Source organism: Dipteris shenzhenensis, chromosome 25 (assembly GCF_047967505.1).
Source record: "Dipteris shenzhenensis isolate YYH24624 ecotype China chromosome 25, Dip_SZ_1.0, whole genome shotgun sequence".
NCBI lineage: Eukaryota > Viridiplantae > Streptophyta > Polypodiopsida > Gleicheniales > Dipteridaceae > Dipteris > Dipteris shenzhenensis.
The window spans coordinates 49975717-50119895 of record NC_141620.1 but is presented as its reverse complement, the minus strand read 5'-3'; the positions used below and the strand labels follow the sequence as shown (position 1 = coordinate 50119895).

The following is a 144179-nucleotide window of genomic DNA, read 5'->3' as shown; positions in this document are numbered from 1 at the left end:
GCTCAGCACCGGCTCATAGGCCGCTCATCGAGGATAGAGAGTCCAAAGCCTTTGCTCCAACAAGACCTATGCAAAGGCCGCCTCCATTTGTGCACACACACGGGCGCCACCAGCAACGCAACCTCTCCACAAGCAGCTCCTCTGCAGTAGCAACTAAGTTAAGCAACATCCACGGGCCTCTGATCAACAAATTCGACACCCGGCTCCTACACGTTTTTCGGTGATCACTATCTACAGCGACTACGCTATGCAGCCTCCGACTAGCTACAACAACTAGCTATGACTTCATCAAGTAGGACAACTGACAATCTTGCAAGGCTCCCTTCAACGGCTGCTTATCCATCATCGGTGGCTCATCCCATCTCCTACGAGCAACATCTACAGCAAGCCGCCGCCATAGCCGCCGCCAACAAGAAGCTGTGCCCAAGCATTTCCAGCCTTCGAAGGCTCCTCAACGATCAGCACCAAGCCCATAGGCGGCTCCTTCAACAAAGCTCTCCCATCCGCGACTCAGCCGCCTCCAATAGCAGCCCGTAACGGGCCTCCCACCAGCCATCAACCTTGCAACAAGGCTCCATAGAGCCTCTCAAAGCCACCTCCAACGAGCCTTCTCACGACCTACAAGACCACCAAGCTGGTCGAGGGCTTCAGCCTCAGTACGCCTAGCAAAACGACCCGCTTCAACAAGCTCCAAAGATTCCGACTACCAATCGCCTCTTCAATGAGTGTCGACGATTCCGGCTATCTCTCTCAGAGTCACAAAACTCGCCAACGAGCGCCTCCAACGAGCGGCCTTCTCAACAGACCATCGGAGAAGACGACAGAATCCCGAGATTCCAACAAGACACTTCCAGTCACCCTCCTAGCGACACGTGGCAACGAGGGAGGATATCTTATCCTCAACCTCACCACATTGAGGTGTGGTCAACCAAGCTACACGTGGCCTGTCTGCCATATCATCATCTTATCCTGTCTGCCATGTCATCCAATTGACACGTGGCAGTCGACTGCCACGACAGCAGCCCACGTCAGCACAGACACATCATCATCGGCTACCACATCACCTATGCCACATCATCAGTGACACGTCATCAACCACATCATCTGTGCCACATCATCAATGACACATCATCAACCACATCACATGTGCCACATCATCAATGCCACATCATTAGTGCCACATTAGCATTGCCACATCACCTTGCTGACATCATCTGTGCCACCTCATCACTGACCCCTGCAGGCACAGTTCCTTGCCAGGCACACTGTGCACACACTGCATGTGCACACTCCTGCCACCTCACCACAGAGCTTCACTGGCACACCTCTTGCTAAGCACAGTGCCACATCATCACTGCATGTGACTCACAGTGTCACATCATCATTGAGCACATTTGCACTCCTTTTGCCCCTCCACCTAGATCAAGTCATATCTCTTGATCCAGGAAGAATTTGAGGGTGCTCCAAAAAGGAAAGTCGCTCATTTTTTCGTGCTCTACGTGCTTGTTACATCATGCGCACATTTTGGCACAAGTTACACTCACATTTGAGCCTCGCCAACAAAACCACTTCCTTCACACACATTTGCCTCTACATCGATGCATCTGACCCAGCACTTAAAAAGAACAAAAGAAAAGGAATTATTTGATGTTCTTTCATCGATCGATGGTTGGTTTAGATTTAGATCAGAGTAGACTAGATTGCCATAGAGGGGATGCTTTGAATTCGCCAAGTTGCCAATCTAAGCCATGCCCGAAATTCCTGACTAGTACCTACTCGGAGTCAGTCCATATGCTCACATCCGATTTCACATCAATACATTACCTGAAACCTTACGTTCATCAGTTCAATGAGCAGACTTTAGAGTTCAGAGGCATTGTAGATTGATTTAATGGGTAGATAGCATTTGATTTCACACACACATGCCACCATTGTAAAGCCTATTCGGCTATCTCACAGCATCGTGCACATCATTTTCAGCCTTGTAAAGCCTCTTGGCTATTCCCGGCATCATTGCCACAAGCCTTGTAACACAGATCAGATTTTATATACTGCAGTTCTATCTTCACCGATGGTACAAAAATTTCACTTGGCATCTTCAGTGTATTTGCAGTTGATTCATACAGAGATCTTCACGACACTTTTTTGAGTACATTTCTTGCACCATGTCGATGCAACCTCAATCTGGAGGCATCTGCTAAGTTAGACAACTCCAATTACGGTACATGGAAATACCAAATGGAGACCATTCTTGTGCTTCAGGACAAATGGGAGTATGTCGATGGGTCTACAACTAGACCATTGGACAATCCAGCCACTAGTAGCTCTACTCCATCTGTTGTCACAGCACCAGCAACGGAATCTACAACAGGATCTACATCTACACAAATAGTTTCCGCACCAATAGTAGATCCTGCCATTGCCCGAGCTCAAGCAGAATGGGATAAGAAAGACAAGTATGCCTATCACTTGATCAAGCAGAATGTGCAAGAAGCCATGCTAGGACAGCTCAACACAGTCAAGACATCAAAAGAAGCATGGGATATGTTCACAGCTCTCTACGAGTCCAAGAACACATCCAGGATTCTCACCTTGAGAAACCAAATCAACCAGAGTTTCTGCAACAGCAGTGAAACAGGTCATGCTTATGTACTCCGCATCAAAGACTACAACAATCAACTTGCAGCAGCAGGAGAGACTATGAATCCCACAGAAATGGTTCAAGTAATCCTGAATGGACTAGGAGAAGGATATGAGAATCTAGTCTAGAGTATTGCCATCCAACGGCAAATTCCAACACTAGAAGAACTTCAGTCAATTCTACTTGGTGAAGAACTCAGGACTCAGGCCATTCAAGCACGTAAAGGTCATTCTAATGATCAGGCATTCATAGCTTCAGACAGAAGCAGAGGCAAAGGTAGAAACAGAGGTAGATCATATCAGAAAAGTGGTCATCATTAACAAAATCAAAGTCACAATCAGCATCAACATCATCCTCAGCAACATCAAAATCAACAAAGAGGAAATCATTCCAATCGAGGAAGATTCCAAGGATGAGGGAATGCATCCACCAATGTGTCAAACATTCAGTGCAACTACTGTCACAAGTTTGGACACTGTGAAAGAGATTGCCGCAAGAAGCAGTATGACCAAGGCGGTCAATCTAGCAGTAATCGAGGGAATTCCCAAGGAAGAGAAAATCATCGTGGTGGACATTCTAGTCACAGTCATTTTGCAAATGAACATGGAAATATGTTTCTTGCAAGTGAGGAATTGCATCAGACTGATACAATGTACCTAGACACTGATTTCAATCCCAAAGAGGATTACAATTATCAAGTCGACCAAATGGAATAGGATCCTTGGTACATCGACAGCGATGCATCATCTCATATGACAAATCATCAGGAATGGTTCATAGAAATGAAGCCATTAGAAGGTCAAAAGAATGTCATCTACACAGCAGACAATACATGGAATCCAGTTCAAGGGACAGGTGTTATCCCTATGAACAATTTCACTGGTACAAAAGGATTAGTCAAAGATGTGCTTTATGTTTCAAAGCTCAGCAAGAACCTTTTGTCAGTAGGTCAAATGACGGAACACAACTACAAAGTCATCTTCGACGGTGATGAATGCACTATGAGAGACAAATCCAAAAGATGTCAGCTAGTAGCAAAAGGTGTCAAGGAAGGATGCTTATACAGAATGCTAGCTACAGTACCAGATAAGCATGCCATGTCAGCTCAAATGCAACAGATGCCACTATCTGCAAAATGGCACAAGAGATATGGTCATGTCAACTTCAAGTACTTGTTAGATCTAAGGAATCAGAATATGGCAATTGGGATTCCGAAGCTACAGTTTCTTGGAAAAGTTTGTGAAGCATGCTGCTTTGGCAAACAAAAGCGAACCAACTTTGTCAGAAGTACCTCTCGTGCACGAGGTATTCTTGATTTGATTCATACAGATGTATGGGGTTATGCCCAAACCCGCAGCATCAATGGTTCACTTTACTACTTGACCTTCATCGATGACTACAGCAGATATTGTTGGGTCTACTTTTTGAAAGAGAAATCTGAAGTGTTTTCCAGATTTCAAGAATTCAAAGCCATGGTAGAAAACCAGACAGGCAAAAAGATCAAGGTCATGAGATCAGACAGAGGAGGTGAATACATGTCTTCAGCATTCATGAACTTTTGCAAAAATCACGACATACGAAGACAATTCACATGTGCAGATACTCCTCAGCAAAATGCAATAGCTGAAAGGAAGAATGGGACTTTAGCAAACAGTGCTAGAGCAATGCTTAGTGAAAAGCGTCTTCCGAATCAGTATTGGGTAGAAGCAATAGCTACAGCAAACTACTTGCTTAATCGGCTTCCTACCGAACCGATACAAGGTATGACTACTTATGAAGCATTCACTGGACACAAGCCATGCATTGGGCATCTCCGCATATTTGGTTGCATAGCATATGCCCACATACATGATGATCATCATAGGAAATTGGATGCGAAGTCATGCAAATGCATCATGGTTGGCTACAGTGAAGAAAGCAAAGCATGCAAATTGTATGATCCCATCAACCGCAAAGTCATTACCTCCAGAGATGTAATCTTTGATGAGGAATCAGAATGGAAAACCTCACCTACACAGGAGATAGAAGCATTAACTTCACAGTCATCTACAGAACAGGTTGATGAAGAAGAGCAAGAATTGCCAGCGACACTCCAAGCAGTGCCACAGCAGCTCAGACGGTCTACTAGAGAAAGCAGACCACCAGCCAGATTGACATATGCTCAAAAAGGCAAAGCAATTCAGGTGGAAACCACCAACTATGCTCTTATGACTACCATCATGGCTACAGAAGAGCCAGTGTACTTTGAAGACGCAGTAGACAAGCCAGAATGGCAAACTGCTATGAATGAAGAAATGGATGCTTTGTATAAAAATAACACTTGGGAATTATGCGACCTTCCACCAGGAAAGAAGGCCATAGCCAACAAATGGGTATACAAAGTGAGGTACAATCCAGATGGCAGTATTCAGAGATACAAAGCCAGATTAGTTGCAAAAGGATTTGCACAAAAATATGGTCAAGATTATGATGAGACTTATGCTCCAGTAGCAAAGATAAATTCCATACGGTTCTTGATATCATTAGCGACACTCAGTAAATGGAATTGTGTATCAGCTCGATGTCAAGAATGCATTTCTCAATGGTTATCTAGATGAGGAAGTCTACATGCAACAACCAGCAAGTTATGTTGAACCAGGACAGGAGAATAAGGTTTGCCATCTCAAGAAAAGTCTCTACGGCTTAAAACAAGCACCCAAAAGTTGGTACATCAGAATTGACAAGTATTTTGCTGATCTGGGATACATGAAGTCCAATGCAGATCATACTCTCTATTACAAAGTTCAAGGGGAAGACATTACTATTGCACTTTTGTATGTAGATGATCTGATTGTGACAGGAAGCAAGGATAGCTTCATCAATGTTTGAGGGGAGGGGTTCCTATCCTTCCGGAGGTGTTACCGGAGGCCAAAGGCCACTGGTGTGAGAAGCATGAGTTGTGCAATGCTCTAATGCAATGGATCGTGCAGAGCGCACCGTGCAGTAGTGTGCGAGTGTCGTATGCTATACTGCAGTGCACGACGACGTAAGAGTGCACTATGCTAAGTGACAATCACCGGTGAACTCCACAACATAAGCAAAATAAGAGAATCCTACACTGGTGAACAATCCCCATATCCGGAAGAGACAAGAGAGATGAGAAAGTGACCGAATTGGCCAATGTACATATCACTGGACGTGTCCCCAGGTCACAAGTCGCAAGTCACAAGAATACACAAGTCGCAAATCACCAGAATACACAGGTCTATCCCCATAGTGGACAAAGGGTACACACAAATCTCTCACATTCGCTCCTTGGCGAGCTCGTAGCTCTAGCCTCTATCTCTCCTCACTCTCCTCCTTTCGCTCCCGTGCCGAATGCCGAATGCCCCATGCCGCCCCTTTCTCTCTCCCTTCTCCATCTTCATCCCCCGCCTTGGAGGGTCCCTTCTTCGCTGAGAATCTCCCCTCTTTCTTCCCATTGGTCATCCTCTTATCTCCTTAGCTGTTGAGGATAGCCGTTGCGCCGCTGACTCTCTTGATGGCTTCAGCGACTTCCTGACTCCCTGACTTGCCAGCCTGATGGTATAAATTCTCCATGTGCAGGTGAGTTGGTTCACCGCACCACTGCACCACTATATCACTGAACCACTGTGTAATATAAATACTCCTGACTGCTCCATGTGCTAAGCTCACTCTCCGTGTGCGCAGCTCTTGATGACCTGTGGTTGACATGTGTCGACCTGTGGTTGACCTGTGTCGACCTGTGGTTGACCTGTGTCGACCTGTGGTTGACAGCCTCGGACAGTACTCCTGGATGAACCCGTGTGATCGCGTGGCTAACTTGTGTTGACAAATGGTCAACATGTGGTCAACAGATGTCGTCATGTGGTCAACGCCTGTCGACAGGTGGTCGTGTGATAAGGTAACAGTTTCCCCCGCCACTATCATTCACCGTCCCGGTGAATAGAAAGGTTGGACGAATCCGTCAAAGAAAAATAAAGATGAACTTTCAAACCATGGATATGGTGATGGAGTGGGAAAAGGAAAGAGTACAGACCATGTGGTTGGCCGTGGGAGTAATCCAAGATTTGTATTAAGTGAAGATGTGAAAAATAAACTGCTGTATTACAAGGGACAGCATGGAAAATTGCAAAAAAAACTGAGTACAAGTTGAGGTAAAACACTGATATTTACAGTGAGGGCCAAACAGCTTGGCAAAATCTAACAGTGCAAAAAAAAACCCAAACACCAACAGCCATGTATCAACTCTTCTATGAGATTACAGAGGGTGGTAAAGCTGCAGCCTGTTCCTCTGCCTTCTCCTCGTCCGCCTTCGTATTTGCCTCTGTGGCTTTTTGCGCATCCCTTTGCTCTGGCTCAGTCATAGGTATCTGTGGATGGGGTGCTTCCTCCTCACACTCAAGCGTGTCCATCACATTTCTCAGATTGTCATACTTGTCTTTATATCGGTGGTATCGCCGGTAGTAATGATCCTTTTGCTCTTGCAAGGTGGACTGGGAAGTCTGGAGGGTGGCCAACTGCATCCGAAGAGCTGTGAATTCTTCCTCCATGGATGCACGCTTCGTTTCCAATTCAGCCACTCTGGATTCTGATTTTTCTTTGGCAATCTCAGAGGAAGACAAAGACTCTTTTAACTTGATAATCTCCTGGTGAAATCTGGTCACCTCCGTGACATGCTGGCTGTGCAAAGTTGCCAGAGCTGCAGCATGTTGGCTGCGTAAAGATGTCATTGCTGCTTCCCATTCCTGCCTGTGATTATGGTGGCGATCCTCAAGGGCAGCCTTCTGAATATTCCAAGCGATGTCACGCTCATGTATTGCTGAGTCCTTCTCTTTCTGCCACCTTTCCTCCTGTTGTCGAAGTGTCACGCTAGTGGCGCGCTGCTGGGCTGCCTGAGCTCTCTCGAATTCTAACTTTAAATGTTGCTGTTGAGAGAGGAGCTTATGAGCATAACCTGTGGAATTGAAGACCGCTGTCCCAAGCTGCGTGAAGGTGTCATCCATTATACGCTGAGCAAGTTGCAGGGACCTTTTCATCCACGCATACCTGTCGCTGTAATTCATCCTGTCCGCCAAATTAATGACGTCCCCCAATTCCTCAAACATGTCAGGAAGAGCTCCCTCTTCCTCGGTTGACAGGTTTCCTGTAGGTGCCAATTTGTCCAAGTGCACAAAACATGTCAGGGCCCTGGAGATCTTTTTGTTCTGTGCGAGGCAGTCCTGCAAGGGAATGGTGAAGATTTGAGTGAGATCCTCCTCTTCCCCACATACTGGTGAGCGTTTTTTGTGAAGGACAGATAGTAGTTGGCTGTAATCTTCATTCTGTTTTTCCACCAGGGAAATATTTGAAAGAGGTGGGCCCGATGAAGCAGCTATGTAAGCTGTGAACATATCATTCTCATGAAGGGGTGGGCAATCCACAGATTTGGGCAGAATCCCTCCCTCAAATACCTCCTCTGAGGCTGAAGTGGCCGATGGAGCATCTCCGCGAGAGGGGCTCCCACTCCCGTCTCTAGTCCTGTCTCTGCCTGGGGAGGCTGAAATGTGAAGTACACCCTGGGATGACATCTCTTGAGAAAGCCCATGGGAGTGGGAGTCGGGCCCCAGGCTAAGGTTCAGGTCCAATACCTGGTCCAAAACATGGTCAGAGGTCGCCTGAACTGTGGTGATGACTGCATCGATGAAAGTGGTAGGGGGTGAAGATGAAACAGCTGCAGTCCTGCGTAACAATACACCTGTCGAGGAAGTCCTGGGTACAACAGTCGTCGTCACGGGTACAACAGGAGGTGTACCTGGTGCAATTCCTGGAGAAGCCTGGACAAGTGTGACTGATGGAGAGGCAAGTCCTGGCACGGGCACGACTGATGGAGATACAAGACATGTCACTGGTGGCAACCCTGTGGCACCGGTAACAGAATATACTGAAGAAGCTCCGGTGCAGACTTCATGAGGTGGCGCTCGGCGAGGTGTCCTCCTGAGCGAAAGAGGAGAAGAGGTAGTCCCGGGAGAAGGAACACTAGAAGTGACAGTAAACGTTGTGGAAAAGGGGGTGATAGAAGGGGAGAGAGATGATGAAGGGAGGCGACCTGTGACAATGGAAGGAGGGTTGGCCTTCCACTGATGAAGTAAGAAGGTGAGGTGGGGCCCACAAGTACAGGTATATGTGCCCCGACGCTTGCGAACTGTGTTACGAAAGGCAGAGTAGAAGAGTGAGGCGAAATCATAGGGAGTGACCGAGAGAATGGAGTCTAAGGCAGAATGGATCGCCTTGGTGATGAAGAAGTGGCCTGGGGCAGAGTAGAAGTGTGTGAACAAATACCTCGCTAGAAGCGCCTCTCGGTTGTTTCCCTCGAGAACTTTCTTGCAGTCATGTCCTCTGCGATGAGTTTTACAGGTAGACAAGAAGGACAGGAATGTGGGTGAGCCGGTGTGAGGTGGCAAAAAGGTAAGTGTGGGAAGACGGAGATATGTGGATACGAGACTAGGAGTGAACATGTGACGGGAATTCAAGAACCCGAATGTGTCTGTTGCAAAGTCATAAGACTGAATGAACGCAGTACACATTTGGACATCCACCGGGGGAAGTGTGACATCATCAAACTCCACGAGAGACATGCGGGCTATCTCATCAGGTGACAAGATGCTAGACAGCTTGAGTGTGGGATCGAGGAAGGTTTGAAAACCACCCGAATGATCGAGGAGGATGAAGCTGGGGGTGGAAGATCACAAGCCGTACTTTGTGGGGCCAAATCATCGCCATCGTTACTGTGACCACTGTGCCCACTGGATGCCTTGGATGGTGTTTTGATTGTACCTGTGGGGGGCAGATAGTCAGAGCCTCCATGATCTGAATCAAGAGGAACTCGAAAAGGGGGATAGCTCCTCATCCGATATGATAGTGATCCTGTCGGAGGGAGGTGAATCTGCAACTGCTCGAGGTCGTTTCGAAGTGCTTTGTGGTGTAGACCCGGCACCCAGGTCATCAGTGGTGCGCTTGCCAAGTGATGCCATGGAAGATGGTCCCGATCCTGTCGTGTGGCCTGCTCGAGCCCAATGGAAGTCAACGAATAAAGTATCGCGGGGTAATCTGGGTTTGTACTTGTGGCGAGAGGCACGGGTAGGCATGAACGATGGCGTCGTATGGAGAGGAAAAGAGTACGGAGGGGGTGTCGATGTCGAGGTCTGGAGAGGCAAGGAGGTAGGAGGAGGTGTTGATGTCGAGGTTAAGCCCGGAATCCGCTACGAGAGAATACTTTAGCAGATCCACCAGTGCAGGCCCATGCTTCGATGGAGAGGAAAAGAGTGACGAAGGGGTGTCGGTGGAGAGGGAGAGTAAAAGGACGGATGTAGACTAGGGGGGAGGAGGGGGGCTGGAGCTAGGAGGGGAGAGGGGGAGATGCAGAGGGTGTAGGGAGGAGAAGGGGGGGGAGAGCTGCGCAGGAGAGGGGGACGTAGGCAGGTAGAGGGAGAGGGGGGGAGGGGCTGCGCAGAAGAGGGGGGGGGGGGGCAGGGTGGCGGGTAGAGGGAGAAAGGGGGGGGCTGTTGCGCAGGAGAGGGGGAGAGGGGCAGGGTGGTGGGTAAAGGGAGAAAGGGGGGGGGGCTGTTGCGCAGGAGAGGGGGGAGGGCAGGTAGAGGGAGAGGAGGGAGGGGCTGTTGCGCAGGAGAGGGGGGGAGGGCAGGTAGAGGGAGAGGAGGGAGGTGCTGCGCAGGAAGGAGGGGGAGAAGCAGGGTGGTGAGGAGAGGAAGAGAGGGAGGGGCTGTTGCGCAGGAGGGGAGGGGGCAGGTAGAGGGAGAGGAGGGAGGTGCTGCGCAGGAAGGAGGGGGAGAAGCAGGGTGGTGAGGAGAGGAAGAGAGGGGGGGGGCTGTTGCGCAGGAGGGGAGGGGGCAGGTAGAGGGAGAGGAGGGAGGTGTTGCGCAGGAAGGAGGGGGAGAAGCAGGGTGGTGAGGAGAGGAAGAGAGGGGGGGCTGATGCGCAGGAGGGGAGAGGGCAGGTAGAGGGAGAGGAGGGAGGTGCTGCGCAGGAAGGAGGGGGAGAAGCAGGGTGGTGAGGAGAGGAAGAGAGGGGGGGCTGATGCGCAGGAGGGGAGAGGGCAGGTAGAGGGAGAGGAGGGAGGTGCTGCTCAGGAAGGAGGGGGAGAAGCAGGGTGGTGAGGAGAGGAAGAGGGGGGGCTGATGCGCAGGAGGGGAGAGGGCAGGTAGAGGGAGAGGAGGGAGGTGCTGCGCAGGAAGGAGGGGGAGAAGCAGGGTGGTGAGGAGAGGAAGAGAGGGGGGGGGCTGTTGCGCAGGAGGGGAGAGGGCAGCTAGAGGGAGAGGAGGGAGGTGCTGCGCAGGAAGGAGGGGGAGAAGCAGGGTGGTGAGGAGAGGAAGAGAGGGGGGGGCTGTTGCGCAGGAGGGGAGAGGGCAGGTAGGGGCGGGGTGGCGGGTAGTAGAGGGAGAGAAGGGGAGGAGAGGGAGCTGCGTGGAGAGGGAGCAAGCTGGTTGCCAAGGAGAGGAGAGTTGGGAGGAGGATAGTTGGCCACCCAACTAGCGCGCTTGTGAGTGTGGTATGTAAAGGGTGGAGAAACCAATGGAGGGGAGAGAAAGCCAGAAAGCAAATCCGCCAAACTTAACCTTATCCACCAAAAATAGCATATCCACTAAATTTAGCATATTCGTCAAATTTAGCTTATTGCCAAATTTAGCATATCTGCCACATTTAGCTAAGTGCCAAAAATAGGTTGGACGTGCATCAGGATGATGGAAGATGGAAGAAAAAGAGATGAGTGTGACAAAGGTGGAAAGAGAAGGTATTTGTAAGAGGGAGGTAGGGGTTTGGTCATAGGGTGGAAAGAGAAGGTGTTTGTAAGAGGGAGGTGGAGAGTTGGACATAGGGTGGAAAGAGAAGGGTTTTGTAAGAGAGAGGTAGGGGGTGGGACATAGGGTGGAAAGAGAAGGTGTTTGTAAGAGAGAGGTAGAACTTGGACAGAGGGTGGAAAGAGAAGAGTTTTGTAAGAGAGAGGTAGAATTTGGACAGAGGGTGGAAAGAGAAGGGTTTTGTAAGAGAGAGGTAGGGGGTTTGACATAGGGTGGAAAGAGAAGGTGTTTGTAAGAGTGAGGTGGAAGTTGGACATAGGGTGGAAAGAGAAGGTGTTTGTAAGAGGGAGGTGGAGAGTTGGACATAGGGTGGAAAGAGAAGGGTTTTGTAAGAGGGAGGTGGGGGGTGGGACATAGGGTGGAAAGAGAAGGTGTTTGTAAGAGGGAGGTGGGGGGTGGGACATAGGGTGGAAAGAGAAGGTGTTTGTAAGAGAGAGGTAGAACTTGGACAGAGGGTGGAAAGAGAAGGTTTTTGTAAGAGAGAGGTAGGGAGTTGGACAGAGGGTGGAAAGAGAAGGTGTTTGTAAGAGAGAGGTAGGGAGTTGGACATAGGGTGGAAAGAGAAGGTGTTTGTAAGAGGGAGGTGGAAGTTGGACATAGGGTGGAAAGAGAAGGTGTTTGTAAGAGGGAGGTGGAGAGTTGGACATACGGTGGAAAGAGAAGGGTTTTGTAAGAGGGAGGTGGGGGGTGGGACATAGGGTGGAAAGAGAAGGTGTTTGTAAGAGAGAGGTAGAAGTTGGACATAGGGTGGAAAGAGAAGGTTTTTGTAAGAGAGAGGTAGGGAGTTGGAAAGAGGGTGGAAAGAGAAGGTGTTTGTAAGAGAGAGGTAGGGAGTTGGACAGAGGGTGGAAAGAGAAGGTTTTTGTAAGAGAGAGGTAGGGAGTTGGACAGAGGTGGAAAGAGAAGGTTTTTGTAAGAGAGAGGTAGGGAGCTGGACAGAGGGTGGAAAGAGAAGGTTTTTGTAAGAGAGAGGTAGGAGTTGGAGAGAAGGTAGAAGGAGAAGGATTTTGTAAAACAGGATGAAAAGGGGAGACCGTAGTTAGAGAGAGAAAGTAACACAGAGTGAAAAAGGGAGGCCGCATTTTAAGGGTGGTCATTTAGAGAGAGATAGTGGCACGGGATGAAAAAAGGTGGTCACACTTAGAGAGAGAAAGTGGCTCGGGGTGAAAAATGGAGGGCTCGCTTAGAGAAAGAAAGTGACACTTGGGTGGAAAGAGAAGGACCCATTTAGAGAGAAAAATTGGCACCAAGGGCAGAGAGGAGGAGCCATGTAGAGAGAGAAAGTGGCACTAGGGGCAGAGAGGAGGACCCTTGTAGAAAGAGAAAGTGGCCCTCACTCAGAGGGAGAAGATGTCACCAGGAAGGAGAAGGATTAGGAGGGTGTTTTCTCATTGATCATGGTACCTCTTGATGCGTGACCCATTCACCGGGGCAGGTAGAAGTCTGCCTTCTAAAGTGACCAAGTAGACTCCGCCACTTAGGATAAGCTTGGCAATGAGAAATGGACCTGTCCAACCACTCACAAACTTAGGTTTGTGTTTGAGAAACTTACTGGAATACAAGAGTACTAAATCTCCGACTTTGAAATTCCTTTTTCTGAGGTTCCGGTCATGCCAAGCTTTTTGTCGCTTCTGCCAAACTTCTTGAGCGAAAACTGCTTCACGTCGATGCTCTGCCAGTGCTTCCAAATCCCACAAGCGTTCCATTGTGCAGGCTTCAAGGTGGTCATTTTTGTCTGGAAGAATCCTGTGAGTGTCAAGATGAAATTCATAAGGCATAACGGCCTCCAGTCCATAGACAAGTTCGAGAATACCCAGTACTCGCCTTGTAAGCCGTTCGATAGGCGAATAAAGCAGCTGGAAGTACGTCGTCCCAATCGGCTAGAGAATTTAGGCAAAGTCGATGCACGATCCCGCACATTGTGCGATTTGAGCTCTCAGCTAGACCATTGGCACGTGGGTAATAGGGAGATGAAAATTTGTGAACTATTTGAAGCAGGTGAACTAGTGCAGCAATGGTGTCATTTAGGAAGTGAGACCCTCTATCACTTATCAACTCAACAGGACAACCAAACCGAGAGATGATCTGGTCATATAGAAATGTGGCTACTACCTGGGCTGTACAGTTCTTGACTGCCTTGGCTTCGACCCATTTGGTTCCATAGTCGGTGGCAAGCAGAGCATACTTGTTCCCTCGGCGTGTGGCAGGAGAGATGGGTCCAATGAAATCCAATCCCCAGCGATAGAAGGGAGGCACCGGAGTGAATGGTTTGAGAGGGAGGTACTCACGCACCAGTATGTGGGGAAGAGGAGGATCTCACTCAAATCTTCACCATTCCCTTGCAGGACTGCCTCGCACAGAACAAAAAGATCTCCAGGGCCCCGACATGTTTTGTGCACTTGGACAAATTGGCACCTACAGGAAACCTGTCAACCGAGGAAGAGGGAGCTCTTCCTAACATGTTTGAGGAATTGGGGGACGTCATTAATTTGGCGGACAGGATGAATTACAGCGACAGGTATGCGTGGATGAAAAGGTCCCTGAATGCTCAGCGTATCATGGATGACACCTTCACGCAGCTTGGGACAGCCGTCTTCAATTCCACAGGTTATGCTCATAAGCTCCTCTCTCAACAGCAACATTCGAGAGAGCTCAGGCAGCCCAGCAGCGCGCCACTAGCGTGACACTTCGACAGCAGGAGGAAAGGTGGCAGAAAGAGAAGGACTCAGCAATACATGAGCGTGACATCGCTTGGAATATTCAGAAGGCTGCCCTTGAGGATCGCCACCATAATCACAGGCAGGAATGGGAAGCAGCAATGACATCTTTACGCAGCCAACATGCTGCAGCTCTGGCAACTTTGCACAGCCAGCATGTCACGGAGGTGACCAGATTTCACCAGGAGATTATCAAGTTAAAAGAGTCTTTGTCTTCCTCTGAGATTGCCAAAGAAAAATCAGAATCCAGAGTGGCTGAATTGGAAACGAAGCGTGCATCCATGGAGGAAGAATTCACAGCTCTTCGGATGCAGTTTGCCACCCTCCAGACTTCCCAGTCCACCTTGCAAGAGCAAAAGGATCATTACTACCGGCGATACCACCGATATAAAGACAAGTATGACAATCTGAGAAATGTGATGGACACGCTTGAGTGTGAGGAGGAAGCACCCCATCCACAGATACCTATGACTGAGCCAGAGCAAAGGGATGCGCAAAAAGCCACGGAGGCAAATACGAAGGCGGACGAGGAGAAGGCAGAGGAACAGGCTGCAGCTTTACCACCCTCTGTAATCTCATAGAAGAGTTGATACATGGCTGTTGGTGTTTGGGTTTTTTTTTTTTTTGCACTGTTAGATTTTGCCAAGCTGTTTGGCCCTCACTGTAAATATCAGTGTTTTACCTCAACTTGTACTCAGTTTTTTCTGCAATTTTCCATGCTGTCCCTTGTAATACAGCAGTTTATTTTTCACATCTCCACTTAATACAAATCTTGGATTACTCCCACGGCCAACCACATGGTCTGTACTCTTTCCTTTTCCCACTCCATCACCATATCCATGGCTTGAAAGTTCATCTTTATTTTTCTTTGACGGATTCGTCCAACCTTTCTATTCACCGGGACGGTGAATGATAGTGGCGGGGGAAACTGTTACCTTATCACACGACCACCTGTCGACAGGCGTTGACCACATGACGACATCTGTTGACCACATGTTGACCATGTGTCAACACAAGTTAGCCACGCGATCACACGAGTTCATCCAGGAGTACTGTCCGAGGCTGTCAACCACAGGTCGACACAGGTCAACCACAGGTCGACACAGGTCAACCACAGGTCGACACATGTTAACCACAGGTCGACACAGATCAACCACAGGTCGACACATGTCAACCACAGGTCATCAAGAGCTGCGCACACGGAGAGTGAGCTTAGCACATGGAGCAGTCAGGAGTATTTATATTACACAGTGGTTCAGTGATACAGTGGTGCAGTGGTGCGGTGAACCAACTCACCTGCACATGGAGAATTTACACCATCGGGCTGGCGAGTCAGGGAGTCAGAAAGTCGCCGAAGCCATCAAGAGGTGCGGTGAACCAGCTCACCTGCACATGGAGAATTTATACCATCAGGCTGGCGAGTCAGGGAGTCAGGAAGTCGCCGAAGCCATCAAGAGAGCCAGCGGCGCAACGGCTATTCTCAACAGCTAAGGAGATAAGAGGATGACCAATGGGAAGAAAGAGGGGAGATTCTCAACGAAGAAGGGACCCTCCAAGGCGGGGGATGAAGATGAAGGAGAAGGGAGAGAGAAAGGGGCGGCATTGAGCATTCGGCATTCGGCACGGGAGCGAAAGGAGGAGAGTGAGGAGAGATAGAGGCTAGAGCTACGAGCTCGCCAAGGAGCAGATGTGAGAGATTTGTGTGTACCCTTTGTCCACTATGGGGATAGACCTATGTATTCTGGTGATTTGCGACTTGTGTATTCTTGTGACTTGCGACTTGTGACCTGGGGACACGTCCAGTGATATGTACATTGGCCAATTCGGTCACTTTCTCATCTCTCTTGTCTCTTCCGGATATGGGGATTGTTCACCAGTGTAGGATTCTCTTATTTTGCTTATGTTGTGGAGTTCACCGGTGATTGTCACTTAGCATAGTGCACTCTTACGTCGTCGTGCACTGCAGTATAGCATACGACACTCGCACACTACTGCACGGTGCGCTCTGCACGATCCATTGCATTAGAGCATTGCACAACTCATGCTTCTCACACCAGTGGCCTTTGGCCTCCGGTAACACCTCCGGAAGATAGGAACCCCTCCCCTCAAACAGTTTATGGCGATCCTATCCTTCCGGAGGTGTTACCGGAGGCCAAAGGCCACTGGTGTGAGAAGCATGAGTTGTGCAATGCTCTAATGCAATGGATCGTGCAGAGCGCACCGTGCAGTAGTGTGCGAGTGTCGTATGCTATACTGCAGTGCACGACGATGTAAGAGTGCACTATGCTAAGTGACAATCACCAGTGAACTCCACAACATAAGCAAAATAAGAGAATCCTACACTGGTGAACAATCCCCATATCCGGAAGAGACAAGAGAGATGAGAAAGTGACCGAATTGGCCAATGTACATATCACTGGACGTGTCCCCAGGTCACAAGTCGCAAGTCACAAGAATACACAAGTCGCAAATCACTAGAATACACAGCTCTATCCCCATAGTGGACAAAGGGTACACACAAATCTCTCACATTCGCTCCTTGGTGAGCTCGTAGCTCTAGCCTCTATCTCTCCTCACTCTCCTCCTTTCGCTCCCGTGCCGAATGCCGAATGCTCAATGCCGCCCCTTTCTCTCTCCCTTCTCCTTCATCTTCATCCCCCGCCTTGGAGGGTCCCTTCTTCGCTGAGAATCTCCCCTCTTTCTTCCCATTGGTCATCCTCTTATCTCCTTAGCTGTTGAGAATAGCCGTTGCGCCACTGGCTCTCTTGATGGCTTCGGCGACTTCCTGACTCCCTGACTCGCCAGCCTGATGGTATAAATTCTCCATGTGCAGGTGAGCTGGTTCACCGCACCTCTTGATGGCTTCGGCGACTTTCTGCTGACTCCCTGACTCGCCAGCCCGATGGTGTAAATTCTCCATGTGCAGGTGAGTTGGTTCACCGCACCACTGCACCACTGTATCACTGAACCACTGTGTAATATAAATACTCCTGACTGCTCCATGTGCTAAGCTCACTCTCCGTGTGCGCAGCTCTTGATGACCTGTGGTTGACATGTGTCGACCTGTGGTTGACCTGTGTCGACCTGTGGTTAACATGTGTCGACCTGTGGTTGACCTGTGTCGACCTGTGGTTGACCTGTGTCGACCTGTGGTTGACCTGTGTCGACCTGTGGTTGACAGCCTCGGATAGTACTCCTGGATGAACCCGTGTGATCGCGTGGCTAACTTGTGTTGACACATGGTCAACATGTGGTCAACAGATGTCGTCATGTGGTCAACGCCTGTCGACAGGTGGTCGTGTGATAAGGTAACAGTTTCCCCCGCCACTATCATTCACCGTCCCGGTGAATAGAAAGGTTGGACGAATCCGTCAAAGAAAAATAAAGATGAACTTTCAAGCCATGGATATGGTGATGGAGTGGGAAAAGGAAAGAGTACAGACCATGTGGTTGGCCGTGGGAGTAATCCAAGATTTGTATTAAGTGGAGATGTGAAAAATAAACTGCTGTATTACAAGGGACAGCATGGAAAATTGCAGAAAAAACTGAGTACAAGTTGAGGTAAAACACTGATATTTACAGTGAGGGCCAAACAGCTTGGCAAAATCTAACAGTGCAAAAAAAAAAAAAAACCCAAACACCAACAGCCATGTATCAACTCTTCTATGAGATTACAGAGGGTGGTAAAGCTGCAGCCTATTCCTCTGCCTTCTCCTCGTCCGCCTTCGTATTTGCCTCCGTGGCTTTTTGCGCATCCCTTTGCTCTGGCTCAGTCATAGGTATCTGTGGATGGGGTGCTTCCTCCTCACACTCAAGCGTGTCCATCACATTTCTCAGATTGTCATACTTGTCTTTATATCGGTGGTATCGCCGGTAGTAATGATCCTTTTGCTCTTGCAAGGTGGACTGGGAAGTCTGGAGGGTGGCCAACTGCATCCGAAGAGCTGTGAATTCTTCCTCCATGGATGCACGCTTCGTTTCCAATTCAGCCACTCTGGATTCTGATTTTTCTTTGGCAATCTCAGAGGAAGACAAAGACTCTTTTAACTTGATAATCTCCTGGTGAAATCTGGTCACCTCCGTGACATGCTGGCTGTGCAAAGTTGCCAGAGCTGCAGCATGTTGGCTGCGTAAAGATGTCATTGCTGCTTCCCATTCCTGCCTGTGATTATGGTGGCGATCCTCAAGGGCAGCCTTCTGAATATTCCAAGCGATGTCACGCTCATGTATTGCTGAGTCCTTCTCTTTCTGCCACCTTTCCTCCTGCTGTCGAAGTGTCACGCTAGTGGCGCGCTGCTGGGCTGCCTGAGCTCTCTCGAATGTTGCTGTTGAGAGAGGAGCTTATGAGCATAGCCTATGGAATTGAAGACGGCTGTCCCAAGCTGCGTGAAGGTGTCATCCATGATACGCTGAGCAAGATGCAGGGACCTTTTCATCCACGCATACCTGTCGCTGTAATTCATCCTGTCCGCCAAATTAATGACGTCCCCCAATTCCTCAAACATGTCAGGAAGAGCTCCCTCTTCCTCGGTTGACAGGTTTCTTATAGGTGCCAATTTGTCCAAGTGCACAAAACATGTCGGGGCCCTGGAGATCTTTTTGTTCTGTGCGAGGCAGTCCTGCAAGGGAATGGTGAAGATTTGAGTGAGATCCTCCTCTTCCCCACATACTGGTGAGCGTTTTTTGTGAAGGACAGATAGTAGTTGGCTGTAATCTTCATTCTGTTTTTCCACCAGGGAAATATTTGAAAGAGGTGGGCCCGATGAAGCAGCTATGTAAGCTGTGAACATATCATTCTCATGAAGGGGTGGGCAATCCACAGATTTGGGCAGAATCCCTCCCTCAAATACCTCCTCTGAGGCTGAAGTGGCCGATGGAGCATCTCCGCGAGAGGGGCTCCCACTCCCGTCTCTAGTCCTGTCTCTGCCTGGGGAGGCTGAAATGTGAAGTACACCCTGGGATGACATCTCCTGAGAAAGCCCATGGGAGTGGGAGTCGGGTCCCAGGCTAAGGTTCAGGTCCAATACCTGGTCCAAAACATGGTCAGAGGTCGCCTGAACTGTGGTGATGACTGCATCGGTGAAAGTGGTAGGGGGTGAAGACGAAACAGCTGCAGTCCTGCGTAACAATACACCTATCGAGGAAGTCCCGGGTACAACAGTCGTCGTCACGGGTACAACAGGAGGTGTACCTGGTGCAATTCCTGGAGAAGCCTGGACAAGTGTGACTGATGGAGAGGCAAGTCCTGGCACGGGCACGACTGATGGAGATACAAGACATTGTAAGAGAGAGGTAGGAGTTGGACATAGGGTGGAAAGAGAAGGTTTTTGTAAGAGAGAGGTAGGGAGTTGGACAGAGGGTGGAAAGAGAAGAGTTTTGTAAGAGAGAGGTAGGGAGTTGGACAGAGGGTGGAAAGAGAAGGTTTTTGTAAGAGAGAGGTAGGAGTTGGACATAGGGTGGAAAGAGAAGGTTTTTGTAAGAGAGAGGTAGGAGTTGGACATAGGGTGGAAAGAGAAGGTTTTTGTAAGAGAGAGGTAGGAGTTGGACATAGGGTGGAAAGAGAAGGTTTTTGTAAGAGAGAGGTAGGGAGTTGGACAGAGGGTGGAAAGAGAAGGTGTTTGTAAGAGAGAGGTAGAACTTGGACAGAGGGTGGAAAGAGAAGAGTTTTGTAAGAGAGAGGTAGGGAGTTGGACAGAGGGTGGAAAGAGAAGGTGTTTGTAAGAGAGAGGTAGAACTTGGACAGAGGGTGGAAAGAGAAGAGTTTTGTAAGAGAGAGGTAGAAGTTGGACATAGGGTGGAAAGAGAAGGTGTTTGTAAGAGAGAGGTAGAACTTGGACAGAGGGTGGAAAGAGAAGGTGTTTGTAAGAGAGAGGTAGGAGTTGGAGAGAAGGTAGAAGGAGAAGGAGTTTGTAAAACAGGATGAAAAGGGGAGGCCGTAGTTAGAGAGAGAAAGTAACACAGAGTGAAAAAGGGAGGCCGCATTTTAAGGGTGGTCATTTAGAGAGAGATAGTGGTACGGGATGAAGAAAGGTGGTCACACTTAGAGAGAGAAAGTGGCTCGGGGTGAAAAATGGAGGGCTCACTTAGAGAGAGAAAGTGACACTCGGGTGGAAAGAGAAGGACCCATTTAGAGAGAAAAATTTGGCGCCAAGGGGAGAGAGGAGGAGCCATGTAGAGAGAGAAAGTGACACTAGGGGCAGAGAAGAGGACCCTTGTAGAAAGAGAAAGTGGCCCTCACTCAGAGGGAGAAGATGTCACCAGGAAGGAGAAGGACTAGGAGGGTGTTTTCTCATTGATCATGGTACCTCTTGATGCGTGACCCATTCACCGGTGCAGGTAGGAGTCTGCCTTCCAAAGTGGCCAAGTAGACTCCACCACTTGGGATAAGCTTGGCAATGAAAAATGGACCTGTCCAACCACTCACAAACTTAGGTTTGTGTTTGAGAAACTTACTGGAATACAAGAGTACTAAATCTCCGACTTTGAAATTTCTTTTTCTGAGGTTCCGGTCATGCCAAGCTTTTTGTCGCTTCTGCCAAACTTCTTGAGCGAAAACTGCTTCACGTCGATGCTCTGCCAGTGCTTCCAAATCCCACAAGCGTTCCATTGTGCAGGCTTCGAAGTTGTCATTTTTGGCTGGAAGAATCCTGTGAGTGTCAAGATGAAACTCATAAGGCATAACGGCCTCCAGTCCATAGACCAGCTCGAAGGGTGAATACCCAGTACTCGCCTTGTAAGCCGTTCGATAGGCGAATAAAGCAGCTGGAAGTACGTCGTCCCAATCGGCTAGAGAGTTTAGGCAAAGTCGATGCACGATCCCGCACATTGTGCGATTTGAGCTCTCAGCTAGACCATTGGCACGTGGGTAATAAGGAGATGAAAATTTGTGAACTATTTGAAGCAGGTGAACTAGTGCAGCAATGGTGTCATTTAGGAAGTGAGACCCTGTATCACTTATCAACTCAACAGGACAACCAAACCGAGAGATGATCTGGTCATATAGAAATGTGGCTACTACCTGGGCTGTACAGTTCTTGACTGCCTTGGCTTCGACCCATTTGGTTCCATAGTCGGTGGCAAGCAGAGCATACTTGTTCCCTCGGCGTGTGGCAGGAGAGATGGGTCCAATGAAATCCAATCCCCAGCGATAGAAGGGAGGCACTGGAGTGAATGGTTTGAGAGGGAGGTACTCACGCCTCGTAGGCTTGGGGCCCGCTCGTTGACATGAATCACATCTGGTCACATGAACATGGCAGTCGCGGAAGAGCTTCGGCCACCAGAACCCTGCTCGCATGATCTTACGAGCAGTAGCATCTGAGGCCATATGCCCTCCACCTATGCCAGCATGTGCCTCTTTAAGAATGGATTGTGTCTCGTGTGGAAGCACACATCGTCTCAAGATCTGATCGTTCCCAAGCTTGTACAATTGACCTGCAATCAACTTAAAAGGAGCAGCTTGAAGGATCCGTTTGCGTTTCTCTGTTGGAGTTAATCCTGGAGGAAAGCCACCTGTAGACAAGAGGTGTACTATGTTGGCATACCATGGTGGGAAGCAGTCCACCGCAAATAGGCATTCATCAGGTAGTGCTGTTATCCCGAACAAGCCTGCATCGGGTAAGTCATCGGTGATACCACTGGCTGGTTCCCCGGAATGTAACCTGGACAAGTGGTCTGCAGGTTGATGCAGTCTCCCAGCCCTCACCACAATGTCGAATTCAAATTCTTGAAAGAGAAGAATCCATCTGCTTATCCGACCACCAAGAGTAGGCTTATTCAATAAATACTTAAGAGCTTGATGATCAGTGATGATCACAAACTTGTTGCCCAAGAGGTAGTGACGATACTTGGTCATGGCATAAACCATGCCGAGGCCCTCCCTCTCTGTGGTACTGTAATTGCGTTCTGCTCCATTGAGTTGTCGACTCGCGAAGTAGATGGGCAAATCAATCTTAGTATCCTGGTTAGGTTGAGCCAGTATAGCACCTACTGCCCACCCACTAGCATCCACATGGACATGAAAAATTACGTCCCAATCGGGCTGCCGGAGGATGGGGGCCTTCACGAGGCGATGCTTGAGATCATCAAAGGCTAGTTGTTGTGGGGTGGCCCAGACAAACGATCGGTCTTGATGTAGGAGTTCTGTCAGTGCAAAAGCAATGTCGGCATAGAAACGTATGAACCTTCGGTAATATCCTACATGCCCTAAGAAGGACTTCACCTCTTTGGGTGTACGAGGGATGGGCAATGAGATGATCACCTCTACCTTTACGGGATCCGTGGTCATGCCCTCAGCAGAAACAATATGACCAAGGAGAACACCTCGGAGTGCGAGAAAGAATCATTTGTCAGGGTTCAAACACAGGCGCACTTCCCTGCACTTATCAAAGACCCATCTCAACTTATGTAGATGATCATTTTGTATGGCCGGATCAAGATGGGAGGCCGATTTACCATTAAAAACAGAGAAGTCATCTAGAAATACCTCAAGAAACTTGCCGATATTCTCTTGAAAGAGTTTGGTTACAAGTCGTTGAAAGGTTGCCGGGGCATTACATAATCCAAAGGGCATCATTCGGTAGGCGTATGTTCCCCATTGAGTGACAAAGGTAGTCTTGGGCTGATCCTGTTCTTTCACTCGAACTTGGTTGTACCCGCTATATCCATCCATGAATGAGTATAAAGCATGTCCTGCCACTGTCTCCAACACTCTATCTGTGAAGGGAAGGGGGAACCTATCACGTCGTGTTGCAGCATTCAAACTCCGATAGTCAACACATATTCTAAGTTTGCCGGTCTCTCTTTTGGGTACAATGACAATTCCACTGACCCAATCGGAGTAATCCACTGGGTAGATTAATCCTGCTTGCTCCATTTTCTGTATATCTGTTTGGACTGCCTTGCCGTAGTTGGGATTCATGCGGTATGGACCTTTAATCACAGGGTCTGCATCGAGATATAAGTCGATGCTATGCTCCATGAAATCAGCGGGCACCCCCTTCAGATCCTTGTAGGACCAAGCAAAGACATCCACAAATTCTTTAAAAAGGTCGGTGACTGCACCTAGAAGATAGTCATGTTCCCAGACCCAAGTGGCTAACTTCAAATGCCTGGGTTGGTCCTCACTTCCAATGTTGAGATACCGCCAGTTACGTGCCTCATCAACAGGGGCAATGCATTGGGATGTTGAGGTACTTGGTTCACCCATTCCTAGTCCTGTATGTGCTGGAGTATCTTCAAGGGGAAAGTCCCCCTCCACTTCTCTCAACCAAGATGAGGGGTAAGTAACTGGGGAGTTCTCAGGCATTGACTGAGATGTAGAATCAGTAGATGTTGCAGATGTTGTGTGCCTTCGATGCCTCGGTGACTGTTTCAGCATGCCCCGGTAAAGTAAGCCTTCCACCTCATAAGTGGTTTCCGGAAGGTCTTGAATTGAGGGGTGGTCGGCTTCTGATAAGAAAAGGTCAAGCAAAGTGAGATCGACCATGTCCTCATCTCTGTATCCGGTATGCACCCTGGGTCCGCCCAAGACCTCAAGCTGTTGGTGGTGATTCTCCTCAAGTTCAGCAATGTCTATGTCACTTTCTTCTAAATCACTATCATCATCAGTCTCGTCTTCATTAGTGTTCCTGTTTTCTCTATCATCATCATTGCACTTAGCAGTACCATGGTTGTACACCGTAGTACCATGGTTGTGCACCATAATACCATGATTGTACTCTGAAGTACCATTGGTGGGTTGTGCCCTACTAGCCTCGTCCCTAGTAGATCCTTCATTGTATCCTATAGTATTGTCAGCATCATTTTGACCAATGTCCTCCATGTCGGCCACTGGACGATCCTCAATGTTTACTGCAGTACCATCATTGTCCTCAGTACGATCTGTGGTGTCCACTGTAGTACCCCTAGTGACCATTCTCTTATACATGTGTGGACTATTGCAAAGTCCAAAGGGCATCCTTTCGTAAACTAGTTCAGCCAGACCCTGTCGTTCTGGGTGGATTTCTGACACTGCAAGTAGGTGTTCTTCTTGATCTTCTTGTTGGCATAGTTCCACCATGTTGACCGCTAATGAGCCCAGGGCTCCCATCCAATCCAAAATGACAGCCTCCTCGTCTTCTTGATCAGCCCGATCCAACAAGTAGGTCAAACTTTCAAATCCTTCTAGGGTTGTCTCCTCATTGATACCTTGGTCACCACCCGTGGGCCAGTCCCCACAGGCCCAATGCTCCTCTTCGACTCCGGCTTGTTCTTCAAAATCCTCCTCTCCTAGTTCTATTGGTATGTGCCTTGCCTGCCCTGTGACCATATCTATTTCGAGGGATGTCGATCCCAGGGGCAATCGAACTTCATCAGTTGACCAATCCTGAATGGCTTTTGAAGACCGCAACCATGGCCGACCAAGAAGTAGAGGGTAAGTTTGTTCATTTTCGGTCATATCAAGGACAACAAAATTGGAGAGAAAAGTTACTCCGCCAATCTTCATGTGAACACCTTTGACTGCACCCATTGGTTTTACTCTGCGTTGATCAGCCATGCGTACCTGAAAGTGAACATCACTTGTCAACTTCAACCCTAGTTTTTGGAGTGTACCTTTTGGCATAATGTTCACAGCCGCCCCACCATCGAGGAAGACGTCCTTCAGCTCCACGCCATGGATCTCCACGGTGAGCTTGGGACTTTGTTCACAAGTGAGGGCAGCGTAGGCAGAGAAGTGGTCCGGTGTAGACCCATGCTGAGCCGGTAATGTCTCTGGTGGTGGCCCACTCGGAGTAGATCCCTTGTGTCGACCTCCTGGGAGGCGATTCAGAAACGTAATAGTCTGATGCTTGATTTGGGGGGATAATAGGCAAAGTTGTCGTAGAGTGAGGTTGGGTTTGAAACTCATAAGGTCTTCAAACAAGGAGTAGTGGTGGACACTAGCATTAGCCTTTTGCAACTTCATCCTCCTAGCCTCTGGCCGAGGGTCGAAGCTTACACGAGGATGTGGATGTAGGTCTGAACTGTGAGTCATTGTCTCCAGTGGTTTCTCTTCCCTTACTCCTTTCCCTTTTTCCTGGGTAGAACTAGATCTTGTCCCCATAGCCTCTTCTCTGTTGAGTGCTGTTGAGGACAAAGTGGGAGGACCTACTCGTGCCTCCTTATCCTGGTACTGTCCGAGGGTTGTCACTTCTGTTGCAAACCTCACAGTTCTGGACTTGCGGGATGGAAGCTGACGTGTGCTACCTTCATCTTCAGAACTTGTTTGAAGATCTCTCGTGACACCCTTTACTACCTCCTGATACCTCAAAGGCATAGAGTGATCCCCCGAGGATGAGGCACTCCCAGAGTTAGTGGTTGACCTTAATGGTTGTGGGCCCTTCGAGTTTGTTTCTGAATCACTATCAGAAGCCAGCATGGGTGGTCTATTCCTGGGCGTACTGTGTACCTTGGAGGAGGAGAATGACCTTGGTGGGGGAACACTTGTCGAACTCATTGGTGCTGAGGTCTCCGGTGCTGACTCTGAGTCACCCTTACATTTGTCACCTTTTGTATGTGACCGTGTCACAGCGCCCAACACTGCGCCAATCAAATGGGGATTGTTGCCCTCCCCCGCCACTACTACATCAACCATATTCACTTGGGATGCGGGTTCCACTCTTCTATTGGGACAATCTCTGGTGTAGTGGTCATTTGTGTTGCACTGTGTACAAGAGGGTCCCCCGAACGGCTGTGTACAATCATCTTGGTAGTGGCCGTACTCGCCACATCTGTAACACATGATGGGTCTTCTAAAGTTTGTACCCCTGCCTGCACCTCCGCGTCCACCTCTGAAACCACCCCTTCGACCGCGTTGATAAGAGGGTCCATAGCCACCTCCTGACATAGGTGGTTGGTACGGGGCATAGTATGGTTGAGGATAGAAATAAGGGGAACCAATTGAATTGGGGGCAGGAGCTTGGAGCAAAGGGGGAGTCGGAAGAAATGGAGGTGGCATGACAGGAGGAGGAGGTGGCTCAGATGCTCGTGCAAGAGGGGGAGCAGGAGATACTTCTGCTGGTCCAGAAGTTATGGGTACCGTTCTGTTGACTGCAGCAATCAGAGGTTCCCCCGAGGTATACTCTGGAAGAAGCTTCCTTAATCCTTTAAGGTACCTACACTCAGAGGCATCATGTCCATGGATCTCACAAAATGTACAAAATGAGGTAGAAGTAGGTACCTTTCGCTTGGAGGGGCACTCCCAGTAACCATGGTTAGAATCCTTGCATTCGGTGCACCAAAGGCCACTTCGAATTTGGGCCTCAAAGGACGATTGGCCATCCACCTTTATTCTATCTTTCAGGCCTTCTTTGATTTCTTCTAACTCCTTCTTGAGTTGCTGCCATGCGGATGATCCCTCCTCTCTTGGGAGTTGGGTGGTCGTATTCGTTGATGAGGCAAAGCTTAACTGTGACCGTTCCATCTTGACAGCTTCTTTTAGGAAGTCTTGAAGTGAGGCATGTTCAGGGAGTTTATCCACCAACCTTATAGCAATGGAAGGGGGTAATGCTTTCAAAAACCATCCCTTCATAACAGCATCATTAGGTGGCACAGACATCTTTGCCGCCAAGACCCTCATCCTTGTGTACATCTCAGAGATGCTTTCTCCAGGCTTCATGGTGTCAGTGGACAACTCTTGGACAATCATGTGTTCGAATTTTTCCAACTTGAAAGTGCGTAAAAATTCCTCCCTTAGGTCTGTCCACGTCTGGAAGTGGTCCGGAGGAAACTGACTGTACCATACATCTGCTGCATCCTCCAATGACGAAGGAAAGATGTGAAGGAACGCATGCTCATTCTCCACACCTTTAGCTTTACATGCTGTGAGGAACTTCCTCACATGAGCTTCCGCATCCTCATGGAGGTGGCCTTTGAACTTTTGAGTCTTCACGTGGACCTTGTTGAGTAGCTCAAGAAGTCTAGCTCTGTCTGGGGGACTGAGAATCGCCATCCCCACCCGAGAGGTTGGAGAAGGTGCAAGAGTTGGAGGGAGTCCTGATGGGGCTGTAATGAGTGTTGGTGTTCCCAAGGAGGAGACCACCCCGACAACTCCTCCTGTGGAGGACCACAATGGGGAAGTCACTACTGATGTAGTCATAGAGGGAGTGTACCCAGATGGTAGCGCGTAAGTGGGGGGTCTCGGTGTTGCAGAGGGAAAGGGTGAGAACATGGAAGATGTGGGGGTGAAAGAGGATGGGGGAGCATTTGGGAAAGAAAGGGACGGAGCTGAAGTCATGGATGAGTAGGCAGAAGGGAAGGAAGGAGGTGGTGGAAAAGGCAACACCGGTGTGGATGGAAAGGGAGGTAAAGGCATGGCCGGAGCAAAAGTACCCCCCAATGGAATAGATGTAGAAGAAGGATTAGCTAGGAGCCCGGAGCTATGCATAACAGATGAGGTCGCAGCTTGTCCACAAGAGGTTGAGGCAGGAGCAGATGGAGTCACCACTCCGGTAGAAGAGGTGGTTGATGAAGACATCGTTGCAGGAAGAGAAGAGGGGCTTCCTTGACCTTGATGAGTCCCTGAGGAGCCCTCGTCCTTAGTACCCTCTTCTTTCACCTGTTCTCCGCTTTGCACTTCTTCTTCTCCGGAGTCCGGATCTGACCACCAGGGTCCCTGTTGGTCCAAGTCAATGAGAGTGTCGATGAAGTTACTTGCTCTGGCTACTGCTCCAGTGGGCTCACTTTGTGCTCGAGTTGAGGGCTTCGCAAACTTACGTCGCACGTAATGCTTCTTGTACCTAGTTTGGTCTGCCGGAAGTCTTTTCTCCACTCTCCTCAAGTACCTCCTAGTTCTCTCACTAGCTCCTTCAAAGGTTTCAGAACTACTCGGCATAAGACCTCTCTCTAGGACCCTAGATCACGACTTCTCTCGTGCTACTCAATACCAGCAGTGTCCCACCGTGATCGCCATAAACTGTTTGAGGGGAGGGGTTCCTATCCTTCCGGAGGTGTTACCGGAGGCCAAAGGCCACTGGTGTGAGAAGCATGAGTTGTGCAATGCTCTAATGCAATGGATCGTGCAGAGCGCACCGTGCAGTAGTGTGCGAGTGTCGTATGCTATACTGCAGTGCACGACGACGTAAGAGTGCACTATGCTAAGTGACAATCACCGGTGAACTCCACAACATAAGCAAAATAAGAGAATCCTACACTGGTGAACAATCCCCATATCCGGAAGAGACAAGAGAGATGAGAAAGTGACCGAATTGGCCAATGTACATATCACTGGACGTGTCCCCAGGTCACAAGTCGCAAGTCACAAGAATACACAAGTCGCAAATCACCAGAATACACAGGTCTATCCCCATAGTGGACAAAGGGTACACACAAATCTCTCACATTCGCTCCTTGGCGAGCTCGTAGCTCTAGCCTCTATCTCTCCTCACTCTTCTGATCCTTCCCAAGCTTGTACAATTGACCTGCAATCAACTTAAAAGGAGCAGCTTGAAGGATCCGTTTGCGTTTCTCTGTTGGAGTTAATCCTGGAGGAAAGCCACCTGTAGACAAGAGGTGTACGATGTTGGCATACCATGGTGGAAAGCAGTCCACCGCAAATAGGCATTCATCAGGTAGTTCTGTTATTCCGAACAAGCCCGCATCGGGTAAGTCATCGGTGATACCACTGGCTGGTTCCCCGGAATGTAACCTAGACAAGTGGTCTGCAGGTTGATGCAGTCTCCCAGCCCTCACCACAATGTCGAATTCAAATTCTTGAAAGAGAAGAATCCATCTGCTTATCTGGCCACCAAGAGTAGGCTTATTCAATAAATACTTAAGAGCTTGATGATCAGTGATGATCACAAACTTGTTGCCCAAGAGGTAGTGACGATACTTGGTCATGGCATAAACCATGCCGAGGCCCTCCCTTTCTGTGGTACTGTAATTGCGTTCTGCTCCATTGAGTTGTCGACTCGCAAAGTAGATGGGCAAATCAATCTTAGTATCCTGGTTAGGTTGAGCCAGTATAGCACCTACTGCCCACCCACTAGCATCCACATGGACATGAAAAATTACATCCCAATCAGGCTACCTGAGGATGGGGGCCTTCACGAGGCGATGCTTCAGATCATCAAAGGCTAGTTGTTGTGGGGTGGCCCAGACAAACGATCGGTCTTGATGTAGGAGTTCTGTCAGTGCAATAGCAATGTCGGCATAGAAACGTATGAACCTTCTGTAATATCCTACATGCCCTAAGAAGGACTTCACCTCTTTGGGTGTACGAGGGATGGGCAATGAGATGATCACCTCTACCTTTGCGGGATCTGTGGTCATGCGCTCAGCAGAAACAATATGACCAAGGAGAACACCTCGGAGTGCGAGAAAGAAACATTTGTCAGGGTTCAAACACAAGCGCACTTCTCTGCACTTATCAAAGACCCATCTCAACTTATGTAGATGATCATTTTGTATGGCTGGATCAAGATGGGAGGCCGATTTACCATTAAAAACAGAGAAGTCATCTAGAAATACCTCAAGAAACTTACCGATATTCTCTTGAAAGAGTTTGGTTACAAGTCGTTGAAAGGTTGCCGGGGCATTACATAGTCCAAAGGGCATCATTCGGTAGGCGTATGTTCCCCATTGAGTGACAAAGGTAGTCTTGGGCTGATCCTGTTCTTTCACTCGAACTTGGTTGTACCCGCTATATCCATCCATGAATGAGTATAAAGCATGTCCTGCCACTGTCTCCAACACTCTATCTGTGAAAGGAAGAGGGAACCTATCACGTCGTGTTGCAGCATTCAAACTCCGATAGTCAACACATATTCTAAGTTTGCCGGTCTCTCTTTTGGGTACAATGACAATTCCACTGACCCAATCGGAGTAATCCACTGGGTAGATAATCCTGCTTGCTCCATTTTCTGTATATCTGTTTGGACTGCCTTGCCGTAGTTGGGATTCATGCGGTATGGACCTTTAATCACAGGGTCTGCATCGGGATATAAGTCGATGCTATGCTCCATGAAATCAGCGGGCACCCCCTTCAGATCCTTGTAGGACCAAGCAAAGACATCCACAAATTCTTTAAAAAGGTCGGTGACTGCACCTAGAAGATAGTCATGTTCCCAGACCCAAGTGGCTAACTTCAAATGCCTGGGTTGGTCCTCACTTCCAATGTTGAGATACTGCCAGTTCCGTGCCTCATCAACAGGGGCAATGCATTGGGATGTTGAGGTACTTGGTTCACCCATTCTCAGTCCTGTATGTGCTGGAGTATCTTCAAGGGGAAAGTCCCCCTCCACTTCTCTCAACCAAGATGAGGGGTAAGTAACTGGGGGGTTCTCAGGCATTGACTGAGATGTAGAATCAGTAGATGTTGCAGATGTTGTGTGCCTTCGATGCCTCGGTGACTGTTTCAACATGCCCCGGTAAGGTAAGCCTTCCACCTCATAAGTGGTTTCCGGACGGTCTTGAATTGAGGGGTGGTCGGCTTCTGATAAGAAAAGGTCAAGCAAAGTGAGATCGGCCATGTCCTCATCTCTGTATCCGGTATGCACCCTGGGTCCGCCCAAGACCTTAAGCTGTTGGTGGTGATTCTCCTCAAGTTCAGCAATGTCTATGTCACTTTCGTCTAAATCACTATCATCATCAGTCTCGTCTTCATTAGTGTTCCTGTTTTCTCTATCACCATCATTGCACTTAGCAGCACCATGGTTGTACACCGTAGTACCATGGTTGTGCACTGTAATACCATGATTGTACTCTGAAGTACCATTGGTGGGTTGTGCCCTACTAGCCTCGTCCCTAGTAGATCCTTCATTGTATCCTATAGTATTGTCAGCATCATTTTGACCAATGTCCTCCATGTCGGCCACTGGACGATCCTCAATGTTTACTACAGTACCATCATTGTCCTCAGTACGATCTGTGGTGTCCACTGTAGTACCCCTAGTGGCCATTCTCTTATACATGTGTGGACTATTGCAAAGTCCAAAGGGCATCCTTTCGTAAACTAGTTCAGCCAGACCCTGTCGTTCTGGGTGGATTTCTGATACTGCAAGTAGGTGTTCTTCTTGATCTTCTTGTTGGCATAGTTCCACCATGTTGACCGCTAATGAGCCCAGGGCTCCCATCCAATCCAAAATGACAACCTCCTCGTCTTCTTGATCAGCCCGATCCAACAAGTAGGTCAAACTTTCAAATCCTTCTAGGGTTGTCTCCTCATTGATACCTTGGTCACCACCCCTGGGCCAGTCCCCACAGGCCCAATGCTCCTCTTCGACTCCGGCTTGTTCTTCAAAATCCTCCTCTCCTAGTTCTATTGGTATGTGCCTTGCCTGCCCTGTGACCATATCTATTTCGAGGGATGTCGATCCCAGGGGCAATCGAACTTCATCAGTTGACCAATCCTGAATGGCTTTTGAAGACCGCAACCATGGCCGACCAAGAAGTAGAGGGTAAGTTTGTTCATTTTCGGTCATATCAAGGACAACAAATTTGGAGAGAAAAGTTACTCCGTCAATCTTCATGTGAACACCTTTGACTGCACCCATTGGTTTTACTCTGCGTTGATCAGCCATGCGTACCTGAAAGTGAACATCACTTGTCAACTTCAACCCTAGTTTTTGGAGTGTACCTTTTGGCATAATGTTCACAGCCGCCCCACCATCGAGGAAGACGTCCTTTAGCTCCACTCCATGGATCTCCACGGTGAGCTTGGGACTTTGTTCACAAGTGAGGGCAGCGTAGGCAGAGAAGTGGTCCGATGTAGACCCATGTTGAGCCGGTAATGTCTCTGGTGGTGGCCCACTCGGAGTAGATCCTTGTGTCGACCTCCTGGGAGGCGATTCAGAAATGTAATAGTCTGATGCTTGATTTGGGGGGACAATAGGCAAAGTTGTCGTAGAGTGAGGTTGGGTTTGAAACTCATAAGATCTTCAAACAAGGAGTAGTGGTGGACACTAGCATTAGCCTTTTGCAACTTCATCCTCCTAGCCTCTGGCCGAGGGTCGAAGCTTACACGAGGATGTGGATGTAGGTCTGAACTGTGAGTCATTGTCTCCAGTGGTTTCTCTTCCATTACTCCTTTCCCTTTTTCCTGGGCAGAACTAGATCTTGTCCCCATAGCCTCTTCTCTGTTGAGTGCTATTGCGGACAAAGTGGGAGGACCTACTCGTGCCTCCTTATCCCGGTACTGTCCGAGGGTTGTCACTTCTGTTGCAAACCTCACAGTTCTGGACTTGCGGGATGGAAGCTGAGGTGTGCTACCTTCATCTTCAGAACTTGTTTGAAGATCTCTCGTGACACCCTTTACTACCTCCTGATACCTCAAAGGCATAGAGTGATCCCCCGAGGATGAGGCACTCCCAGAGTTAGTGGTTGACCTTAATGGTTGTGGGCCCTTCGAGTTTGTTTCTGAATCACTATCAGAAGCCAGCATGGGTGGTCTATTCCTGGGCGTACTGTGTACCTTGGAGGAGGAGAATGACCTTGGTGGGGGAACACTTGTCGAACTCATTGGTGCTGAGGTCTCCGGTGCTGACTCTGAGTCACCCTTACATTTGTCACCTTTTGTAGGTGACCGTGTCACATCGCCCAACACTGCGCCAATCAAATGGGGATTGTTGCCCTCCCTCGCCACTACTACATCAACCATATTCACTTGGGATGCGGGTTCCACTCTTCTATTGGGACAATCTCTGGTGTAGTGGTCATTTGTGTTGCACTGTGTACAAGAGGGTCCCCCGAACGGCTGTGTACAATCATCTTGGTAGTGGCCGTACTCGCCACATCTGTAACACATGATGGGTCTTCTAAAGTTTGTACCCCTGCCTGCACCTCCGCGTCCACCTCTGAAACCACCCCTTCGACCGCGTTGATAAGAGGGTCCATAGCCACCTCTTGACATAGGTGGTTGGTACGGGGCATAGTATGGCTGAGGATAGAAATAAGGGGAACCAATTGAATTGGGGGCAGGAGCTTGGAGCAAAGGGGGAGTCAGAAGCAATGGAGGTGGCATGACAGGAGGAGGAGGTGGCTCAGATGCTCGTGCAAGAGGGGGAGCAGGAGATACTTCTGCTGGACCAGAAGTTATGGGTACCGTTCTGTTGACTGCAGCAACCAGAGGTTCCCCTGAGGTATACTCTGGAAGAAGCTTCCTTAATCCTTTAAGGTACCTACACTCAGAGGCATCATGTCCATGGATCTCACAAAATGTACAAAATGAGGTAGAAGTAGGCCTTTCGCTTAGAGGGGCACTCCCAGTAACCATGGTTAGAACCCTTGCATTCGGTGCACCAAAGGCCACTTCGAATTTGGGCCTCAAAGGACGATTGGCCATCCACCTTTATTCTATCTTTCAGGCCTTCTTTGATTTCTTCTAACTCCTTCTTGAGTTGCTGCCATGCGGATGATCCCTCCTCTCTTGGGAGTTGGGTGGTCGTATTCGTTGATGAGGCAAAGCTTAACTGTGACCGTTCCATCTTGACAGCTTCTTTTAGGAAGTCTTGAAGTGAGGCATGTTCAGGGAGTTTATCGTCCAACCTTATAGCAATGGAAGGGGGTAATGCTTTCAAAAACCATCCCTTCATAACAGCATCATTAGGTGGCACAGACATCTTTGCCGCCAAGACCCTCATCCTTGTGTACATCTCAGAGATGCTTTCTCCAGGCTTCATGGTGTCAGTGGACAACTCTTGGACAATCATGTGTTCGAATTTTTCCAACTTGAAAGTGCGTAAGAATTCCTCCCTTAGGTCTGTCCACGTCTGGAAGTGGTCTGGAGGAAATTGACTGTACCATACATCCGCTGCATCCTCCAATGACGAAGGAAAGATGTGAAGGAACGCATGCTCATTCTCCACACCTTTAGCTTTACATGTTGTGAGGAACTTCCTCACATGAGCTTCCGCATCCTCATGGAGGTGGCCTTTGAACTTTTGAGTCTTCACGTGGACCTTGTTGAGTAGCTCAAGAAGTCTAGCCCTGTCTGAGGGACTGAGAACGGCCATCCCCTCCCGAGAGGTTGGAGAAGATGCAAGAGTTGGAGGGAGTCCCAATGGGGCTGTAATGAGTGTTGGTGTTCCTAAGGAGGAGACCACCCCGACAACTCCTCCTGTGGAGGACCACAATGGGGAAGTCACTACTGATGTAGTCATAGAGGGAGTGTACCCAAATGGTAGCGCGTAAGTGGGGGGTCTCGGTGTTGCAGAGGGAAAGGGTGAGAACATGGAAGATGTGGGGGTGAAAGAGGATGGGAGAGCATTTGGGAAAGAGAGGGACGGAGCTGAAGTCATGGATGAGCAGGCAGAAGGGAAGGAAGGAGGTGGTGGAAAAGGCAACACCGGTGTGGATGGAAAGGGAGATGAAACCATCGTGGCAGGTAAAGGCATGGCTGGAGCAAAAGTACCCCCCAATGGAATAGATGTAGAAGAAGGATTAGCTAGGAGCCTGGAGGTCGCAGCTTGTCCACAAGAGGTTGAGGCAGGAGCAGATGGAGTCACCACTCCGGTAGAAGAGGTGGTTGATGAAGACATCGTTGCCAGAAGAGAAGAGGGGCTTCCTTGACCTTGATGGGTTCCTGAGGAGCCCTCGTCCTTAGTACCCTCTTCTTTCACCTGTTCTCCGCTTTGCACTTCTTCTTCTCCGGAGTTCGGATCTGACCACCAGGGTCCCTGTTGATCCAAGTCAATGAGAGTGTCGATGAAGTTACTTGCTTTGGCTATTGCTCGAGTGGGTTCACTTTGTGCTCGAGTTGAGGGCTTCGCAAACTTACGTCGCACGTAATGCTTCTTGTACCTAGTTTGGTCTGCCGGAAGTCTTTTCTCCACTCTCCTCAAGTACCTCCTAGTTCTCTCACTAGCTCCTTCAAAGGTTTCAGAACTACTCGGCATAAGACCTCTCTCTAGGACCCTAGATCACGACTTCTCTCGTGCTACTCAATACCAGCAGTGTCCCACCGTGATCGCCATAAACTGTTTGAGGGGAGGGGTTCCTATCCTTCCGGAGGTGTTACCGGAGGCCAAAGGCCACTGGTGTGAGAAGCATGAGTTGTGCAATGCTCTAATGCAATGGATCGTGCAGAGCGCACCGTGCAGTAGTGTGCGAGTGTCGTATGCTATACTGCAGTGCACGACGACGTAAGAGTGCACTATGCTAAGTGACAATCACCGGTGAACTCCACAACATAAGCAAAATAAGAGAATCCTACACTGGTGAACAATCCCCATATCCGGAAGAGACAAGAGAGATGAGAAAGTGACCGAATTGGCCAATGTACATATCACAAGTCGCAAGTCACAAGAATACACAAGTCGCAAATCACCAGAATACACAGGTCTATCCCCATAGTGGACAAAGGGTACACACAAATCTCTCACATTCGCTCCTTGGCGAGCTCGTAGCTCTAGCCTCTATCTCTCCTCACTCTCCTCCTTTCGCTCCCGTGCCGAATGCCGAATGCCCCATGCCGCCCCTTTCTCTCTCCCTTCCCCTTCATCTTCATCCCCCGCCTTGGAGGGTCCCTTCTTCGCTGAGAATCTCCCCTCTTTCTTCCCATTGGTCATCCTCTTATCTCCTTAGCTGTTGAGGATAGCCGTTGCGCCGCTGGCTCTCTTGATGGCTTCAGCGACTTCCTGACTCCCTGACTTGCCAGCCTGATGGTATAAATTCTCCATGTGCAGGTGAGTTGGTTCACCGCACCACTGCACCACTGTATCACTGAACCACTGTGTAATATAAATACTCCTGACTGCTCCATGTGCTAAGCTCACTCTCCGTGTGCGCAGCTCTTGATGACCTGTGGTTGACATGTGTCGACCTGTGGTTGACCTGTGTCGACCTGTGGTTGACCTGTGTCGACCTGTGGTTGACAGCCTCGGACAGTACTCCTGGATGAACCCGTGTGATCGCGTGGCTAACTTGTGTTGACACATGGTCAACATGTGGTCAACAGATGTCGTCATGTGGTCAACGCCTGTCGACAGGTGGTCGTGTGATAAGGTAACAATCAAAACACTAAAACAAGACTTATCTCCAGAGTTCGACATGAAAGATCTTGGACTTATGCACTATTGTCTTGGAATTGAGTTTTGGAGAGATTCAGATAGCACATTTATGAGTCAGCTCAAGTATGTTGACAGTCTCCTGAAGAAGTTTCATATGGCAGATTGCAAGATTGTAGCCACTCCCATGGAACAAAGTTTGAAACTTACTAAAGATTCAGAAAAGCCTACAGTCAATGACAGATACTACAGGCAGCTCATTGGATCTCTTATATATCTAACAATCACACGGCCAGATATTTGTTATGCAGTAAGCTCACTAGCACAGTTTATAGCAAATCCAAAACAGTCTCACTGGAACACAGCCAAAAGAGTCTTGAGATACATCAGAGGTACAAGACAGTTTCATCCACGGTTGCATGGATATTGTGATAGTGACTATGCTGGAGATCATGAGACCAGGAGATCGACACAGGGATATGCATTTTTCCTTGGTCAAGGTGCTATATCATGGTTGTCACAACTGTTTCTTTATCTTCGACTGAAGCATAATATAGAGCACTCACTACAGGTGCATGTGAGTCTATATGGCTTAGAAGACTATTGTCCGAAACAGATTACCTTGATGAGTCAAAACCAACAACAATATACTGTGATAATCAATCGGCTCAAGCATTCGCCAAAAATCCAGTATATCACTCCAGGACAAAGCACATTGATGTCAAAGAGCACTTCATCAGAGAAAGAGTGTTACTTGGTGACATCACACTACAACATTGTGATAGAAAATGTTGCAGACATCTTTACCAAACCAGTCGGTAAAGAGCTATTCGAGAAACACCGACTAGCTCTTGGTTTGACGCAGAGGAAGGACATTCCCATTAAAGGGGTGTGATGGAATGTAATGCTCAGTCCTTCTTTGATTCCCCAGAATCATCATATTGAGAGAAGGCCTACTTCATGATGTTGATCTTGAGGGAAGGTGTTGAGAGTTCACGCTCAACATCAAGTGATCATGTGTGCATAGCACCATCACGTGATCATATGTGCATAGCACTAACCTTATAGAGTGCTATAAAGGAAAGGGTTAAATTCCCTAACCCTAACCCTAAAAGGGTTTGTATATATTCTATTTTTTCAACTAAATCTAGTGTACAGTTAGTCATTTGTGGTGTGCTCTCTAGCTGTGCCCTCTCTCCTCATCTCCACTCTTCTCCTCTCCCCTCTTCATATTTTGTCAGATTAATGGACCTCGAGTGTTCTAGGCCATTTTGTTGAGTTTTTTTTTTTAATAACAAGAAGAGATATATATAATATCAAAAAGAGGGGGGGTCAGTTCCCAGACCTCAAGACCCTGTACAAAATTTGGTCGTGAACGGGGACAAGCCCTTGACCTACGCTGCATACAACCCTACTCTACCACGAGATTGGCTTCGATTGCTAATAGGGCCGCGTTGATCACTGGGTCTTTGGAGGCGACTATAGTAGAAAAGTCTTTTAGTAGGGTCTTCACTTTTCTCATGATTATCATCTCCCCATGGCCAATGCTAATAGCTTGGTAAAAGACTATGTTGTTACGGGTTTCCCAAATGGCCATGAGGCTGACCGTGTGAAAATACAGCCAAGATGCCACAAGGGTGGACGGGAGTTTGAAACTATCACCGAGCAAAGCTCTGCGCCAGTTAGATCCGATGAAGAACTTGGCCATGAGGCCTACCTTTCGCACCGCCGCTTCTAATTTGTACCACATCTGTCTAGCAGTCATGTAGCTCCAGAATGTATGTGGGATGAGCTCCTTCACTTTGCCACATAGCAGGCAGGAGGGATTCACATTCATTCATTTTGCCAGCCGACCCCTAATAGGGAGCCATCGCCACGTGATTTTACACAAGAGGAATCGAGTTGTCCTGATCTTATAGCTCTTCCAGATCTCCTAGAATCTAGCCTGCCACCATTTTTGTCCCCTCCTGAGCATCCAGATCCGATTTAGCTCCTTCGACAGGACTGAGCCCTTCCTGAGTTCTTTGTAAGTTATTTTGGCTGATATCTTAGATAGTTGGACTCCTCCAAGGTGCCACTTGGACGCTTGGTGGTTTGGGGTAACTATGTAGTTCGAGGGCCACCAGTCCTCAGGATGCTTTCAAGTACTGCAGTCATTAGATCTTTCTCCCCTTGGGTAAGGCGGAATTTTTCATTGAGGGTATCGATGGGAAGCCAGTCGACTTTTTTGTTGTCCCAGATGTCTTGCCAAACCTTTACTCCTTTCTTGAACAAATTCTTGGTGTGGGTGATGTCGTGCTAGCCAAATGCTTCCCCCTCGCTTCTGAACGCCAAGCTCCACCAAATTGATTCCGTGAGACTGGCATTGCCACATAGGCCTTTCCTGCAACTCCATGTGAGGTGTTTGACACAAACCTTCCAAGCATCAACGAGGCCCCGGGCTAGGTCTGAGCTTGCAATTTTTAGGGGGAAATCATACCAGTTCATCCTCGGCCATGTCCCGACACCTTTGCCTGAGCCTTGCTCTATGAAATATTTCATCATTTCAACCCATGGGGGGGGATTCGATGAAAAGCCTAGGGAGCCATTTGCTAATGAGGCAAGGGATTTTATCCCTATGTTGGGGAGGCCAAGTCTGCCTTGTATCTTCAGGAGTTTCATCCCGTCCCATGGGATATAGTGCATTTTTTCTTCTTGTCCTCCTCGGCCCAGAGGAACGCCCGTAGCATCCTCTCTATCTCTAGAGCCAATGGGTTTTCTTGAAGTTCCAGATTGAGGACACATACGTAGTCATGGCAGCAAGGACGTGTTGAACTATGAGGAACCGGGAATTCCAACCCATGGGGAGCTCGTGCTAGGCCTTAAGCTTGGCTTTGACCTTCTCCTTAAACCAATGGAATCACTGGCGGATTGTGCATCCCACCCCGAGGGGGGCTCTGAGGTATCAGACTACTTCTCCCTTCGGTTAGCACACTACCAACTAGGCTACATGCAAGTGTGGGAAGGCATCCCATGATTGACCGCAATGAGGGTAGACAGAGCATTTCTCGGGGCAGCCCACTCTCGAGTTGTGGGGCCTGTTTGGAGCCCCAAATGATCACGGATGGCTCTAGGCCAAACGGCAACCAAAGATTTGTCTGTGCCACTAACGTGTGGTCGGTGGCCTAATTCGGGACCGACCTCTAGTCGGGTGTTTTGGGCCAACTAGGTCGGTCTCCCAATTGGGTCTAACCGACTATGATTGGTGGCTATATAAGAGCAAGCCCATGAAGCCCATCATCATCACTAGCTACAGCAACACTGATTCCTTAGCATCCAACCTCCGTCCTCTACTGTTTCTAGCATGCCATCAAAGCTTCTCACACAAGTTCGCACGACTGGGAGCAGCACCATCTATTGTATCAATTTTACAATAATCAAATTTTTTATTCTCCATACTATCTGCTTTTCTCTCTTGCATACAAGATCTTGTTATCTGTTGAGCACAGACATTGTATTGTTTCCTTACAAGAAGTGTGTGAGTGTAGGTGTGCTAGAAGGTTCTAGTTAGGTATGTTAGGTTGGTGTGATGAGTGAGTGATCATAGGAGGTGATTGATTGAGATAGTTAGGGAGATGATTGTGGATCTGGGATCTACCTACATGGAGGTAGTTGCCTATATATGTAACCACTCTATGAATAAACAACCACATTTTGTGTCTCATTGTTTCTACATGGATATGCAAAAGCATATCTCCACAATGCATGCCTTTAAGTCATCCACTAGATGCATTAGTTGAGATAAACCTAATGTAGGCTTTAAATGATTGATCCCCTTGCCAAAATAGCACAGTTGATAACAACCTAGATGATCCAGCAAAATGTCTAAACTCACCATATTTATTACATCTTGCGTTTATGTCAACCTTGTCATTGAGACACATCCAAGGATCCATCATAAAAATGAGATCATTTTGAAATAGAATCGATTAGGGCTAGCATCCTACTTGGCTCAGCCACATAGGATGATTAAAAATATAGTACAATTTGCTAAATAAACCATCATATTAAGCAAGAAGAGCTCATTTTCAAGACACAACAAAGGAAATGTTAAGCAAGCACCAAGTTCATTGCAGAGAGATATGTAGAATGAGAAAGAACTTCTAGTCAGGTATCTCATGAGGCATTACACATCTTCTTAATACCTGGTCCTTGCCCATCTTGTACAATTGTCCTACAATGAGTTGATAGGGTGCAGCATTAAGAATTAGTTTTCTAGCATCTACTGCTTTTATTTCAGGGGGTGGTCTTCCTGTCATTAAGTACCCAATGATATCTCCACACCACTCTGGGATAGCATCTATTTGAAATAGTTTGGCATCTAGTAAGTCATCTTCTACTCTAGTGGCTTCTTCTCCTGACTTGACACGGGACATGTGATCGGCAATGTAGTGTTGAGCACCTTTGCGGACCACTATTTTGAAGTTGAATTCTTGAAGCAAGAGGATCCATCTGGTTATTCTTCCTATTGTATACGGATGGTTTACTAGATAAAGCAATGCTTGATGGTTAGTGTAGAAGACAAAATCATTTGCCAGTAGATAATGCCAAAATTTCTTTACACTATACACCATTGCTAGGGCTTCTCTTTCTGTGGCGGTATAGTTGATCTCTGCATCATTGAGTTGTCAATTGGCGAAGTAGAATGGGTAGTCTTTCTTATGTTCACCAAATTGACAAAACACACTCCCAATTGCATACTTGGATCCATCATTATGAACATGAAAATCAATATCCCAATTGGGAGATATAAGGATGGGTGCTGTGATTAGGTGCCACTTTAAAAGCTCAAAGGCTTGGTCGCACTCTTCTATCCATAAGAATTCCACTAATAATTTGTAAAGTGGTCTAGGTATCATGGCATACCACAATATAAATCCTCTATAATAGCCAGCATGTCCCATAAAGACTTGTACACCTTTGGAATTTGTAGGAGGCAATTCCATGATGATTTTGATTTTGTCCATGTCAGTTGCAATCCCATGTTGAGAAACGATGTGTCCCAAAACAACTCCATGGGTGACCATGAACTAGCATTTTGTTGGAATTAGGGAGATGCCATACTCCCTGCATTTGATTAGTACTGCTTCAAGGCATTTGAAGTGGTCTTTTTTGTTTGAATGGATTCACAAATCATCCAAGAACACCTATAAAAACTTATTCAGAAATGACTTGAAAGCTATGAACATGACTCGCTAGAATGTGTCCGAGGCAGCATTACAAAGGCCAAATGGCATGACTCTATATGTAAAAATACCCCATTTTGTAGCAAATGTTGTTTTTGATTCATCTTTAGGAGCAATTTGCACTTGGTTATAGCCACTAAAGCCATCCAAGAAGCTATATATTTCGGAGCCCGCCACCTTTTCCAACATTGTTTCTGTCAAGGGTAGGGGATAGTGATCCCTAATTATGGTGGCATTCATATTCTTTAAGTTTATGCATATTCTGAGCTTCTTGTTGCATTTAGGCACAATCACGATGGGTGAAACCCAATCAGTGTGCTCTACCTTGTAGATGAACCCGGCATCTAGGAGTTTTTCCAACTCGTCATCATAAACCATGGTGCCATACTTAGGATTTGTGCGATAAGGTCCACATACCTTCTTAGGGTAAGCATCTTCCCTTATAGGTATCATGTGTACTGCCACATCTAGTGAAATTCCTTTCATCTCTTTGTATGACCATGCTAGGCAGTCATGGTATTCCATTAGGAGTGCTTTGAGTTTGGTTTCATCTTCTTGACGAAGCTGTTTCCCAATGAAAACTAGTTTTTCTTCCTCCCCTTCAAGGGTGAGGTTTATTGTGCATGTTTTTGCCGGTCCCTCATAGATTGGAGTTTCTCCAATGAGAAGGAGGAGAGGGAGGAGGAGGGAGGAGGAGAAGGGAAGAGGAGGGAGGAGGAAGAGGAGGGGGGAGGAGGAGGAGGGAGAAGGAGGAGAGGGAGGAGGAGGAGGAGGAGGAGAAGGGAGGAGGAGGAGGGAGCAGGAGGAGGAGGAGGAGTTGGGAGAAGGTTAGGACATGCTTTTGGAGGAGAGGGAGGAGGAGGAGGAGGAGGGAGGAGGAGAGGGAGAGGATGGGTCACAAGGTTAGAGGAGAGGGGAGGAGGAGTTGGGAGAAGGTTAGGACATGCTTTGGACATGGAGTGCAAGGAAGCATGGACACTTGAGACAATTGCTTGGAATACCAAAGTAGAACTCAACGCAATGCCCTAAAGAGTATGGGCTTCATTTCACTATGGGGTATTTCTACAAGTTGGAGAGCTTCTCTCTCTGCATGTAGGAATTGTAAGACATTCTCTCTCTACATGTAGAACTTGCATATAGAAGTTGCATGTAGGAGGAGTTGCATGTAGAACTCGCATGTAGAACATGCATGTAGGAATTACATGTAGGACTTGCATGTAGAACTTGCATGTAGGAGTTGCAAGTAGAAGTTGCAAGTAGAACTCATATGTAGGAGTTGCATGTAGAACTCGCATGTAGGAGTTGCATGTAGGACTTGCATGTAGGACTTGCATGTAGAACTCGCATGTAGGAGTTGCATGTAAAACTCACATATGGAGTTGCATGTAGAACTCGCATGTAGGACTTGCATGTAGCACTTGCATGTAAGACTTGCATGTAGAACATGCAAGTTGGATTTCTAAGAGGGATTATTTCTAGCCTTATGCAAGTACAAGCGAAGCTTTGCTACTACTTTACACACACATTCTGTTCTACCTAAGTCCATGTTGGCACAGAGACAACACACCCTTACAACCAGGTAGACCAATGTGACCACAATGGACTGGGTTGATGACCAGTGGACCAGGAGCCACTTAGCCTTGCCAACCCAATCACCCATGTATGGAGCAAGGACCTACTACCCTCCAACACCACCAACCAACCAGACCGTGTTGATAGACTTGCGACTGTAAGAGCCTTGGTACAAGAATTAAGAAGAGGGGCCACTCAATCAGTAATGGTAGGGTGGGACTTACATAGTTCATGGCATAGAACAGTGACCATACCCCATTCCCCATGTCAAAAGGTTTAAGCATATTTGTGAAACCTTTGGAGATATCGGGGACTAAGATAAGGTCAATGCCTTTGGACTTAGTATTGATAGAAAGATAGGATAATGGTTTAGAGCACTTAACTGTGGGGGTTAAAGGTCACTCTGCCTTTACCCTAGTTATGTACAATGATGAAACACATATAAATGAATGAAAAAGAAGATTAGGGTCTTCTGCACCCACCAAACCTTGTGTGGCTCTCTGTTTCTCTCTCTCCCTCTTCCGTAGTCAAATTTTTGACCATAAAATACTTCATCCATCCACTTATATGACAAACAACCATCAGTGCAAAGTGAAAGTAGCAAAGTAACCAAAGTTTTAAGCACATAACCATCAACATTGCATGTAACATGGGGAAGTAATGTAGAAAACCCCCAAATCGAATAGTCAAGAATGGGAGGATCAAATTCACACTATTGGAGTTGGCTTTCAGAGGGCTTTTAGCATAGAAAGGAAGCTCTATTACCAAAGATTGACCACCAGGGAGCAGAGGCTAAATGTCACGCCAGGTCGCCATAGCCAGAAGCTCAAAAGTCGAATGGTTTTCTGCCTATTTCTCTTTGAATACTAACACATTTGGGCTCAAATTTCTATAGAAAACTCTTCATAGGGTTGCCTAACTTCAACTATGAGCAATTAAGGAAATTTGATGCCCTGAAGGATAATACATAGAAAGTTTGTTGGACTGTTAGAGTGGCAGCACGAGTAGCAGGCACAACTATCCTCTAATTGCTTGCAACTATAAGTTCACCCTATCACAAGGTATCTCCAACTCAAAGGGTTCGGGAAATGGTCGCCTAGATTCGGAGAACAAGCTTAAGGAAAATTGGGGAAGAAGGTGGAAGAAAACATAAAGGAGAAGAGAGATGGGGAAGATGATGACATAATAGTTTTGGAAGCTTTAGAGGCTCATGGAGGTCGAAGTGGCTTTGATACCACATGTTGGAGTAGCATGGTGACAAGATAGAGGCAACAAGATGAACAATGAAGCTTGTTTATTCATTGAGAGAGTGTCATTATATAGACACTGGGTACATCCATAGATGACATCAGCTTAATAGTGAGCATCTAGATCCATCATCATCTCCATGAATCTCTCAATCACACACCACACTCCTAGATTTACTCATTCACACCTACTAATTGACACATCATTAATCACACCTAACTTAGGCACACTTACACACACACATGTGTTCACACACTCACTCATGTGATCACATTGACAACCACATACCTTGTAATCCTTGGTATTGACCCCAGTATATTAATTTGTCCCATCACTCACCCCTTGAGCTTCTTTGTAATTCTAAAAACTACCAGATCTTGTATCCTCTGAACCAATGGTAAGCAATTCCTCTACCTTTCCGTGCTGCTTCTTTTTCATGTGCAACTTTCTATTGCCTTCATTGCCTTTCGCGATCTCTTGGCTAGCTTGTTTGTGCCCTTCAACTTGATTGGAAGCAACTCGTGCCTGGAGACACCTCCAAATGTATTCAACCATGGGCAACTGCTTAGAATGAGTCAGCGCCAAATTTGACTTCTACTCATTGCACTATTGATCATCGGTTCCACGTTGTTTACAATTTTGCTGAAAATCTTGATTCACTCGCCGATTTATTTTCTATGGATAGGGCTCCTTTTGAACTAATTATCTATAAACCATGCAATTGTTCTACGATACTCCACTCTGCTAGACAACAGACTGGTAGAGTTTGGAACACTTTTCTGCTTGCTACCATTGAAGTCATGACTGCCAGGCACAAACTTGGTGGCAAAAATTTGGCTGCATGAATGCAAACGTAGACGGTCAAACCACCATTTGCGAGATTACGTTTTCATGCGTGTCGATGTAGGTTCAAGTCAAAATATTTTCAATTTGTGTAGGTTGCTGCTGTGATTGTGTAGTCGTATTTCTTCACGACAAAGAACTCCTTGCAACCGTCTGGTGCAACCTCCGTATTTCCAAACTCCTACCTTTCATTTGATCCGTCTCCGCTGGCTTCACTACGTTGCCGCTCTGATCATGCAAGTCAGGCCCAACATCAGTTTGCAGCTGGGTGTGCGATATGTTTGTGTCTCTTGTTTTAATTGGGTAATCCAATGACAATGCTGATTCCGTTTGTATCTTTCCTTCGTGAGCTTCAAATCGACATTCAAATCAACGAATCAAACTCATGGCAAGGAGAAGAGAGGAGCCCTTTGATTGACACATGGCTAGTCCCTTGAGTGACACCTCAATCCTTAAAATAAGGAATATAAGAAGATAAGACAAGATGTTCGGACATTTGCAAAGCAAGCAATGCCCAAACCTCAAAAATTTAACACAAAGGGGGAAAATTTGTGAGTCCTTCCTTAAAATTTCAATCATCTTTGTAAAAGGTCCTCGTTAAAAATATACTTCTTTTCAAATCCATAACTAGTCCTTAAGGCAAAAAGAACTATAACACTCTAGGCCGCCCGAACATGTGAAAAAGTGGGCGAGAAGAGAGAACCATGCCAATGCCCGAACTTCTAAAATTTCACACAACCTCGAGACATTTGTGAGTAGAGGAGAGGACCCCCCATGTCTAGTGAGTCCTTCGTTAAGTTTCACCTTGACTAAGGGCCTTAGCACATGGATGGGGCTAGCATGGGTCTAGGATGGGAATAGTTTTGTCATCATTACTCCCATCCTACACCAAGTGGTCTAGGATGGATTTAGAATGGGAGTAACCACTTTTTCTCCCATCCTGGACCATGGCCTCTAGACCCTGGCAGCCAGGATGGGTTCCCTTTTTTAGGGATTCAAAAACATGGAAGGATGACATGTCCTTGTCCCCACAAGGTCCCCACCTCTTAAACACATGAAATGATGCCATGTGTCCTCTTCCTCCTAAACCCATCCTTAGTTTTTTTTTTTGTTAGCACATGGGGCCATTCCATGTGCTAAGCCCCTAAGTCCCCCGTAAGAATATTCAATATATTTCTTTTATGAGAATATACTCTTTTAAAATCCTTAGCTAGTCGTGAAGCTATAACAGTGGACATATTTGAAGCGTGCACTCGAAGCTGTGTGTCGTTAGCGAACCCCTACAATCTGACGCTCGTTGCCGCCATCGTCATGAAAGAAGAGCCAGGTTGTTTTCAGTTTTCCGCTACTATTTCCGCTACTATTTCATCGATACATTGGTCTTCTTGTTATCTGGCATGGAATTTTGGACGTAAATCGTCACCAATTGATGCAATTTCTGATCACTGCAAACGTGCGCACATTTGCTTGCATTGCTAGATACGGCGTACCACCTCATGAAGTCTAGAATTGGCTCCGCGATGTTGGAAATGGAAGCTGGACAGGGGATCAATGGTTGGTTGTTCAAAATTAGGCATTAGGTCTCTCAAAGCAGCTCTATTATTAGTTCCGTTCACCAAGGGACGAATCGACTACACCGATAGTTTTGCTTTCGCAATAAAGACAACCTCATACGTAAAGGTCAATCCTTATGAGTCAAAGCAATCAAGGCCTTGTAGTATAGTCCCAAGTGTGAGTAGATAGGGTAGCTTTGCATCGATTTTTCTCATTATAATGAGGTGTTCATTCTAGGAGGGTGGCAGATATAACAGAGGAGGCAGGTGTATTCCAGCTTTCTCTCACGATAGCCGTATAGACAGAGCAGTTTCCAGGAGTGCATTTGCGTATTCTGGAGTTTTCAGTCATTCAGTTTTGGTTGCCTGGTCTCAGTGGCTTCATCATCACCCCAACAGTCCATGGACTATCACAACAGTTCTATGTGGGTGGTTCTTCTGCAATAGGGAGGGTGCATGCCAGCATTTGGTAGCCAGTGTTATGAGTGTCTCAGTATCCATTGTTCAGTCAGTCTGCAGCAGTTGCAGAGGACATGTAGTTTTTACTTCATGAGGCCTATCAGATTGCCATACCACCCACAAGAGCATTCATATATCAATAGCGCATAGTGGTATCATGGTGGGATTATTGGACACATCAATTTGGCTTCTAGTCTTCACAACACTACCTGTCCGCAGTTTTACCGCAGAGCAGGGCATTTTTTTCAGGCATCTACAGCAGTACAGTCATAGTTTCAGTGCCAAACTATTATTCCCCATTTCTTTGGGAGGACAATCAAGTTTCTCATAGCAGTTAGTGGTCATCATGATCACTTTAGCTTGCGGATTCAGCTTCAACCGCCATCCAGAAGTTAAGCAGCAGCAAATGTTACAGGCACCCTTGCACTAGAGTGCATTGTGACACACATTCAGTCCCAAGATGTTTTGTTGAATGCCGTTGCTCCATTATGGGCCTTAGTCTAGGGGCGGCGAGTCAGGCATGAGCTGCGTGGGTCCATTCCTAGCCCCAAAGGTCACAGGCCATGGCAAAGCCACCTAGCAACAAGAATGCTACGTGCATCAGGGCAAGGCACATGCGGCGGTGACACTTGGCTTCACAGTCATCATTTCGTGGCATCAATTAGCAACAGATTTACATGGTTTTGGGCAATACTCCAAGGCATAAAAGTGTGCATCATGGACAAGACCATCTGAGTTGCCTAGGGTCGGCTAAGAGGGCTGATGAGATAGGGTCAAAAGACCCGTCCAACAGGTCGGGCAACCAACTGGTTTGGTCAGTCAAACCGCCTGGCCAGTTGGAAGGGGATGGGCAGAGGAGGAGGTTGTGGCAGCATTTGAGGATGTGAGATTTGAGGTCGTCGTCCTCCATAGCTGCTCCTCCACCATTTGTTTTCCAGCCCTATTTAAGGGGCTGTTTGCTCCTCAGTCTCCCATTCAGTTTTGGCCATTCTTACTTGCAGTTCCAGTTTCTGAGTTTCCAGCTCAGTTTTGTATGCCGATTGGCACCCATGTACAGACAGAGTTATGGCATTTTCGTGAGCATTTATACATCATAAATAAAGCAGTGTATAGTAGTTAGGAAGATCTCTGGTGTCATTATGCTTGAGTGCTCCATTTGCATTTATCTATTCAGTACGCTTTTGCACAGTAAGTCCCCGTATGTTACAGTAATGTTTGGACTTTTTCACATTTTACACCATGCCCAAAGCTCCCCTTTCTAAGGTACTGTAATTCTTTTCTAGTCAAGTGAACATTCTACTTGGGTTACTCTTCTAACAGGTAACGTAGCACATTTGAGAAGAGAAGGGGACTTTTAAATTGAGTGATTAGCATGGCATATACGCAGAAGGGGACTTTTAAATTGAGTGATTAGCATGGCATATACATGCGTAAGGGGATGAAATAAATACTCATACAAATAGAATTAATATCTGTAGATGTACGGAGGCGTATTAAAATTCAATATCGAAACATATATAATTATAGAAGTGGTGCCGACAAATATGTAAGAAGATGTATATGGTCAGATATAGAGGTATTTTATATGCATGCTTGTGAGCATGTTTTTAATGCATTAGTTATCTTGTATTTGTCTTGGCTTCTTAGGTTCTCCTTTTCTTTATAATTAATGTAACATAATTCTCTCCCTCTCTCTCCCCCCACCTGTTAGAAATTACCCAATAGAGGGTACACACAGCGGAAGACTTACAGTAATGCCCAGAAGCTCACACAGTGTGCATGTGGGATGTGGAATCACAAACTTCTGTACGTAATGTGCATCACATAGATGTGCAGACTCATCAAGAGACAATGAACCAGCCAGATAGAGAAACCACCAAAATATATCTGTTGGAAAATTTGTGAGGCATCAAGCCTCTCCTTTTATAGGCCTAGGAGCCTGTCAAAAAACCGACCAGCCTGCCCTAATCTGGCCGACCAGACTGTGGCTGGTCCAGCCCTTTAAGGGCTCAAAACCCGGGGCTTTTGGCCCCACACTTCTAGGGCCTTTGGCTCTCCAATCTAGGCAAGGGCCCAGCCCTATATAAGCCTGCCTGGCCAACCTGTGTGGGCTATAAATATGCCCCCCCCAGGGTCAGTCCCTTGCAGCCCTCCTATATATTCAAGGTCCAGCCCCACCAAACCTGCTGCAAACAGTGCGCCTTCATGTCCTATATCCATCGCAATCTGTCCCTGACTATCTTGCCTCTGCTCCAGGCTTGTTCCAGCTCTAGGGCTCTTGCCCAAGCTCCGTACATGTACCTGAAACCAGCCGTACAGCAGGCGTTTGTAATCTGTACAGATCTGCCATGCTTCTGCACTATTCTGACCTTCTGATCTGCGCATAACAGCTCTAGATGTGCTGCCCACATGATAGCCAAGATGCTGTCCATGTGGCAGCCCCATCTTATCACTCAATCCCTTCTGGCTCTTGTCCACATGGCATCCAATCAGATGCCCATGTGATAGACACTCAAACCCTAGGTTCACCCCCCCCCATGCTCTCCTCATATGGGGGCTTACAGATGGGGAGGTTACCTTTCCAACACCCCCCCCCCGCCCGATTTATTTGTACCAGATGTTCCTGACTTTCAAGACTTTATGTACAAAGATGCTTGTGCTTTTCGAGAAGGAATCTATCCTTGTGACTCTTGTGAACTGAACTGCACTTCAAGAGGGGAATCTATCCTTGTGACTCTTGTGAACTGAACTGAACCGTAGGATTAGAGGTTGACATATATGAGAAACGTGAACAACCTGAATATAGTGGTTTACACATTATAAAAATGCCTCACATTGACTCAAACATTTATGATTTGGCAAAATATGGAGTCATTTCTTCCCAATTTCATAGATTTTCCTGCTATGTACAACTAAGGAGTCTTTTATCACTCAATGTAGTAATATGATCACTATACCAATACACAAGAGGTATAATCCAAGAAAGATAATGAAAAAGGTACACACATTCTTAAATATGAAGTCTTTTATCTATGGTGTATCGGCCTTAGGCATGTTTAGAATGATTGAACATAAGCTGAAAACAAAAGGCGGGGGAGCTGAATAGCCGGTTTTTCTTTTAGTTTCAAAAGAGAGTTTGATTGAGTAAGCATGTGCTTTCTAATTTAGGAATGTTATTTTGCATCTTTGTAGGAAGCTGTACATAAGTGTAAGGGGTTCCTATAGTTTTTATGTTTTAAATAATTCATTCATTCCGTAAATTCTTTCTTTCATTCCTACTTTTGAGAGAGAGTGAGAGAGAGATTTTGTTCCCGTTTTTTGGAAGATTTTGTTTCTTGATTTGCTTGCTTAGTCACCTTCTGTTTTCTTTCTCTTTTGTTTATTTGACGTCTTTTAGTAAGCACTGGGTTTGCCCAAGAGACTCCGCGGGTCTTTAGAAACCCAATATAGCTGCTTATGCTTGGGACTGATGACGACATAAGTGTTGCTTTGCTTGCTACGTATGTCTTCCTTTTGTTTTTCAAAACTTATTTTTAGTGTACTTTAGAACAACAAAAAACTCAATTTGTATGATTGGATATATTCTAGTCTTACAAAGGTGTGTGTATATATATATATATATATATATATATATAATTTGTTGGAAAGGTCACCTCCCCATCTGTAAGCCCCCATATGAGGAGAGCATGGGGGGGGTGAACTTATAGAGTTTGAGGGAGTGCCACATGGGCAGCATCTTGGCTACCTTGTGGGTGCTATTTAGACAACAAAGAGAGAGAGGGGGCTGCCACACGGGCAGCACCTCACAGAAAGGGGCTTCCACATGTACAGCATCATGGTCGTCATGTGGGCAGCACACAGGCAGAAAAAAGGCTGCCATATGGGCAGCACGCAGGCTGCCATGTGGGCAGCAAGCCAGGGTTCATACCTGGAGGAACACAAGCGACTTGAAGAGCTTGGAATGATACCTTTGGGCTGCTGGTGTCTGCAGTAGATGTACATGCTAACAGCACAACTGTACGGGATAGTACGGACTGGGAGCAAGGTACAGACTAGATACAGATGGCCAGAGAGCTGGAACAAAAGCGCAATGCAGGCACATCAGAAGTGCAGGTGTACGGGCAGGTTATGGAGCTGGTACATGGCGAAAAACAGGACTGGAACCAGACCAAACAGAGGCAGAGAGTACCTGGCCAATGGCGTGGCAGGTCGGCCCTGCAAAGGACCCTGATGGGCCTAGTTTTGTGTATCAAGGGGGGGAGCTCCTGGGTCGGCTAGTGGATGCTGGAAAGGTGACCTCCCCATTTGTAAGCCCCCATATGAGGAGAGCATGGGGCAAATGGAGGAGCTGGTTGGGCTGGTTGGAGCCAGTCAACCAGGCCAGTTATAGGTTTGACCTAGGGGCTGGGCCCCTGCCTTGGCGTGTGGGCCAAAAGAGAGCCCCACAGGGGCATTTATAGGCAGACCAGGGCAGGGCCTGGTCGGCCTGTTTGGGTCGGCCATAGGCAGCCTGCCTTGTTGGTTTTTGCAGCGGCCCTTGGGGGCTATAAAAGGAGGGCCTCCAGGCCCTCATTCATCATCTTCTGGAGCAGCCAGTCCACCAGCAGAAGGAGCAGCAGCAGGGTACCTTTGGGCCTAACTGATAGGCACACATGTAGCTAGTATGGATAAGGTAGAAGATAGTAACTAGAAATACCATGACATGTAGCTTCCTTACCCTTCTGTTTTTAGATTGTTTGAGTTTTGGGATCCCAGTACAGTTTTAAGCTTTTGTAGTTTTGGAGTTGCAGGTTTTTGGTGTTTGCGGTAGTTTAAGTTGCAGTTACTGTGATGGTTGCAAATATTTCCCTAGCATAGGGAAAGGATATTGGTTTAGTGGATGTGAATATTTCGGGCTATGCCTGTATAGCTATGAAATTGGGATCTGGTCTATGTAAATTAAGATTTTAGTTTCGGATAGTGTGTGGAGAAAAACAAATCTAAAACAAAACCCAACCAATCCAAGCAAGGTTAAGTTCTTTGAAATTAAAATACACACAAGGAATCTGGATAGTGTGTGAAAAAAAACAAATGTAAAACAAAACCCAACCAATCCAAGCAAGGTTAAGTTCTTAGAAATTAAAATACAAGAAGGAATTTGAGGACAGTCATCTGAGCTCAACAATCTGCACTTGGAAATGATATTACCAATGAATAACTGGAGGTTAATGTCTATCAAATCAAGAACCTCTTCTTCCTCAACATTTATGTCAGTAGTTTCACCTGCACAATAACAAGATTATCTAGTTGCAAAATACTAGTAGCCACATTCTCAGTCGGATGGGTCTTAGAGCATCTATCTATTGAAGCATTCACTTGGAGGTTCTTTTTTTCTCACCTCCCCACTCCAGGAAGAGACATTGTAGAAACTCTTTTTCTTAACTTCATAGACCTCATCTTCGTACCGCGTAAAAACACAAGTTCAACATTGAAAAGAAGAACTTACAGTCAATGAAGTGCTATCAAGTTTAAAGACCTATTTCATACCCCAACCTATAAAATAATGTATGATAAAGACTCTTATATACTGACCAAATTTCCTTAAAAATTTGAGGCATTTGGACTTATGTCCAATGCCATGCCAAAAAAATGGTTATGCACTAGAAATATAGTGCGTATTAACATGCAATAGTTTCATGCTGTACTAGTAGAGGATTTGTGATCTATATATGATCTATGTAGTGCAAATAACTTTATCATTTTTTATGTTACCCTCTCAAATTAATTTTTTACAGTGTTGAGATGCACTCATTTTATGGTGTTTCCATCAAGCAAGGCCTATATAAATTGTTTTAACAAAAACCATACTAAAATTTGTGGTATGCCAAAATTTGTAGCATTACTCAAATGTACTTATTAAATTCCCAGGACTATGGATAAGGGCAAAGCAATTGCAATGGAAGTTGAGGAAGAAGCCTCACGGGTGGATCCTGTAGAATCGGGAGTCCGGCCAACACAACAAGTGTCACGCCTTGCGGCCCATACGTTGCCACATAGGATTGCTTTGTTAGAGGATGCCTTACAAACAAATTTTGACTCAAGCAATCCAAACTTAGAAGGATGGTTCAAAGTATATTTGCGAGACCATCCAGGGAAGAAAAAGGAAAAGCTCCTATGGAGCGTGAGACTAGTATACATATAATTGACCCTAGGAAAGCTAAAATACCAAATATTGCCAATTATAGGCCAAAAAGCATTCTGCTCGGATGACAGATCGTGGTTCATACGTCATAGAGGGCTGGTTGCACAAATGGGATGAATCATTTGCCATTTGTGAAATAAAAAATGACATGAAGAAAATCCGCGAGGCCTACTCAATGTTTATTGAGGCAACGGATAGGTGGTGGATCAAACAACAAAAGGATAATGTGACATCCACTACCTTGGAAGGGTTCAAGAAAGAGTTAAGAAAAAACGAAGCATCCTGAACTTGGGATCAATATAGGTACCTTTGTTAGAGGAATTTGTCAGTGGCTGAATACATTGACAAACTTAGGGAATGTGTAATGAAGATAGCTCCTCAGTTGTGCAAGTAAGGATTTTATTTTTGGATTGAACAATATAATTAAAATAGAAGTTTGGGCTAATATGCGAACATGCTTGATGAAGCAATAGCTATATCCCTAAATTATGAAGATGCTAGAAGCATGCCAAGTGGGTAGGGACTCAATATGAGTACCCGAAAAAGAGTGGGTTTAAAAAGAGGAATGAGGAAGTTTGGTGCCCCACAGTCAAGTGGACAAGCCAAGCAGGCAAAGCCAATCGGTGCTCCTTCAAAACCAAGTAGTAAAGTACCACCGTTGGAGTGGAGAAAAGTAACTCCAATGGCAGCCCAGGCTCGGTTGAAATTCTCTTTAACCTCGGAACAAAAAGAGAAAGCGAGGAGAAAATGCTTATGCTTTGGATGCCTTTAGCCTTATCAGTGGAAAGATTGTCCACGAAACAAGGATCGTTGGATGGCTTAGATGGTGGTCTTAGAATGCGACGTGGAAATGGAGGGAAGTCCGAGAGCCGACCAGATGCAGATTCAGCTAGCCTATGACCAATCGCAAATTGCGGTGCTGCCTCCAAACGTCATGTTGCCTGCTCACGAAGCCCAAGAGCTCCGACTCTCATGGGAGAGTGGAGTTGAGAACCGCCAGAGAGTCTCTCAAAGGTGGTAGAAGCCACTACGTAGTATAGTGCATGGAGTAGTGCCACATGGCACTTGCCTTTTCACCCGTCTATCAACCTTAGCACCACCCCTTGGAGGTTTACCACAGTAACAAAGCTATCAAATGCTAACATTAGTTTTCCAGTGGGGGAAGAAATTCGGGCAGGTGGCTTCAGTTGTATGCAACATCACTCCAATCAACTGCTATACTTTCCATATATAGAACTTTCAGATTTTGAAATTCTGACAGTTATGGTAGATTGGCAAAATTGGGGCACCTCAGGATTATAACTTGGTTTCTGCGAACTTTATGTCACCTCCTGCAATGATAAATCATAATATACATGGATAATTTTTATGTGACATTCATAGCAGCTATGAGCTGCCTTTTTGAACTTGTAACTGTGCGATACCCATACAGTAGGTTAACTAGCTTGTATTGATTTGTTGCTTGAGCACGGTCATGTAATGCAATTACTCGTCTACTCTCTTTTTGCAGCTGCTGCAAATAATGGGGTGGAACCTGTTGATTTTATGCACACAGCTGGCGGTGATTTCAAAGTCAGTTCAGGCACTGAAATTGAAGGTGCATTATCTTCACTTCCTGCTCCGATATAATGACTTTAAACAGAATTAGTATCTTATACAGAATGGCAGTAAAAGTGTGTTGAAAGAGGGCAGCGCCTTCGTGTGAGGCCCTTAATGGGACATTAGGGCTGCCGAGCTTTTTTGTAATAGGTATTGTCATGCCCTAGATTTTGGGCAGGCAGCAAGGAGGGAAGAATCCTTTTTGAGTTAGCAGGGCCTGAAGACCCTGCTGGCTGCAGCAGCTTGCTGCAGACTTTGGCAGCCTTAGGGGCTGCTTTGCAGCCAACCAGGCTGGTCAGCTGACAGACTGGTAAAGTTGGCCCGTCTAGGCCCTATATAAATCCCCCTCCCTCCATTCAGTTCATAGCAGTCCCCCTCACAGCCTCTCCTGCGAATTGTTTCTTGCATATCCTGCCTACCTAAGCCTCTCTACAGCTCATGGAGCAGAGTTTCTATTTCAGCCACAAGTTCCTTTTGTCTGTTGGAACCCACAATGGATCCTTGTTCACATGTTCACTATTTTGGTTCTGCAATAAATCTACAGTTTTGGACACTATTTTATTTTTTTGTTGTTTCAAGTGTACTTTTGTGCTCAAAAGTGTGAATTGCTTCCTTGGCAAGTCTTTCTTCTATTTTCCATGTTATCGGAGCCCAAGGTGTTGACGCAGCACTCAGATCAGCTACTCTCTCAGGCTCTACATTGATGAGATCTCGGGCTTTATTGATCTCCTAGGATGGGAGGGATCCTCACTTGGCTGATTTGATGATACAGATACTTATTGTACGCAGATGACACAGTCATCATATCCTCTTCAGCAGCAGGCCTACATAGACACCTGGAGGCCCTAGAGGTGCTTTGCAGAGAGAAGGACTTGATAGTCAACCTTGGCAAGTCCAAGCTTATGATCTTCAACACCTCATGGGTAGTGCTTCATCGACATAGCTTCATTTACGGAGAGGAGCTGGTTGAGATCGTGCAGTCTAGGGGCAGCCTTCACGGGACTAGTTTTCACTTTGATTCATGTAGCTAGGACACTACCTACACAAGGATAGGGAGCTCTGGCTCGACTAGAGGGACAATGCTTTTAGGCACACTTCCAGGACCCTCCCGCGAAGGATGGCTATTAGATACACTTGTGAGGCTGACAACCATGTATGCTGCACTGTTTGGGAGAGTGACCTATCGGCGATGGATTGGTGGAGATTTGAGAGGCTATAGGTGATTATGGGGTCCAAGATGATTCAAAGTAGCCCTTGGTCCCTCATCAAAAATATGGGAAGAGTTCGCTATGACACCACTCCAGGTTGATGCCATCTTCTAGACGGTGACATATCTTAATAGGGTTTGGGCCTTGCCTAGCTATAGTCTACCAAGGTTGGCGCTAGAGTCATACATATGACTAGCTTGTTGAGGGAGGGGTTAGCACAGCTTGGTACACTCACATATCTAGATGGTTTGCTAGCCAGGGGTATTTAGGTGGACCGCTGTACAGCTTGGATGCCTTGTCCCTCCAGATCCCACGAGATGAGATCAATCGTGTCATATGGTTGGCTTTACTTCAACTCTATCTGTCGTGGGCTTGGGGAGGGGGGAACCAGGAGTTCCCGATGAAGATCCAATTCTACAATGACCACTTCTTGAGAGTATCAGAGGATGGAGTGATTATTAGACCCTAGTATCTGGTGGATAGATGGGTTTCATATGCATTGAGGATTGGCATTGGATGGATGCGAGTCTCGTCCCATCAGCCAAGGATTGAGGTAGGGAGATCCACATGCATGCCTAGAAGCAGTGGATCTGCAGGTTATGCACACTAGTAGAGATGGAGAAAGAGATGCACGTCCCATGTACTTGCCTAGTCTACTATGAGATCCGCAGATGGTAACATTGTCTCTTTTTGGAGGGACAGGGTTGTGGGCCATTGGTCGAGTTGATCCACTTCCATGACTAGGTTTGCGTTGGTCTCTATCTATTGGAGATGCGGTGTCATAGAGAGCCTATTGTGGCAAATCGGACAGTAGGAGGTGACAGTGCCACAGGAGACTGAGAACAATGGACTTATATGAATTCGAGTTGGCCCCAGTGTATAGTGGAGTAGAGGAGGAGGAGATAATTGACATGAGAAAGAAAGAAAGTTTATTAAAGTCTTCGGAAGACCGATGGGTCTATGAGACTGTGAAAGTCCTGATACAACAAGCTGTGGTAGTGGAGCTATTAAATGAGCGTCCATACCAATGCAAAATGCAGAATGGCAGTACTAAGTTCTAAGTACAACATAGTCATGTCGATGGTCGACTATATATCAGTCACGGCATCGTCATCAATATCATCATCATCATCGATAGCAGCAAGATATCAGGATGGAAGAGGCAGTGGAGGCATGAAGTCGGCAATAGAGTGCTGTGAGCCACTCAGAGGTGCGGTCTTTGCACGTCTCCTGGTCGTAGCTTTGCGTTTGACCAGAGCTACTGTGACCCCCGTCGGTTGGGCTCTGACTCTAAAGAAGGAGGGGATGTCTTTAAGTGTGATCTGTGTGTCGACCCTCTGTCTGAGCTGTCGGGTCACAAGCTCCGGGTCACGGTTATGTCGAGGCCTCGTCTCGTGGGGGTCCATGTGAACTAGCTGAAAGAACTCCGTGATAGAGCTCTGAGAGGGATCGGCCGAGGAAGAAGTCTGGTCCTGTCTCCATGCTCGAAGGTGTCTAAGTGCCTCATGAATGAAACTTGCCAAACACCGCTGGTCGGGGTAGGAGAGGAAACAGGCCAAAATCCCATAACTATCCCTGAAGAGGCAGTGGAAAAGCCCTTGGATCTCATAGTACACAGGACACATGAAGATGAAATGCTCCTTTGTCTCAACTTCCTGCATGTCACACAGTGTGCATATGCGCCTCTCCCTAGGTAGTCACTCTGCTATGCCACTCTCGATGCGAAGTTTGTGTGAAGAGACCCGGAACTACCCAAGAGATCCTCAGCGAGTGGGGTAGGTGAATCTGTGTGTATCCTGGTGGGTCAATGAAACCCTCTGCTGTGATATGTAAGAAGTGATCTCTGTAGAAGCTAAGCTTCACTGGGAGTTCACTCGGTCCCAACCAGGTCCAAAATGTGTGTAGCTGTAGTAGATCCTCATGGATAACCTGGTTGACCTCGTGTGATAAGAGGGGAGAAAACGGAGCATCCCTGTTGTATTGGAAGGGAGGAAGTCTATCCATGTGGAGCCCCAATCACTCAAACCATCTCTCTGTACGTGCATACCAGCACCTCTGGTCTCCTCCTGCTGCAAGTGCCATAGAAGAGGATAGAGCTATCCATGGTAGCTTGCTACGCCTCGAGGTATAGTCCCCATATTTCCTAACTCGGTACAGATATGTGATGACCTAAAATGTAGCATCTAGCTGTAAAGGGGGTGACCCAAACTCAGCCTGAATGATCTGGTGAGGAACGGAGGACTTACCACGAATCATCCATGATAACATGAGAACCTGTAGCCGCTCCACACGGGCCCACTCTGTATTTGACAAGTCTGGCCCCCAACAAGGACTGTCGTATATCCCTGCTGGGCGAACCAAGGAGTCAAAAAGCAACCCCTTGGTGCGTGGATCTTGAAAATGCGAGCGGAAGCACTACCTCTCTAGTCTAGCCAATGAAGCGTACCCTCTACTCAAGCGTGCCTGCATCGCGGGTCTCATAGTGAAGCTGGGTCCGGAGAAGATAACCCCAAGATAAGTGTATGATGAAACTATCTCAACAGATGACCTCGCAAATGTGAACTGCTCCTGACGCATGATGGCTCGAGATGTATTGAAGATCATGACCTTGGTTTACCTTCAAATCATGAGACTCACAAAAGGACTGCAGTGCGTCTAGGTGATACACTACATACTTATGCCTTGTCTTCTTTCCGTAGAATCACGGGCATGGGTAGAAAAAAACTCAGGAAACTTCTTTATGTCGATTCAAGATCACAATAACAGGCGATGACATCCAGATTATCCTCCCAGCCTATCTCATGGATTGCATGCACACAAAAATTACGTAATTCATTTTCTTCATGCCTATCCACAAGCCCACAAATCCCTAGATGGTTCCCTCCTACCACATGTCATCATTTTAGACCTTTAGCTTGGTACAGCATTTACCCCTCTCTTGGGGCACAATTAAAACATTTGCGCCTTGGCATTCTTACACATTTAGGTGCACCTAGGCCTGAGCACTCAGAACCACCTAGTTGATGCCAATACACCCTCACCTAGCCCACAATATCGAGGTGATAACTTAGCACACTCTCTTGCAGTCAAAGACTTAGAGTGCGAAGGAACTCTGAGAAAAACTTTTTCTCCTTCCTTAAATTCTCTAGCGGATCGGTTTTCACCCGCATATGCCTTAGCTCTATCCATAGCTTGGCGGATGTTAGCTCTCGCAAGTGCTAGCATCTCCCGCATCTGAACCACAAAGTTCGCGGCACTAGGCACTTTTTGAGGTATTCCAACTATAGTTGGATTCGCTGGCCTATAACCATAGTTTAGTTCAAACGGACTGAACCCTGTAGAGGAATGTTTTCTATCATTGTAGGCAAACTCTAACAATGGCAACCACTTGTCCCATGTATGTTGCCTCAATGACACATATGCTCTAAGCATATCCTTTAAAATTTGGTTGATTCTTTATGTCTGACCATCCGTTTCTGGATGATCTCCACTACTCATTCCCAACTCAGTCCTTAGTGTCTCAAATACCGCAGTCCAAAAATGACCGGTAAATTTGACATCTTTGTTTGACACTATGGATTTGGGTAATCCATGCAGACGAAATATATGTCTAATAAACAAATCCGCCACTTGCGGGATGCTAACAGATTCTCTAGTTGGAATGAAGTGAGCCATCTTGGTAAGACGATCAACCACCACAAGGATAGAGTCATATCCACCTTGTGTCATAGGCAAACCGACAATAAAGTCCATGGAAATGCTCTCCCACTTAGTGGTATCTCCAAGGGTTGTAAAAGTCCGGGTGGCTTCATCCGCTCTTCCTTACTTACCTGACACGAAAAACAGCGTGTCACATATTCATGAATATGCTTTTTTATCTTTGGCCAAAAGAAATCTCGCTTCACGAGATCATATGTCTTCTCGACTCCTGGATGTCCCACACATGGACTATCATGGCACTGTTGAATGACTCTCTGCCTGAGATCATTCTGATTAGGTACTACTACCTTGCAATTTCTTTTCAGCATACCATCCCTTATGGCATATCTTGCATAAGTTTGGCCTTTTCTGGATGCCAGGTCATCCTTTTCGCCGAGTTCTAACATATGAGCCTTAGGCCATAGGCTCTGGACGAACTCGTCCACCTTTTGAGTTTCTCTAATCTCGGCCATTAGAGCACTCTCTAACACCGTGAAACTCATGTTATGCATAATGCGTGACAACGCATCAGCAACTTTATTATCTTTCCCTCTTCGATACCGGATCGTCAAGTTAAACTCCTGCATGAGTTCTGCCCACCTAGCTTGGCGGCCTCTCAAGTCAGGTTGTTTACAAAAATGTTTCAGAGTATCATGATCAACATCCACATAAAACTCTGGTCCATACAAATAATGTCTCCATGTTTTCAAAGCATGGACAATAACATACAACTCTAATTCATGAGTTGGCCAATTTCGTTGAGAGGGAGAAAGCTTCTTGCTTTCAAAGGCTATTTGCCTTCCCTCTTGGAGGAGAACTGCTCCTATTGCAATGCCACTTGCATTGGTTTCAAGGAACAACGGTTTCTGGGGATCAACTATTTTTAACACTGGTCTTGTGACCACAGCTTGTTAAAACTTTTCTGTTGATTCTGTCCCCATATAAAAGGTACTTTATTTGAGGTCAGATCAGTCAATGGCGATACTATTTCAGAATATCCTTTGATATGCCTTCGATAAAATTGGACAAATCCCAAGAATGATCGCAAAGCGGTCAAACTCTAAGGGATTGGCCAAGTCAGTATCGCAGCCACTTTCTTTGGATCCATTTCTACCCCCTCTGGAGTAATTATGAATCCTAAATATTCAAGTCTTACCATACACAATATAGTCTTCTTTAAATTTACATAAAGACTGGCTTTCCTCAAAGTACTGAACACTATTCTTAAGTATTCATGATGCTCAATAATACTTTTACTGAATACCAGAATATCGTCAATAAAATATACTACAAACTTTTCGATATACGGACGTAGTAAATCGTTCATAAGCATGATGAATGTAGCTGGAGCATTGGTAAGTCCAAAGGGCATTACCTACCAAAAAACTCATAATGACCAAACCTGCTTCTAAAAGCGGTTTTATGCACATCCTCGGCTCTAATACGGATCTGATGGTAGCCACACTTAAGATCTATCTTACTGAAAATTACGGCCCCATGTAATGCATCTAGCAAATCATCGATCCGAGCCATCGGATACCTGTGCTTAATAGTGATATTATTCAATGCTCTGTAATCTATACAGAGACGAAAAGTATCATCTTTCTTCTTCTTTAATATCACTGGCGAAGCAAAAGGTGAAAAACTGGGTTGAATTTGCCCCAGCTTGAGGTATTCTTCCAGTTGTCTTCGCACCTCAGCTTCTTCTGTAAAGCTTAATCTATAGGGAGGTCTATTTACAGGTTCTGCCCCGGGATAAGCTCAATTTTATGCTGAACATTATGCTTTGGAGGTAACCCATAAGGTAACTCATCCCTAAAACAATCAGAGAACTTCTCCGATATCTCTTTAGCCAACTCGGCCATTTTCCCATCTTGGGTAGCCTCAGTGCTAGCCGATGCATCATCAATCGACTCTACTGATGCTATACACAGACACAGAAACTCTTTCGGAGTCTTTCGAATTTCCATGGCTGAAATCAATGGTCCTCGAGGTAAATCCTTTTCACCTCGCAAAACATATTCTACCCCGTTCATCTTGAACGGGTAAATATACTTTTTCCAATCAATGGCTGGATTTTTCCAAAAATGCCAAGCCATGCCTAGGGCTATATCTGCGTGAGCAAGCCTGGTCAACTCAAAGTCCAGCTTCTCAACATAGTCCTGAATTCGAAGTTCCAACTGGGTAATCCTCTGGTCCCATACTTCAGTTGAACTTCCGTCCGCCATCCTGACCGTATAAGCATAGTTAGACGGACTAGTTTTCAACTTGAGTCTCTTAATAAGCTTCGAGTTAATTATATTGTGTGTTGACGCTGAGTTAAACAATACAATCACATCATGATTGGCTACTTGCCCTTTCATTTTAATCAACTCAGGCTCATCGAAAACCGTATACTTCGTTGCTGCGGGCTTTGAAAGGATGTTATCGGGTGCACCGCTTACTAACTTAGTAACAGACACACTTAACAACACAGGTACTAACCTCTGAGAAGGTCCCGCCAATTGCATCTGCATATGTTCCGCATTGGGACTCTCCTGCATTTCCGCGTCGCATTTAGATATTATCATATTGGCCGTGTGACGGTCTTTGTTTAGTGGACAATCTTTGCACTGATGTTGCTGAAGGCAGCCGAAGCACAATTCTTCTTTTCTAGCTTTTTCTTTTTGCTCAGGGGTCAACGAGGACTTTGACCAAGCCTGGGCTGCCATTGGAGTTACTTTTCTTTTCACCCCAACGGTGATACTTGTCTTTGCTTGTCCCTCAACCGATTTCACCTGCTTGGTTTGGCCACTTGGCTGTGAGACACTTGCCTTTGAAGTCCATTTCCTCTGAAATTCCCCTTTTCTTGGGTACTCATGCTGAGTCCCTGCCTGCACAAACCCACTAGGTCTGTCTCTGGCATCCTCATAGTTCAGGGATACTGCAATAGATTCATCTAATGTAGTCACATATTTAGCCAGAACTTCCATTTTAATCTTGTCGTTCAGTCCATAGATATAGTCTTTCAACTGAACCGACATAGGGAGAGGGTCTATTATTTTCATAACACATTCCCTGAACTTGTCAGTGTACTCTGCCACCGACAAATTCCTCTGGCGAAGGCTTCTGTAAGCATCCCAAGCTCGGGACTCTTCGTCAGGTGGAAGAAAGTGTTTCTTAAATTCAGCCTTAAAACCCTTCCCAGGTGGTAGGGGCAACCTGATCTTTCTGTTGTTTTATCCACCACCTATCCGCTGCCTCAATAAACATGTGAGTGGTCTCGCGGATTTTTTTTAGATCAGATCTGATCTCACAAATGGCGAAGGCTTCTTCCCACTTATGTAACCAAACCTCGATCACATCAGAACTACGCTCGGTCATCCGACCAGCGTACTTTTCCGGTCTATAATTGGTAATATTAGGTACCTTGACCTTCGCACGTTCCAACGAGTGTATACTGGGCTCTGGCTCTACTGGAGCTTTGCCCTTTTCATTTCTAGATGGTCTAGCCGACAAGGCTTGCACCATCCCTCTTAGTTCATTTTGGCCAGCGTTCACTTGAAGCTGTTGGTTCATGATTTGTTGTAAGGCATCTTCCAGCACATAAATCCTACCCACCAGAGTAGGTGCTGTGTGGTGGGACACTTGTTGCGTAGATCGCACTCTAGATTCACCAGGATTTACCCTCTAATCTAGTCCGTCTGCCTCCATTCTTTCAAAAGGGAAAAAATATATATTTTTTTAAACTTCTTTCCGTACGTCAAAACTCCAAAAGTATATCACACTTCAAATTTCCCTCTACTGTACATGAATAAATCGACTGCAAACTGAAAACTGAAATTTTGTATAGAAGGAAAAAAGGATGCCCCCTGGAAGCTCCACGTAACGCAGATATCCGGATTTTCTTTGCATGATACTAACCTACAAGCCTGCGGCTGTATGCGATCCTGCTCTCCCTCAATGGTGATGATGTTCAAGACCCCACAGCTGCGCCATCACCTACAATAGCTGCAGTGCTCCTATTAGCTGCCTTGAAGAGCTGCTAGATGGCCCATCGACCGAACCCAAAATCCGCTCAGCTCCCTTCTAGTCTCGTCGACCGAACCGGTACTTGACTAAATTCGTTGAGCCAATCAGCCACGCATCGCCGTCGAGCCAACCACGTAGCCATGACGTTGCCCGTGCGTCGCCCATCGCCACGCCTCATAACCACCTCTATTCACAGGTCTTTCATCCAGCATCGCTTATCGTGTCGAAGGACCTCCACGTAACGTAAATATGAAGGGCCAGATTTCTAACTTATTACAGTTCTGCTCTTCCACGCTACCCAGATAACCTCCGCTCTTCCACGCTACCCATATAACCTCCGCTCTGATACCAAATGTATACTACATACTTATCTCTTGTCTTCTTTCCGTAGAATCACGGGCACGGGTAGAAAAAAACTTAGGAAACTTCTTTGCGTCGATTCAAGCTCACAATAACAGGCGATTACATCCAGATTATACTCCCAGCCTATCTCATGGATTGCATGCACAGATTTTCTTCATGCCTATCCACGAGTCCACAAATCCCTAGATGGTTCCCTCCTGCCACATGCCATCATTTTAGACCTTTAGCTTGGTACACCATTTACCCCTCTCTTGGGGCACAATTAAAACATTTGCCCCTTGGCATTCTTACACATTTAGGTGCACCTAGGCCTGAGCACTCAGAACCACCTAGTTGATGCCAATACACACTCACCTAGGACCTTGGCAGTTACTTCCCTTGACCATTTAATTTACGCACATGAAATATTACGGAAGTCGGTCTTCTAAGGGAAAATGCCCACCGATCTTTCCGAGGTCATGCTATCTCGGCTGGAGCATAACACTAGGTGTCTCTGAAGCCCCTCTGCTGAGGAAGACAAGAGAGCCATGTCATCTGCATAGAGCAGAATGTGGATCAGCGTGCTCGCAAGAGAGTAACCTACACCCCCCTGTGTCTGCATCACTGTCTCAAGCTCGTCAATGTAGAGGCTAAACAAGGTAGGCGAAGAAGGACACCCTTGTTTGATCCCGATGGTGCTCATGATCTCATCTGTCCACCCGCATCCTGCGCGAACTCTGCCAGAACCTCTCTCGTACAGTGCCATGACAGCCCAAATGATCTCCTGGTCATAGCCCAAGTCCTATAGGCGTCGTATGAGGAGGGCTCTCGGAACCGTGTCAAATGCCTTGCGGAAATCGATAAAGCAACAATAAACCCTCTGCTTTCGTGACCTCGCCTCCTCGATGATACATCTGAGCGTGAGGATGTGGTCCATGGTTCCATGATCATGCCGGAATCCGGCCTGTCCTACTGCTCTAAGTCCTCGACGCTCTGTAAGTCTGCTAACCTCGGAGTCAAGTACTGATGCATAAATCTTGGACATGACATGTCCAATCATAATGGTGATGTAGTTCTTCGGGCTCATGGGATCCCTTGCCTTGTGGATGGGTGAGATAGTGTTAATGGTCCAAGTGTGTGGAAATCCCAAAAAGACAGCTTCATTAAAAAGCTTTGCTAAGATCGGGGCTAGGAGGTTAATCCCATATGCAATGAACTCAGTGCATAGCCCCTCATGATCCTTGGCTCGGCCATTATGAAGTTTCATTACGGCATCCTTTACCCCTCCTCTAGTGAAGAGGATGCAGGATGTGGGACGAGGCATGTGTGAGAGGTTAGGGACTGGCTGATTTGGGATGTCATAAAGTGTGCGTGCATAATGAAACCAGATTTGAGTGTCAGTGAGTGGCGGAGGGACCGTCCTTCTAGAAATCTCAGCCAGAAGTCCTTAGTTGTTACTAAACAAAATGTTCAGTAGCTGCTCGTTCCGACGAACGAAGTCTAGTTTCTTCCTCTGTGTACCAGTCTACGGTATTAGCATAGCATATTTGGTGCGCTCGGAAGACTGTTTTTGGTTTCAAATCTGAGTTGGCGGCGTAAAGCCTTACACTCATCATCGTACCAACTATTACAGGGTATGGTTCCAGGGGGTGGTGGGTGGGTGGAGCGGGTGGTGTGGGGGAAAGTGTGAATGGCAGCCTCGTGTAGTGAGCGGGTGACAAGGGCAACACGATCCTCTAAAAGGGGTATGAAGTCAATATAAGCGAGAAATATGTATAGACGACCAGAGTAAGAAGGTGAGTGATCCTGATCAAAGCGTATATCGTGGTAGGTGGAGTAAGCACTGAGTGGGGTGGAAGGTCTGTGCAAAGGGAGGTGGAGATGCTAAAGAAAAGGTATGTATGATCAGCCTCTGGGGGGAGAGGTGCTCCAGTGAAGTCAGTAATGCGAGATGTGAAGACAGGGGATCTTGATGTAATCAACAACACTGGCACCCCCCTCATGCGGAAAGCATGTGAAACCACCTGAAGCGGGCCATTTGTCAAGACCATTATAGATAATGAGATCATGTATCCGGCCGAGGGATAATAGGGCCTGCCCATAAGATGAGAATGGACCTCGCCTGTTAGCCGAAACCCATAGCATACCTGCCTCCTCAAGGTTAATATTTGGCAGTAGAGTGGAATTATCTCTGAAGTCAAGAAGTGGTACCTGACGGGCCCTTGTCCTCGCGTTGAAGTCCCCCACTAGGAGGACTTCTCCGTAGCTAGAGAATTCAATGATGGACTGATAAAGGGCAGCAAATGGGGATGTCTCATCATCACCTCGGATATCTCTGGCAAAGTGGGAGGTCTCAGGGAGTAGAGTGGATTAGCAGGAAGAGACGATGCGGAGCGGCTGAGCCATAGACGTAGAGACCCCAAGGTGAAGACCCAGCTCATAGCAAGGAAATTGTGGAGGATTGTGATCGCTTGGAGAAGCCTCCATTTGGAAGCTCCATTTTCTCGAAGAAGATCTTTACAGATGATGATGAAGGGATGTCCGAATGGGAGGACGAGGATGCACAAGCGCATACGATTAGTCCAAAGTCGAGACAAAAACAACCGCGGTGGAGGCATGGGAGATCCTTCAAGACGAGTTCAAGGCCCAGATTATGATCCGTGTGGTCAGTCGTTATCCCCAACTGCTCAATCTACGACTTAGTGATGGAGATCCAGTGACGGGTCACATCACGAGGATGGAGGAGATACGAGATCAGTTGTTGCAGTTAGCAGTTAGCAATAATATTATTGAACGAACTTCCTAGTACTTACCAGAGTTTTGTCACAATGCTTACTCTTCATGAGAGGAGTAAACCGCTAATCTTCGTGTAGGTAAGCTCCTTGTCGGTTCAAGAAGAGCTGAGGTAGAAGCTGTATGAAGGAAGGATGAAGCTTTGTTGGTGGCCCAAGAGAAGGGCAAGAAGAACAACACCAGGGGTACTCAGTCCACGGGAGAATCCACTTCTAAGAACGGGTAAAAGAAGGACAAGAAAAAGCTGAATTGCTTCTACTGTCAGAAGCTTGGGCACTATGCTAAGGATTGTCGGTAAAAGAAGGCAGACATTGCAAAGAAGTCTTAGTCTACTCCGGTGAAACCAGAGTCGACGAATGTTGCGATGGACGAGTTACTCTTTGCAAAGGTCCTTGAGATATTGTGGTGTCCTGAAAAATAAAAGATCTATATTTTTAGTTTTGACTTTGGTCAAAGAGTGTTGCTTGTGGTCAACAACAATAAAGATTTGGTTTAGTTGAAATAGTGTTCGGCTACGGTCAACCGGAGCAAGTTTTGGCTTCAGTTAGAGGATGTGGACTTTGGTCAATAAGAGAGAAGTTGTTTTATGTTTATCGTGTGCACGATTGGGACACCCCCAAAGGACTAGGATTAGTCCAGAGCACGAGTATGCACGTGTTTAAATTGTGACAAGGGATTAGAGAGTGGTAAAATTCTCCAAGTTTCAAGGGAAAAAGCTCTTTTAAATGGGGCACCAGCCTTAAAGAAGGTCTCATAAGAGAATAGTGGATATGGAGCGCCCAAGCTTAGGGAAAAGCTATAGCTTTTTGGCTAAAATCATGCATCAGCTTTATTTGAAAAGCTGAGCTTCCGTAAAAGCACAGGCAGCTTTATAAACCTATAAATCTAGGTCCACGTCGCCATGAAGCCTTGGCAGACCTTGAAGATCTACACCTTGAATTCGAAGCTGTTCTCACAATGGTTTTCCTTTTTAAAACCAGATGGGTGATTGGGGCCTTACCCTCCTCTAGTAACTTTGCAACTTGGAGACCAAACAAGTTTGATTTTGGTATGGAGATAGAGCTACCGGTGACCATATCTCCAAGTTTTCCTATGATAGCGGGCAATAATCCCTTTTATGTCAGAATTCTCCTACATTTCAGAAGGTTTTGCATGGGTCGATTCATAGGAATCTCCATGATGGTTGAACTAAATTTTGGGGAATTTGCCCTGGCAAAGTTTTGGGGAAGTATATCCAAAGGCTAAGTACATGTATGCTTATTAATTTTGATTAGTCTCTTTTGACCCTAACCCTTGTATTTTAATACAAGGAGAGAAGCTTCCTGATTGTTTCAGGAGCAGTGTATATTTGTAATTCAAGCATGGTTGGAAAAGTTTATTTGGCAATTTGTGAGAATGTTTAAGGGAACTTAAAGGCCAGACCTCAGTTAAGAGGGTGTGTTCACCAGGTTCAGCAGATTTTAAAATTAGTTTTCACATACCTATATGTTTCAAGTTATATTGTCTCAGCTCTAGAGGATTTCAGTTATATTGTTCTATTATGGAACCAGTCTCTTCTGCTAGATCAAGATTATGAACTTACAGTTTTGCCATTGCAAAGGAGTATGGATATCCCTCATGGATATTGGGGAATACATGGTTGGAATTGATCCGTGGTTCTATTAAGTCCAAAGATTGGTATCACAACTAATTCTAACGCAATCTGTTTATACAATTTAAAGTGGAAAATGTCATGAAGAGTGAATATCAATCTTTCTTAAGATTATCCACAAGCTTTATACCATTCTCGCAAAGAAAAGCTCCATACTCAACTGTTTGTGGACAATTTTCCTAGACTTTTCCAAAAGCATGTGGAACCCCTTTTATGGTTGACATACAGTTGAATATGGGCAGCAAGAGACTGCCTTGCAGAAAGGACGCACGCCTCTGAATAGCACGCCGCCGAATGAAACATCTTATTCTGAAAAAACCACGTCAACCGAATGGCACTAAGCATGAAAGTCTTGAAAGAGCCCTATTGTTGGATTGAAAAGCGAGTAATTCTAAGTTTTATTGTGAGTCTTACAACCTGATGAGAAAAAGCAACAAAAGCAAAGAGATGCTTTTGAGAACCCGAGTTGTTCTCCTTTTCCAGATAGGTCTATCACAGAAAGCCAGCTGCTTTGGAAGATCTAGTGCTGAAAAAGGGTAAGCTTTGTGACCTCCTAAAGAAGACTTGAAAACATAAGTATCTCTTTCTTGTTTATAAAGTTTGTTTTGAATACTTAACCTTAGTATAGCAATGCAAGGAGAATAGTGGATTGTTTTCTTGAGTTTGTTTCAGGGAGACACTCCTTATGAATGAGAAGGTTATGGAGCATGATATGCTCAAGTATTGCCTACACACACACGAACACGCACATGCACATGCACATGCATGTGTACACGCACTCATGCGTGTGCGCACTCACACATATATAGAGCAGTGGTTTATATATATACAGTGATCAATGGCCAAGTGTTTCTGCGATTCTATGGCTCCCTTTATTTGGCACTTGATAATAGATGATGGATCTGCAGCTAAAGAAGCTGAGGGGAACAAAAGTTTTATGCCAGAACCATTTAAGACTTTCCGCAAGGAATATGTTAAGGAAGATATGTTGGAAGCACTGATGGATTTCCATTATTAAACTTTGATGGTTGTCTCAGAGTATTTTTCCACCACCAGCATTATTGCAAGAGTTAGGGCTTGTCCAATCCAAAGAAGAAGCAATCAACTTGAGAGGGGCATGGGCATGCGAAGAAAGAAGGGCATGTATATACCAAAGGATATCAAATAGTAGATAGAAACTCCATCCACATACATTATGGTGCTTCTCAGAAGCAGAGGGAATGTCACGAGCTTTTATGCTTTGGCATCCCAAGGGAGTAGATTTGGACCCAGACTATTGGTATGGTCATGAGTGGCAACAGGCCGAAAGGACCCATGTGGATTGACCATAACCAAGAAAACAAGTGTGAACCCTATAGTTGCATGATTAGACCCAAAATCCGAATTATGTGAACAGAAAAGGGGGCACATGGCTGCCTAGTGCTTTGAGAGATCAGTGGGTCTTAAGAGCCAGAGCAAAGCGGGGCTCTCTATAAGGAAGGCAAGAGCTTAAGATGCAAGAAAGAGGGGCATGTGTTTGCCCATTGCCCTGAAAGGCCAGCTGGCTAGAAGGAGCAAAGAAAACCACACGAGAGTCCAAAGCGAATGATCGGAAGTGTACCAGATGTCTTGAGAAACTTAAGCACGACTCAAGAAAGCAACTAAGTTTCAGTGAGAGCCACAAGTGGTGGAAGAGATGGAGGAGATCCTCCAACCTGAGCAGAGTGTGTATCACACATAAAAGAAAGGGTGTAAACAGGTCCAAACCCTAAATTGCAGCAATCCTTCAAATCGTAGTACTTGTTCAACAAAACGCAATAGATCTCTTCCATTTGCAGCAGTCCACCATCATAGAGCAATTCGAATTTCTATGTTCACAAGGAAAACATGCACCTGGAAGATTTGTCTGGTGGGAAAAACAGCGGTGATTTCACCTAGCAATCAATTGGAACTAGAACAGCGGAGGGATAAGAGAAAGAACACACACTAGGGGCCAAAAATAAGGGCTGGCCGCCCCCGAAGGTTTTTATTTCAGAAATCAATAGCTTGATACAAAGTTCAGCTTGCATGGAGATCAGAGAAGGAGATAGAGCAAATCGCAATTGCAACAAAGCTAGATAGCTCTAAAAAATCTCCTTCTGGCTAGTAGAAAGGAGATGCCTTCTAACTTTGGCAGCCTTAGATAAAAATAGCTACTTTTGCACGCGTGGCTCCTCTAGGATTTAGATGTCCTCTTTTGCATGCTCTTTCCACATTAAATCACAAACAAGACACCACCAAGCACATTTCACCCGTTAAAGGTTAGTCAATGCATGCATTCTAATTCTCTCGACTAATCCTAGTCCTCTGTGAACATCCCCACCATAGATTGAGAAATGTCCTGTCAACTTTTTAGAAGTTTATGGTTGAAACTTTCTGAGATTGCCTCACTGAGTTCATTGCTATTTATTTAGATGATTTGTGTGTGTATTCCTTAGATATCAATCATCTTGGATAACTGGAGAAGGTTTTTCTAAGATGTAGACAAGCGGGTATCTCTTTGAATCTAGCTAAGAGTGTGTACAATAAAAAAGATGGAAGATTTTCTAGTTGACGGGAAAGTCAAAAGATTTCTTTTTATTATTGGAGATAAATATGGTTTTGTGACATGCCCTAGGCTTGTATTCAGTTGTCCCCAACTGAAAGGCTCCTTTATACATTTGTAGAACCTATGGATATTATGAGAAAAAGTCTTCATTGACCCACTTGGCATCTAGTGTCGAGTAATTCTTAAACTTGACAAGATACCTGCATGTAACTTTGCCCCTGGGACCTTTCTTTCTGTCTGGTAGACAACCTGTTCTGGTTGAAGGATCTCCTCCAACTCATCCATGTCTGGTGGCCCTTCCAAAATAGGTTCAGTGGGTATAGGACCTTAATACTTATTCAGAAGACTTCCGGCCTACCATCTTCCAACCTTCTTCATTCAACCTGTTGTTCGATGCCTGAGCACCTTGGGAAAGCATCTCTCCCACCGCTTTATCCTTTCCCTTCGAATACTGCAAAGTTTGATCTTGTGTCGTTAGCTTATTCTGATTTTCATTATTTCTCTTTGAGATGCTCTCTTGCTTTTCCACCGATGCCACTGGGTTTGACACAGTTTCTATTTTGCCTCCCAACACAATCTTGTTAGCCATTCGCTTAGAACAATTCCTGACGAAGTGAGATGTGGAGTGGCACAAGTAACATGAATTCAGAAACAGACCAAACCGCACATGTTGAGTGACAATCACCCGCCTGAAAGTTGGATGTTGAGAAAATTCGGAGTATCCTGGCTACAGTCCTAGAGGATCCAAGCCCTCCAGACCATTGTCAATGACTCAGACACCAAACCCTACCCAAAGAAGACACTAGAAACTCCACCAAACTATTGAAGAGAGCAGAAAGATATGGGAACTCTACCCAAACTGGACATTCTGCATCAAGAGACCCTTGACTTCCACAATCTTCCACTTGTGATCACCTATAATAATCAAATCATCAACATACAATTACCAGTCTATCCTTGTCTACAAAGAGGTATAGGCTTGGATCCATGGACTTCACATGCTATGTTGCATGTGAAGCATGCATTCTGAAAGATTACAATTACCAGTCTATCCCCGTCTAGAAAGAGGTATAGGCTCAGATCCATGGACTTTGAGATAACCCAATCAAATCCTTTTTTATACCTTACCGCCCGGTTGTATGCTTGAGCTTTGCCTTATGTCTCAGCTGTATCTGCTGTTTTCCAGGATTTATTTACTGATTTACTTTAGAACAATAATCTGAATCTGTATGATTACCTATGGCTCAACATTTTCCATGCGTCGTACACTTTCAGTTGATGACTCCACTTAGAGCATTTGCAAGGGATTGGACTTGCCAGCTGATGCTTGATGCACTTACTATTGCAATCATCAAAAGTTTATCTACCATTATGAGAGGGGTTTATCTTGAAGCGTACTTTTGAACTTTTTTTAGCACTAATGAATAAAACTGATTCTCCTTCAAGAGATCAAACACAACCGTCAAATGCCTTATTCCAGTTCATCTTTGCTGAAAATAATGATATCTCCCCACAAAAGATCTATCTTTCGGAAATATTTGGCTCATCATTCGATTAAAGATAGCTGGATCATTACTTCAACCAAATGGTAACTACCAAGTATTCATACAGATGCTATGATGCTTGAAAAGCATTTCACTGCCAAAAGTCCTTGGAGCTACTCGTAATTCCTTCTCATTTGGCGTCTTTTTCCAATATCTTCCAAATGGACCAAACAATAATATTCTTGTTTGGTCTTCGTCTCAATTGGAAGATGATGCTTCGTCTTGAATTTGAGTTGACGAGGCAAGGGCTTACACTCATCATCATACCAACTATTGTAGGGACCGATCCAATGGGTGGATCGGGCAGGTGGATTTGGTGTTGTGTGAAAAAGATTGGTGAGTGGCATAATGGAGGGAGCGGGTGAGTAGGGCAGCTTCTATCTTCTAGGAGGGTGTCATCAATGTCAACAACCATAGTGCAGAGGTGGGCAGCATAGGCGAGGGACTGCTTGTGATCAAAGTGGATCTCCTGATAGGTGATGTATGTGTGACTTAGTGTGTTCAATGTCAGGTATGGTCAGCTTCATGGTGGTGGCAGGATGGAGAAATCGTGATATGAGAAGCAAAATTAGGGGATCCTATGAGGTAGTCACCTATGCTAGAACGCTCTCCATGCGAGAAACAAGTGAAATTGCTGAAAGAAGCCATCTCTCTGGACCATTGTAGATAATTAGGTCATTCCCCCCGGCCATATCCATGAAAGAGTGCCTATAGGAGGTGACTGAGGCTCGCCTGTCTACCGAGACTCAGAATTAATGCTAGGAATTTGATTGAGTCATGCTGAAAGTCAATGATTAAAACTTGGCGCTCTGCCGGGGTGTTGAAGTCTCTAAGTGGGAGAAAGAAAGAAAGAAAGTTTATTAAAGTCTTTAGAAGACCAATAGGTCTATAAGACTTAGAGAAACCTGATACAATAAGATGAAAGGGTAGAGCTACTAAACGAGCATCATCACCCATGCTAAATGCTAAGTACTAGATAGTCATAACATCATCATCATCTTATCGTATCAAATTTAATGTCAAGTTTGGTCAGATACATCAGATATTTGAGTGGAAGGGAGTGGGATATCATGATGGGCCCGGTAGTGGGTGGGCTGGTACTGGCATGAGGTGAGAGATAAAGCGTTGGTCGTCGTGGCCCTTGGTGATGGCTCTGCGTCTGACAAGGCTACGGTAATCCACGTCACCAAGCGTGATATGTGCATCCACCCTCTATCAAGTGTGTTGTGTGGTTGGCTCTGGATCTCTACGTCGTCGACCACCCGTGATATTTGGATTTAGGGTTGTGTGGCTACGTCTCACCCTCCTCTTGTGGCTCCTTGAGATTTGTTGTTGATCCGGTTTTATAAATCTGACATGTGGGTCATGTCATTCCACATGGGCTATCCCAGTGAGATGATCAGTATAGAACTGCAGATGGCCCAAGAGAATGGAGAAGGGCCCAAATCCATCTGTGAAAGGATAATGGTGGCGCCCTTGGCACAACCTCTTGTAAGTCGCATAGAGTGTGGCCCTCCCTAGGTATCCCCTTAGCCCGTCTCAGTCTCAATGCGTAATTGGTGAGAAGAAACACAGAATTGCCCAATCGAGATCCTCATAGAGTGGGGGAGGATGATCCATGTGTAGCATGGTGGGTCGATGAAGCCCTCATTGTGGAACTTGGGTCCGGACGGAAACAGGATTCAGCCTCAGAGCTGGGGGTGCTTGTGCAAGTGCCAGTTGCTTGTACAATGGGATGGGTGCCAGTTGGTATTATTGCGGGTTGTTGCGCATGCTGAAGATGCAATTTTTTTCGTCATGCCCATCGACTACACAGATATGGCATCACAACCTTGGCGGTGGATTTTCTTGTGCATTGACCCTAGCTCTTAGGACGGGGCATTCATTTGCTGTATGATTGGCCATACACTGTGGACATCATACATTTTCTCGTCGTGGATAAGTCTGAGGTGGCGGCTGAGACATGTGAAGCTTTTGTTCCATGGCGTGCATCATTTCTTCTCTTAGCTTCATGGTCATGACCTTTAGGCGATCTTCATTAGACGTTTCTGCAATGGACTTGGATTTTTCCTTTTTAGAACGCTTATCTCGTGCACTGGCTCTTCCATCATCACTGCTGGTGTCAGAGTTGGTCATGCCATCCTCGATGTCAATGGATGCCACATGAGTAGCACTGAATGTTTCGTAACTGCTAATCTTTTTCATGTCTTTGGGGATTTTCTTCCTTAGGCCTGTAATGAATCAGGCTCTGAGGTACTTATCATCAGGATGTGGGTCACATTTGGCAATTAAGCATTGCATCTTGCCTAGGTACGTGCGTACATCTTCTCGCCGACCTTGTTCGAGCTTGCTTAGTTGGAGAGCGGGATCATCTTGTAGTCTCTCTGTTTGAAAGCGCCTCTTGAATTTAGTTTGCAGTAGGTCCCATGTGGCTCTTTCTTCCACTAGGAGGTCTAGGTACAATTCTGAGGCTTCATTGGTTAAGGCCATGGGGAACCAAGCGACCTTGGTTTCATTGGATTGATCTCCATCAGCTCGGCATGCGGCATCAAAATGCTGGAGGAATCTCGGACTAGATCGCCCCTACCATTGTATTTGGGAAGTTCGAGTTTGCCCAGGGGCCGCCTACCTTGATTGTTATTGTTGTTGTGGCCAATTTATTTGCGAGGGTGAAAGAAATTGTTCCCATCTGCTTCGAGTTCAAGGTCACCATCATCGCGAAGGTCTTTGCCATATCGTGTCGTGGAGGAGTTAAAGGAATTGGCTGAATTTCAGATGGGGAATTCGGGGCAGAGGGTTGTCGGAGTCGTTGGACGGAGCGTAGTTGCATGCAAATTTGGCGAGAGGTGGAATGGGTGCCTCTTCCGCAAGTGCGGGTGTTGACGGCTCAAAAAATCATTGAGTCTAGGTATAGGGATGCATATGGTGAGGTCTCTGCTTCCTCTCGGAGATCATTAGTGAAATGTGAGGTCTCAAGAGGAAAGTAGCACTTGTCGGGAAATGCATTGGATCTGAATCCAAAGGTACTTGGCATATTGTCGCATCTCTTGAGAGGGAGAGATGACCTATATAGGATAGATACACCTCGTGATCCACGAACTCAACCTGTCTCCCTACAGTGTCACTGAGAGAGGAACAGAGAGCTGTGAGGGGTGGGACTTCTGAGAGGGGTGGAGCTGTGAGTGACAGGGCTGTTGAGGGGGGGCGGGGGTGTTGGCAGATAAGCTGAGAGAGGGGTAGGGCAGCTGAAAGAGGCCATGGTTTCTTTCATTATCTATTTAAATACCAAGAGAAGTATGGAGAAAATTTGCCCATAATCCATATCTATTAGAGGTGAAGAGAGCTGGCCATCCACCTTTTATAGTCCCATTAGATGGGGTTCAAAATTTTGATTAGTTTCAAGGCAGAACTTTAAAGTTGGAATAGCTGATGGTTTGTAGATGATCTTTGGCTGATGAACTTTTGGAATTTAAGAGAATTTTGCAGGTTCAATTCTATTTCAGATGGCAAGTGATATATTCTAGCAGCACTAGCTTTGCAGACAAGATAGTGTGCGTGATCAGTAAGTTGAACATGTTGTTATTTCAGATCTGAGAAAGTACCATGAGAAACAACAAGAAGGGCTGGTACTGTCAAAGCGTCCATTGGCAACTCTGAAATACTTTACAATGGCATTATTTCAATATATCGGGCAATCAATGCTCTACATTGCTTCACACAAGGTTCTCCTCCTGTTGGCTTGTCTCATCATTTTTGGTTGGAACAGACTTCTCATTGTTGAAGGACCACATAAGCAGGTAATGTAAGAACACACTGGTCAAGATGCTTTTGTTTATCTGGATGCCTTGTTGCACGATATGGTTTCTCTGCAGTATAGCTGAAAGTTTTCTTTAAGTACTCACATGCATATGCTGAAGTGACCTTTTCTGGTGGGAAAGTAGACTTCCTTGTTTGCTTGCCTGGTTCACAATGCTTGCAATGACACCTATTGAGTGTACTTATTGGGCATGGCAGTTCATTACAGAAGCATCAGCATACTTGCGCTATGCTTTCTGGTGGATTGGGCTTGGAATCGCATCATCAATTGGGTTGGGTGAGCGATTGTTGTATAAACTTTATGTGAATGCCAAGATGTGAAATGCCGATTCATATTTCTCTCTCTTTCTCATTTATTTTCATTATTCTTTCAACTATTGATGATCATGCACTACTCTGCAGGGTCAGGTTTACACACTTTTGTCTTATATCTGGGTCCTCACATAGCTATGTTTACAATGAAGGCCACACTTTGCGGAAGGGTGAATTTAAAACATGCTCCCTATGATACGGCATTATTTGGAAAGGATCCGACATGGGAATTCAAGGACTGTTTGGAATTTGGGAAGCCGGTGTATTCAAAAGGAGCTAGCTCTGAGCGCTTTAGGGTGCCCTTGCTGGCAATTCTACATGAAGTGCACTGGGAGGCTGTACTCTGGGGAGTTGGAACAGCACTAGGGGAGCTGCCTCCATATTTTGTTTCAAGAGCTGGTTCAAAGCAGCACCCCAACTTTATCATGCTTGCTTTATTATATTAAGTACGGATCTTTAATAGATCTGTAAAATGTTCCAGAGCTGCTGTCAAATTTATTTTAGCTGCACTTTCTTTGGGATGAGAAATGGGGATGTTATAGCATGCAACTTGCCCAGTTCATCCTATACATGGAAAGGTTTTATGGTTTGAAACTTTGTGATTGGAAACGTGTGGTGGATACTACCTACGGCATATACATGGAAAGGTTTATGGTTTGAAACTTCGTGATTGGAAAGTTGTGGTGGGTACTACCCACTGCATATGCATGGAAAGGTTTATGGTTTGAAACTTTGTGATTGGAAACTTGTGCATTGAAGTCAGCATATTCTTGTTGTGATTGATCATGTTAAGTTTAGAATAAAACATGCACTTCTCATTTGTTTATAATCATGTGGTAGTCATATACTATTGTTGTTGCTTGTGTGTTTCTCAAAGGTTTACCTTTTGGAGTATGAGCTTTTCCCTCCACCTTGTGGACATCAGTTTGCACCTATTGTCGCAACCCTTTGGGAAGATGCACTGCTCCTTTTCAGCATTTTAGTGTCATCCTTTGAGTACCTCCCTAGAATGTTGGTGTTCGAAGAACAGTGGTTAATTTCATCCCGGTTGAGTCTTGTTAACATTGTGCTGTTAGACTCCTATCCTCATTTCATACAGGGATGACTTAGTTCTTTTTCAAGAGACAAAAGAGGCATTCAAAAATGCTTAGATTGCTTTGAGCAAATATTGCAAGCACTGGAGGTTGCAGGAAGACCACGGCCTTTGTCATCGGAACATGAGACGAACAGGTGTCCTTTAACTTTAAAGGGGAAAAACTTGAAGTGGTCTCATTATACAAGTACATGGGACTAGAGTTTGAGAACAAATATAAATGGAATGCATCTGTGGAGGAAAAATAATGGGAGGTCTGAAAGCCCTTTACAGCTTCAAAAATAAATGTAGAAAAGAGCATTCATGGAATATGGACATGAGGAAGTTTCTGTACTACACAACATTAGTACATATGGATGGCAAGCTTGGGCACCTGGACTCTCTACAGAATATTGGAAAAGGATAGAGGCCATACAAACAATTCCTTATAGGAGAACTGGGGATTAAAGTGCAAATGCATTAATACATCGAGTACCTTAGCAAAAAAACTCGGATTACCATACTAAGCTATGGAAGCAACCAAAAGCATACTGGAGGAGTAAAATGGATGGAAAGATGGGGAATAAATGGGGATATCCCAAACAAAGAAGAGAGAATGAGACAACTGTTCATGCTGAAATCGTAAGAATATGAGAGAAATGGTAGAAAGGCTCTGGAAGGATCCAGGAAAGAAATGGAATTCTACAAGAAAGATTTCAACCCAATGGAAGGCAAGATTACCTTGGAGAAGATATGTCCGTATTCAACAGACAAATGATATGTCAGTATTCAAGAGACAAATGATATGCAGGATGAAACCAGCTCACATGATCTGGAAGTAGAAAAAGGCATATGGGCAAGACCAAGAATTTTAAGGAAAACAACCTACGAAATTTTCCAAGTCAACCAGCCAAATAGCTAGAAGCATATTTGAAGGCAGTTTTGGGACGCCGCAATAAAAGTCTGGATTCAGCACACAGGCTAGCCAGACATATCCTGGACACATAGACAATTCTAAAACATGTCCTGGGGGGTGCTCAGATGCACACTAACAGCTGTTCTTTATGTAGTTGCTAGTAACAAAAATTGTGATAGATTTTAGATTTGTTCCATACATCCTGATGGGTTTCTAATGGACCTCTCTCTCTCTCTCTCTCCCTATATATATGTAAACAATGATCCCTGTAGAAGCTGAGCTTCACTGGAAGCTCGCTCGGTTCCAACCAAGTCCTGAAAGTGTGTAGTTGCAAAAGATTCACATGAATAACCTGGTTGACCTCATGAGACAGGAGAGGGGAATAAGGTGCGTTAACGCTATACTGGAAGGGGGGGAGTCTATCCATGTGGAGTCCTAGTCGCTCAAACCATCTCTCTGTGCGTGCAAACCAGCATCTCTAGCCACAGTAATCTGCTGCGTCCAGAAGTGCAATCTCCGTACCCCCTAACCCGATATAGGTAGGTGATAACATGAAATGCTGCATCAAACTTTAGTGGAGATGATTCAAACTCAGCGTGACTGCTTATTGCGAATCATCCATGATCGTATAAGAATCTGTAGGCGCTCCACCCATGCCCACTCTATATCTGTCAGATCCGCCGGCTCCCAACTAGGGCTACCATACATCCCCCCTGGGCGGACCAAGGAGTCAAAAAGCAAGCCCTTGGTCTGTGGGTCCTGAAGCACTGTCTCTCTAGTCTGGCCAATGAAGCGTATCCTCTCCTTAGTCGGACCTGCATCGCCGGTCTCATAGTAAAGATGGGTCCAGAGAAGAGAACCCTTAGGTATGTATATAACTAAATAATCTCAAATGGCGACCCATCGAAAGTGAACTGCTCCTGGTGCATGTGTTGAAGATCATGACCTTGGTTTTACCAAGGTCGACCTTCAAATCATGGAATCACAAAAGGATTGTAGTGCATCTAGGTGTCTCTGTAGACCCTCTGATAAGAGTGCCACGTCATCTGTGTATAAGATCTAAATGAGAGTGCCAATGAGAGAGCATCCCTCCCCCCCAATGTCTGCATAACTCTCTCAAGCTCATCAATGTAGAGTCCAAACAGGGGTGGTGATAAAGGACACCCTTGTTTGACCCCAATAGTACTCGTGATCTTATTTGTCCATCCACACCCTACTCAAACTCTGCCTGAAACCTTGTCGTAAAGTGCCGTGACAGCCCAAATGATCTCCTGGTCATAACCCAAGTCCTGCAGATGCGGGCTCTCGGAACCGTATCAAAGGCTTTGCAGAAATTCACAAAGCAGCAAAAAACCCTCTGTTTTCGTGCCCTCTCCTCCTTAATGATACACCTAAGTGTGAGGACCATGGTCCCATAATCGCTCTAAGTCCCTGCATCTCTACAAATCAATTGACCTCAGAATCAAGAGCTGATGCATAAATCTTAGTTCTCCGGGTCCATGGGATCCCTCGCCTTGTGGATGGGTGAAATAGTGTTAACAGTCCATGTACGTGGGAACCCCAGACAAATAGCTTCTTTAAAGAGCTTTGCTAAGATCGGGGCTAGGGGATTAATCCCATATGCAATGAATTTAGTGCATAGGCTCTCATAATCTTTTGCTCGGCCATTATGAAGTTTCATCACGGCATTCTTCACATCCCCCCTAGTGAAGAGTGTGTGGGATATTGGGTGGGGTATGTGTGAGAGATCAGGAGCTGTTTGATCATAAAGTGTGCATGCATAATTATGCTAGACTTGAGTGTCAGTGAGTGGTGAAGGGAATCGCCCCTATAGAAATCTCTGCCAAAGGTCCTTAGAGTCGTTACTAAACATAATATTTAGTAGTTCCTCCTCGTTTCGGCGGAAGAAATCCAACCTCTTCCTACGTAGCAATCGACGGTACTCACGTAGCGTCTCTTTTTTGTTGGGGAGGTGGTTTTTGGTTTCGAATCTAAGTTGATGGCGTAAAGCCTTTGCACTCATCATCGTACCAGCTATTACAAGGGACGGTCCTAGGTGGTGGTGGACGAGTGGAACGAGTAGTGTGAGGGAAAGCGTGAAGGGCAGCCTCGTGTAGTGAGCGGGTGACTAGAGTAGCACCGTCCTCTAGTAAAGGTATAATGTCAATATATGTGAAGTATGTAAAGGTGAGCTGAATATATAGGCAACGGGTTGTGGTCGAAATGTATGTCATGATAAGTAGTGTGAGTGATTTGTGGAGTGGAAGGTGTTGTGAGATGGGGTGTAGAGATACTAAAGAAGAGGTATGTGTGCTCAGCCCTGGGAGGACAAGGTGCGGCCGTACAACCACTCATACGAGAGGCGAAGGTAGGGGATGCCATGATGTAATCAACAACGCTAGAGCGTCCTCTATGTGGGAAGCAAGTAAAACCACGTGAAGAGGGCCATCTATCAAGACCATTATAAATAATAAGATCATGCATCTTGCCTAGATCTAACAGAGCCTGCCCGTAAGATCGTCTGTCAGCTGAAACTTGTATCATACCTGTATCCTCAAGATGAATGTCTGGCAATAGAATGCTATCGTCTCTGAAATCGAGAAGTGGTATTTGACGGACCCCTGTCCTCGCGTTGAAGTTCCTAACCAGGAGGACTGCCCCATGGCTTGAGAAGTCGACAGTGTCATGGTAGAGAGCTGCGTATGGTGATGTTTCTGTCTCCTCTTGGGCATCTCGAGCAAAGTGGGAGGTCTCAGGGGGAAGTAGCATAGTGCAACGAACAATTCCCGGCAATCTATGTGTCGGATCTTGATCCAGAGAAATTTGGAGTGTGTATCTCTCCTCTTTATTGAGATGGTCTCTCAAAGGCCTGTAAAGAACTGCTACTCCTCCCGATCCTCGTACCCCCCCTGTGTTACTCGTCTCATCTCTGTAAGCAGACTCCCATGTGTACCCGTTGACTATTGGTAGTGGGCGCTCTGGAATCTTATGTGTCTCTGTATAAAAGACTATGTCACGATCTGTATAAGACTCCGAGAAGTTCCCTGGTTCTGACCATAAGGTACCATTACAGTTCCAAATGGCACAAGACAGGATCTTGGCATGCTGAGTCTCATAGACCTCGTCCCCCTATGTGGGATGAGGGGCAGATGCTCGACAGGAGCCCGTAAGGAGTCGTCCATCTCGAACCACCACACACTTTCCATCCTTGCGGGCCTGATCTCGCTGCTGTATCAGAGTGCGCCTCTCCTCAACCTATAAGGGGGGGGATATCGATGGCTGGTCCCATAAGACTGATCTACGCCGTAGAGCTGAGAGTCGTGCATGGGCATCATAGGATCATATGATAAGCGGCTGCTCTTCATTGTGGTCTCTCCCCACCCGCCATGCCCTCTCAATCCTGTGCTCAGCTACCCCAAGAGTAGTGACCATAAATGTAGTCGCATCGCTCATCGATGTAGCCTTGGTACATGGGATGCCATTGGCTCTGATGTTGAGAGCCTTACAGGCTCTATGCTGTTGCTCTATAAGGGTGGCCGAAACGGTTGCCTTCGCAAGTTCTCGTTTGGCCACGTCTACCCATCTAGATGTCTCCTCGACTATAGATTGCATGCTCACAATTTGTCGGAGGTGCAAGATGTCCTGTCTGAGCCCTTGGATGAGGCCAGTCTGCTTCTGAATGATGTGGGCCTGCTCCTGGGTGAAACGGGCTTGCTCTTGTGCGAAGCGAATCAACTCCACCTCGTGTACACGAATGCTATGTATCTCCATGACCAGAGACTCCCAGGCATCTGGTGATGGGGGGTCTGCTAGTCCTCGCCCAAGCTGGGTCTGAAAAGGTTGTGGTACAAAACTAGGGGAATGTGGCAAAATGCTGGGCAGTGATTGGGCGGCATGGGTGGAATGATACCAGCTGGATGTGGGAGAGATGGCTGGCTGAGAGGGAGAGGGGAAAGAAAAGTCGAGGAGTAGTGTGGGACAGTGTATGAAGCCTTCGATATAGGTGACATAGGTAATGAAGCGGATAGGGAGACTGTAACTGTAGCGGGAGAAGGAGAGAGGAGGAGATCGGTGTCATCGGAGAAAGAAAGAAAGAAAGAAAGAAAGAAAGAAATTTTATTAGAGTCTTCGGAAGACTGATGGGTCTATGAGAGTGGAAGAAAATCTGATACAAATCACAATAAGGCTGGAGCTTCTGAGACGAGCATCATCACCCATGCTGAATCCTAAGTCTGATCATACATAATCAAATACATCTGGGTGTAACAATGAAAAGAAAAAGACTGGAGCGGAGCGGAATCCTTCGTATGTCATGTCGCCCTGGCTGGTGCATAGCCGGTGATGGGATGCTGGTCCCGTTAAGGGGTGCTGTGCGTCTCGGTCTCCGGGACGAGGCTCGACGCAAGACCAGAGCCATCGTGACTCCTGTGGGACATATCCCGGGTCTAAACAATGACAGGAGGTCCCCCAGAGTGATCTGTGTGTCCCCTCGATGTCTCATGTGTCGTGTTGCGGTCGTCGGGTCGGGGTCTGTCACGTCTGCGGCTAGAGACTGGACGATCAATGTCACTCGATGGGAAGAATTCTGTGATCTTGCTCTGAGGTGTCTAATGATGTGGCCAAGCCCTGTCGCCTAAGTAAGTACTCTCTGTGTCGGATCCCCTCGTGAATGAAGGCCACGAGGCATCAATGATCTGGGTAGGCGACCTTGCTATAAGAAATCCTAGATTTACTATATTTAAAAATGTGCTAAGGAACAGAAAGGAGACTGAAATAGCAGAGAACAAGGAATAATTGTATTGCTTGAATGTTTGTAGGGTATCTGTTGTGTGTCATCCATACAATTGGGCCTCTCTTATATAGAGAGTGAAGAGTCATACATGAAAAGGTGTGTACTCCAAAGTGTATGTGCATGAAGAGGTGTGTACCCCTTGTGAAGGGTGTGACCCTTGATGAGAGGGTACATTACAATAGGAATGTCTCTTTAATAGAATGTCTCTTGTGAAGGGTTGTGCCTCATAGGAAGTGTCCTGTCGAAAGGGCATAGGGTTGTGCCTCATAGGAAGTGTCCCGTCGGAAGGCATACTCTTCTACAAGTGTCCATTCATCAAACCATCCATAAGTCTAGAAATAGAGAAAGGAATACGTCACAGATTGTGACATCCCCTCCCACTCAAAATAAGACCCTGGTGGAGATAATGAACTAATGTAGAAAATATCAGTGTAAATTCTGAAAATACTGCTGTAAAATGTTAGGGTACTCTTTCAGCCTCAGCCTTGGTTGTTTTCCACCTCACTCTGAGGGGGTTTTCTATTTATCCTCATGATTTCTTGATGTATTCCGCTTTGAGCTTGCTCTCGCGGGTTTTTCCTCTTACTTAATAGAAGTCTTTTTCTTGGAAAAAAAAGTCAGGGTACTGCTGTAAGTCTTCATTAGATTGCCAAGTAGTGTCGGAGTCGTCCAGATCTCGCCAAAGAAGAAGGAATTCTGTGATAAGTCGATGTCGAGTCTCTCGCTGTCGATGGTCCAGAATACGCTCAGGAATAAGGAGAACATAATCGTCTTTGATTTCTGGAACATAATCACCTGCAGGAGGAACTGCTTCATTGCCTAGAATGTACGTCTTTAGCCAAGAAATATGAAATGTCGGATGGATTTTACCCCATGATGGTAGTAATTCCAATTTGTAACTTAAAGGTGAATTTTTCTTGATGATCCGGAAAGATCCATAGTATCTTGGTCGCAACTTAGGAAACACAGACTTAACCCTCTTATAGCAATGTGGGGCTACAAATAATAGCACCATGTCACCAGTGTCAAATTCTAGGTGACGTCTATGTTTGTTGGCAGACCGTTGATACCGCTCTTGCGCTTTTCGCATATGATCCGTGACTTGGAGTAGAATGTCTTGCATTTCTTGAACTAGTTGATCGGCTAGGGCCACTCGATGTTGAAGTACAAAATTCGTTGGTACAATCGGAGTGTGTCCATAAGCTGCTTGAAATGGAGTCATGCTGATGGCACTATGGAAAGAGTTATTATAAGCGAACTCAAGGAGTGGTAGATACTCTTTCCAAGCTGCTAGGCGTGACTGAATATAATGTCGAAGCATTTCTTCCAGAACTTGGTTGACTCTTTCAGTCTGGCCATCTGATTCTAGGTGGTAGGCTGAACTGAACAGTAGAGTTGTAAAGATTCGAACAGTGAAATCCAAAAGTGGCTGGTAAACTTAGGATCTCTGTCGGATATGATATTCTTGGGCAATCCATGGTGTCGGAAGATGTGTTGTATGAAGAGTTTGGCTATGTCCGGAGCCTGTGCACTGCTTTTGCAAGCAACAAAGTGTGCCATATTGGACAATCGATCAACAATTACCATAATCTGAGTGTTACCTCTGGAGGATCGTGGTAGTGTTGTAATGAAATCCATGGAAATACTTTCAGTTGGAACTGGAAGAGGCTGAAGAAGTCCTGTTGGAAGTCGTCGGCTTGCTTTCATTTGTTGACAAGATAAGCAAGATGTAACCATTTTGATGACGTTGCTTTTCATCTGAGGCCAGTAGTATGTTGCACTGAGTAACCTATAAGTCTTGTTGGTGCCTGGATGGGCAGCATAAGGAACTACATGATGCTCTTTTAACAAAAGACGTTGAACATCCTTGCCATGTGGTACACAGACGCGATCTTGATAATACAGAAGGTCGTCCGTATAAGAATAGGATGAGAAAATCTTCTGTTCGGAAGTCGAAGGTTGATCTTTTGAAAGAACTTGTACTGCTGTGCCGAAGTCTTTATCATTGAAATACTTCCCTTTGAATGAATTCGGAACATCCACAGATAATGTAGAGATAACCATAGCTGATGCTAGAGTTAACCTGCTGAGAGCATATGCAACTACATTGCGTAGTCCTGGAATGTACTCAATGGTCATGTGAAAGTTGGCCAGAAACTCAACCCAGCGTGCTTGTCGAGCGTTCATGACTGGCTGAGTAAAGATATACTTTAGAGAGTGATGGTCTGTCTTGACCACCGAGTCGGCTCCCATGAGATAATGTTTCCAAGAGTGATAAGCATGTACAACGGCAAGAAACTCCTTATCATAAACCGGGTATTGGGTTTGGATATCAGAATGTTTATGGCTGTCAAAAGCAATAACTCTGCCTTCTTGCATCAAGACTGCTCCTGTAGCGATGTCTTAAGCGTCGGTCATGACCTCAAACGGAAGGTTTGGGTCAGCAATAGCCATAACGGGTGTGGTAGTGAGTGCTTGCTTGAGTTGTTGGAAACTATACTCTGTTTCTGGAAGCCACTGAAAAACTTCTGTGCTTTTCAATAATTCGGACATAGGAGCTGCGATTTCGGAAAACTGATAGACCTTTGTATGGTAGAAGTTTGCCAATTCGAGAAAAGAGCGGACATCATGAACATTCTCAGGAGTAGGCCAGTTTCGGATTACCTCGACCTTCTTGGGATCCACAGAGATGCCTTGAACAGAAATAACATGTCCCAAATATTTGAGTTGGGTCTTGAAGAACTCACTCTTCTCAATGTTGATGTAGAGAGAATTTGTGCGGAGAACTTCAAAAACTTGGTGAAGATGTTGTTTGTGCTCATGTAGGGATCTGCTGAAAACGAGGATGTCATCGAGGTAAACGATGACGAACTTATCGAGGAAAGGCCTGAAGATGTCGTTCATGAGTGTCATGAATGTGGCCGGGGCATTGTTTAACCCAAAAGGCATGACCAAACATTCATAGTGTCCATACTTTGTTCGAAAAGCTGTCTTGTACTCATCGCCTTCTCGTATGCGAATTTGATGATAACCTGAACGAAGATCAATCTTTGAGAATTGTGTTGCATGTAGAAGTTGATCGAAGAGGTCATCGATGTGAGGCAATGGATACTTGTTTTTGATAGTGAGCTTGTTGAGGGCTCGGTAGTTGATGCAGAGGCGCATTGACTTATTCTTTTTTTCCACAAGTAGTACAGGAGATCCGAAAGGGCTGCGACTGGGCCGAATGTGACCTTTGTCGAGTAGCTCGGTCACGTGTCTTTGGATTTCTTCATTTTGAGTGTAAGAAACCGGATAAGGAGGTTTCGACGGTGGATTACTGCCGGGAATAAGTTCGATTGGGTGATCCACTGGTCGTCGAGGTGGTAACTGCTTTGGCAATTCCTATGGAAAAATATCCAGGTAGGGCTGGAAAAAAGGTTGGTTGAGGTATTCAGGAGGATCCTTTGTTGGTGTCTCCTCTATTGCCATAACCAAAAGAAGTGAAGTCTTTACTTGACGTTTACGAACCCACTTCTTTACTTGTAGGGCAGAGGCAACTGGGGTTGAAGGAGAGTCCCTAGAACCAGTTAGCTCAATAAGTTTTCCCTGGTGGACAAACTGGATAGTATGGCTGCGAAAACTGATTGATGGATCATAGTCGTAGAGCCACTGTTGTCCAAGTATGACATCGTACCGAGAAAGAGGCATGATGTCGAAGTTCAACTTGTCCGTATAATGTTGGATGCGAAAAGACAAGTTTTTGATCCTGGTGTTGCACAAGAAAGTAGTTCCATTTTCAATCTGATAGTCCATGAGACTAGGACTGGTGGTCAACCGAAGTTTGTCGACGATAGAACTAGCTAGGAAGTTATGAGAGCAGCCACTGTTGATGAGGATAGTGACCGTTGTTCCACGAATCGATCCTTGAACACAAAGTACTTGAGTGGCCAGGGAAGGTTCGGGGTCGCTGGCAAGGCTTAGGTGGATGGTATTTGCCATTCGAACAGTTTTGCCTTTCTTGTCTTGTGCTGGGGTAGCATCTTCTGTCTAGGAAGTACTAGGTTCCATATTGGAATTTTGCTTTGGTCGCTTGGGACAATCGAACCATCTATGGTCGCCTGTACAGATGGTACAAAGTCCTTTTGTGATGGAGTTGTTCTTCTTGTCAGTGGCTGCACCTTTATGTTGGGGATGTCGGTGATGACTTTGTGAAGAAGAAGAGGCGCGATCCTTGAAGGAGTGCTTCTGTTGGAATCCAGAATGCGATTTCTGAGACTTCTGGGGATCTTGAGACTGTGGCTGACCTTGATTACCGGAGTTTTTTCGAAACCTGGTGTTATCTTGAGGGCGAGCACCTTTGGCCATAGTAGAGTTCTGTGTGCGATTAGCACTCTGCTTCCCTGTGTTTTGGAAATCTGTAATGCGCTCTGCGTAAGCAATAGCACCAGCCGTGGTGGTGATGTTAGCTTTAAGGACATTAATGCGTAACGAGGGATTTAGGCCTGAGATGAAAGCATGAAGGCGATCATCCTCAGTTAAACCATCAATCTCCAGCACCAATGTGGTGAATTGAGAGATGTAGGAAGACAGGGAGCCTGTTTGCTTTAACTGTCGGAGTTTTGATCGTGCTTGGAAGTTCGCATTGGCAGGTATGAACTGCTTACGGAGCACGTGTTCAAAACGTTCCCATGTTAACACACTTTTGCCGTCCTTTAAGCGTCTTTGCCACCATAGAAAAGCTGTATCCTTGAGGAGGGAGGCTGCCAAGGCGATCTTTTTGCCTTTAGTGAGGCCAACAGTATCAAAATACATGCGCATTTTTGCGAGCCATTGGTCAACTGTTCGGCGATTGCGTTGACCAGTGTAGGCTTCTGGAAGTTTGATGTCAAGTCTTTTAGTTTTGGAAGCTTGAAGTAAACGGTAGAGGGCACGTAGTTCAGTGTTTTCTACCTCAGGTGGGAATGAATCCGCATAGTCGTCTGGTTGCGTCACGCCATCCTCTGTATGGGTGGTACTGCGAGAATCTTGAAGTTGTTGGACTTTCTGGACCAAGTCGGAGATGCTGTCCTGAAGCTGGGAAATTTGAAGTTGCAGTAGTGTTTCGCCTTGTACGTTGACTTTAGGGGTCTTTTTTGGACTTGAGTCTTTGATCTCTGGAGAGGCTGCACGCGGGCGTTGCGACATATCTGAGGTCCCCGCGAGAAAAGCACGAACTTGCGCTCTAGTTTGTACCATTCCTGGAAGATTTGGGCTGCTCCCTGAGGTTGCTCATGTTGGAGGGGGCAGGCGAGGAACTCGGCCTGAGGCTCTCTCATAAAGTGCCATGACTACCCAGATGATCTCTTGATCAAATCCCAGTGTCTGTAGGCATGTGATGAGACGAGCTCGAGGTACTGTGTCAAAGGCTTTGCGGAAATCCACAAAGCAGCAATATACCCTCTCCTTTTGTGATCTGGCCTCCTCAATGACACTCCTGAGTGTGAGTATGTGATCCATAGTCCCATGGTCTTGCCTGAAACTACCCTGACCCTCTGCTCTAAGCCCTCTCATCTCTGCGAACAGGCTGACCGACGCATCCAATACAGCTGCATAGATCTTGGACATCGCATGTCCAATCATGATAGTCCTGTAGTTACTCCGGTCCATGGGATCCCCTGCCTGGTGGATGGGGGTGATGGTGTTGAGTGTCCAAGTGCGGGGGAAGCCAAGGCAAATAGCGTCATTGAATAGCTTTGCTAGGATTGGGGCTAACGTGTCAATCCCATATGCGATAAACTCAGTGTATAGCCCCTCGTGATCCTTAGCTCGGCCATTGTGCAGTTTCAATGTCGCGTCCTTGACTCCCCCTCTGGTGAACAACGTGCAAGTGGTGGGGCGAGGTGTGTTCATGAGATCTGGAGTGGGCTAGTGTGGGACATCATAAAGATGGTGTGCATACGTGTGCCAGACTCTCGTGTCGGTGAGAGGGGGAGGAAGTCGATGTCGGACCTCTTGTCATGGGTATATTTGTAGCTGAAGAAGTAGCTGGAGTGGATGTGGCTGCAGATGAGGCCATGGCTGAGGCTGAAGCTGAAGCTGAAGATGACGCAGATGCCGTCTTAGGAATTGCTTTACTATCCACTCAGAGTCCACTTTGATTGAGATGCTTTTTCATATCCTCGAGCTTCAATTGTATCCGCTGGTTTTTGTCCTCTTTCTTGATTTTGTCTTTTTCTTTCTCCCCTTTTCCCATTCGAGACCTGACTTCTGTTATCCTGTAGTTTTTTTCACATCATTTTTTGCAGGTCCTATGTGAGGGCATGACGAGCCCCCCCGTTGTCGGAAGGAGAGCTGTCATCAGAGAGAGGTTCGTGTGGAAGCGCATCCCGAAACGGGCTGCTGTGTAGAAATGCAGCCCAATACAGGCTGCTGGCTGTGGAAGCGGGCTGCGGAGGAGGCCGGGCAAACAGCAGGAAGGAGGGAAGGGCAGGTGCGGAGAGGCAGAGCGGAGGTGGGAGGAGCTAGAGCGGAGATGGGGGAGTGAAGGTGGGCGGAGGGGCAGAGTGGGAGGTGCGGGGAGAGGGGGCTGCCGCAGCCAGTGGAGCAGCAACATCGGAGGTAGGAGCTGCAGCGGGCAGGGGGGCAGCAGAGGTGGAGGAGTAGGAGCGGATCAGCAGTGGAGGTGGAGGAGCTAGGCGGGCGGAGGAGTAGGAGCTAGGTGGGCGGAGGCAGAGGCGAAGCAGGAGCGGAGGGGCAGAGCAGAGGTGGGCGGAGCAGGAGCGAGAAGGGCAGAGAGAGAGAGAGAAAGAAATATATATTAACGTCTTCAAAAGCCCTCACGGGACTATGAGACAAAGTGCGCACATAAAAAAGGGTACACACCAAACATCAGTTATAGACTGAGAGTCTCTTGGAAGTGCATATACCACTCCCAAAGTTATTATAGATTAGCTACATTGTACTAGGTAGTCAGCCTGTGTTACATCAGTTTGTGCTTTTCCATCTCTGTAGACAGCCCATTTCCCTTCTTTGCAAGTGTCCTTCACTTTGTTCAACTCTGTGGACTTCATTTTGAGCTGAATTGGGGTGAGCTCCTCTGATATCCATACTTTGGTACCTCTTCAACTTATTTGTTTGCATGAGAAATTTGATTCTTGCTTTCTTGTCATTGAGCACCACTTTGGCTTGTGTCATGTCCTTTAAGTCCCACTCAATCTGAGGGGTTGCTGCTATGATATTATCAATTTTCTCTACCAGGTTCCCTTCATGCCAATCTTCAGGTGGACTTGGTACCTCTTCAACTTATTTGTTTGCATGAGAAATTTGATTCTTGCTTTCTTGTCATTGAGCACCGCTTTGGCTTGTGTCCCAATAGGCAATCTGAGGGGTTGCTGCTATGATATTATCAATTTTCTCTACCAGGTTCCCTTCATGCCAATCTTCAGGTAGTCCTCCAATGCGTAGACATCGAGCATTAGCAGCCCTTTTTATCTGCTCTTGTACCTCTCCATATACTCCACTTTTGTTAATTTTGTTGTCCATTGTTGCTGAGATTTTCTCTTTGATTGATTTGACCTCATTGGTGACCATGTCCTGGACTTTAGTTACCAACTGTGGTGCAGGTGCTGCTTCCCTGTGTATCTGTAGTACTTCCTGTATGATGTCTTGCTTGCCATTGTTCTCCATCTCCTTCACTTTCTTCCCGAGGGCTGCAACCATAAGTCTGAGCTCCCTTACTTCCTGTTGTAGAAATCATATGTGCTCTTCTGGGTCTAAGCTTACCCTCCGCTTGTAATGCAATGTGTATGGGCTGGGTGTTGCTGCGATGTCGGAGTAGGAGGGTTTACTGATAGGGGTTGCAACAAAGGTCTTCACCTTTGGGAACTCCATGTTGGCCTTTGAATAGATGGGGGCCCTCTTGCTGTCTCTAACACCCTAGACTGAGCCTAGGGGCTCAGCTCAGCCTGGGGGCTGAAGATAGGGCTACCCCCTCTTGTGCGACCTAGATTCGAGATGGGTTACTGCTGGTGATGTCGTTGCTGTCATGACCTAGTCCTGGGCGTCGCCTCTTGCCGGTGTACTGCTGCTGTACTATGCTGCTGTTGCAACAGCAGACAGAAGGAGACGGGAGCGGGAAAGGCTAAGTGCTAGGCGCTAGGCGGGAACGGGAGGTGCACGCGGAGAAGAAGCGCAGGAGTGGGAGAGACCGATGGAGCGGGAGAGCTAGGGAGAGACGGACGGAGAGAGAGAAAAGAAAGATGTATTAACGTCTTCAAGAGGCCTGGCGGGCCTATGAGACAAAGTACAAAACCAAAAGTAACTCATACAAGCCGCTATGGGCTGAAGCAAAGGGCGCACTAAGGCCCTTGTTGAAAGCTAAAGTGATAAGGTAGTGAGCATAATAGCAAAATGACAAAATAGTATCAATTGGACAGAGCTAATGCTCCTAGTAGATGCACCGGGTCCCATATATCTGGGTGCCCTTGTGGCTCTCTGATGGGATGCGAGGATCTCTCATATATCTGTTTGTCGAGCCATCTCTCTAGGCGGTGGAGGGCGTGGTCTCCTCAACCTCTGTGTCTGGTGGGCTACGTCAAGGGTGACGCCTCGTCTATAGCGGTCTCCTCTGAGGAGGGCTGAAATAGACCGGACCTCGATCGTGCATGTGGTCACTCCCTGCGCTGCATGCAGAGTGTTTCTGGCAGTATCGTGGTGGTGGCTCTCATTGCTAATCCATAATGCTCTCATCTCATCCAGTTCCTCTCCCACAATCTTCTCGATAGTTGACTCAGAAGCATAAATATATAACACGTGCCTGTGCTTGGTCAATCTCGGTGACCTGTGGCATCGACGCTTGCCACTCTCTAGTCTGTTGCATCAATGTATCTCTGTGTCGACGCATCTCAATCAGATAGAGCCAAGCCGTGTAAGCGGACCAAAGCCAAGCCCCTCTTGAAAGACGCAATGATATCGCCCTCGGATCTCATAGTAGATTGGGCAAACACATAGAAAGTGCTCCTTCGTCTCGACTTTCCCCATCGGGCATAGACTACAGATCCTCTGCTCTCTGTGTATGGCTGCAACTCTCCTTGCCTCAATCCTCAGCTTTTGTGACGAGACTCGCAACTCTCCGATGGCGATCCTCAGTGCGTGTGAGACTCTCTTATCCTCGAGATACTGAGGTATGATGACAAGACCATACTCCGAGACCCTTAGGAAGTAGTCATGGTAGAACTGGATCTTGGTGGGGAGCTCCTCTCCTCCCCAAGCCTCGGACGTATGAAGCTGGGGGAGGTCCAACCGTATGATACGGTTGATCTCATCTTGTGGGATCTCATCTCGGGTGGTGCATCCATGTTGTACTGAAAGGGGGGAAGTCTGTCCATCTGAATGCCATGGCTACCAAACCATGTGGATACCCGTGCGTACCATGCTGTATCAACACAGCTCTTTGCCAGTCGCTTGGAAGACTCCAATGCCAGCCTCGATAATCTTCACTGGGGTAAGGCCCAGACCTTTTAAGGAATGTCATTGTCTCAAAGATGGCATCAAACTTGGAGAGGGGTCATGGCGAACTCTCCCTATCTAATCTGATGGAAGATCGAGGGCGTACTCTGAATCATCCCAGTTCCCATGATCACCTGTAGCCTCTCAAATCTCTTCCACTCTGTTGCTGAAATGTCACTCCCCAAAAGGGTGCTGCATACATGGCGGCTGGTCTCACCAGGGTGTCAAAGAGCCAACCCTTCGAAGGGTCTTGGAAGTGTGCCTGGAAGCACTGCTTCTCTAGTCGGGCCAGAGTACTCAGCCCTCGTGTGAGTCATGATGTGCACGGGTCATCGTGAAGCCTGGCCCGATGAATACTACACCCAAATATGTGTAAGACCGCACAATCTCCACTGGCTCATCTTGATATGTGAAGCTATGGCGACAGGACACTGCTTGCGAGTGTTGAAGGTCATAACCTTGTTCTTCCCAAGGTTAACCGTCAAGTCTCCAAAATATTTCATATTTTTTGAAGTATAAACCTTAGTTTGTACATTACCACCAGAATGGATTTGATCGAATCTAGCACCTCTGCTTCCTGCTTGTCTTTGCCAATAACACATCCAAAAAATCATGGCTTTCTCGCCTTGCTTCCCTCCCGAGATGCTCACTTACTATTTTACTCATGTACTCGTCCAATCGCCCGCGCACTTGATACATGCGACGCTTGGTCATCATGTCCAACCATCCAAGCAAGGGAACATAGTCCCCTATCAAGGGAGAGAGCACTACTTCTTTGAAGTCCTCAAAAACATCATGCAATCTTCGATAGACCACTCGGGGCACGCACTCTCCCTTTGACGGACTCATGTAGATCCATTACCTCCCAAATCATGATCTTTGGGAGCTACATTTCCTGTAACCTCTTGATTAGGCAGGAGCGCGAGACAATATCAAATGCCTTACGAAATTCTACAAAGCAAGTGTAGACTTTCTGGTGCCTCGACTACGCCTACTCAATGATAGCCCTCAACGTGAAGATGTGGTCTAGGGTGGACTGTTGTCTATGAAAACCTGCCTGCCCAAGAGCCCACTGCTCGTGACCCTCGGTGTGGCTGCTGATCTCCCTATCTAGTATCGACCCATATATCTTAGCCAGAGTGTGGCCAATCATGAGAGTATGGTAGTTCCCAATGTCCATGGGATCACCTGCCTTGTGTATTGGTACTATGGTGGTAGTGCTCTAGGTAGCCACGAAGCCATGTCATATGAACAGCTCCGCTAATACCAGGGTCAAGACCTCTTGCCCATGTGCAAAGTGCTGAGTACGTAGCCCCTCATGATCTTTGGTGGTCTCCGGTTGTGAAGACGGAGAAGGGCAGCCCCTCATGATCTCTGATGGTCTCCGGTTGTGAAGACGGAGAAGGGCAGCCGTACATTCTGTGCAGTAGCACATAGAGGGTTTGGTGTCAAGTAGTGTTTGACCTGGGACATCATAGAGGGAGCATGCATATGTGTGCCAGACAGTGATGGGGATGGGTGGCTTCGCCTCCGATAAGAGCCCCCATCCTGTAGTAGGATCCCCCTTGCGAAAGGATCTGATCACCTCATCCATCCTATGTATGAGGAAAGCCCGCTTCTTATGCTGTGTCACTCGGCATGAGATCCGATGTGCCTCTAGTGAAGTCAAATGCCCTAGTGCTTGCTCACGTGTGAGGTGGGCTCTCATCTCTCTACACACTTTTCGGACCTGGTTGGAACCGAGTGAACTCCCAGTGAAGCTTAGCTTCTATAGAGATCACTTCTTACATATCACAGCGGACGGTTTCATTGACCCACCTGGATACACACAGATTCACCTACCCCACTCGATGAGGATCTCTCTTGGGCAGTTCCGAGTCTCTTCACATAGACTTCGCATCGAGAGCGGCAGAGCAAAGCGACTACCCAGGGAGCGGCGCATATGCACACTATGTGACATACAGGAGGTTGAGACAGAGGAGCATTTCATCTTCAGGTGTCCTGTGTACTATGAGATCCGAGGACGTTTCCATTGCCTCTTCAGAGATAGTTATGGGATTTTAGCCCATTTCCTCTCCTACCCAGACTAGCGGTGTTTGGCAGGTTTCATTCATGAGGCACTTAGACACCGCGAGAGGATACTCCGAGCATGGAGACAGGAGTAGACTTCTTCCTCGGTTGATCCCTCTTAGAGCTCTATCACGGAGTTCTTTCAGCTAGATCACATGGACCCCAACGAGACGAGGCCTCGACATGACCGTGACCCGGAGCCCGTGACCCGACAGCTCAGACAGAGGGTCGACACACAGATTACACTTGGAGACATCCCCTCCTTGTTTAGAGTTGGAGCCCGACCGATGGGGGTCACAGTAGCCCTGGTTAGACGCAGAGCTACGACCAGGAGACGTGCCAGGGCTGCACCTCTGAGTGGCCGACATCACTCTATTACCGACTTCATGCCTCCACTGCCTCATCCATCCTGATATCTTGCTGTTGCTGGGGATGATGATGATATTGATGATGATGCTGAGATTGATATATAGTCGACCATCGACATGACTATGTTGTACTTAGGACTTAGTACTGTCATTCTGCATTTTTTGCATTTTTTGCATTTTGCAGTGACTCATCGGTCTTCCGAAGACTTAATAAACTTTCTTTCTTTCTTTCTTTCTTTCTGCACTCGTCGTCAAACCAGGGGTTTCGGGACATCTTTCTGTTTGGGACACGTGCAGATCGAGTTGTGGGAAAGGATCTGGTGGCAGCATCTTGTATCACTGAGATGAGTTTCTTAGGCATAGGCGAGGTCCATCCCATCTCCAAGTAAGGTTGCGACCTCTGAGGCCAGGTTGCTCACGTATACTTGGTCAAGAGCACGATCAAAATGGATTTGGACATGAGTGGGTGTAGGGGGGGCCCTCCTCATGACTGTCATGGCATCTGAGATACAGAAGGCAAGGTATCACTGGTTGGCACTGAGCGGAGGAGGGGGCACAATAAAATCGTGTATCTGTGAGGCAAAGTCTAGTGGACCCAACAGGTAGTCTACTATGCTTCTTCCCTTGCCATGTGGGAAACAAGTGAGCCCACTAGATGATGGCCATCTCCGAAGACCATTGTATATGATCAAGTCATGGATAGCAGCTCGAGTAGATGTCTCCGGTTTGCTATCACTGGTGCATTTGCATATCTGTTGACTGCCTCACTATCCCTAACTGTGCTGCATCCATCTCCGGCACTATGAGAAAGTCATCATCGAAATCTAGTAGGCTAACCTATTTGTTTCTAGTACGTGCATTGAGGTCACCAAGGAGGAGGGTGTCCCCTTGTCTAGCGAGCTCCGTGATGTTGTAATATGAGCTGTGCCCTCCGTTTGACTTCTCGTGCATAGGATGATGTATCTGGGGGGAATTAACACATTGCAATGAAGATTGGACGTGTATCTGGTAGCTGAACTTGCACCCACATATGTCATGCGTGTTTCTCTCTCTGGATCACATATATGAGTGGTCTCTAAAAAGGACAGCCAATGCCTCTCGACCCCCGTGTTCCACTGTCTCCTCTCATCTCTTTCCTATGGGCTGATTCCCAGATATATCCTGTCACTATCGGCAGCCCTCTCTCCGGGCTTTCATGGGTCTCGGTGTAGAAGATCATGTCTCTGTCGGTATATGTTTCCAAGAGCCCAGGATCGGACCAAAGGCCACCATTGCAATTCCACACTGCTACTTTCCGCCCCCTTTGTGTATCCAGCCCATTGGTCCAACATGTCATAATTCCCCATCCTCTTTCTCCCCCCTGTCTATTCTTTCTCTGATGATCACTTTGCCATCTCTGTAGGCAGCCCATTTTCCTGCCTCTCTTTCTGCCACTACTCTTACCATTCCCTCCCTCCCGTGTTCCTGTTGTAGGAGAGTGAGGTCGTCATCCAAGTATATCTTTGCCCCTTTCAGAGTTGCCCTCATAGTCATGAGGGTAGATCTATCCATGGCAGTCCGGAGTTTCAGCACTAAAGGTCTTGTTGGCATCTCTGTCTTGCCTACCCTCCAGGCTGTCTCACACGTGAGATTGACGACCATATTAATGAACAAAACTTGGGAATTTGCCATTGGAGTATCTCCCACTGTTAAGCCTCTTACCAGCACGCTTAATGCTTTGCAGGCCCCTCCTTTTCTCTTCTTCGAGAGTTTCTGAAATGAATTCCTTCCTAGGGGCTGCTGCTCCCTTTTTGACCACTTCTGTCCATTCAAGCATCTCTTCTCTTCGCTTTTGTGTAATTTCAGCATGTTTGCCATTCATTGTGGCCTGCATGGCAGCCATCTCCTTCTTGAGGGTTGCATTTTCTGCTCTAAGCTCCTCCATGCCTTTGCAGCCCCCTTTTGAGGTCTCTTGCATATCTCTCATTCGCTGTAGTTCAGTCCCTAGTACATGTATCTTGTCATTGAGGCTGGTTCTCTCAGTTGCCCATCCTACTTTCTCGTTCTCCCATTCTTCACGCTTTGCCTTTTCTTTCCTCCACTCCTCCTATATTTTCCTTTCTTGCTTCTTGAATTCCTTTAGTGCCTGGTCCACGTGAGCCTTCTCAGCCACTAAAGCCACATTTGTGGCTTCCAAACTATCGGTCCTCCCAATGGGCAAGGCATATTTTGTTGATGGATGCACACACAGATATCACAGCCACATGACATCGTAGAGATCGAAGACTTGGGAGTATGTTTTGATGCGATTTAGGGGAGATGCCCTTGTCTCTTAACTCATGGTCACATGGATATGAGTCATTAGAGATGTGCCACACTTTCTGTACATGAGGTCACTTGACTTAAATCCAAACTCAGGACGCCTAGCATGGTTCACCGTCTAAACATTAGGAGATTGTTGGCTTCTTCTTCACAAGAGAAGTGACTGTCACAAGGCCTTGCATCTGTCAAGGTACCAAACATCAGGATACCATTGGCTGCTTCTTCACCAGAGAATTGGTTGGAGGGAATTGGGTGGTAACGAGATTGGATACAAGATCTGCTAGCATGGGGGCCGAGAGGATGACGAGGGGATGAGAGGTGGTGAGGGAGGCTAGCGGGGGGTTGAAAGGCGGTGAGGGGACTTGAGATGGGGTGAGTGGACCTGAGAGGTTGAGATGCAACGTGAGGGGGCCTTAGAGGTTGGCGAGGGCAGCGAGCGGCATGAGGGAGGGATGAGAGTGGAGAGGAGCTAAGGGTCAAGGCAGACAGGGGCTGGGGATAGAGAGGGGCTGAGTGTGTGAGGGTGGACAGGAGCGTGAGGGCGGAGAGGGAGTTGGCGAGGCAGAGAGGGGTTGGTGAGACAGCAACGGCTTGAAGGGCTGGCGAGGCAGAGAGGGGCTGGTGAGGCAGCGAGCGGTGGTGTGAGGGGCTGGCGAGGGCTGAGGGCTGAGTGGCCGAGAGGCTGGTGAGGGCAGAGAGGCTGGAGAGAGAGAAGGAAAGTTTATTAGGGTCTTTGGAGAGAGAGAGAGAGAGAGAGAGAGAGAGAGAGAGAGAGAGAGAGAGATGATATGTTTGTATTAGAGCCTGGTTGAGACCTTTCAGGATTTATGGGATTGGCGATCACTAGTAACTTATACTGATCCCCTACAACCAATGATAGAAAATATTACAAACTTGCTATGTATTGAGTGCTAGCTTGGGTGGAGAGAGAGAGAGAGAGAGAGAGAGAGAGAGAGAGAGAGATTAACGTCCTTGGGAGGCCCTGCGGGTGTATGGAACACAATACACCAAGGAAAATAACTCACACAAGCCTGGAAGGGCTGAAGCAAAGGGCGCACTAGGGCCCTTGTTGAGTACGATGCTAAGCTAATGAAAAGCTCAAAAACAAAACTCAAAACTCAAGTACAAGCTTAGAGTTGAGATTGAGAAGCCGAAAACCTGAGACTTTGAAGCCGAAACGCGGTACCGTAGTGGCTTTCCGATGAGCTGCCAGGATATCCCGGATTTGCATCTATATAGATGTCTCGCGCTGTGGTGGGGGACATGGTCTCCTCAATCTCTGAATCAAGGAGGCCATATCCCCCACCACAGTGCGAGAGAGAGAACTAACGAAAGAAAGTCATATTAACGTATGCGGGAGGCCTCACGGGCCTATGGGACGAAAAGCAAAATGTCAAAATGACTTACAATATCTAGATAAACAAGAGAGTCAAGGAATGCACATGGCATCTCAGCCCAGGGTTATTATAGTATATATCTAAATTCTAGTCCTATCATAAAATGGCCTTCATTACATTAGTTTAAGACTGAGGGGCTTTAGGTTTAGATTTGAAAATCTTTAATTAATGCCAATCCATCTCTGTAGACTGCCTATTTTCGAGCTTTGCGTGCATCCTTCACTTTAGTAAGCTCGATATTTCTTTGTTTGAGCTGAGTGCACACAGAGAGGAGGTTTAGGGTGCTGTTCGGAGGGGTCTTTGAGGAGGAGTGTGTGCATGAGTCGACTGTTCGGGTGCCCAGCAAGGGGTGACTTTGAAGGGTGTTTCTAGATCAGAGAGGAGGTGTTCCCGTGGGACGGATAGAGAGGAGTGAAGGTACATTGGACTGTCAGCCCCTTCGTTGGAGTGAGTTCCTCAGATATCCATACCTGTGTACCCTTCAGATTGTTTGTTTGGCAGAGAATATTTATTCTTCCTGCCCTCTCACTGAAATAAACGTGTAGTCGTTTTCCTTTTTAGTGATACAACTAATAATATTTGCATTCCATTCAACTTGTACTACGTCCTTCTTTAGGCATGTGATTCTCTCCTCTTCATTGTATCCTTCATCATCATCAAAGCAGCCAATGTAATCTTTTGACAGCTCTCCAATGCGTAGTATTTGCTTCTCATGCACTCTGGCTTCCTGCTCTTTTACTTCTACATAAAGATCTTCTTTGTCGATTTTGTTGTTGGCCATAATGGCCATCTCTTGTTTGGCTGAACTTACTTGAGCGGTGATCATCTCTTTGACTGTGGAGACAAGTGTTTGTGTTGGTGGAGATGCGTTGCACTTTTGTATGACCTCTGCACTGATACCTTGCCTACTATTTCCTGCCATCTCCTTCGTTTTCCTATCAAGAGCTGCAACCATAAGTCTGAGCTCTCTCATTTCTTGTTACAGAAAGTATATTTGCTCCTGTGGATCAGATCCAATCCTCCGCTTGTAATGCAGTGCATGACCATACATAATCAATGGAACTACAAACCAATATCAAAACAATAGTAGCTCTTACATCCATCTGATACAATTTCTAAGAGTTGCTTTGTGTTCCTATGCTACAGAAAATTCATTTTATTTTGTTTCTTGTAATTCAAAAATTTTGGAGTTTATTAGTAAATTGAAAGGAGTGCATGTCTGGTTGCTTTCTGCATGTATAATTTTCTTTTTTTAACGTTTGCAGCAAAGATGTCCGGAGAGAGACTGAAACAACTTGAAGATCTGAAAACGGAAAGCACCTCAAATGATTCGAGTGGTGCCATTTCAAGCTATCTGAGCAAGCTGAAGTTGCGAATGTTGAATCGTTTTCAAGACGTCAATTTTTGGTCAATCCTAATGTTTGCATCTGTAAGAATACTCGGTGATATTTTCCATCCATAATTTTGTTACATAATGATGTTCTTCATTGTCTCTCTATAAAATGGCTGTTATTGCCTTAGATCAAATAAGGCCCCTTTCACAAGTATTTCGGCACAAACTAAATTGAAGAGATGCTGAACTGAATTTTTTGATGTTTTATCCAGTAATTTCAATCAGTATGTCAAGTTTGTGGAGGAGGTGTATGGAGCTGTTTTATTTTACCTTTAGAACTGGCAAAAGTAACTTTAACATGTTCAATAATAAAGTTTTTTTGGTATTGGGCATGTACATGTGCTTATACGTGTGAGGGTGTGTGACTTGTCACTCTTGTTTTCAAAGCTTGAAAACTATGGACCTGGCCAGTCCACCAAGGCAGGCTCCTGACGTCAAAACCTTTGCACTCCCACTCATAAAAAAGGGAGTATGGCCCTCATCAAGGAGTTTAAGTCCAAAGCAAAAGACCCTCAGTCTTAAACTGATGTATGGCTGTTTGTCCACTAATTTTAAGACTACAATGTAGGTGCTTTATAATAATGTCGTCGTCATCATCATCATCATCATCATCATCATCACCATCAAGGCTGGTTGGCTCTCTTCAAGGCAATGCACCCCCACAAGGGTATATGTGTGTTAGAGAGGTACTGATGTGTTGCCAGTGATGGAGTGCTGGCGACTATCTGTGGGTGCTACCCGTCTCGGTCTCCTGACAATGACTCTCCTCTTGACCAAGTCTATCGTAACCCTTGTGGGTCGTGTCCCAAGCCTGAACATGCATGGGAGGTCGCTCAATGTGATTTGCATGTCCATTTGCTATCGAGTGCGGCGTGCCTTGCCTCATGGATGAAGGCAACGAGGCATCCCTGGTTTGGGTATGAGAGAAGTCTGGATAGTGGTCCAAAACTGGCCCTAAAAAGGCAATGGTATTGTTCGTGGATCTTGTAGTACACTGGGCATCTGAACGCGACGTGCTCCTCTGACTCCACCTCCTATCGATCACATAATGTGCATACCGTCTCTCTTTGATTTCTCTTTCGTTATGAGATGTCTTTCATTTGCTTAATATTTTCTTCATGGGAATGTGAATCTAATTATTTGAAAATTTCTTGCAGGTGCCTAATCCATTGTTTGATCTTGCTGGCATGATGTGTGGTCAACTTTTAGTCCCATTTTGGCAGTTTTTTATCCCTACCTTGGTTGGGAAAGCTATAGTGAAGACTCATATCCAGGTAATGTATTAATGGCTTTTTCCATGACCTTGTCCAAAAGTAGTGCTGATCTTATGTTGTCAAAGTTATCAAGTAAAAATTGCATGTTGAAGGTGGAGTGATAGTGACATAGTGAGTGAAGACAAACGAAGCATATAAAAAAACCAATTCTATTTGCATCTTTGTTTGTGAACAGGTGAAGAAAAGTAAGGTTATGCTTGTTGAATTATGGCTTTTCCCACCTCCACATGCCTCATGCTATTCCCTATTATCTCCTTATTTTCATGCATATCTTTCATACTCTAAGTTCATATTGCTGCTTGTACCTGTAGAAAGTTATCTTTGGAATTCCATGCATGTATCATGTACCAAGCCTTGTAGCAAACATTCATGTTACATATGAAGAAAGTCAATCCACTTGTATTCAACCCTCTGTAATGCTTCTAGGTTGCTCTAAATGGGGATCAGTTGCTCTTGCAATTAAATACTGCTTTTACTGAACCAGGGTGCTCATTCTACATCCTGGATATCTGGGCATATCCTTCTCATATGCCTCCATAGAGACCAGGTGCTAGACAAGCATGTGACTCGTGAGAAATGAGAGGAGTAGGAGAGGAGGTGAGAGAATAAAGAAGAAAAACAAGAAGAAGAGGAAAGAGGCATGCAATGGAAGGAGACATTTGCGGGAAATAAGCTAAATTGTAGAACTAATGAATCGGCAGACAAACAAGATGAAATTGGAGGCTGGAGCTATGGCTGCTTCACTTGATCTAACAGCCCCTTCCTATGCCTCTTTTTATAGAGGGAGCAGTGGGTTCTAGACCCAAGATATTGGGAAGACATTTGTAGATAATGCGGCCATGGCACACTTTTAATGATTAAATCTTCTAGACAATTCTAGCAAGTACACTCCATCGTCATAAGCCACCCACCTTTTTCTGAATACACAATGAGATATTACTGATATTTACAGAAATTACATGTTGTCTCCATGAGTTGAGAACACAATGATCAATATAGGTCTAATTACCCCCGTAATGGGCTGTTCTATTCTTTACAAATCTGAGAAAGAAAGTTTATTAAAGTCTTCAAAAGACTAAAGGGTCTCATAGTTGAAGGAACGAGATACCCTAGAGGATGGGGCCACTAGTTGGGCATTCACTCCCAAGACAAAAACAAATATCTGAAAACCCAATGGAAAAAAAGATAGATATGCAACATAATGTCATTATGACAATCCTATGCTGTCTGAGGGAAATTCGCTCCCCCAAGTGTGTTATTGCAGTGGGTAAACATTGCCTATAGATGATTTCAAATGGGGCTTTCTTGGTGGAAGTATGTACAGTGTTATTATAAGCAAACTCTAACATGGGTAAGAACTTTGGCCACCTTCTAGGTTGGTCGTGGACATAAGCTTGAAGTAAAGTAATTGTGGTTTGATTGGCATTATCACTTTGTCCATCTCCTTGAGGATGGAAGGCTGTAGTAAATTTCAGTTTGGTTCCGAGATTCTCTAATAGGGCTGTCCAAAAGCTGCTAATGAAACGGCCATCATTATCCGATACAAAAGATTTTGGTAACCCATGTAACCTAAAGATTTCCCTAATGAATAACCTTGCTGTTTCAGGAGCAGACAACTCCTTTTTACAAGGAATAAAATGAGTTTGTTTACTCAGCCTATCTATAACAGTGAAAATCTGCTCAAGCTGACCAACCTTGGGGAAACCTGACACAAAATCCATTGTAATGTGTTCCCACCTTTCCGAGGGAATAGGCAAAGGCTGCAAAAGACCAGTAGTCTTACTTGTGTCAGATTTAATGCGCTGACATACGTCACATTGTTGAACAAAGGTCGAAACTTCTTTGCGAAGTTTAGGCCAATGGAAGTACCTCTCAATATTGTCAATGGTCCCTCTAATGCTTCTATGTCCAAAATATGGACTTGCATGTAACTCACTCATGACTAGATACCAAAATGTTTTGGGTACACATATGGCACGTCCCAAAAATAAGTATCCATCCACGATGGAATAAGCCTCTAAACCCCTGACCTCATTACGTTGAATCTTCCCATAAATGTCAGCGAAGTCCTCATCTAAAGGATAAGCTTCAACCATTGCTCCTAATGATTTCTCCTTAATCACACAAATGTGATTAACTTGGGGCCGTCTACTCAAAGCATCAGCTACTAAATTCTCCTTTCTTGGTTGATATTCAATATTTGGTTGCCCAAAGGATTGAATATATTCAGCCCATTTGATTTGCCTTGAAGAAACAATGGTTTGAGAAAACAAGTGCTTGATACTTTGATGGCTAGTCTTAATCTTGAAAGTAGAACCATATAAATAATGCTTCCATAATTTTAAAGCATGAATGGCTGCCAGTAACTCCTCATACGTGATATATTTCAATTCAGCCTCTTGAAGTTTTCTACTCTCATAAGCAATGGGATGCCCTCCTTGCATCAACAATGTCCCAATCGAGGTACCACTCGCTTCCGTACGTACAACAAAGAACTCTTTGTCCATATCCGGAAGTGTTAACACTGGTGCAGTGACCAATGTTCTCTTAAGATCCTCAAAAGCTACTTGGTGAACCTCTCCCTACTCATACAAGGAATGCTTCTTTAACAAATCTGTTAGTGGAGAAGCAAGACGTGCAAAATTCTTAATGAATCTGCGATAATAACTGCACATCCCTAGGAAGGATCTCAGCTAAGGTATTCGAAGGCCTCTCGAAGCACGCACGGAACGAAGAGCTCCTGCGAGCTTCCCCTCCCCCCCTCGCCGTTAGCCCCTACCTCCCCCCTCGCTCCCCCCCCCCCCTCGCCGCGACCACCTCCACCCCTCCCGCTACCCCTCGCCTCACCTCCGCTCCAGCCGCCCCTTGCTCCATCCCGCCCCTCGCTCCATCCCGCCCCCTTGCCTCCGCTCCATCCCGCCCCCTCGCCCCAACCCGCCCCTCGCCCCCTCGCTCCAACCCGCCCCCTCGCTCCAACCCACCCCTCGTCCCTCGCCCCCTCGCTCCAACCCGCCCCCTCGCTCCATCCCACCCCCTTACCTCCGCTCCATCCCGCCCCCTCGCTCCAACCCGCCCCTCGCCCCCGCTCTAACCCCCCCCTCGCCGCCGCTCCAACAGCCCCCTCCGCTCCATCCCGCGTCGCCTCGCCTCGTTTTTTTTTTTTTTTCTCTCTCTCTCTCTCTCTCCAGCCCGCCTCGCCCTCGCCCCGCCTCCGCCATTCCGCCCCTCGCTGCTCCCTCGCCATCCACCCCGCTCCAACCCGCCCCCTCGCTGCTCCTTCACCCCCTCGCTTCACCCGCCTCCGCCTCATTCCGCTCCCCTCGCCCCCCCGCTTCACCCTTCCACCCCCGCCATTCCAACTTCACCCCCCCCCCCCCCCCCCCGCCCTCTCGCCCCCTTCCGTACTCCCCGCACCCCGCAGCCTTCGCCTCGCCCTCAGCTTCGACCCCTCCGACCCTTCATTTCGCCTCGCCCGCCTCACCCCCAGGCTCCACTGCCGCTTCATCCCCTTCTTGGGTGGCAGCCTGTTTTTCTTCATCGGAAGCTTGCAGTTAGTCTTGGCGGTATGGCGGCCCCCAGCCCGGATCCGGAGGCCCAGTCGGACCCTCCCTCTCCAGATGCCTACCGCGTTATCCTGACAGAGCAACAATCATCCCGTGTTCAGGCGGTAGCCAGTGACTTTACTCGTACCTCTGTTTACGGTAGAGTCATTGGACACTCCCCCTCCAGGTCTACCATCAGGGACTGGCTCCAGTCCACTCTCTTGCTAGAGGATGGCCACATTGAGGAGGTGGCCCTTATGGGAAGGGGCATCTTCTGGCTCAAACTCTCCAGTGAGAAAGCTGCGAGCAATCTGATTGCCGGTTCCCCCACATCGGTGGATGGGAAGATCATCATGATAGTCCCGTGGTACCGTGGTTTCAGCGCAGCGGATTTCGATACTCGGTTCCGTATACCTCGCCACCCAGTGACACTAGTTTTTCCAGGGCTTGCTACTGAGCTGCGGCCGATTGTCAGGGACTTGGGCTCCCATTTTGGCTGGGTTATGCACGACACCTTTGCCGACGCGGTGACCACGGCAGGAGCTCCCCGAGTCCGTGTGGCTGTGGCGGACCCTGCGACTCTCCCTGCAGTGATCGAGATCGTGTCAGGTGCCGGCAGTATCACCCAGAGCATGATAGTCACCGGACAGCCAGGTCAGTGCCTGCGGTGCCATGGCTTTGGGCACTTGGCGGCTGCTTGTCCACGCTTTGCCAGCTCGTCTCGACCCTCCCCGCCCCCGCCCCCTCCGCCCCCACCTCCCCCCCCCGGACAGCCACGTCAGGAGGAGCCGAGGCAGTCGGAGCCTGGGCCAGAGGTAGTGGGCGGTTGGACCGAGGTTCGAAGGAAAAGAGAAAAGAATAAGAAGATTTCGGATAAAGGCAAGGAGGCAGAGGTCACCCTTCCTGCAGCAGCACTCCAGAGACCTGACAGGCAGATGCCCCAGGGACCTGGGAGAGCTTCTTCTTCGACGGCAGCCCGCCCTCCACAGCCTCAGATCCTCCTCTCTCCCACCCCCCCGCCTTCTCCCCAGTTTCCCCCCCCTTCGCCCGCCCCGCAGTTTCAGCCCCTGCCTCCTTTCCCTCAGTCCCCTCCCCCTCCCCCTCCCCCTCAGCCCCAGTTCCAGATGCATCCCCATCCCCCTCCCCCCCCTGCTCCCCTCGCCCCTCCTACAGAGTTAGCTGCACCGTCGCCTTCCCAGCCGAGTGCAGCCTCCGTTCCACCTCCTCCACCTTCTCCGCCAGTCGCCTCCGTGGAGCCCGAGTCGCCTGTCCCGCAGCCTCCTCCCCCTCCCCCCCCGCTTGTAGGACACCCGGAGTCTGTACCACCAGTGGAGCAGGTTTCCCTTCCCGCTAGCCCCTCAGTGGCAGACTCAGCTGGGTCTCAGCTCCAGGAGAGAGAGCTCCCTCGAGACTTTTACAGATCTGGCCCCTGGGACTACCTGGATGTGGCCGACCTTGGGACCTTCCCGGCTTATCTCGACATTAGTATCTTCATGCTCCGCAAAGGGGCGGATGGGAAGATTGCTGCCTTGGCTCCCAGGGATGGCCCTAGCTTCGCCTTCACGTTCCTCAGCGATGGCACCGAGACCTGGACAGACGACTCGGTGTGGGAGGCTCTCAGAGAGCAGACACACGCCCAGATTTGCTCCTGGATAGGCCCGTCCGGTGGGCAGCTCCTCGAGACTCAGTGGTCCGAGGGCGATGTGCGCTTGCGGTGGCGTTGCGCTGCCAAACGTTTCCGATTGATCGTGATCCTCAGACCCCCCCTGGCATGGCCTCTTCCCCAGGATGTCAGAGCTTGGTCCCAACAGAAACTCCGAACCTTCTACGGGATGACCACTTCAGAGATCTCGAGCTGGCTCGAGAAAGCATTTGCTCATGGCACTAGAGGCCTCTCGCCATTGCTGAAGGTGTTGAAGAACGGGCAGGACGACCCCGTCTCCCCCTCCAAACCTTCTCACAAGCGGCAGCGCCTCCACTCCGATATGTCTGATTCTTCTTCGACTTCGACTGCGAGCAGACAGCTGTTCGCAGCCCCCCAGCCCTCTCCATGAGCCTACACCTCGTATCCTGGAATGTGAACGGGTTTCACTCTTCGAGCACCCGTGGTCCCAGGAAGCTCATTTTGCGTCAGGAACTTCAGCCTGCAGTGATTGGTCGATTGGATGTACTGCTGCTCCTGGAGCACAAGCTTTCTGCGGCTCATGCCCGCAGCTGCGGGAAGGTTCTCCCTGGACGCTCCTACACTTATTGGGAGCCTTCGATCGGCGCACAGGGGAGGAGCGGGGGGGTCTGTACCTCCGTGTGCGAGCAGTTAGCTCAGATAGTTTTCGGTCACGGCACGTTGATCCCAGGCCGAGCCCTTTGGGTAGGCCTGAATTTGGAGGGATCCACGATAGGAATCCTCAACATTTATGCTCCCACAGACCTCCGTTGCAGAGCCACCTTCTGGAGGACACTTACAGGGATTCTTCCAGACATGGATTCCTGGATTGTTGGAGGAGACTTCAACAACCTGGAGACCTTGGAGGACCAGCAGGGTAGAGATCCGGAGTTCACAGGTATGGCTCAGGCAGAGCAGTCAGCTTGGGACTCTTTCATCTTCGCGACAGGAGGGAGGGACAGTTGGAGAGACCCGTCCTTCCGGCGTTGGCACGGGAGCCTGGACTTCTCTTGGGGCTTCCGCAGGGAAGGAGGCAGACTCCTGGAGCGGCTTGATAGGTTTTATGTCAGTGATTGGGCCATCAGCAGAGGTGGCCAGGCGGGCATTGTTCCAGGGACGACACTCTCCGACCATGCGCCTGTGCTCCTTTCATTAGATTCGGCAGCCCAGACTCTCCCCCCCCGATCATGCAGGATTCCCGATTCCATCTTCTCGAGGGTGGACGTCCGTAGCAGCATTTGCAGTCTTTGGGACAGAGACTGGGGGGAGGGCGTGGATCTGGTAGACTCGGTCGCGCAGGCTCTGCAGGAGTCCAGCCAGATCTGCCAGCTCGCAGCCCTACAGGTTCGACAGGATTGGTGGGGCAGAGAGAGAGCTCTTCGGAGGGACCTCGCCTCCATTCAGCGACTTCAGCAGTCTTCCCCGGGCTCGGAGGAGCTTCGGATCCAGGCCCTTCGAGCCAGAGCCCTCTTGGAGGAGACCCTCCAGCGTCGCTCCGAGTTCTCCTATCACGCCTCTCTCTCCTTCTGGGCCCGGAAGGGTGACCGGATGTGCAGGGAGTTCTTCAGGACACACGGCCAGAGAGCTGCAGGGGATCAGCTACGGAGTCTCAGGACAGCGGATGGTCACATTGTTACGGACCCGGGGGAGGTCCTGGGGTTGGCCACTAACTTCTACAGGACCCTCTTCCAGCAGGAGCCACTTGCCCCTCGTGCTAGTCGTGACCGTGAGGAGGTGTGGAGGCACATTCCATCCCTTGTCCAGCCTAGCATGCAGGCGACGTTGTTGGCGCCGTTCACCTCGGATGAGATGTTGGAGGCCTTGATGGCCATTGATGGGCAGAAATGCCCAGGTGAGGATGGGCTATCCCGAGCTTTCTTCACCTCCTTCTGGGACCAGATCCATCAGCCCCTCCTTGCAGCTCTGCAGGGGATTTTCAGCAGCGGTCAGATGCCAGAGAGCCTTTCCTCGGGACTGATTTGCCTCATCCCGAAGGGAGGAGATAGACAGGAGATCCGCCAGTGGCGTCCGATCACTCTCCTTACCACTGCCTACAAAATCCTCGCCAAGATGATCAGTGCCAGAGTTCGACCTCTACTTCCAGACCTCGTCCATGACACTCAGACAGGCTTTGTCCAGGATCGCAGTATCCTGGATAATGTCTTCACCTTTTCAGAGGCGGCGGAGTGGGCTCAGTACAGCGGATCACACCTTGCCATTTTACTTCTCGACTTCGAGAAGGCCTACGATCGCGTGGATTGGTCCTTTTTGGAGGGGACTCTGGAGCGGCTAGGTTTCCCGGCAGGCTGGATTCAGGGTATCTCAGCTTTGTACAGGACAGCGTCCAGCAGAGTCATCATTGGAGGCAGGATGGGTGAGCGATTCAGCTTGGAGAGATCAGTACGTCAGGGCTGTCCCCTGGCTCCTTATCTGTTTCTCTTCTTCGCCGAGGCCATGACTTACTACCTTCGGGCGAGGTCCACAGGGCTCAGGGGTGTTCGCCTTCCACTCCGGGAGGACACGGAGCTTCTGGACTCAGAGTACGCAGATGATACAGCCCTTTATGTCCAGGACGATGAGAGGATGCTAGAGAGGGTGCGGATGGCCCTGGAGGTTTTCTGCTCGGCCGCTGGTGCGAAAATCAACTGGAACAAATCAGTTGGTTTTCTCACAGACCCGGGGGCGTGTTCTCAGTGGGGGCGATTTCTGGGCTTCAGATGGATTCCACGTGGACAGACAGCTAGATACCTTGGCTTCCAGGTTGGCCTAGACATTACGCCAGCTCAGCAGTTTCTCCCGGTGCTAGATTCCATCCGACGGAAGCTGGCTTTCTGGAGCACTGCTAAGCTTTCCCTTGCAGGTCGTGCTTTGGTAGTTAACCAGGTCCTTCTAGCCATGGCTTGGTATGTGGCTTCCTGTTGGTGCTTCTCGAGATCCAGCGTGGCACAGCTCAGGAGGTTGGTTCGGAACTTTCTTTGGTCTGGGGAGGATGGGCATAGAGATACCAGAGCCAGGGTTGCTTGGCAGACAGTCATTCTTCCGCAGGCTGAGGGTGGTCTGGGGGTCATTGATCCAGAGCTTCAGAGTCAGGCCTTGTTAGGCAAGCTTATCATCCGCGGTTTGACCCCAGGGGGGCAGACGTGGAAGATGTTACTTCAGCAGGGAGTCGGCTCTTGTGTCCCGCGCCGAGGTGGAGAGTGGCTACCGTCCTTCAGGTGGATCTTCACTTCCGCCCCGCTCACTCAGCCCCGCTCCCCACTCGTTCGTAGCCTCCTCATGGTTTGGAGGCGGCTCCGTCTCAGTCTCATTCAGTCCCAGCCCAGCTGTCAGGAGGAGATCGATCGCCAGCCGCTCGTCTGGAATGGGCAGGTCAGAGACGCCGAGGGCCTTCAGTTGGGGGAGAGATCACATATCAGGTGGGACGGCTGGATGAGGGGGCCAGCCCGGTCCCTTCGAGTTTGGAGGGATACGTACAGACATCTGGAGATGGCCGATCTTGCAGACGCAGCTGGAGGTGCACGCGGAGTCCAGGCGAGACGCACGGAGATCGACGGTGCGATCCCAGCCGCTTGGTTGGCTCCACTTGAGCCTCAGGTCCTCATGCCTGGAGACACCCACTGGCTGGGACAGTTCACCCCCCGTGGCATCCCACTGGTGGTCGCAGGACGTTTGGATGACTCCTCTATCGCCTTCTTCGCGGTTTCAGGGGATGGACGACTCAGGAGAGAGGATGCGCTCATCGACCCCCTACTCCCGTGGCAGAGGGTTAGGGTCGTAGGCCTTCTGGGGAAGGTCTGGCATACCGACCCTAGTATCGAGCAGGACCAGTTGCAGCTTTGGCGTCTTTGGCTCTGGGAGGGGCGGGCCTTGTCAGAACTTGAGTGGGACCCAGGAGAGTGGTGGTGGCCAGAGATTGTGACAGGACAGGGGCCGACTTCCTTCTTCGCTTACAGCACGACTCTGGGCAGGCGAGTTCTCGGGAGGATGCAGAGCCGCCCCCCCACCCAGCGTCCTAGCTGGTACGCACAGGGTATTTCCAGGTTCTTTTTGCAGGCATTCTGGAAGGCCTTGTGGGAGAGCTGGCGGCCGCGGAAGATCTCATACTTCCTGTGGCTTCTTACCCACAAAGGTCTTCCAGTGGGGAGCTGGTTGAGGCAGATAGGCCAGGACGGTTGCTGTCAGATTTGCCATGCGGATGAGGAGTCACCAAAACACTGCCTGTGGAGCTGTACGCGCGCCCAGGAAGTGTGGAGGTGGACTTTCGGGCTTCTTGCTCGTGCAGCACCAGAGCTAGGAGTGATCACTTGGGGCGCGTTCTGTTGGTGCAGCACCGCACCTGGTCTTCATCACTTGTTCGAGGCATGCCAGCAGGACCCCACTTTCCTTATCACACAGGGGACGTGGGGGCCGCTCGAGGGTATCCCACAGCACCTAGCAGAGGCTGATACAGGAGTTCGGGAGAGGCAGCCAGTCTGGGAGATTATCAGCAGCATTACAGGATGGCACATCTGGACCTCGCGCTGCACGCAGATCCTCGGTGGCACCTCCTTATCGACTGCCCAGATCATGGCGGAGATTTGGAGTGAGATTATTCATACCCTCAGAGGCCAGTGGGACCAGATTCAGGGAGACTCCCGGGCTGGTCAGGAGAAGCGGAGACGCTTCCTCCAGGATTGGGCCACACAGAGCCTCTTCTTCGAGTAGACTACGCAGGGCCTTCGGTGGCACTACTCACCACCCCGATGGCTGTTCATTCACACTCAGCATATCCCTCCGTGAGAGTATGATCTATTATGCTACCTTTTGGGCTGCGTCCGGTTTGTGAACGCAGCCCGTCAGCTATAAGCTGACCTCTTGTATCTTGTTTTCGAAGTAATATAATTAGCACTGTTTTTTCGGCAAAAAAAGGATCTCAGCTCATGCATATTTTTGGGTATTGGCCATTCAATTATGGCCTTGACCTTTTTAGGGTCAATCCGAATTCCCTCAGCAGATACAATGTGTCCCAAATACTCTATTTCTGTCTTGAAGAACTCACTCTTCTTGGTATTTAGGAACAATCGATCCTTCCTTAGGAGCTTCGTTACCTTAGCAAGGTGATCCTTATGCTCTTCCTCATTCTGGCTGAAAACTAAAATGTCGTCAAAGAAGACTATGACAAATTTTCCTAAGTAGGGTCGCAAAACCCTTCTCATCAGCCTACTAAAAGTGGCTAGAGCATTAGTTAGGCCAAAAGGCATGACCAAAAACTCATAATGTCCAGTGAGAGTGTGAAAAGCAGTCTTATGTTCATCCCCAGCTTTCATATGAAGTTGATGATAACCAGATTTCAAATCCAATTTGCTAAAAACTTTAGCACCTTTAAGCATATCCAATAAATCATCCACTCTTGGAATCGGATACCGGTTCTTAATCGTAAGTTTATTCAAAGCACGGTAATCTATACACATACGATATGATCCATCCTTCTTCTTGACCAATAATATAGGTGCTCCAAATGGAGAACTGCTTGGTCGAATCAGGCCTTTTGCAATAGATCTTCAATTTGTTTTTCTACCTCCTCCATTTCTATCCTGTTCATCCTGTATTGGGCTCTACATGGAGGAGAAGCTCCTGGCTCTAAGTCTATGGCATGATCATCTTCTCTCTCCATAGGCAATTTTTTTTCCATGAAAAAGACTTCTATTAAGTAAGAACAAAAACCCGCAAGAGCAAGCTCAAAGCGGAAACATCATGAAATCATGAGGATAATAAAAAAAACCCCCTCAGAGTGAGGTGGAAAGAAACCAAGGCTGAGGCTGAAAGTGCCATCTCAACCCTGTAGTAGATTCAGAGAAGAAAGGAGAATCCTTCCATTCCCTGAAGAAAGAAGCCCTCCTAGCTGAGGCTGCACGGGAGTCCCCCTGCATACCCGTCCATACGGCCATCAGAGTGTGTACGATGTCTGTCCAGATACTAGCCAATGTGTGCGAGGGATGAACCTGAGTACCCTCCATAGCCTCTGTGCATCTGGCTCTCCAGATATGCCAGGCTGCTATGCTCGCTATAATCTCCCAAGAAGTATCCACAGAGGCATGTACAGCTGTAAAAGGACGGTGTGGAACCACACATAACGAGCAGAACTCAACCCGATGACGTCGAACCGAAATGGCCCGAGAGGAGTCAAGTCCCTCATAGAAAACCTGAGGTCCTGTAAGAGAAAGCCAAGCCACCGAGCCCCAAGTCATAAAGAGTGGGGAATGGGCAAAGTGACTGAAGATCCTGGCTATCCCCATCCAAATCAATCTCGCCTATCTGCAATCCCATAATCCATAGGCAATTTGAATGAGTCATCTCTTGAAAATCGATCCTCATAAGCTCTAAGGAACTCATTTCTCTTCCGATCTTCTTTTGAGATATGAAGATCTCGTGAATCCCGCATATACACAAGATTACAATCTACCCCTCTCTTTACTAATCTTTTTGCTTCGGTAGGAGTAATCAATGGAATTGTATATACGTCTCAGTCCCCTACGATCCTATGTTTTCATCCTTATGTACAAAGCAACAATGATGTGTATGAGGATGAATAGCAGGGTTAAAATCATACCGCCATGGTTTACCTAGAATCATGTCAACGTCTTGTAAAGGAGCTACTAGAAAATCCCTTCAATCTCTATATTTTTGTATACGAAAAGAAATATTCCGTACTATGGATGTGTCGTGTCCCCTAAAAGCTCCTGAGAGCGACATGTTTTTCTATAGGTTCTGGTTTAAGATGGAGTAATTTTACCAATCTATCACTCACTAAGTCATAATTACATCCATCGTCTAGAAGAACCACTATTCTCTGTCCATTCCTGAATCTGTACACCTTAAAAAGATCATGAGGCCCAAAGGTATTGGCTGAATGGACATCATTCACTATTGGCTCAATAGTCACGCTAGATTTCGAGGCCCGAGGGTGACAAGGTAGAAGCCTCACCCTCTTGCTTGGATGCCTTGGCTTTCCCTTTTACTGAATTCGTCTTGGCAATCTTAGCCAAGAGAACGTGCCCTGGCTTATGTTTCTTACACCCGAAACATTTTCCTTCCTTAATCAACTTCCTCTTCTCTTCGTCCGTCATAGAAGGAAATGGCACCCATCCAGGACGTGATTGGCTGTTCACATTCCTTACAAGAGATTTACCCTTCCCTTTATTATTCTTACACCAGTTTGGTTTCCTAAAAGTGGGTATATTGTTGGTCTTATATGATGACCCACCCTCCTTACTGAAGGGTTTACGAGAATTCAATTTCCTCTCGGCTATTTCAGCCGGCTTAGTGAGGTCCTTAAGCATGGTCGGGTTAAACATTTCAACCTCATACCTTACTTTTGGGCTTAAGGCTGCTAAATACTTCTTTCTCCTATCTTCCTCACTCTTTTTGGGTAACTCTAGAGAGAGTTTTCAAAATCTTGCTATAAAATCTACATTACTCTCATTATCGAATTGCCTAAACCTCTCCCAATGAAAGGTTAGGTTCTCTTCATGCCTCGGTGGCATGAAAGTGGCTTTCAGTTGATCCACGAACTTAGTCCATTCATGAATAGGCTCTTTTCTTGTTTGTGACAAAGACCACCACATTAGAGCATCCTTCTGCAGATGCAATGTGGCAAGAGCAAGCTTCTCTTGCTCGGTCTTGTCTTGATGGGCAAAGTATAGCTCAAAATGGCGAATCCAATTGAGAATTTTGTCAGCCTCCCTTGCCCCATCATATTTGGGGAACTCAATTCTCTCTCGTGGTTGGAATTTGGACCTCTTAGGAGTACTCAACTCTTCATCCCCAAAGTTTAAAGTCCTCTTAGTCCCTAATCTTGTCATAATGGACTGCTCAATCATATTGCTAAGCTGGAAAATCAGCTTATCAACAAGAGTCTCCTCTCTTCCTCTTGCACTGGATTATAATCCATGTGTGCTGGGTTTTGAGTTGAAGGTGTAAACTCATCACCTTGTTCTTGGCTGGTCTCATTTCTTCTTTCATTATGAAAGGAGAACTCCCTATGAAGAGGTTCTTGAAGGAGAGATTGCTGTAAATCTATTTGTGGGTTATCGTACTCAAGATGTGTGTAACTGTCACCTAATCCATCCTCTTTAGGAGGGGGTGAAGGTGTTCTTTCTCTCTCTCCTTGGGGTAATGGAGGAAAATGAATAAGTTCATTGTTATATCTCCTTTCCCCTTCCATTCTTTCCTTTTAGTAATACAAGAGAGAAAATGACTTGCTGTAATTAAAAAAAAAGGGGTTTATTTTACAGCAAAAGTCAAGTGTTGTAGAGTTGGTGGTACTTATGCGACTCCCGCTTCGTTTGTGTTGAGAAGACACTTAAAAATGCCCTCCTCTTCCTTCTCTTTTAATCTTTTTTTCTTGTATTTCTGCTGTAAACTGGTACGCTCCGTTTAGGCTACTTGTTTTGAGTGGATTGGAGCTCTAGATACTGTTTTAGGGGGTCATTGATGGGTGGATCACCCCCTTAAAATCTTGTTCCGATCCGACTTTCCGTTGGGGAGAACGGGGGGTCCCTTTTCCTCACGGTTTAAGGATTTGAAGGGTACATTCACACCGGGGGGGGGGGTCACCCCGTTAGGACACCCCGTTCACTGTTCAAGACCAATAATTTTCAGAAAAATCCCTTGTTTCAGACCCTCAAGAATTCAAGGTTGGTCGTGAGGGAGATGTTTGCAACCCGGAAAGTGTGTTGCGCTATCCGCGGAACATGCGTGCCATTGAGGTTCCGTTGTCAGATTCCGTTGTCTCGCCAAATCCACAAATGCCAAAAGCCCACACCTACCCTAGATGTGTACAACTATGTGCCTACCCACAGCTATATACAGTGCTCAAAAACTTCATACAGGTTTTTGTCCTATCAACGTGCAGCACGTTTCGAAACGTTTCATGTTCAATGAAATGTGGCTAGGGTATTGTAGGTTTAGGTAAAAAATTGTACTTTTGACTTAGACTGTAGAGGCGAAATCTCCCGTACAGGGGCATGCATGCGCAGGTGACAGCCCTGCTCTTCGGTTACCTGCAATCCAAGCCCACTAGCCTCGACTAGGCCATCCCTTGCGCACAACAACCAGCCATTCAGGGTCTTCATGCTTTTTGATGACACCTATGCTGCTAGCTATCTCCAAGCGTCGGCAAATTGCAAGGCTCAAGCGCCCTACGCAATACGTGCAAGCTAGCAAGCAAGTACCACGAGTAGCAATCGATTGCATGTATAGCTACTCCATCGCCAATTGAACGACGAACATGAGCACAAGTGCATCGTGGACGCAGGTTCGTTAGCGCATGATGATTCTAGCCCCTTTTGTTCGTGGATTCACTAGCCCCTTTTGTTCGTATACAGCTCGCTAGCCTTTTGTTCATTTTTTCTATCGTGCATCGTTCAATGAACGTTCAACGTTGGCAGAATTTCTATGTGCCCCTTCTTGCCATGTGTCGTTGCGTTGGAGCCTGGCAAGTATGTTGCTGCATGCATGATGTTGCTAACCAGCTAGCTAGCTATTAGCTAGCTGTTGTGAGCATTGGAAGCAGCTGGCTGGTCATGTTCATTAGTATATGTATTACTTACTACTACATTCATGATTCACAATAAAAAATTTATTGTCTTGCAAGCTTGAAGCAACAGATAATCAAAGGGATTATTGGTTGTCTCGCAGGTCAAAGACTCGAAGTGTCAGAGGGCTACAGAGTAACCTATAACCAGTTCCAACTTCCAAGGACTTAGGATAGTATAGCTTAGAGATGGGGTGAGCAAAGGACGTTGTTTGGGAGCAAGTGCATGTGGAGCAACAGTATGGTGCTTTAGGTTCGAAACAATGGAAGTGTAAGCATTGTGGTGGCTCATTTCGTGGTAGTGCACCTCGTGTAAGGGCACATCTTCTTGGTATCACTGGAAAGGGTGTCAATCCATGTGTAGGAGAAGTTCCAGATGATGTAATTCTTTCCTTGGGAGGCACACTAGGTGGCCCGTCAAAGAGGGCACGAGTTGAGGCCTCATCAACACTAGTAGGTCCTGGATCTCCTCCCAGGAGTCCCATTATATCTGTGACATCTGGACCCCCTCCTCCACTTTCACCACCTACACAAGGGGCTTCTTTTTCTATTGGTAGTGCTTCCACTAGACGGGCATCAGTGCGAGTTGTGAAGCCTCAAAGGTTTCCAAATTCAACCAGGTTACCACCCAGGCCGGGGACTTTACGAGCCAATTGGGTCACAACTTTGCTTGCATCTACTCGTGGGGCAACTCGCAAGCTCTTTTATGAGTGTGACCTTTCCTTTAACCTTGCTCGGACTCCAGCTTTTCAGGAGTTTGTTCAGGCAGTGGCCGAGGCTGGCCCTTCATTTAGGGCTCCATCTTCAGAGACTTTACGCACTCGGGAGCTGAAAGCAGAGGTTTTGCAAGTTGAGAAGGAGATGCAGCCTATTAAGGCATCGTGGGGTAGATACGGGTGCTCCATTTTGTGTGATGGGTGGTCAGATACTAGGAGGCGCCCGCTCATTAACATTCTTGTATCATCTTGCGTGGGTACTATGTTTTTGAGATCCATAGATGCATCAAATGAATCTCATACAGGTGAGTACATTTAGAGCCACATTAAGAAGGCAGTAGAGGATGTGGGGCCTCAGAATGTAGTACAGGTGGTTATAGATAATGCAAGTAACTGTCAGCGCATGGGTGCGCTACTTGAGAGTGACTATCCGCGTATCTTTTGGACTCCCTGTGCTGCACACAGTTTGGATCTTCTTATAGAGGACATATGGAAGCTTCCTTGGATTTCCTCGGTGGTTGACAAGGCACGGAGCATGGTGACTTTCTTGACAAGGAAGCATAGACCCCTTGCAATTTTTCGGCAGCATAGCTCCCATGAGATTCTGAAGCCCTCGAAGACCCGCTTTGCCTATCTCTTTATAGTCTTGTCACGCTTGGTAAAGGTGAAGCCTAACTTAAGGCGCATGGTAGTCAGTGAGGAATGGTTGAGCTGGGATAAGTCCAGCAAACCAAAGTCACGTGCCTTTGAGGACATTGTGTTTGATGGTGATTTTTGGCATGCAGCTGAGGAGATTGTGGGGATTGTGCAGCCCCTTTTCAGTACCCTTCGACTTGTTGATAGAGAAGGATGCACAATCGGACTTGTGTATGAGTTCATGGAGAAGGTTCGAGAGGCATTGAAAGGGTGCACATGGCTTGATGCAACAAGGTGAATGCAAATCAGGAATCTTGACTTTTCAATTCACTGTTGGCTGTAATTAAATTTCTTATTTGCAGCTTTAAGGCTTTGCATGTATGATGTTACATTTGTATTTAGAATCTAGAATCTAGAATCTAGATTCTAGATTTGCAGCAACCTAAATATATTTCATTTGCACCCTACAGAGAGCAAGAGATTATGGCCTTGTGGGAAAAAAGATGGACATGGTTCCATAGGCCTATTCATGCAGTAGCACACATTTTGCATCCTCTATGGAGGAGGGAGGACCAATCGGATGATGCTGAGTTGACTGCAGGGTGGACAGGTTTCCTTGAACGTGCATATCAAGAAGCAATATTGCAAGATGCTTTGGAGGACCAACTCCTCTCATTTAGGAACTCCTTTGGAGAGTTTGGCTCAGCTCGTGCATGTCTCCGTTATGCTCAGTTGAGGCCTGTTACCTGGTGGGAGAAGTATGGTCGGGGCACGCCGGAGTTGAAGCGCATTGCCCTCCTAGTCCTTTCACAAGATTGCTCATCTAGCGCCTGTGAAAGGAATTGGAGTGTGTTCTCACTTATACACACTAAAAAAAGGAATAGACTAGGCACTGGACAACTTGACAGGTAATTCATATTCGCATTGATAATTTTGTGTGTGAGCACTCGGCATATCTATTTTCTTTTATATGCACTCAGCACCTAGTTCATTATTGGCATTTGAATTATAGTTATGCTACAACCTACATGTATTTACTGTTAATTCATTTGATGTATGGTAGGCTTGTATATGTCCATACCAATCTATGACTCATTTGACGAATGAAGACCATTGAAGGTCCACAGGAGGTGGATCCTGATAAGATACGTGTGCAAGTCCCTGAGGATGAAATGCTTCATCCTGTGCATGAGGATGATGATGCATATGCATTCATTGCTGACGAGTGGGCATTGTTGGCACGTGCCACACGATCTCAGGCATGCAAACGAGCAGGGAGAATAGAACCAACTTTAATAGCAGCTGCTCCAGAAGAACAGCAGACCTCCTCATCATCAGAAGAGGATTCATCCACTTTTGCAGATTCTGATAGTGATGATGGGGAGGAGGAGGGGGCTTAGGGCCAGGGAGAAGATGCCCAAGCACCTATAGATCTTGCTGATTAACTTACTACTTTCTTTCAGATTTCAGTAGAGTTTAGTTTTGTTTGAAATTTAAAGTTGATGCCTTCACTCTTGACTCTTGAGTTATGTAATCTAGGTTCTAGTCTATAGACTAGCAAACTATTTACAAGAGTGAAGCTGAGAACTTGATTTATGTCCAGACTCCATGGTTGTGATTCGTGAACTTGTGAAAACTGAAATATGATAAAGTTTAAGGCTTGATCTCGTAAATTGTAATCTGAAATCTGATTTTTTGCGACCTATCTAGTATCTACTCAACTGAAATCTAAAATTTAAAGGCTTAATTGAGCTTTGTAATCTAGAATCTATTCTAATTTCTAGCATTGGCCATTATAGGCTTGATTGATAAAGTTGAAGGCTTGATTGAGCTTTCTAATCTGGAGTCTATAATCTATTCTACCATTGGCCATTATAGGCTTTCTGTCAAGTCTTTTTCTATGTTTTTAGCTAGTTTTGCACAGTTTTGGCACACTAAATGTATGCAGGCATAAAATTTATATTTTTTAGACGAAAAAAATACAATCTGGTTTTTTGAAACTTCACCTATTTTTTTGAAACGTTTCAAAACGTTTCACGTTTCAACGTTCTGAAATGTTTCATTGAACTATGCTCTAACGTTGGCCAGATATCCTCTCAACTTTGGGTTTCTTGCTTGTCAACTTCCCAGGACATACTTCACCACTAACAGAGAATCTTCCTTAATCATTAACTTCTGAATTCCTAGTGTTAGAGCAGCTTGCAGCCCTTCACATAATGCTGCGTACTCTGCCTCATTATTGCTTTCGGCTTCGAGATGTACTTTCTTCTCTTGGATCAGCTTGCCCTCTGAATCACTGATCACATAACCTCCTTTAGCTTGATGTAAACTCTTCTTGTATGAGCCATCAAAATGCAAGACAGATGCTTTCACCAAAACTGGACCTTCTTTGTATGTCAATAGATCTGCCAGTGTGGCTCTGGAAGTACTCTCCACCAAAATTGAGAAATTATACTCTTGTAGCTCAACCAACCAGTTCATCATACTCCGAGAGAGTGTTGAATTATTGAGCAGCTGAGGCAATAAAGTGTAGCAAGTTAGGACAACAAATGGCTTTGAAATAAGATATGCTCTGAACTTCCTGCAAGCATACACCAAACTTGACAGAATCAGCTCTGCCTCTGTATATCTCCTCTCTGCTTCTGTCTTAACTCTACTGGCGGAATCCTCTCCTTTCTGCAATAAGATTGCTCTCACGGCATCTGGACCAAAGGAAGAGTTTACATAAAAGGTCTGAGAGAAATCTGGAGTCTTCACACATGCAATCTCTCCCAACACTTCCTTCACTCTATTGAACACTGCTTCACATAGTTACAGAATGCCGGTGCATTCTTCAATCCAAATGGTACAACTCTGTAACAAAAGCAACCCCAGGGTGTGATAAATGTAGTTTTGATTTGATCTTCCTCTACAATTGAGATCTGGAAGTACCTAGAGTATCCATCACACACACTGTACTTTTCATATCTTGCCGCTCTGTCTAATATATAATCTATAAAAGGCAGTGGATAATGATTGCTTTTTGTTACTGCAATAAGAGGCTGTAATTAATACATACTCTCCATCCTCTTGTGTGCTTGGGAATGATTACCAATGGACTGCTCTAATCCGAGTGCTCCACCGGGTAGATCAGCCCTACTTTGAGCAACTTATTTAACTCCTCCTTCAATACAGGTTAACTCCTCCTTCAGTATAGGCAAAAGCTCTCTATGTATGCTTCTCAACTTCTGAAAAACAGGTCTACTGCCCTCTTTTAACTCAATGTGCATTGGCTCACATCTGAAACGGCTGATCTCTTCATGTGAGGTAATGAACAGCTTTGGATATTGATGAATGACCTTCATATACTCTTCCTTTTTCACTCCCTCCAAGCTGGAATTCAGCATGGACAACAACAAATTTTCTCTGTCTGTCTCGGAAGGTGGGGGTTGCATCAAAGTATCCATGTCTTCAAGCTGACTTTCTTCTTTAGCCTCTTGTATCTCTGCTGCCTGCAACTCATATGCATCAGATTCTTCAACAAAAATGATATTTGCCCTTCCTTCTCAGATGTAGTACTCTCTTCTTCTATCTCATTGTTTGACTCCTCTTTCGTACTTGTTTCTTCTGGCAACGCCTCTATTTCCCGTCTACTGCTCATATCAAACTTATTGGCCTTTCCCCTCTTATTATGCACTGTCATTGTACCCATCTTCCAGTTTTGTATTGCTCCCATCTGAGCCAAGGTCTGCCCAAAATCAGCGGGTATGCTCCCAAACCAGCAAGCATCATGTGGCAATCAATGCAACATGACACTCCAAAAACATCCAATGCTACTTCTGTGCATATACCCAGACACTTCACCTTTACATGGTTTGCCAATCGGAGCCTAAAATCTGAATGTGCATTCAATTTTAGTCCCAACCTCTCCATACATGCTTGAGTCATAACACTCATCTGTGCACCGCCATCAACATATGCCTCTCCAACACTCATACCTCCACACCATGCATCCATTGATGGGCATATATCTAGAAGATCTTCCATAGATATCATTTCCATTTCTCCTCTTGTGGGCTCCTACTCATTACCTTTTTTGGGATTGGCCAATTTCTTCCATTCTCTCTTGAGCTTCGGGCATAAACCAAGCAACTGTGCAAAAGTTATATTGGCTGTCCTCCCCTTCAAATCATTCATCAATGTGTATTCCTCCTAACCTTGACCAATATGCAAATCCGAAGTTTTGTATGCTTCCTGGGCTTCCGACTCTTCTTTTTACTCTGAGGGCTGAGATCAAACTCCACATGCTTCCCTTTCTTGGCAGAGGGTCCATTCTCTCCTGTTGCACTCCTTGTTCTCTTTGCCACCGGCATGATCTGTGGAATAGTCTCCACACTAATCAAGTTGATTGCCTTTCGTTTTTTCTTATCTTCCTATTTGACTCCACTGGTAGGGGGCTGGTTCGGATCCTTCACTTCCACATTATAGTCTCCTGACCTATCATTTGTCTTCTGCATTACATGATAGACTTCTCCACCTACTCTGGCTGGTTTATCACAGTGAGGGCTGATATGTACCCACTCTCCACAGCTCAAGCATTTCACGCTACTCATATAAGCCCGTCCTCTTCCTGCTCCAGCTGAGCTTCCTTCACCTCCTGCCAATGTATCCCTTTTATTATTCTGTGCACCTCGGCCTCTTCCTCTCCCACTTGTCTCCATCCAATTGAAGCTCAGTGCTTCATCAATTCTGCTACCTCATGCAAATCTTTAAGTGAATCCTCTTGTACAGGAGCAGATACAATCTCTCTCTGTGCATATGCTTTCACCACTTGAGGAGTACTAATTGCCGGTCTCTTAACCTTCCATTCCTTTTCTCCGGATACTTTGACTGCATCTTCAAAGCTGTCCAAATTCTTCAGCTCTACCTTTGATCTAAAGGCTTTAGACCTGCCATGAAACGATCTCTCTTAATCATTTGTGGAGGCACCACTGGTGTAAGGGCTTCACACCATAAACTCCACAATCTACCAAACTGAATTAAGTATTGATTTAGTTCTTGATCCTCTTCCTGTCTCATCTTGCATAACTTTGTCCACACCTCATTTGGGCTCTTTGCATGTGCAAATCTTGCAAAAAATGCAAATTCTCACCACACCGTACTTAGGATACTGCTGCTGTGGGTGAGCAGTTCTGAAAGTAACAATCTGGGTTTGTAGCCAAGCTTTTGCATCTCCTTGCAAGCAATAATTCAAAATCTGGAATAAGATTTCTAGGGCTGCTCTATCCTTCATGAGGGTTGTAAACTCGATTTTCTCCAAAAATCTTGTTGCATCTTCATAAGGCATTCCCCAAAATTTAGGAAAATCCTGTGCCATCTTTCATAGCACACCAACCACAGCAATCTATCTATACGAGCTTCACTCACTTGTAAACTAAAGTGCACAACTCCTTCATGGAGGCACCAAAACGTGGATGGACAAAAATGATAAAGCCTACCCTACCTTTATAGCCACTCTCATCCACTATAAATGCTACTGAAAAACACAACACGGAGCAAAATGACATTCATTCAAAATCTTCATGCCTACACACATCTACGCTCAATACATCTTCTTGCCACATATCATCAGGAAGCCATACTACCTCTTCCCACTCCTCATCACTCACATGCACCATCAGAGTCCATCACGGGCAATTCAACGACCAGCCAGCCTATAAGCACGTTGCAGCACCCCCGTCCCTAAGCTCACGACCAATGCAACAGCTAACTGCCTTCTCGCCTCCCACAGCTGCTTCTATAGCCAAGGTCTCCGACCCTCTCGTCTCTGCTCATCGACTCATCCATCAACCGGTCTCCATAATTGCTCCTTTCAAAAGCAATAGCCCACCGAGAGTAGCGCTAGCAAAGGAAGGCCACGTCCAAGGCTTATAACCTCCTACTGTGAACTCACTCACGATTTTTGCTATCACCCACGAGCCCAAGCCTGCACAGTCGTCTCCTCACCTCTTCACGATAATAGCTGCTCACAGCTTCTCCTGCACCTGGAGCTTTGTCCTTCCGGCCAGCATAGTAGAGACAATAGAGATGCACTGCACGTGTCTGTCAGCTCCCGCCTCTCAGTCGTCAAGCCCTCTCACCTCCAGAAGTAACACCCCGCAAAGTAGCAATGCCACACCGTCCCAAAGCTCCTCCCGGTAAGAGCCACAGCCTCTCCTTCACGACGATAGTTGTTCACAGCCTCTCTGCTACTCACTGTGCACGCGCGTCGCTATGGTCCTCCAGCCTCCTACAGAGATCCTTCCACAGTAGAGACGCTTCCCTCTAAACTCCTCCCAACACAATCAACTCCACGCAGCCTCTAGACCCGCGTGCTCATCCTCTGTGCATCCACGATCTCTTCCGAAATTCTTCTGCAAGCCCAAGCTCCACGTATGTGCGAACTCTCACAATCCAAAAGCTTACCCTTCCTCATCACATAGCTAATTTGCATGCATGGCTTGGCTTCTCTCAAAATCAGCCACATCATTACAGTATTTTTACCACTCTCCCATCCTCCCTTCAAACTTAATACCAAGGTATTAATGCCCACACCATAGACTTAGTGCACACAAATACATGCCACCAACACGTAGTGCCTAATTACCCACCGACTATCCACATATGATGAATACAATCCTGACACACAGTGGATTTACAAGACACCCACGATAAAAAATGCTCCGCAAGTGGCAGATTTGTTTATTAAACATATATTTTGTCTACGTGGATTACCCAGATCCATAGTGTGAGACAATGACGTTAAATTTACTATGGACTGCAGTGTTTGAGACACTAAGGAATGTGTTGGGAATGAGCAGTGGGGATCATTCTGACATAGATGGTCAGACGGAAATAGTCAACCAGACTTTAGAGGATATGCTTAGAGCATATGTGTCATTGAGGCAACATGCGTGGGAGAAGTGGTTACCACTATAAGAATTTGCGTACAATGATAGAAAACATTCCTCTATAGTATGTTGACAGTCTCCTGAAGAAGTTTCATATGGCAGATTGCAAGATTGCAGCCACTCCCATGGAACAAAGTTTGAAACTTACTAAAGATTCAGAAAAGCCTACAGTCAATGACAAATACTACAGGCAGCTCATTGGATCTCTTATATATCTGACAAGTACGTTCAAGCTAAAACCATGGTCATAGACCAACAAATCCAACTACGGTTGGAATACCTCAGAAAGTATCTAGTGCCGGGAACTATGTTGTTCAGATGTAGGAGATGCTAGCACTTGTAAGAGCTAACATCCGCTAAGCTATGGATAGAGCTAAGGTGTATGCAGATGAAAATAGATCTGTTAGATAATTTAAGGAAAGAGAAATTTTTTTCCTCAGAATTCCTTCACACTTAAGTCCTTGATTGCAAGAGAGTGTGCTAAGTTATCACCCCGATAATCTGGGCTGTGGTTAATCCTAAAAAGAACAGGCAAGGTGACCTATAAATTAGAATTACCACAAGGTTGTAAGGTGCACCTATTATTTCTTGTTTCTCGTTTAATGAAGTTTTCGCACCCAGGTGACTCACTAATCGAGGGTATTGTCTTGTTTTAGGAGATAGAGGATAATGCAAGGTGCAAACCAACAATAATCCTAGACCAAGAAACAGTGCAAGTATGCAATTGGAAGATACCCACGGTATTGGTTGCATGGCATGGTCTACCTCTATCTGAAGCTACTTAGGAATCCGTGTACCAGATGCTGAGAGCATTTTAAGATTTCATCATTGAGGACGGTGATGCTTGAAGAGGAAAGGAATGTTATACTGTAGTTGAGATAACATGACCTTGGAAGGGTCAATCGATATTCTCCTTTAGAGGACCGTCTTGTGTAATATATTTATTGTGCTTTATGTATATTGGTCAAAGGAGTCAATGTCAAGGTCCTTGATGAAGGTGGTTTGGCACTGACTAGATGGTTCCAAGGCTAGGAGCCCAAATGCACCTACTTAAGAAAAATGCCTAGGGGCAATTGGTTTAGATGGGATCCCAAGAGAGAGGTTAAATGGTGCATTTAGAGAAGGTTCGAAATTGTGACATGTGGTAGGAACTATCTAGGGATTTGTGGGCTATGGAAAAGTTACGTGAGTAAAAATGGACGTGAGTTTCTTGAGAAGTAGTTGGATCAGGGAATTGGTTGGGTGGATTATCTTTGGGCCATCACTTGTGATTTTATGAGTTTGGTAATTTGTATGTTCAACACAGGACCTCTGAAAGCAAGTGCTCCTTTTACTCATCTTCTTTTAAGTCACATAAATTGCAAATGCGGCCCTTGCGAGAGGCATGCCCTCAGCCCATCCAATCTCAATACATAAAGGGTGGGAAGAAACACGGAACTGCCCGATCAAGATCCTCAAAGCATGAGAGAGGTGGATCTTGGTGTAGCTAGATGGGTCAATAAAGCCCTCCTCTGAGATCTGTAGATAGTGCTGTCTGTAAAAATTGAGCTTTAGGAAAGCTCACTAGGTGCTAACTAGATCTTATATGTGTCTATTTGTATGAAATCCTTTTGAATGACCTTGTTTGCCTCGCCCTCGAGACTTTACTGAGAAGGCGGCAATCTATCCATGTGATGTCCAAGACTCACAACCATCTGCATGTCTAAGCATTACTAGCATCTCTGATCTCCTTGAACGGCTAATGTCATGATGTGGATAGGGCCAGGCATGGTTACCTACGTCGTCTTGAGGTCGTGGAAATCTCTGACGTGATGGAGGTATGTGATCACCTAGAATGTTGCGTCTAGCCCAATAGGAGCTTCATCGAACTATGCTAGGATAATGTGATGCGGGATTGAAGGCTTATTGTGGATCATTCATGCAAATAGTAAAACATGGAACTTGTCTACTTGAGCTCAATCCACATCTAATAGGTCCGAGTCCAAGTAAGGACTTCCATACATATAGGTTCGACGGACCAAAGAGTCAAAGAGAAGAGATTTGGGCCTAGGGTCTTGGAAATGAGATTGAAAGCATTGATACTCAAGCCTGGCAAGTATGGCATACCCCCTATTCAATATGCCTTGCATTGCCAGTCTCATCGTGAAGATTAGGTTGGGAAAAAGTACTTCCAAATATGTATAAGACACATCAATCTTTAGTGGCAACCCGTCAAAGGTGAATTGGTCTCTATTGGTGACTGTTTTGGATGTGTTGGAGATCGTAACCTTGGTTTTACCAAGGTGGACCTTCAAATCATGTCTCACAAAATGTTTGAAGTACGTCCATATGTCATTAAAGACCTCATCGGAAGAGGAAAGTAAGACCACATTGTCTTCATAGAGGAGAATCCGAATCAAGGAGCCAACTGGAGATGAGCCCGTGCTTCCTAGTGTCTCCATAGATGTCTCAAGCTCATTGATGTAAAGACCAAATAGGTTGGTGACAACACAATTTTGAATTTCTTTTGTTTCTTTTTTGAGCGAGCGGGGAACAAGGGGGTTGTGCTCCTCTTGATAAGACCTACCACACACACACACGCACATGCACACGCACATGCACGCATGCACACATTCACTGGAACATGTGTGTATGTGTGCATGCATGGATGTATGTATGTATGTATGAAAAAAAAAGCATGCATGTATGTATGAAGTTCTAGTTCAAAAGTCCAGTGGTGTTGGTCTATGCAATGAACTTGTGGGGAGTGGTCTCGCTAACTCCAGTCCAAGGTAGTAGTTGAGTAGACAAAGGTCTTTAACTTCATACTTCCTTGAAGCACTAGTTTGACTTCATAAACCATAGATTCATTACCAGCAATACAAACCTCTTTCATGGAAACATACTTCTTCCAAGAAATTATCGACTTCGGTAAAAGAGAGTTGACTTTGGCTGACTAGAGCAAGTTCACTTTCCTTTGTTTTACATTGGTCAGTAAGCACTGTGGGATGCCCATAAGGGACTAGGATTAGTCCAAGAACTAGAATGTATAGCTAGCCTTTAATGGGTTAAAGTATGTTGACTATTGTGGCAGATCCTTGGAAAGTGCAAATGTTTAAAGGGAAAGAGCACCAAAAGTAGGTCCCACACGAGAAAAAACAAATATGGAGCACCCAATTTTGGGGAGAAAGCACATGGCAAGGGGGCAAGCAGCCTAAAAGTGGGGCCACATGGCTAAAAGTAAGGAAATTGCCAATGTGGATAGAGAAAGCTATTGCTTTCTAGGGAAAGTCGGCCTATCTTGGCTAAAAGCAGGCCCCAGCTTTTTGGCTGCGTGCCAAGCTTATAAATTAGAGAGCAACCTTGCTCTTTGTATGGATGAGACTCCAAGTTGTATTAGAATCAGGCTCCCCTGTGAGCAAGCTTTGTAACAATTTTCTATTGCAATAAAGACCGGGTGGGGGGACAGCCCTTATTTCTGGCCCCTAGTGTGGCGCCTTCCTCTAATGCGATTCAAGTTTCAGATTCATCGTTGAGTTTTCCTTATTGAACTAAGTTTCCAACCAGTATTCAAAATCGTTTCTGAAGTGCTAAGTGCTCAGATTTGCTGTTGCGAATGCTGTGTTTTGGTTCGAGAAAGATTTCAGTGGTATCGGAGCATGACTGCTCATCTTCTAATCTGAGTTTGACGGGCTGATTCCAAGCGCATACCACACAACTCAAGATCAGCAAATGAATTGGCAGACAATTGGGAGTATTAGTCCTTGATTTTAAAGCAATAAAAAGCCCCTGCGTGCTGATGAAATGATCCAGTTAAGGACCTACTGACAGAACGAGATCCCCGACCGAATCTTTCCGTGTCCAAACAGTCCGATCAGATCTCAAAAGCAATTCGGAGAAAAGGCACCCTTAACGAACAAGCAAAGAAGAAGCGAATTCAGTTCCAAACTCTTGGCAGATTCGCTCGAGTCCAACTAGCAGCCAGTCCGAATTTCGTAGCAAATTTCTGGAGAGGATCATTGATTTGAGGGTCAGACTTTTCTTCCATCTAAGGAGCAGCAATTTGAGGGCAAGATTTCTCTTTCATCTTGCCCCAATTCTGACTAGTTCCTGTTTAGCTTGATAGATCCGCCATCTATAGTCAACGATTAATGTTGTTTTGCTCTTTAACTTGGAGCTAACAGCAGCAGAGATCAAATTCGGCTCACAATAGAGATTGTTTTGGAAGACTAGACAGCACCTTACACTTTCCTGCGTGCCAAGGAGAGATTGGTGCAGAATTAGCTCAATCTTTTGAGAGTTGTATGCAGGCAGCAAACAGCGATTAAGGACAGCCTGATCCAGCGATCCTGTCCAAGAATTTTCTCTGTCAGAAATATTCTTGGACCAGCAACTAGACCAATATTCTTTGGTCCGAACTGAGCTTGAAAGTTCAGCCACTAGAAGACTCACCAAGAAGAGAACCGAAAATGATGATCTCGATGAGGAGTCACCGAGTACGTGATGATCTAGATGAAGACAAGGTTTGTGATAATTGAGTTTGGCACATGAGTTTTCCCATGAAGTGAAAAGGGGTCCGTAACCCTTAGAACTAGACATAAACGCTTCATCTCAGAATGAAGAGTATGAAAACTATCATTATCCAAGAAAATTGTCTCAAGGCCAAGTTATCGGCAAGTTCAAGAAACCATAGGTATGGAAGCACATGTCAAGAATTTGGGCTTAATTATATGGAGATCCTTCAATGCTTTGGGGATGCGTATGGACTCGATTGAAAGACTTCATGAAGTGATTTGCCAATATCAAAAGGCTAGGTATATGTATTTCATTTTGACTAGTCTCCTTGTGATCCTAATCCCCGTATCTCAATACAAGGAGAGTAGTGTGATTGTTTCAGGAACAGAGAATATTTCTACTTCAAGCATGGTTTGAAAAGTTTATTTCGCGGCCAAGACTGTAGTTAAGAGGGTTTGAAATCAGTTTTCACACAGCTATTTTGTTCCGAGTTATAATATCTCAGGCTTTGATTTCGATAATAATATCTCAGTTATATTGTTTCTATTATGAAACTGGTTCTTGTAGTGAAGATTATGGACTTGCATTTTAGCCATTGCAAAGGAATATGGATGTCTTTTGGACCTTATATGATCCATAGTTCTATTAAGTTTACAGATTGGTCTATTCAATTAATTCTAGAGCAATCAAATCAGTTCATATGATTTTAGAGTGGCAAGGGGTGGATATCAGACTTCCTCATCATTGTCCACAAGTTTTACATCCTTCTTAGAAAGCGAAGAAAATCAACAAGGTTTATTGCATCCTTTTACGGTGTTTCCCATCTCTAAGGTTGTCTAAGGTCAGCTCAACATTGGACAAAGTGGATTCATAGATGTTATGGGCAGTTTGTTTACGAAAAGCAAAGAGATACTCTTGTGTCCAGAGGCAAAAGTAAGCTGTTTTTGAAGATCCAATGTGAGAAAACATAAAGTTGCTAAAGAAGATTTGGAAAGACTACTAGAGACGATGCCATTGACATCTAAGGCCAAGTATCTCTTTTATGTTTATAAAATTTGCTTTATGTTATTTGAAGACCTACCCTTGTATGGCAATGCAAGGAGAAATGTGGATTGTTTTCTTGAGTTTGTTTCAGGAAGGCACTATTCATGAATCAAAAGCTTAAGGAGCATGATATGCTCAGGATTGGTATATGACAAGGGTTTACATATTGATCATTGGCCAAGTGTTTTGCGATACTGTGGCTCCTGCTCTTTGAGACTTGATAATTGGAGAAGGATTTGGAGCTTTTATGATCGTTCATACAGTTGATATGGACAAGCAAAAAGAAGAACTTTTAGCTAAAGAAGTCGAGGGGAAACATAGAATTAGAAGAGAGAGCCAATTTTATTCCAGAATCATCCCATAAGGAAGATGTTAAGGCAACAACATCTTTTGGAAGCACTCGTGGTTTCCACCTAAGGCCAAATTGCAAGAGGCAGGGCTTCTGTAAGCCAAAGAAGAAGCAATCAGCTCCACAAGAAAAATAAGGGCATGAATTTATGAAGAAAAAGGAGTTCAACAAAAACAAGGGCATTTATTTACCAAGAAAGAAAGGCATAAGAAAAGGGGCATGGATTTGCCCACTGCTAAAAAAAAAAAAAGTGTACCACACAGAGAAGAAAGAGCTCAAAGTACTAGTAGGTACTTTGTCAAGCTCAAGTACTTGGCACTAGATACGAAGTAGGTGGATGAGGATTCCTTCTCAAAGTATCCATAAGAACCTTTTCCGTTGAGGACAACTAATTAGAAGTTGAGGGGACGTCACAAAAATGTACTTCTCCCAAGAAATTATTGACTTCGGTCAAAGAAAGTTGATTGTGGTTAACTAGCACAAGTTCACTTTCCTTTGTTTTACATTGGTTCGTAAGCAGTGTGGGATGCCCACAAGGGTGTAGGAGTAGTCCAAGAACTAGAATGCATGCAATAGCTAACCTTTAATATGTTGGCTAATGTGGCAAGACCTTGGAGAGTGCAAAATGGTCCTCGTTTAAAGGGGAAAAGCACAAAAGGCAGGTCCCACGAGAAAAAACAAATATGGAGAGCCCGATTTTGGGGAGAAAGCACACGGCAAGGGGGCAAGCAGCCTAAAAGAGAGTCCATAGGGCTAAAAGCAAGGAAATTTCCAATTCGGATAAGAAATCTATTGCTTTCTAGGAAAAGTTGGCTTATCTTGGCTAAAAGCAGCTCCTAGCTTTTTGGGAAAAGCCAAGCTTTTTGGCTGCGTGCCAAGCTTATAAATTAGAGAGCAACCTTGCTCTTTATATGGATAAGACTCCAAGTTGTATTAGAATTAGGCTCCCCTATGAGCAAGCTTTGTAACAGTTTTCAATAAAGACCTTTTTTTTGGGTGGGGGGGTGGCGGGGGGGGGGGTTGCAGCCCTTATTTCTGGCCCCTAGTGTGGCGCCTTGTTCTCTTGGTTCTCTCTGTCCCCCTTCATAATTGAGTTTTACTTATTGAACTAAGTTTCCAACCAGTATTCAAAATCATTTTTGAAGTGCGAAGTGCTCAGATTTGCTGTTGCGAATTGAATATTGAAGCTATGTTTTGGCTCGAGAAAGGTTTCATTGACCTTTATGTCCAAGATGGTCCTTGCCGTTTTTTTATGAACCATTGTCACTTGAAGTTGCTAGCATACATCATCAACAGCCATCAAGAATATTATTTCATATGAACCATTGTCACTAGAAGTTGCTAGCATACATCATCAACAACCATTAAGAATATGATTTCCTATGCATAGTAGATGGTGAGTTGATCACAATTAATTGAATTGTGTTCATTTTGCAACAAGAAGGATACCATTATCATTTACTCACCAGTTAAGATCATTTTCTTAAACTATCATAGAAATATTTTGGGGCCGGAGATAGCCCAAAAAGAGTCCTAACTCTCATAAAAGATCAAAGGCCCAATAAGGTAAAGCTAGGCCATAGAACCCCGAGACATGAATGAGCCTGGCTTATTTGCAATCTGAGGACAAGAGGGATCAGCTCCAAAAATACCCTCCATTGATTCACTGCAATCCCTCTATGGACGGAAAGCTAAAAAAAGAAGGTGACTTTTGATTCTTGTGGGAACATGAGGGTCTCCTCCATAAAGATCTCGAAATCTCCACAGTGATCCGTTAGCTCTCCCGATGATGAGCTTTGGAAGGTCTCCAATGTGATAGCGATAAGAAACTTCCTGGCATTATATATTGTATACTATATAAGCCACACTTGTACTTTCAGTTACTATCCTTTCTTGCAAGTACACTTTGAGCTTTCCCTCAATTGCGTTCCAGTCAACAAAGAGGACTTTCCTCTTACGGGCGCTGTTGAGAAGAATAAACGTCTATACCAACCTACAGTCCAGATACCTAACTTAATGCCCTCTCTGGGATCCAACGAAGCCAAAATCAAACCCCCAAGGTAAATGGTTAAATGACTCAGCCATTTTAATTCAAAAGGTCAATAAGACAAGGGTGTACTTTGGCCCCTTTGCTGTATGTAATTGCCGGTAATGCTCTTGGTTAGTTACAACATAAGCAAGTTGAATATGGTCTACTTAAAGGGATTGAACTTCCATATGGCCATCAGCTCTTGAACCAATAGTTTTTTCTGACTAAGGTATTTTGAGCAAGGGTTTTGGGACGTTGTTCCACGTGAAACATCCCAACATTTTGCTCCCAAACCCTAGAGAAAAATGAATGCTATTGCCTATGCAGTGAGCTTGCAGATGACAAATTTTAATTTAGATGCCTCTCCTCAGACCCTTACAGCTTTCAAGACGGCTTTGGATTCGTTTTGCCTTGCAGCAAGGACATAGATTAATTGGCATAAATCCAAAGGATTTTGGATTAGTGATGAGGACTCTCCTCAAAAACCTTGGCAGATGCATTGGTGAGGAGAATTTTAACTTGAGAGAAAGGCTTAGTTAAGGGGTGATACCTTCTAGAATCCATAATCAACATTTGGGAAGGCTGCAAAAGAGGACCAATAGGGGATCTTGTCGAGAGGGGGGCGATTTTTTTTTTTCTAAGGCTCATTTTCATCTTTGGACAATTCTTGGCAAAATGCATAGAGTTCGCAAATGCGACACTGATCCTGATGATCAGCAATCTCGATCCTCGTCTGGTCTTTGAAGCATGATAGAAAAGTTAGGGTCATAAACAATGAACCTAACTTGAGGGTCTGCATGAGGCTGTGAAGGGAAACAAACCAAGAACCTCTGTGCGAACTCCGAAGATGCACCAATCGTGGAGAGGGGCCAGTGATAGTTTGGCCATCCAGACTGCCCACCAGGTGCTGACCATACATGAACTTGACCGTCTGGCAGACCTGCATGTAGCAGGCTGACATATAGTTTGTCTATACAAGCCCACCATGCTCTGCCTTTTGCCCCTTTATCAGGCTCCCCTTTGGTCCCAGCCATGGCCTTATTCTGACACCATTTGCTGGCCTGTTCTAGCATTCCACATGGCTGTGGATCCTCTTCATGCTGAGCCTACAAAATTTTCCTCCAACCTAAACAAGAAGCAAAACCATCCATTAGATCCAAGAATGTTATCGTGTCCATGCAAAGTACCTTAGCTTTCCCTCAAGGCCAAAAACCTTTCTACTAGATCTACAATCAACATCACATACTTCAACATAACGGATAGGGTCAGCTTTTGAAATCTGATATTTGGTTGTGATGCCTTCCATTTTTCAAAGAAATTGCTTGAATGACATTTAATGCAATAGAAGGTTTGCAGTGGATGATTTAGAGTTTACAAGCTGTGTCATTTTTACAGCATCAAGGTAGCTCAGGTTTTGAAATCATACCTTAGCCAGTGAACTGCTTTGATCAGTTGAGCACAACAAACCTCTGTTTTCTATCTTTGAGTAGCTATAACGTCTTTAATAAAGATAATTATTCCTAAAGAAAATATCAAGACTTCAGAATGTTGAATTGTTGTGTTTGTGTCCAAAGGAGCATGTGGCAGACTAGCACAGAAGCAAAATGGTTTGACCGTGCTTTTGTCAGTCAATCATTTATTTGTTGGTTGAATCTGTTGTAGCTTTCAGCACTCCTGCATGTTACTGGAAATTTGTCTAGTGAAATGTGCATTGGTGAGATGTATTCTTAACACCAATTGTGTATGTTTACTTGCAGACAATCTTTGTGATTCTACTCTGCAATAATCAACTAGTAGAACACCTTGAAAGCAGTTTAAAACAGGCGTTCCAGCATATGCCAGCAGTATCCCATCTTTTAACTCATACATTGCTTCAGCTAGAAAAGATCAAACGAAACTATGACAAAGTGCCAGAGGCAGACAAGGTATGTTGCTTCAGCCACTGAGTGTTCTGGTCCTAACTTTTTGCTTAGAGTTTTTGTCTTGTTTGTGTGAAAAAGTCCAACCACGAGTGGCTGGCAAGTCAAAATGCCTGCATGCCAAAGAAATTTAGCTTAGGATTAAGAAATTCGATAGTGGAACTGAGGATATTGGAGCTCAGTATTGAGAAGTTTAATAGTGGAGGTTAGGATTGAGTACACTATTGAATCTTTGCATTTTCAGCTTCATGTCTCTTCATGTTTATCTGATTCCATGGTACTGATGTCTTTTTACAGGATGCTCCGTGGAAGTTTTCATTCTCGTTAGTTTGGGACCTTTTTGTTTTGATAATGCTTCTTGGATTTTTTAGCAGCATTGTTAATGCTACTGCGCAAAGTTTCCTTTGTGAGAAACAGAGGAGAGAGATTGAAAATCTCAAAGAAAAGAGGAAAGAATCATAGGTGAGCAGGGGACCTGTAACTACTCAAGCTAGGAAAAAATCCAATATTTAAAACTTGTCAATTTAATTGTGGATTCCTCTTCCAAAGCCACTTTGTATGGCTACAAATCGTCATTTTTTTCCTGTCAAGGGATGCATGAAATGCTACTCCATGGGGCTCATGCTGTATGGAGGACCTCTCCACATGAAATGGACCTGTGTCATCCTTATATGTGAAAAAATCATTCATTTAGAAGCTTATTATGGGCTCTTCAACAAATGTTGAAGACAAGAAACATAGCAATATTGAAAATTATAGAGCTCATTTTTACTCATGGATGTTAAGGATTTTCTTCAATGAAGTCTTGTATGTTTAGAGAGGTCTGTTCCACTTCATTAAGTGTACATGATTATAGTTATGGCAAATTGTGTATGAAGAAAAGGCTTTGACCAACGATTCTAATACCACAATCGAAGAACTGAACATGATATAAGTTTAGCCTTCGTGCTCTTCAGGTCTCTAACCTATTAGCTTGTGATGGTCTAATCACATGCTAATAGCATAATGAAAATTTTTCTCCTAAAAAATGAGCATAATGGGAGTTAAAAGTAAACAGCTGGCAATTGTCTAAACACATGGTAAGTACCAATATAATCTCTGTTATGTGCAATGCAGCACAATCATCTGTGTCATTTTCCATCCTTGAGGGCAGCATTCAATATTTTGATGGGAATGAACAATTACTTTTACTAGGCACTTCTGTCATATGTTAATGTATGCTAACGCCAATTCGTACTTCATTTTAAGCACAAATTTACCATGATATGTTATTTTTCCTCTTCTAAAAAAGGTGTACTTCAGTTGAGTATGACCAAAAAATAGAATCAGGATGACAGCCCCCTACAAAATCATGCAGAAAGGAGGTGATTGAAGCTCTTTTGCAACTGTAGCACGAGGAGACTTGAATCCTATCCAAAGTGGCCATGAGAGTGTACAATATCCAGGTTTTTGCATCTGGTTCTCCAAATTTGCCATCAAGGGATTGCCATGCTGTGTTAAATATCATACAAATGCCTTACATTGAGTCAAACGTCTATGATACGGGTAAACATGGAGTGATTACTTTCCAATCCTGTAGATTCTCTGGTCTTTGCACAAGGGGCTTAGCACATGGGAATAAATAGGATGGGAATCGGAAAAGGCTTAAGTGGAAGAGGACACATGGCATCATTTCATGTGTTTAGGAGGTGGGGACCACGTGGGGACAAGGATACATGTCATCCTTGCATGTTTTTGAATCCTTAAAAAAGGGGAATCCATTATGGCTCCCAGGGTCTAGAGGCCATGGTCCAGGATGGGAGAAAAAGTGGTTACTCCCATTCTTAATCCATCCTAGACCACTTGATGTAGGATGGGAGTAATGATGACAAATAGATTCCCATCCTAAACCCATGCTAGCCCCATCCATGTGCTAAGGCCCTAAGAATGCATTTATTTCTCAATTTAGTCCTCTCTCACTCTCTCTCTCTCCCCCTCTCGCTCTCTCTCTCTCTCTGTCTCTCAACTAGCCCTCCACTAGCCCCTACTAGTCCTCCGCTCCCCTCTTGCGTTTCATCAGTAGGGCAGTCCGATGTAGTTCACACTAGTGCACAGCTAGCTAGCAGCAATAGTTGCGCCGCGAGTCACCTTGTCATCGCTAGCCCGTCAGCAACGTCCTCCTTGTCAGCACCAGCCCGTCAGTCGGAGCAGGAGCTTTTAGCAAGACTCACACTCCAAGGTTTGGGCTGAGCCCCCAAACCAACCTTGGGGGTTAGTCACGGTAGGAATATACACGGTCGCCACCATCAATGGGGAAGCTAGGATGCTTGTGGCTTTCCCCAAGGTCAAGCTTTGACCTCAACCCCGACCAAAGCCTCATACTCTTTAGTTGTGACTCTCCCTTCGCACGTGTTTGCAAAGACGTCTTTCCCATATGCCAAGAACTATCTACAGTAGAAGAGAATGGTAAGCATGATAGATCCACAAGAGCATATTTATTACCTACAACAAGAAATACGTGAGCTCAAGCTCAAACTTGCAGCTCTAGAGAGGAAAACTAATGCATGGGAAGAACAAAAGGAAAAGAGAAAATCATTCACGAAGTAACACATTACAATAGCACCCACACCATAGATGGTGACTAAAGTTCAGGACTTGGTTATAACTTAGCTCCAATTAGTGAAACAGAAAATTACAGCAACATTGGATACCAAAGTCCACATTGGATGTTTATGAAGAAGTACAAGAACATGAAAAGAGGGTGGCTAATGCACGACTCATACTCATAGGGGCTACCAGAGGGTTTGAAGGAAGTCAAAAGGAAAAGCTAGAAAATATCATAGAAAGAATCCCACAAATAGAGGGGGATGCGGAAGATGTAATAGCTATCCTACAAGAAGGGACACAAGCCAAAGTATGTCTTTAGAACAAGATGAAAAGAAGCAAGATTCTCAAGCAAACCAATAAGTTGAAAGGTACTAAAATATAAATAGCGGAGGAGCTCACCCCAACTCAGCTCAAACTGAAGGTCATTTAATTGACTAAAGTGAAGAATGTTTGAAAGGAAAGAAAATGGGTTGTTTACAGAGATGGAAAAGCACTAATCAGAGATTTCAAATCCAAACCTAAAGACTCTCAATCTTAAATTAATGTAAAGCAAGCCGATTATCTTGTGTAGTAGACCATAGTTAACCTATAATAACTTTGTGAGTGCTATACACACTCCCAAGAGACTCTCAGTCTATAACTGATCTTTGGTATTTACCTTTTTTGTGTGTGTTTTGTCCCATAGGCTCGTGAGGTATGTCGAGGATGTTAATCTTTCTCTCTCTATCTCTCTCTCTCTCTCTCTCTCTCTCTCTCTCTCCGCATTTCTTGTTCTTATTTTATGCTTTGTTTCTTCCTTTTTGCTACCAGAGTTCTTAACGTTTGGTTGGGATTTCAAAGCTTGGGTTTAACCAAGAGATTTTGGAATCTTTCGAAACCCAGATGGTAGCTTATGGTTGTAGCTTTGCTTTTATCTTTTATTTTTTCCATTTACTCATAACTTTGTCTTCTCTCGTTTGTTCTTTTGCTTGTTCTATTTTAAAAATTTAATTTGTACGATTGGATATATTCTAGGTCTTATGAAAGTATATTTTTCCATCACCTTAGTGGACATGCAAGTTCTATGAGAATTTTTGTCCAAGTGGTGGCCAGTTATTGTGCTTCAACGATTTGTCTTTTGAGGGTGGGTATGCCCTAGCGACTACCTTATTAATATGTCTATGAGTTCTTCAATATGTTGATTATGTTTGCCCTTTTTTAATGCTCTTATCCTCTCTTGTTTAATTAGTTGACGCTTTCTCTAGTTTGGCTAAGTTTCTTATTTCTATCTGTGTTATTTTTCTTGTCTTTTCTTATTTACTTCCGCCTTATCATTTCTATGCCACAAACTTGTGGGGACTCCCGATAAAGCCATGGGCTACTAGCAAAGGAGTTCCCCGAGGGGTAGTCACAGTGCTATGTCTGAGAGGAGTGGTAGTCACAGGGATAGGCCCCTGAGGTGTCACCTAAGGGGAATCAAAGTCCTTTGGAGAATAGAGATCATCATGTCTCCTCCTACGAGGGTTTCCGTACTCGTAGGACATGCAACGTGATCCCATGTCTAACGTAGACACAAACACGAAAATAAAAAACAAAAAACAAGAGCAGGTAAGAAGCGAAAAGCATCTCATGAAAAGCGATGTTCTTCGATGCAATTTTGGGTCCTTCTTGGACCAAGGGCTTCTTGTGCAGTTTCTTGAAAGGTTCTTGGTGGGGGAACTAGTTAGGAATTCGAACAAGAAGCCATAGGCGCTTGATTGCATGCTATTGTCGATGATATCTTAAGTGTAGCGAGTAGCCTCTTTAGGTTCCGACTACTTGAATAAAGAGAAGGGATGTGCTCTCAGCACCGTCCTTTTTTACCTTAGATCATTCGCCCTTAGGCGGATTTGATCTTGAACGCCATCTTGACTACTAAAAATTTAACTATGACTTTTGCAAATTTTGACTCTCATGAGATACATTCTTTTGACTCTTCCACCCATTGTTTAGTTTATCTAACCATTAGCTCTTGTAAGACTTGCCCAGTAGTTCTTCATAAACTTAGTCAGCTTAGGAGCTTCATTGATGACTTTTTGTCCCAGATATTCCAAACTTTAAATTTAATGTATGAAGAGACAAACTCTTTTGGTGGAAGGATTTATCGTCAAGAGTCTTGTAAACTTAATTATACATCCACGGGAAGCTATTGTAATTTCATTTATTACTTCTCAAAAAGTGCTACAATACAAGAAAAGCAATAAAGAAACTCACCTTGTTTATGCTATAGTTTTTATATCTTTGGAATTCGGCTCAAAGTATGTTTAAGATCCTTGAACAAAGAATGAAAATCCAAACTCGGGAGATTCAAAGCCCATTTTGTTTTTAGAAACATAGTTTAATTAAAGCGTAAATAAATTAATCCATAGATAAACATAGGTTAATTAAGCTTCCACTCACCAAAAGTAATTGAAAGTGGTAGGAAAGGTGAATAACAAAGGTGAATAGTAGCAAATACCACGTGGTACATCAGTGTAGCATACAATATTTGATCATTAGGCAAAACCGGTGCTCATTTTGGGGCTCTATAAGAAATCCATGAAATTTTTTTTTTGGGCTCAAAATTAAGAAGTGCTAGAGTAAGCATAACCTTATACGGTTGAGCATTCAATTGAAGATCTAAATTGCACAAAGGATAAACTAACATTTTAAAGTTCTTGCTCTTGTCTTTTAGTGTGTCATAAATGCTACATTCAAGGACCCAAATGGATTTTTACTAGTTTGGTTTAGAATTTAATGTTTTAGACACCAATGTGTCGGGAGCATGTGTCGGGAGCAAGTAAAACCCCCAAAATGACTTTTGAATCACTAAATTTGGACACCTAGAGGTCCTGGGTCAAAATTACTAAAATAGGCGCCAAAGAGCACTGTGCAATTTGGGCACTTGGCTACAGTGCAAAATTACTAAAATAGGCGCCAAAGAGCACTATACAAGCCAAGTGCCAAAATCGCTTTCTGCAGTGCTCTTTGATGCTTGTTTTGGTCCTTTTGACCCCTATGGGTGTTCAAATTTTGTGATTCAAAAGCCATTCTGGGGATTTTCACCTGCTTTGAATACATTGGTGATGTCAAAAACACTAAAATTTACACCAAAATAGTCCCTAGAGAAAGTCTACTTTTTTGAAAAAGTAAAAGTATTTCCAACGTTTCTTTTTTTTGTCCAACCTAAAATGACCTCCATTTTTTCCTAATGTGATCAACTAGCATACTGATGAAAAGGAAACTTTCATTGCATTGAGAATTTTTATTTGAATTGAGGAGTATCAAGGTGTACACTAATAGATTACAGGGACCCACATCTAAAACTAAAGATTCAGATGATAATGACCTATGGTCACAAATCACATACAACATATATGCCATGTTGGTTTACTTCAAGCCCATGAGAATGATAAAATATGCTAGTATGTTGGATGAATTGATTGATTATAATTTCTAATTTCTAATTAATCAATAAAAGTGTATTTGTCAAGAGTATTTGCAAATGATCACAATGCTTTTGCACATGTGTGTGTATTCATCTACACCTGCAACAATCACTAGTCCCATCCTCTAATGATTTCTATCACTTTCCCTCGGGAGGGTGTATTACTAAGAAATCCTATCTATCACGTGCATTTGGGGGGTATTTTTTAAAAGCCCTTACCTATATTTTTTTTGGTCCCCCCTAATAAAACCACCCTTTAGTTATGAAATAATAGATTGTTTTCTAAAGAGGAATTGAAAACCCTTGCTATTATTATAGTACTTTTTAATTTCTTTCTTAAACTGGAATTAAAACATCCCTCCTTTTGAATGCATTTGGTACATTGACATTTTTTGAGGTGAACACCCTAAGGACTTTCTCGTAGAACTCTCGAGGTCTCATCACTGGTAGGGTGATAGGGGGCTGATGATGGAGGACATATAGACTATGAAAGAGAAAGGATAGTTGACCTTAGAACCATAGTGAAGGAGCATTGAGAGAGTGGAGATTGACCATGAGAGGAAGAAGAAAGTGCAATCATGTACTAGAAGACTAGACAATTGTCAAAAAATAGCAATCAAGTTGTTCACTTTATAATCACAAGGAGATGGGAAGCAAGGTGCTTTCACCAGTATGTATCCCCTAACATTGAAAATGGAAAATTATTATTAACTAGTTGAGGAGAAAAGAAGAGGGGTGAAAAAGGATGAGGGAAAAGACATGATTAAACTAAGGGATAAAGGGGGGAGGCTCAGGAATTTAAATGGGTGACACAAGTCTTCTTGAATCAATATGGTGGAGCATGGCCTTCTAGTATAACCCCTTTGGATTTCATGATGTTGCAAGAGCTTGGAGTTTATTCCATAAAGGTGTGAGAAGGTGGATTATCCTATGGGATGGTGATGCAACAGACTGGCTCTCAATTGATCAACTAGCCAAATGGCTACCCCTGAGCCTTGGTGAGAAGGACCTGCTTCAAATTGTTCTAGAATGCATTCCAGAGGGGTGCCCAACCAACACAATTGACTCATCACATAGGAGGGAGGACCAATGGGCCTTGTCTTAAGAAGATTTGGGCCAAGGTTATTTATCAACGGATGCTATAGAATGCTTTGATCCCCATGGACCTAAACAAGAGATGGGGCCTTCGTAGGGGTAAGGCATGATGGTCTCAAAGGTTAAGAACAAGGTATAAGAGCTATGTCATAGGTAAGGCTAGGTTTTGGTGGCACATTAGTGGCTCCTAGCTCGTGCTAAATTGGCAAAACACCTACCAGTTTCATCGGTGTGTTCGTTGTACAACAAATTACTTGAGTTTGTGAGTCATCTACTTTGGTAGTGGCCCATCACCCATGAGGTCTCATACAGAGTCGAGAGGGTAGTGTGGGACTTCATATCCTGGCTAAGTTCTTTCTAGATGCTAATTGGATGATGGTGCTGCTAGGAGATGACTCCCGAATTTTGTCAATGTTGGCAGTTGTTGGCCATATGTCTGGGTGGCAATTCTGTTGGAGTTGTGGGAGTTTCGTAATAGTTTAGTCTTTAATCATGGTAAGGGTGGCGACTGCAAGGTGGTTGCGATCTTGATGTAGGTCAAGGTTATTCTCAGAGACTTTGGCTAGGTCTTGTCTCACAAGGCCCTTATTGTTAGTAGAAATTTTCTCTTGGTTGGTGTGTCCCTAAGGGCTTAATATTCTTTGCTACATGTAGCTAGGCAGAGGGTGTGTGGCCCAATAAGTTTTTATAACTGGTCTCCTTTTTGGGCCTGACTAGCCCCTTAATGACTCTGCTTTTCTATTTTATTTTTAATTTTTTAAAAGAGGGAGCCACTTGAGATTGGGGGGGGGGGGAGGGACCACTTCTGAAGGGGGCATTAAAGAGGAAGGGAAATCCGCAAGGTGGATGGGAAGGAGGGGCATTTATAATATTATGGGGTGAAAACCTGGGATGATTTTTTCAAGTTAGTTTCATTAAGAAGCTATACTTTTATATTTATGTCAAAAGTTTGTATGCCATAATAAAAATAAATGTTTGAAACTTTTGCCAAGATTTGAAACTTTTATGCAAAAAAATGCAAAGTTTCGCGAGGATTTACATTTTTTCCTTCAAAATTCAAAAGAAATTATATAAAAAAGGTACTACACTACTAATATTGTGAAACTAAAAAAATGATATTGAAAAATTTCGCCAAGATTTTATATTAATATATAAGCATAGCTTCGATAAAAACATCCTTGGGTGAAATGTTAGAGATGCTATACTACTCTATAGCTTAGTGGTAGAGATCAAGAGTGGTGAATAATTATCTTGAACCTTTGGGGAAAAGCCTCTCACACCCCTCTTAGACATAGGCTAGATTAACCTATGCATTTTTATAAATAAACCCATGAACGAACATGGCTTAGTTAGCTTCCATGGGCCAAAACAAATTGTAGGAATAAAGTTAAGAGAGAATGTTCCCCTCTCAATATAAGGGCAAGACCCCAAGATACAAGGAGAATGATGAAGAAGGAAAAGCATGCTAAATGTAAACAACGAGACAAACACTATATTCAAACATTCATTAACTAGTATTGCGCAAGGCATGGTTTGAAATGTACATGCTTGTGCACGTTTCCTTTCTCCAATCCACCTCGAATTCATTCATTAGATTGTTTGTTATGTAATCCTATATATCGTTATATTGAGCATTAGAAGAAAATGTTACAATATTAATTTGGAACTAAAGACTAAAAATGAACAAAAAGAATTTTCAAATATGTTTTGATTTTTTTTTTTGGAGGATAGAAGAGGGGCTATCAATGGAGGGTGCAAGGTAATCAAACAATTATAGAAGGAAATATTGTTTGATATTTAGAGATAGGGATAGTTGAATACCTTGTTTATACTAATACAAGACCTCAAGAGAGATGCGATCCATGTAATCCGTGTTAATAAAAAAGAGAAACATCCTTTGGTTTTAGTATCATCACATTAAAGTAGTAGCAATACAGTAATCAGCATGAAATAGACATGAAATTTGGTTTTTGAGTGCAATTTCTTAGTAGTAAGTATATTTAATTTTATATAACTTTATTTTTTTATATAATATTACATAGCCACATAGATTGTGGTTGGAAAGGTGGTGTGCTTCCTCTCCGAGAGCTATAAAAACCAGGAACGAACCCTTCCCTCATGGTGTAATGATCCATTGGTTCATCGTTTTTGGTCCACTAGTTTTGAATAGTGTAATAATTGATGAAAGAAGATTACCTTTTCGAATGTTTGTTAGGCCGATGATCTCTGGTCTAATCTTGTAACCTATGACACTAGTTTGATCTTGTAACCTATGACACAATTTATTAGAAATAACATATAATAAGAATTAAA

General features: G+C 45.9%; 1 protein-coding gene and 1 pseudogene across 2 annotated transcripts; both read left to right on the top strand.

Moving 5' to 3' along the window:
- The first annotated feature begins 46259 nt into the window (after nucleotides 1-46259).
- Nucleotides 46260-135515, top strand: LOC147886016 (vacuole membrane protein KMS1-like). Of its 2 annotated transcripts, XM_087396454.1 has the most exons (9): nucleotides 46260-46387; nucleotides 54764-54850; nucleotides 76255-76463; nucleotides 76681-76759; nucleotides 76885-77193; nucleotides 100444-100607; nucleotides 101729-101845; nucleotides 134579-134746; nucleotides 135038-135515. In XM_087396454.1, exons 1-9 carry the CDS (start codon nucleotides 46372-46374, stop codon nucleotides 135200-135202), a joined length of 1314 nt encoding a protein of 437 aa, XP_087252580.1. In that variant the 5' UTR covers nucleotides 46260-46371; the 3' UTR covers nucleotides 135203-135515. The 2 variants fall into 2 exon arrangements, with proteins under 2 accessions (XP_087252580.1, XP_087252581.1); XM_087396455.1 differs by lacking the exon at nucleotides 54764-54850.
- LOC147886017 (uncharacterized) lies at nucleotides 116319-119076 on the top strand (annotated as a pseudogene).
- Nucleotides 135516-144179: the final 8664 nt, after the last annotated feature.

Excerpts from the sequence above, each read along its gene's own strand:
- LOC147886016 (XM_087396454.1), top strand. Across the intron at positions 54,851-76,254 it reads TTCAGGCACTGAAATTGAAG|ATCTGAGAAAGTACCATGAG; the intron begins GTGCATTATCTT and ends TTGTTATTTCAG. Across the intron at positions 134,747-135,037 it reads AAGTGCCAGAGGCAGACAAG|GATGCTCCGTGGAAGTTTTC; the intron begins GTATGTTGCTTC and ends GTCTTTTTACAG.